We start from the raw sequence: 144,179 nt of genomic DNA, 5'->3' as shown, positions 1-144,179 counted from the left end.
GCCCAGTTTAATTGTGAGAAAAAACATCAGTCAAGTCTCCATTGAGGGACATCCTATGAAATACTCAACCAGTACTCTTTGAAACTGTCAAGGTCACCAAAAATAAGAAAAGTCAGAGAAACTGTCACAGCCAAGAGGAGCCTAGGAGACATGACAACTAAAAGTAATGTGATGTCCTGGATTGGATCCTGGAACATAAAAAGACTTAGGAAAAAACTGAGGAAATCTAAATAAACCGTGGACTTTTCGTTGGTTAATAATTCTGTATCAATATTGGTTCAGTAATTCCAGCAAATGTAATAGACTCTTGTAAGAGATTTCTAATAAGGGGTATGGGTGTGGGGTATATGGAAACTCCGTAATATATTTGCAATTTTTCTGTAAATCTAAAACTGTTACAAAATAAAGTCAAAAAAAGGAGAAAAAAAAAATTCCACAGAGCCAACTCCAAATTAGTTAGGAAGCCAGAAAACCATTATTGTATCTTGAATATGTCAGCTCCGGTTGGAAACGTGCCAGCTCTCTGAGAATGATTATACTGAGAGCTCTATTAATCTCCTAATACTGGCAATAACCAAACTCCTTTTAAATTTAGAAATGAAGTAAATGGTCATTTTTCTTCCCACCACTTTTTCCTATGCCGTTCCTTTGCTCTTTATAGCCTTGAGGTAATCTTTAAAAGCACATTTATTTTCCAAAGAATGCAATAATTAATAATTTTGCATCTTATTTCTTAAACTTGCTGTCAGTTACTTTCTTTCAATATCTATTACTTGGTCAACAATTTATTCTAAAATTGTTTGGTGGTTGTTATTTTTGTCTCTTGGACGTAAAACTGGAGACTCGTCTAGTCTTCTGGAAGGGCAGGTGGCCTCTAACATGACCCATAATCTCTACCTATATGTGTTTTTAAACTAACGTGTTTGAAGTAAATTGTCCATAATCTCTCTCGAGGTGAAATTTGTTCTTTTGGAGAATAGTAATAAAATGACATGGTAATTCATATTTTTACTACAGGGCACATTTTCATCTGGAAGAAAATTCATCAATTGAAAAAATAGAATTGACTAAAAATTAATAGTTAGTTTGTTATGTTTTAGATGCTGAACAAAATCCTATCCAAAAAAAGTCTTTGGCTTTGGTTCCTCAGCATGTGGCTGTGACTCAGTGATTCTCCTTTGATCTCCTACCCTTAGTACTTTGTTTCTCTGGGAAAAGAAAAAAAAAAGAGTTTTAACAATATTGGCTTCAGTCAGTTGGGTTGAGTCTCTTTTTAACCATCTATTTTAACTTCACCTGAGAATGGCAACCTTGGGTTTGCTTGGCTTTTCCGGGATGTATAAACAATGTAAAATAAAAATACCAGAATCCAAATGCAAAATCCAGCTTCGACCCCACCCCTGTACTGTTCTTGAACTGTGTAACCATGGTCAGGGGATGTAACTGCTCCAAACCTTGGTTTCTCAACTTGCAAAATGGTGACTGAACTGTCTTTCCTGCCCACTTTCCTTCCATGTTTCTTTGGGAGAAACAAGAGAAAAGATACAAAAATTTAATATTAATCACAAAGCACAAAATAAAGGTGAATGATCATAATTAGAAATATTTTCTGGGGTGCCTGGGTGGCTCAGTCAGTTAAGCGTCCGACCTAGGCTCGGGTTATGATCTCACGGTTCGTGGGTTCGAGCCCCACCATCTGGCTCTGTGCTGACAGCTCAGAGCCTGGAGCCTGCTTTGGATTCTGTGTCTCCCTCTCTCTCTCTGTCCCTCCCCCCAAGCTCCCTGTGTTTGTCTCTCTCTCTCAAAAATAAGTAAACATCAAAAAATTTTTAAAGAAATATTTTCAATAATCAACATGTTATTTTTTTCTTACGTTTTTTTTTCAAATAACTTTTGGAGACTTCTTAGAATTATTTTTAACTGGTTTAAAATGCTTGTATCTGCTGTGCCCGGGCCTTTATCTCAGCTTTTCTCCTGCATGTCTGACCGTGCTTGTCCCTGCCTGTACTTCCTAGACTTCAAGATCTTCTTTTCCCTAAAATGTTCCTGCCCATCAATTCTTTCCATTCTGTGGACACACCAAGAAAATTTCTTTCTGGGTTCAGATGTTGATTTCACCTTTCTGAGCTTCAGCTTCCTCACCCATCGAATGGGAATAATAATAATAATAATAATGCTTATGGTATTGGGTTGTTTGGGGGATTAACGAGATGATGTGTTTGAGGTGACAGTATCCTAGGACACTTAATAGATACTCGGCCAATATTGGCGGGATGAATGAATGGATTTCCTTCCACGAATTTCCAGGTGTGTCGTGTCCACTGGGTTGCTTATTTCCCTAGTTCTGATTATGAGCCCAGTTCTTCATGCCCTCCGAGGGGCCATGGCCTGAGCCCAGAACTGTGTGGTGAACAAGGCCATTTTGATGATCCTGAGAATATGAAATTTATCATGTAGATCTACTCTTGGTCGAGTCTGGTCCTTTTTTTGTCAGGCTTGAACTGGCCTGCTCAGAAAGAGCATATTGTAAAAACTTACTGGGACCGAAGTAAGGGAGCTGTCCATTTATCCTTCTTCCCTGGCTGTGTCACCAGGTATACAACCCATGTCAGAGAGCAGGCAGTGGGTACCCGAGTCTGCCAGGCTCTGCCTGCCTCTGTGGTTACGATGTGACTTCTCCAAGTGTTTCAGCATCTTTAGGAGAAGACCTGACCTCTGGGAACTTTGCTGCTGAAAGTCCTATCAGTCCTCCCTGGCGATAAGTGACTGCCCAAGTGAGACCTGTGTGTGGCAGCCAAGCCCCAGAGATAGAGGTGTGTCTGGCCATCACTGTGATGAGAAGGGAGGAGAGGAGCGTGGATGGAAGGAGGAGAGAAGGAACCAAGTGAACCAGTATGTTCTGAGTGTGTGATGTGAGCCAAACTCTGGCCCAGGTTCTCCCAACCTGTTAGTCTTTGGTCTCTCCTGAGCATCTCAGCACTCAAGACCATCTTGTCTGGATTGGTTCTTTGGTTCTTTGGTGTTCATGAACAGCTTCTGACTGCCTGGCTACAGGAACACAGGGACAGGTCTTTAGTCTGTTGAGGCTTGTTTTTCCTGCAGTGCTCGATCAGGACAAAGCACAAAGGACCTCCAGTAGGGACTTGGTCAACCCTTGAGGATAAGGCAGAGGATACACAGCTGTTGCTGAGATGGAGCCCTGGCTTTGACCATATGGAGCCCACCTGTGCTCTCTCTCCCGGGCGGGCAGTGGGGCCTCAAAGAGCTGTTGTTTCCTTTGTAAAAAATCTATTGATGGTGGTGGAAATCTCTGGAGCTTCCAGGAAACACTTTTGGAGGGAAGACTTTTTCAACATTGTCGCTTTTCATTATCTCTGCCCTGTTCGGGGTGGGAGTAAGAACTCTTGTTCGCTGTGATCGCTGAAGTTCCCATTCTCTCCAGGGAACGTGAAGCCAGCGGTTTTGTTTCCCTTCCCATTATGGCGTGCTGAGCCGTGTCCTTGGTCAGTTCTGAGTCTCCAACATCTTTCCAGTTTGCCACAATTAATGGGCACCCGTGTGGCTATTTTAAGATTTTTCTTGAGGTGGGGAGCCTCCGTGACAGGCATCAATACCTGCATGTTATTTGTGTTACGTGTATGTTTAACTTATTTCTCTGGAGAACTCCATGCTTATCCAACCAAGTACCATAAATCTCTTCCAAAATGTCATAGCTTGGGTTAAGTTCAGGGCTATTAGACTTTAAGGACTGTGTTAGATTAATCAAACTCTGTATTTGTTTCTCATGTGCCATTCCAGCCAGGAGTGCATTGCGATTTTAAAATGTCCCCCGATTTTCAATATTCTCCTGGCTTTCTGGCTACATCCATGATACTTCGGGAAGTAATAGGGGAGCAGTGATAGCTAACATCAACCTTTTGGCCAGTAACTAAGTGGGCAGAACATGAGGAAGTCTGAGAAGGCTCATTCCAAGCAGGATGAGACCCAGAGATACCTGGAAAAGAACTTTTAGAAATATTTCTGAATTGAATTGCAAAGTCCAATGTTTGCTAAGCCAAAATGCTTTTTACCTAGAGAATGTCAAAGCATCCGACAGCCAAAAGGTGGCGCTCCTCACCCACCATTCATTTCCTTCCAAGGTAAGGCCATCTTCCCGTTTTCTTCTGTTCCTTCTATTAGTTCTTTCATAATAAAATATTATACCCTCATCCTCTCCTGGTAAAACATAGCAATAAAACGGACCTTATTCTTTGGGTTGATCTGTGTTTTGATATATGCCAGTCCTTATCCCTCTGGGTGGACGATGCATAAGGTAAACTGTTTGCATTTTCAGTCGAGCTTGGCTTTATAGCTCTGTGTGTATCTAAGTCTATGCCGTATTACTGAGCACCTTTACTATAAAATCATCTCTGACCAGATCCAAGATTTTAATTTGTCTCTAGAGCTTGCCTCTCTCAATTTCATAAACCGTGCAAACACAGCTGGAGCAATTTACAGGCTGTGGAAAAAGTCTTGAGTATTTTTGCTGAAGTACTAATTCAGGGATCATGCTTTGTTATTTCCTGTTTCATTGTCGTTTGTAAAACTAGTTAATGGCCAATGGACTGTTTCAGATTTGCCTGGCCCCTCAACACTATTGCGGGCACCTCCTGTTGGGGCATGGCATGAATTGGGTGCGGCGTGACGGCAAAATGGCATTGGATTCGAGAAGGAATTCAAGGACACGTCGCTGAGAATGAAATCAGAGCAGCACTTTGGAAAGAAGGTAGGCTTATAATCTCTGGGTTATATGACTGTGGGGCCTGAGGCTTTCAAGAAAGCAAATCCCGCTCTGTTAGAGCTTTCCGCCAACCCTGAATACTTTTGAGATCTACTTCCAGAATGCGCACCACAGAGTAAGGGAGACTTTTGTAGTCTTCTGAGTTATGAATCATTAGAAGCATAGACATGAAACGTGATGGAGAGGAACAAGCTAGCACTGAGTCAAGGTGCCGAGAAAGCAAGAAGATTACCCCAGTAAGGCGCCACGAACCTAGAATTTGGAAACCTAGAGACCTGTGTTTAGAACACAGGCACAAAGCCAGACAGAAGTTAAAAGAGTTTCTGAGCGGCATAAAGAAATCGTTATCATCGGGGCGCTCGGGTGGCTCAGTCAGTTAAGCGTCTGCCTCTTGATTTCAGCACAGGTCGTGATTTCACGGTTCATGGGATCAAGCCCCAAATGCAGGGTCTGCTTGGGATTCTCTCTTCCCCCCATCTTTCTCTGCCCCTCCCCCACTCATGCTTTTAAAAAAAATAAAAATTAAAAAAAAAAGAACCAAACCTCGAGAAAGTCATCATAAAGTATAAGCACCTTGTTTTGTATGAATGAAACCTAGAGAAGTTTTAGGACTTTGATGCCTGGTATACTACAAGGTAGGTGCTCAATAAGCATTTATGAGATGGATGGATGGGGAATGGCGAGAAGGAGAACTTCAAGGGAGGCACGCTTGCTGAGCTCCATGTTATGAAAAGACGTGAGGGAGGAACAGTGCCTTGCAGTCCTCAGCTCTCTCCGAAGGCACCACCACTACGGCACAATTAAATGATTGAAGCTCTCTTTGTAAACTGCATTGGTTGACAAAACATGGAATTACGTTTAGAACGCCCTGTTCATTAAGATCAAAATGGAGGTGATAAAAATGGTTAGACTTAAAAGCCACTCATATTAAAAGCAACTCAGTCTGTTAAAGGGACAAGCTTACGTTATTTATTTTGAACATTTACCACCAGCTGAGCATTGAACTTGATTCTAGAATATAGTGGTAAACAAATTATCTAAGGTGTTCACTGAGATTGCCTATTTCGTACCTTTATAGTGTAACAATAATGAGACATTGGTACTTTTTTTTTTTGAAATATACAAAGAACAAGTGCATTTGTGCAGAACTGATCCAAAATACTTCTAATTCTGGTTCAAGTCCTCCATAAAGCAGTCATCTGAGGAAAATATTCAGTGCTGCATCAAGCTTGATTTATCGTATGGATTTGTCTATATTGACAAACTAGGAGGACTTTCCTACTGCATATGTTACCCATTAAGGCAAGACAGTGAAATCAGGCAAAATGCTGAGAGGTCATGTCCTTCATCATTCTTACCAGCATAAAGAAACAGCATTATGAAAATTACCTTGTTTTTCAGTTTGTTCATGGGCTCAACAAATGTTGTGGCTTCTAGTACTCTCTGGGTTGGGGCGGAAAGTCTCATGCAACTTGGTATGTAGAGGATGAAGTGACATTGTCGGAAGTAAAAAAGCAAGATGACTTTAGTTCCCCTTACCCAAAATGTTTTCTCACCAAGCTCTAGGAGACATTTCTGAGAGGGTTCCTCTGGTATAGGTTTGAACTGAGGTTTGATAGTTTGTCTTATCTTTTTAAATGTGTAGGAATAGTGCCTGCCTTTTATTCTTCAACACATTCAACCATTGATTTCCCCAGTAATCTTAGCAATACTCTTACCACATCGGTAGTGTTCCTTATTACTTCTATTGAATTTTAGAGGTCAAGTCAGACCGTGGCTACAAGAGCTTTCATGTTCAGCTTCAGGCCACAGAGTCATAGGGCATGGGATGGTGTGTATCTTTAGATCTTTCACTGCTGGTGCTCAACTCTTCCGAGATTCTGCTGTTTATACATTTGCTAGCTCTAATTCCACATTTTTGGGAACTAAAAGATGCTCTTTAATGTACTGGATTGGTTTTTTAAGTTCAGATTTTTTTTTTTTTCATCTGTATAAGCAGATGTTGAGTTTCCAGAATGTTCTTTAAGTGGAAAAGTCTGGGTCTTTCCAACATCAACTTATTCTAATATTACAGAAACCCAAGAACCAGTTGCTTATCTAAAATTTTCACTTTCCAATCAGTTTTTATAGTGATTTTAAGATCTAGCCTAATCTCAGGACAAGTCTGATAGATAAGGGATTAGTGTTGTTTCTGCATTGCAGCTCTAGGTCATGCCTCATTTCCAGCGGTTCCAACTCAGTGAGATTCAAGAATGAAATGCCCCTATTCATGCCACCAACTAAATTCATGAGTATGACCCATTTCTCTCTTCAAAGTTGTGTGTATGTATGTGAGTATATGTGTGTGTGTGTTCCATTGACAATGCTAGGTTCAGACACACACAAAGGTCACTCTGACTTCTCTTTTAAACTTACATACTGCCCCAAAAGATTGATGAAGTGCCAAAGCCAAGAGAGTAATAAGCCAAACATAGTTAAACAAAATACGTCTACCTCTAAAAAACTCACATATTGATTTGAAAACCTAAAGAGAAAATTATTTCTGGATTACTGATTCTATTGGTTGGATTTTATCGGTGGGCATGATTAAGAGTCAACTATATGTATTTTTTCTGAACCACTAGTCCACCCACACTGTCCAGATTGTTTTTATAACTATGGAATTTTCCACTCAGGTTGCATTTTCCTTGTTTGCTGCCATCAACATTTCTGTGCCCAAATAGTTTCTTTTGTGGCTCAATTTTTCCATCTTTTTAATATAGAGGGTTGGTCCCAGCTGTAATTGTGCCTGGTTATATACTGACAACCCACAGAAACAAACATCAACAAACACAGTCCTTTGATAGGATGATGTCATCGCAATTTGAGTTTCAAAAGCAAATACAAGTGGGCAACTTGGACACCTGTGCCAGCTCTTCTTGGTTCTCCCTCCCCTCCCCTTGATGCTGAAAGAATTATCTTTGCTGAAGGTGGAATGCTCTGCTGACACCAGCTCACCTAGTTTCAACCCTGGAAGATCGATTTCACATCAACTTGTTTAGACTGACACCGAGGCCACCTGGGCCTCCGCTGTAAGGAAACCCAGGGCTTTGCTTAAACAGTAGACAGCTATCAAAATAGGGGCAAGGTGGGAGGGGGCGGGGGAGGAGAGAGAGAGAGAAAGAGAGAGAGATTATCAGACTTAATATTGGCTCGCATTAGAGAGCTAGAGAACTCTCTCAGGTCTGCTAGTGTTGCCATTACCATTTGTCAGGTGTATAATCAACCAGGAGAATAGGGAAAATGGGGCCTTTGTAGGATCCTGAATCAACATTCCAAACAATTCAAGCACTGTTCGCAGGTTAGAGCGGTACCTTCCTGACCCTTCTCTTCTCAAAGAAACCACCTCCCAGGAGCATTAAATCGATCGTACGTTCACTTTTCCTCAATATGACAGCTGGTTACGTGACACCTTGAGATTCCATTCTTAATAGCTATTGTAAAGAAACAGCTGTTGGAATGGTTTTTCATGTTGTTCAACCTTGTTTCCAGCATCAGAGGATTTAGAATTTGTGCATTTTTGGAAAGACTTTTATCTTTTGTTTTACGTTGATTTCATAGAAACAGTAAAGGCCATTTATGGTACAAAACAACAACAACAACAACAACAACAACAACTACAACATCAGGGTCAGGGAGGATAATTTGTTTTTTGAGGTTTATAAAATAACGTTTCTAATCACTTTCATTTCCGCATTAAAAATGGCGTCTGTCACATGACCTCCTTGACACAATGCACAGAGGACAACGGAAGCTCAGCTGTCATAGCATCTCGTTCGCTGCACCTGTACACTCTCCCTCCGTATACTCAGTTTTGCACTGGCTCTTGCTTCCATCCCATCTCCCCTTTGCTTTTGCTTTTCACATCCCTTACCTCCTTTTTAAACCCTCACGCCAGATCAAGAACTCTCCTGAAGGGATTTGTCTTCTCCGTTCACACTAGGAAGAAAATGGAAGTAACTAAGACAGCAGTATCAAATAAAGGAGTAAAAATCTACCTCTTGAGAGCCCATGGTAGTCAAAAGATTCTCATACTGGGAAGTCCAGGCATGTGATTTCAGCTTTCCAAAGGTAAAAAAAACAGAACTAACATTGGACTCACAAATGAACGAGACATCGAAATCATGTCCTTCCATTGTTTTGAATGGAGCTCAGGAAGAATTTTCCAGAGCCCTCGAACCTTTGATTGGAAAATGCATTTAACATGTTTGAGGTTTTTCCAACACCAAGGAGAACAGATGACTTCTTGGCAGGGCTGCATTTCCAGAACACAGTTACCTTTGCCTCCTTTTGGGCTGACGCTTCTGTCTTTTTTTGCAAAGGGGACTAGTTCGCTCACTCAAGAGTAGAAAACATGGTGCCGGTTCCGAAAAGTGTTACTTCCACAAGCCTTTCCTCGGTGCTTGGAACATTGACAAAGATGTTCCTTGCATATTTAGATATCAGTTGCCAACAAATATTCTCTTGAGAAGGTACCTCATTGACTTAAACTCACATCATGGCACAAATTATATATGTCCAGGAGAAGAGAGAAAACTTGAAAGTGCTGGATCCTAGATAGGGTGTGTTGTGTATACGTGTGGCTTTTGCCTAAGCCCAGCACTGTTTTGGTTCAGGGGCAAATACTCATAGTGATATAGTGTTTTTGTGGTGCTAATTATTGCATTATGAAAAGATACTTTGGGCTCAGGTCTTAGAGGCTCAAAGCCACGAGTCTCCACTGGAGAACACTACAGCACACCCATTGACTGGAGCACTCAGCAGCAAATTTAAATTTATTCACAGAATTTGGTAAATATAGCCAGTTATGTCCCTCTAATGCAGCCATGTTGTTAACTGCGTAAATTAGCAACCTGATGACGAACCTAGAAATAATATAGGCAAGGAAATCCAATCTGCAATATAGCCATATATTCACTTCATGAACAGAGTTTTTGAGTGCTCATCATATTTATTTGACAGTGGCAAAAATGGGGGATCCTGGGTGGCTCAGTCAGTTGAGTGTCCTACTTGGGCTCAGGTTGTGATGTCACGGTTTGTGAGTTTGAGCCCCGCGGCAGGCTCTGCGCTGACCGCTCGGAGCCTGGAGCCTGCTTCGGATTCTGTGTCTCCCTCTCTCTCTCTGCCCCTCCCCTGCTTGCACTCTGTCTTTCTCTCTCTCAAAAGTAAATAAACATTAAAAAAAATCAACAATGGGAAAAATGACTCATACACTAGAAATCTAATTTTTATTTTGTCTCCTAGGAAGCCCCCGGTTGTTTGATGCAGGGTGCGTGGAATTCATTTTCTCTTTCAAGTGTTAGTTGCCTCAAGAGAAAAAGGACCGAAAATATGGCATCTCCTTGGGTACTTGATCACCATGCACATGTGACGAGACAGAGAAAGAGCTGGAGAGGCAGAGCACAAGGGGGGAGAGGGAGGGGAACATTGATTCATTATTCAGGTCCTTGGGAGTCTCTTGGTGGTTTATTTATTGTGAGGAGCCAGAAAACAAATCCATTCTAAACTTTCTCCTTCCTGGCAGATTTTTCAAAGCTGAGGTTTCTCTGCTGACTGTGCATGTCCTTTTATCATGTGTTTGGTTTTTCAATATCAAGCCATTTCACAAAGAAGAGAGAACATTTACTTTCAATTAATAAGCCACCCGGCAATTACCCTTTGCTCATAAGCATGTGAATGCTTCTGTGTGCGCAGATGATAGCTTCCACATTAAACAGCTGTCCCCAGTAGCTTCAAAAGGCTGTCCCCCCTCCTCACGGTGTTTTCCAATTCGCCTTCTTCCCCGGCACCAAGGTTATGTCTGCTCACTGGCAGGTCTGCAGATGGACACCCACATGGCTATGAATACACATTTCATATTCACTTACAAACCAAGAATACATATTTTGTTTTCAATGCCTTGTGAAGATTTTTGTCTTTGACATCTGTAAATTAGGCGACTTACTCTCACTGATCCTAATGGCTGTCTTCTTGTATAAAGTATAATTATGCTTTGAAAAGGAGCAGTCATTGGTTTTAACGCAATGAGTGGTTATTTTTGAAGACAATTGGTCCTCTGGCTAATTCTCTTGGTTGTGTCTATGTTTGAAGCTTCAGGACTGTGTAGATACAGAACGACTTGTAAATTCCTTGAGCGCAGTTCTGACTTTTCTCATCTTTGCATTCGGGTAAGAAAACAGTCAGGAACGTAATAGGCCATGATATCCCTATGTAGATATAGGTATAAATAAAGAGGTAATATAGAGAACTGTATTTAAGCTGGTCCGCCATCACCCGGAGAGAATGCGTATACTCTTTACAAGGTTTCTTTGGGTCTTTCCCAACCATTCTCAACCAACAGGCCTGGGCACACCTTTCTTTCCTTTCGATTATCCTGGGGAAAATGGTTGAAGAGCTAAACCAGAAGAAAACACATTTAAAAATCATTGTTGACACGTACTGAAAAGCAAGACTCAAACTCTACAAATCTCTGCCAGTGTGAATACAGTGGATGCTACTTGTTTAAGTCAAATATTGAATATTCCTCCAGGTTGTTCAAAGAGGCTACCTCCAAAATACTTGTTTGTGGGTGATAGAAATTTTCTCAGCACCACCTTGCCAATGAAATTCCCAACCAAACAACTCATGATTATTAGAAAAGGTTCAGCAACCACAGCAATGAATAAATATGAAAATGAAATCACCCATGTTCCAGCCATTCATGAATCGCCACTGCAACAGTGTGTTGTAAATCATTCTAGTTTATTCTACAGATACATTGACTGTCTATACATCCATCCTTTATCAGCATTGATCTCTACTTAGCCTGCTTTGAACATGGATTTTGAACTTCATTTTCCCCCCAAACACTACATACATTCGGCTCATCATTTTAATAGCTTTCTAGTATTCTAGTGTATGAATATATTATAATAACCAATAACCTATTCATGGACATCTGGGTGGTTTCCAATACTAATACACGTTTAATACCTGTGTAAAACATTGGAAGTGACACTGGACAGCATAAACAGGAATACGGAAAGTTACTTTGGCTGAATCAGAGCCTTAAAATCTATTTACGATTTAGCATGGTGCTTACACATTAAAAAAAGTAAAATATTATAACTAAAAACTTATGAAGGTTTTCCTTAAAAGCTTGTAGATTAATTGTAGATAGATTCAAGATTATAGATTAGTTATTTTGTCCATCACTGGATATTAAGTACTTTTATAAAAAATATAATTATAAAATTTATAAGTGATGTAAGAAGGTAGCAAAGGTGTTCGTTGATGTACATATTTGGAAAATTGGGCTGGAAATCATAGTCTCTGAGCCCATGTCCATATTTATATTTAGACATTCAGAAATCTGTGCTGAAAGGCTTAGGTTTATCATTGCCATTAAAATTCATTTTAGGGTCTACTGATACATATTTTTTCATATATGGGTTTTCAAACGTAGTTCATAAACTTTGCAGCACATGTAAGAATACTAAATGAAGGTATAAAGGTAAAACTAGACATCTCAAGGCCACCATACACTCTTGGGAAGCTTTTACACTCACTGCACAAGGGCACCACAGCGAATGGGGTTCCAATGATATTGCAGCAGTGAGGATTTTTGTATTTATTACAATGATTTTCTAGCAGATGGCAGTGTGTTACGAGAGCATTCCGACAGAAATAAAGTATCTTGAGTTCTCCAACTGACGCTCTCTCTGATTTTCCCTCAAACTCACGCCCCCTGTGCCTTCTTACACTGCTCAATCAATAATGTCTTATGGAAACCCTCTCAGCTGACGTTGTTCTAGACCATTCTGTCCAATAGATGCATCATATGTCTCATCCAACTTCTATGAAGAAGTTGAAAGGCATAAAGGGGTATAATAGTTATTGATTATCAATATTTAGAACAACCACATATATGAAATCATAATTTTAATTTTTGCCATATAATTCCATTGGCTTTTCCATAATTGATGGCTGTATTCATGGCAGAGGGAGGCATTTCTGCTTCCTAAAATACTTCTTAAATTCTCAAAGATTAAATTACATTCACGATTGTCACAGTGTTGACTATTTTTTCATGTTCTTTGAAACTGACAAATCTAATGCTTACATATGTGATTCTTCTTTATTATAATAAATTAAATTACATCATCATACAGGGATTTACAGCTTTCAGAACATCTTCCCACCACCTTGGTATTTGATATTTGAAATTACAACATTGTGAGGCAGGGGGTGTCAATTTCCAAATTTTCCTGTTGAGTGGTGGCTTAAAGAGGGCAAGTGTCTTGTCCAAGGTCCTGTGGTCATAAAGTTATCGAATCGGGTTGGACACTCAGTGGTCTTTACATGACCCCAATGACCCCATACTGCTTTAGAGGGTGGGATTAAACAGTCCTCACTAGTTTCTGACCCTCCTACTTAACCGTGGTTTTGACTTCTTTTCTTTGTTAGATGATCTTTTTGTTGTGCGCTCTCCTGAATACATTTTTAAATTTCCATCCTTTATGTTTCTCAGGTGCTATAGGAACGTTTTGTTTTCACTTTCCATCGCAGTGCACCCATCGCCTTCCTCATTACACGCATGCACATTTGAAAGGCTAATTGAGTCTACCTATGATTTTAGCGATGGCCATGCGATCTAGTAGAACAATCAACTATTAATTACCGTTAATGAATAATATACCTTGGTCCTTCAAATCTTTTGTCATGCATCTCTGGTTCTAGTCTAGGCCAAGTTTATAGTTAAAGTGCTCTGCAGCTGTAAGCACGCTATAGTTTATAAAAAAACATCTTTCTTCATTAACATTTAGGAATAAGTTTGTATTGTTGGATTCAATGGACACAACTTAAAAAGCCACACGATTTCAGCTTTTCTGGGGTGGGGAAGGGGGAGTGTCATGTAGAGTCAAGCCATTTCTTTAAGATCTGATGAAATGAAATTGTTTCAGCTCACAGCGGTCTGCTAACATCTCAACGCCACCACTGCCACCGCCACGAAAAAGCAAAGGATTCTTCCTTTTAAGTTAAATAATGAACAGTTGGATCTTTTTGCCAGGAGCTGGTAGGTGACTGTCCTTATTCACATGTGAGCGTTACAGGCTAAAGAATAATTAACTGGTCAGAGCATATGCGCTTGACTGTGGCAGTCTGTAAGGATTAACATATTAATTAGTTATTTCCATCCATTACGGTTTTATTCTTTTCCTTGGAATCCTGTGGACTATTTATTCCAACCTTCAAAAGTTGCAGAGCAGGGCTGTTCATTTAGCTTTCTGAATGGCTGAGTAGAACAATAAGATTGTGTAACACTGGGGCACGTAAGTGTCTTCGTCAGGGGATAATGTAGCTACAGAAAGCCCTTTTCATCCTTAGCGAGGGCCCATTATTCCTATGTATCTCTCCTTTATGCTTTGTGAAAAGGTTTGTACAGTAAATAATGACTGACTATGTACTAGTTCTTTCTTCTTGTGCCAAGCTCTTTTTAGCTTTGGCAGCAATTTTGTTTTCCCTGTCATCATCTAATGTCTATTTATTTTACATTGCTACAAAGCCAGTGAAATTCCCTTATAAATCCCAGGTCATGAAGATGAAGCGGCAACCCGATTCCTTTTATTAAATGTCTGCAGTGTCCTCTGCTTTTTCTAATTAGGTTCAAAGTGGTCAGTGGCTTGAAAGGCTCCGGGCAAGAATCAAATCTGTTTGAACAATGCATTCCTAAAGGCCACGCATATTAGATGTTTGGATTTAATTAGAAGACAGGTATCAAAAGTCAGATACTCTCTGGATGTATTGGGGTCCTCACCACAAGGTCCTTATTCCAAGGCAGGCAATTTGACCAAATGGATCCCCTCCCTCTGGCTCTCCCCACCCCACCACATACAACAGACATTAGGTATTCAGAGCCTGGGGCTATTACTCACCACTGGGTTTCCAGGGCTGCAGTTTTCTGTGTTAGCGCTGCCACAGCATGAAGGTGAGAACAAGAAGCTCTGAAATTGAAGGGGAAAAGATAAAAGGAAAAGCGTGCAGAAGAAAAGAGAGGCCCTCTAACTGCTCTGTCAACCCACTTTTCTTCTCTTCGGCAACAGGCTTGTTCTGAAGATGGATGGTACCAGAGACCAGCTGTGATCTCCATCTGGGTACCATTTGGTAGCAGATCGATTTTTCAGGCCAAAGTCTCCTCCAATTGTTGTGGTTAGAGAGGGAAAGTGAGAGGTCCACTGTGTTTTCTTCCACTTCCAGACCACTGCCTCTCCCTACGTTGGCTTCTTATCAAAGGGAGGGGAATTATTTGATTGTGGGGTGAAGGGGGTGAGGGAGTTACCCGATGAGAGCTGGTGGAGCTCAGACACAAAGCATCTCATGGAACACATTAAATATTAGATCGACCCAACACATACTTCTCATATTGTCTCTCATTTCCCTCCTTCCAAACTTCGGGGCCATCGGTAAGGAAGGTGCTCTTTTGAGGAGTGAAGTCGATGTGTGTGTGCGCGCAGCACCAAAGCAACTGGTTGAAATATGAAAAGTTCAATACATCGACTACAGCTCTTTTTTGGTTGTGCTGAGAAACCAGTTTGAATCCTTTCTCTTTACGTCTACGACAGTTGGCCTGGGATGCCCGGACAACCACCTCAGCCAACGTTTTCCATTTTCCAGACAAAACATTTTGTAAAAATATTGTGAACCCAAAGAGGTTTTGTTAAGTACATTATTTGATAGAAACGTTTTAAAAATCCGATTTGCTAATATTTTAAAAATTGAATGTTGGCGCTTTTTTTTTTTTCTTCCCAACTAGTTGTATCACTGTGGCACGGGCATTGATTGAATTATTGTTTTGGAGTGAATTTGCCCTCTACTTTGCTGTTCCTCAACTCTTCCATCCATCGTCCGGGGGATCTACAAAAGTTGGGCTAGAGGTTACTTGAATGCTCTTAGAAGACTTTTTTTTTGGGCTGACGGTGGTTTTTCTTGACGTGAAATTCTTCTTTTCTAAGAGGCAGTACCTATGGCATGCTCCTGGGCCCCAGCTCTTTATGTTATTTGGATTTGGGGCCTGAGGTGTTTCACAAGCATTCACAAGAATTAGCCCATCTGATCCAGGGAGCGATTGCGATATCTTTTCTGGCAAACCAAGCTCCTTTTTTCTTGCCAACATGGACATTTTCCAGAGTTGGCACGGGCTCCTCAGCTTTCCTAATGTACTCAAGGTCAGTGTTCTTATCCCTAAGGAGAAGCCATAGCTGAGGGACATGATCAAAGTCGATTTTGTGTTGCCCCTTAGTTTATTACCCTTTTACCTTGAAAAACCCAGAATAATTTAAGAATATGCCGATAAATATGATGAAATTATACCTGATTCTCGCCTTGAGTTCTAGAAGGAAGAATTCAGAGGGTGAGGTGGGGTGGTGTTGATGGAATGAAGTGTGTGAGGGTGTAGCAGAGGTATAACTAGACCGTCTGAAGCAGTGCTGCTCACTAGAAGTGCAAATCTTTAAAATCTGGTGTATTTTGCACTCACAGTACGTCTCAGCTTGAACCAGCCGCATTTCAAGTGCTCAACAGCCATGCAAGACTAATGACTAATGTACGGGACAATGCAGATCGGAAGTAAATAAAGAGGAAGAGAGTTTTAATTGAACACTTTCTATGTGCAAGGCACTGTGGTAGCAGTGAATATACACTATGGCTAGACTTCACAACCACCCTTTGAGGTCACTACGTTTTAAATTTTACAGAAGAGTGAGGTAGCTGTATAATTTATTGTCCAAACTGGAGCCCTTTTGGAGTAATAGGCAGCTTTTATTAACTACCAAGGGCAATAGATATAATCTAGAACCATTCCAGGCAGACTGGCATGAATAGTCAACCTAGATGGGGAGACATCGCAGAATAAGTTAACTAGTTTGCCCAACATCACAAAGCCAGTAAATGGAAGCATGATCTAAGGTTAAAGCCAGATCTGTTCGTCTCAAAAGCCTGTGCTTGGCCTGTGCTTCCTTCTAAAAGGAAGGTATTCCTTCTAGAATCCTTCCTTGATAGTTTAACCATTCAAACTCTGTTGGCAGCATAGTTCTCTATCAGGCAAAAAAGATGCAGGCCTTCTCTGTTCTTAGAAAGGCCCTTCCAAGGAAGCGAAACATATACAGAGGCTGACTACATTCCCGCCATTTTTAACAGAGGTGAGAAGCCAGTTTAGCTATGCTTATTTGGTGGCAGGTTGGGGGTAGGGTGCAGGTCTCCAGCAATTTTCTCCGGAATGCTCTGGCATGCAAAGTCACTATCCCTGTTGGGAAAGCATTATCATTGGAATCTGTTCACAGACATGTAAGAGGGCCAGAAATGAAAACATCGTGTTCTGCTTTCTCTAGGGCTCTTCAGATTTCCGGCAAAATGGAACTTTCTCTTCAGTGTAAATGAGTGGGTTCTCTGATCCTCAGTGTTTCTCTATTTGCTCGTCTGTTCCCGGAATGACGTCTTTCTCGGAAATGTATACATTGCCCCCTTTACGTGATAGCGAGAAGTAATGTTGGCTGCTGAAAATCAGAACACAGCAGGAGAGAGGACTGGGAATATTTCTAATAACGATGGCTAGCATTTATTGCGCGATTACAGGTATCAGACACTACTTAAATTGCTTCAACTTTATCAACTCACTTAATCCTAACAATAGGGCTAGGAGATACATATTATAATTATCCCCTTTTTACAGATAAGGAAGCTGGCTCAGAGAGTTTAGGTAATTTTTCTAAACTCACAGAGCTTAGTTAGTGCCAGAGCTTGGTCCCGGACCTAAGTTTGGTTGATTACAAAGCATTCATCTCACATTAAGTAAAGACCAAACCCACCTTCATTACCAAGGGCATTACTTGGAATTAATCTGTATTGTACATCTACCTTGTTGTCCTACTCAATCTTTGTTGTCCTGAGATTCCTTAGAAACATATTATTAGCAAATTGAATGAGACAGTTGACTTCTTGGTTTGTATTTCCTATAATGGCAAAAGTTCCCTGGTAGATGTTTGTGGAAATATTTTGGATATTGATAAGCACCTTTCTGTCTTGCAGGTTAGGCAAAATCAAGCTAGTTGTTCAGTATGGCTGGAAATCTAATACAGGAGAGAAGATCAGCTCCCTTTCTCTCTCTGTCTACTTCTCAGTGATGGCCATACTTGAAAATTTTAGAAGTTGAGAAGCAGGGCCATTTTTTCTCATCTACATTTTATGTTAATTTATTTTTGAGAGAGAGAGAGAGAGAGAGAGAGAGAGAGCGAGAGAGCGTAAGCACACGAGAGGGGGATGGGCAGAGAGAGCTGGAGACACAGAATCCGAAGCAGGCTCCAGGTTCTGAGCTGTCAGCACAGAGCCCGACTCGGGGTCTGAACCCACGAACGGTGAGATCATGACCTGAACCGAAGTCAGACACTTAACCTACTGAGCCATGCAGGCGCCCCTCATCTACATTCTTCTAGATCATCCACCTAAGTTGTCTGAATACAGATGTTTACCATGAAACTTAATTCCAACTGGAACTAAAAAGAAAATGTGGCCCAACATTTGTTTTTCCCTCCTGAACTGGATCTCGTGATGCAGGGGAATGCTCAGGTGAAGCCGGACACCAGGGAAATCTCTTTTCCCTTTCTGGAATTGTACCTTCTTGGACCCTGTGAAGTGCAAAAGAGAAATTGGAGCACAAATTTTATAAAGTGGGGTTATTGTTTGTATTGGACATATTTCAGGACTGCCTGTGACTTTAATATGAGTGCTTTGGTATCAAGTTTTATGTTCTAACTGGCATTAAAAAAAAAAAAAAAAATCATTCTTTCCCTGAAGTCTGAAACAGCCAAGATGTTATCTGTTCCTTGTGTTAATTACTGATAATGAGCATAAGACACACGATGGCAGAGACACTGACCAAACTCACAGATGGTCCTCAGATACAAAAGGGCTGGGTCTTCATTAGATTATAAAAGTAGATTGGATCCATTGACAAGCAGCAGCTAACAGGGCGTTTCCAACTCATGTCCCTAAATAGCACAAGGTGGATCTGCAAAATGTTATTGCCAAGTGCCCCCCCCCCCCCCCCCCCCCCCCGGAAAAGAAATGAAATAATTCTTCCCCACGTTCGGTCTTTGTAGCTATCCGAGGGCTGGGGGAAAAAAATGCATTTATAGGCCTGGAAAAATAGGAGCGGATTATCCTTTTCATAAAACTGAGTTCTAAACCTGAAATTATATTTCTTCCAGATTAACATTTTATTTTATCTTTGCTTGTTAGAAATGATTATTTTTTGTTTCTTTCTTTTTTAGGCTGGTTGAGAAAGCAGTTTGTCAAGCTGCCCCATTGGAGCTTAAATGGACTTATCTATTGAAAAATACTCAGTAAAAATTGAAAAGTGCTTCTCATTACATTCATCTGAGCCCCCCAAGATCACTGCATGTAACTGTCTAGTGTAAAATTATGGGCACGGTCACGTAACCACCTCTGGCTGCAGACTCAACTTTCCGCGTCTTTTAGTGCCAAATACGTATGCTTACTTCGATTGTTGCTTGAATCACATTTTTTTTTTCCTTTTTCTTTTTGGGTGATCCCAATTTGTGAGCTGCTTGGGAAACTTTTGTTGCAGGGGGTGGGAGTGTCTGAAAAAAGGCCGTGGATGGTGGTGAGGGGCAGGAAGGAAGGTGGCCAGGTCTTTACGCCTTTCATGATGGAATGTCTAGAGACCTCAGCAGCAAACATCTTTGAATGTTTGGTGTGAATATGAATATATGGGTGTGTTACATTGATAAAGGAGGATCATTTCAGCAATAAAAAATTACTTTTAGAGTCAGCTAGGGTCCTGTTGGGCTCTTATAAGCATGGCAACTCTTCCCAGAGACTAGAGCAGTGATGGTTGGTTTTTTTTTTTCCCAATTTTTTTCTTGAAGCTTCTCATACCGTACCTTTCTGAGGTATTGTAGCCTAAATTGGAACTCTGAATTAGGAAGCTTGATGATTCCTTGTATTAGCAGTGGTGACAATACTAATATGTAAAATACTAACGATGATAAAACAATCACTCCCATTTAGGACTTTATGGTTTACAAAGCATTTTCTTATCCATTATCTCATCTGTGATGACAGTTGGGTCACAATACTGCTCCTCCAGAGAGGACTTCCAATGCACTCCTTCTAGATCAAAGTCTTCCCCAGCCTCCGGGAGTGCTGGTGAATCTCCAGCATTCTCCAGCTGGACAGCGAATCTCCAAGGGTAGTAACCTGGCCACCTGGGAGAACGCAGATGGAAAAGGAAGGAATCAAAGCGAGAGCCATAGACTTGATGCCATAATGTGAAGGAGCTTTGTTTCTCCCCCATATATTTTTAAGCGAACCTTGGGACTTAGGGAGGTGGTTGGAAGATCACATGTTCTTTGAATGCTGTATTGTAGTTGAAATATAAAGCTGCTCCATAAAAAGTTTGTATTGTGAAATGTCAAGTTTTTGGCACATGTCGTATTTGTCAAATGAGGTTATGTGAGCTGAGCTTTCCAGCATGGCCTCCCCTTGTCTAGCATTGGAAGAAAAGTTTCATAGGGGAAAGCCCAAGCCATCTGAAGCCAGATTGTACTCAGTTTCAATGTCATGAAAAACTACCTCAAAAAGAAACATCTGTAAAAGAGAAATTACTGAATTCTAGAAAACATACTAGGATATATGGCAACTTCTCATGTTTTTGGACTACCAGGAAGAGGGAGAGTGAACAATCATAATTTGATGTAAATTAAGGTACAGAAAGGTCGAACCTTTGTTTGTCTTACAGATGGAGCATCAGTTGATTAATTACGTTCTTCTTTCTGACGTCCATCCCACCCCCAAGTCATTCAATTGTTTGTTGAATAAATCCCCTAGTCAGAGTTTTAATGGTAAGTTTGAAACAGGGTGCTGTTGAAAAAAACCACCAGAGGCCGAATAGAAGTGAGGCAAGGTTTTATTCACGGTCGGGCCAAACCTGATCTTCTGATCTTAAGGAGAAAAGTGCAGAGAATGGCCCCAAACAAAGGTAGCAGTGAGCTTCTATGGATTTTAGCAAGTCAGAATACGTCATTATTTAATTAACCAATTGCAATTTCCAGCATTTCATGGTAGCCAATTACATTGTGACCCACAGAGGTTAGTTTTGGTGGGCACCTGTCAATTTAAAGTTCTTTGTCCTAAGAGGGTTTAAAATGACCAATCATAGTTAGACACCCAAGATACCGTGGGGCAGTGAGTTCGTGACTTTTTACGTGTTGGTCTTGCCTAGGCCAGATCTTGGGAGAAGGGGCGGGGGAGCGTTTTGCAACCCAAGTTATCTATTTAGCAAGCAGGTGAAGTTACAGAAGTGAGATAGGGCGGTTAGTAATTTCTGCTAAGCCTAATAGGGAACTACATAAGCTTTTGTCTCAATTATTCATGAAAGGTAAGTTTAAGCCGAACTCATATATGATAAGCTTTCTGATATCTTTAAGTTGACCTATTACATTCCCCACTCCTGTTTGTTAGTTATTCAAACCTTTGAATAACCTTATTCTGGCATTTGGGCTAGTGGAACGTATTGGCTATGCAATACCATAAGCTTTATAGATCCTATTTTTCAATTTATAGTAGTTTTATCAAACAGGGTCCTATAGTTATGGCTAGAAAGAGAAAGATAACGGGTCCCGCAAGGGCACTTAGGAGAGTTGTTAGCCAAGGGGACCAGGAAAATATAGACTCATACCAATTTTGATGAATTTGTCGTTGTCTTCCTCTTTCCTCTAGTCGTTGTGTGATCTGACTCAAGCTCTGCTTGATGATTCCTGAATTACTGACATAAAAACAGCACTGTTCCCCAAGGGCCATACAAAGTCCTCCTTGTAAAAATAACAGGTCCGATTCTGAAGTACCACCTCAGCTCAAGAGTTTGCAGATTCAGACAGTTTATCGATATTCCTTTCTAATTCTGATATATCCTGATCAATTTGTTTGCTTAGTAATTTGAAGTTCTGATCCCCGGTGATGAAAGCGGCAGTACTTACGCCAAAGGATCCTGCGACCCCCAGTCCTACAAAGAGGGGCACTAGGATAGTAGAAATGGGTTCCCTCGTAAATCGAGACTGGGAAATGAAACCTAGGTGTTCTCCTCCTCCTTCACCTGAAAAGTAGAAGACCTGGGGTAGGAGGTGGACTAGAATGCAGAAATCAGACCTCTTGATTATAAGGTGGAGGTTTAAACAAGGGGTTAAACCCAAGGAGCAAGCGAACCAAGTCCCAGAGGGCGGTACAAGGAAGTAAAGGGTATCCCCCACATAAGTATTATTTGGCAAGTAGATGGTGCTGTTACAATAAGTCAAATACCTGGACTGTTTTATCTGGTAATTTCCAGCATAGAAACAAGTCCCTGTTCCTTCTAGATCTTCTAAGGTGAGACTTGGGTTCTGCCCCCAGGTACAATGACCATCTGGCCATGGCTCAAATTCCTGACTTGGTCTTCTCTCGTTCCCAAAGGGACTGGAGCACCTATTCCTATGTAGTAGGGGGGCCTAGGATCCAAACATAGTCAACAACCCTGAGTGATGTTAGGGTTGGTGGCATTTAAAAACTTAAAGGTATAGTACAAGGCTTTAAAAGTATTGGTCTCTCTTACTTCAGGTTTGTTCCTAGCGGGGGAAGGAGTCAACATAAGGGCAGTAGTGGTGGGCGAAAGGACCATAGACTTAGCTGATGACCGGGCTAGAGGCCTGGGGGGCAGTTTTCCAGGGACAGGGAGAGGGTTAATTACAGGATTGGGCCCAATGGGCGTTCTAGGGGTGGCTCTAACTTTAAACCTCTGAATGGTGAACTCAGTGCCAGGATCAAGACCAGAAACGTATAATCTCAATCCCCATGTTCTCCCCGTATTCCATCGGGGATCTAAACCATTTTTAATGATGATAGTGACTAGGTGTTGACTCTTGGTCATAGACACTGCTCTTATAGACTGTATAAACTGATCCTTTTCAGTAACCCAGTCAGCTATGGTTTCACAACCCATGAGGCACAGTGCAACTGGCCTTGTCCTTGACAGTTGGGGGGCCCGTCAGAGGGACAAGCATAAAACTGTACTCCTTTGAAACTTAGGCAGTCTGGGTTTCTCTAGTAAGGTGACACTCCGGTAGCACCTTGATACTGTGGTTGTTGTTTCCACTCAATGGGGAACAGAAGACACAGATTAAAGGTCAAGGTGGGGGAAGCGTAAAAAGTAGAATTTGCTAAATCCTGTCCCGTAGTGGTTTTGCTAACTATCCAACGGTATTGGACAGAGGCGTGGTCAGAAAATGTTCCTCCCACCAAGGAAATTATTAAGAACAAAATTACCCAGCAGATTCTTTTACCAGCCGGACCTCCAAAGGATTTTCGGTCCGTTTGACAGTCCATTGTAGAGGAATGTGGTCGGGGTGTGCCGCTTTAATTTGAGAGCGATGGATCCAGTGGCTCCGGCCGGCAAGTTTCACAGTGGATGGGGTGGACAGGATGATCGGATAGGGCCCAACCCAGAGTGCCTCTAAATTTGGGGAGGTGTGACGTTGCATCCAGATCCAATCTCCAGGTCAAGTCCTTGGTCTGATGGTTCGACTGTAGAGGGCGGTTCTTTCCAGCTTTCTTTTACTAGGTTATGGATGGCTGGAAGTGTACTTTGTAGAGCCTGCAAGGACTTAAGGAGATGTTGGTTTGAGATTTCCACCCATTGTTCATCTCCCAATTTCGGAAGCAAGGGAGGCGGTCTCCCAAATAAGATTTCAAAGGGGGTAATGCCTTTTACGTAAGGTGTACGGGGGCGGGGGGGGGGCCGTACACCTAATTAATTTCTGGAATTAATTTAGTCAAGGTTTCTTTTAGAGGTTTCTTTCTACCTGCCCTGAACTTTGGGGGTGGTGGGCACAATGTAATTTCCAATTTATTTGTAAGCTTTTGGCCAATATTTTAGATATCTGGGCTATGAAAGCCGGGCCATTATCTGACCCCAGACCAATAGGGATGCCAAATCGGGGAACCAATTCATTGAGTAATTTCTTAGCCACTATCTGAGCGGACTCTGTTCTAGTGGGGAAAGCCTCTACCCATCCAGAGAAGGTGTCCACTAGTACAAGGAGATAATGATAGCCATAGAGTTTTTCCCAATGTTGCCCGGGGTCCTTTCTGGCGGGGTTGAGGCCTTCCCTGTCCTTTGCTGTTGCCTGGGGGTTTTCCCCCAGGACGAGGACTTTCCCTATTTCCTTCCCTTGCATAATGGCAGGGCTGTCTCTGCTCTGAAAAACTCGCTGGGCTATTTCTACCAACTCTGAAATTACCTTTCCTTTGAATCCTTCTCATTTTTGGAGCTTTTTACGGATGTCGGGGGCCGACTGAGAAACGAGAGCCATAGTGATGGTTTTTCGGTTCTCTATTGCCTTGGGGTCAATAAGAGAATATAAACAGTAAGCCTGGTAAAGCCTTTCTAGGAAGGCTCTAAGCGACTCATTCGGTCCTTGGACCGTGTCATGAATCTTTGTCAGATCGGTGGGCTTTCGTGCCGCTGTGCGAAGCCCTTGTAACAGAATCTGGCGACACTGGAGTAGATGCTCCCTACCGTTATCCGTGTTAGGGTCCCCCTGGGGCGGCGTGGAAGGGAAAACGTGCTCAATTCTGTGAAGGTCTGTGGTAGGCATCCCATCTGGGCTGAGGACTGCTCTCGTGGCTTCCCGGAGCACTCGGGCCCTTTCCTCGGAAGTCAGTAAGACCTGCAAGAGTTGGTGACAGTCTTCCCAAGTAGGTAAGTGAGTGGTGAAAATGGAGCTCAGTAAGTCAATTAGGCCCTGGGGGTTTTCAGAGAAAGGCAGGTTCTGAGTTTTCCAGTTGTAGAGGTCCGTGGTGGAGAAAGGAGTGTAGACAAGCGTCGGGTGTGTTAGCTGCCCGTCTGGACCGGGAGCCAGAGCCGTTTGCCTGAGAGGAAGGATGGGAACTGGGGCATTGGAGGACTGGTGTTCTAGGGCTCCTGATCTGGTATGTGGGGGACTAGTCAAAGGGTCTCCTGCGGCTTCTGGTTCCTGGGGAGCTAGTGGAGTCTGGGGAGAAGGAAGTGGTCTCTGAGGATCGGATAACAAGTCCCTCCCTTTGAGTATCTCCTGAAGCACTGGGGAAAGCCTCTTTGAAGGCTGAGTGATGGGAAGCAAGGGTTTGGAGTTTGGAGGAGAACAGGAAAGGAAGAGGGAAAGGGAGATGCCAGATGACAACTTTTGGCCCTGTTTCTGGCACTCTGTCAACCAAGAAGGTGGGTCTTCTAGGAGGTCGACCCAAGTCACAGCATATGGCTCCTGGTCAGGATGAACATCCTGCAGGATGAACATAAGCAAGGTTAAGATTCTAGGAGCCCTCTGGGGGCCAGTCAACCCCAGAGAACGTCGGCCAGTCCAGTGGGCAATATGTCCGCAGCCAGGAAGGCTTTAGGTTAAAGCCATAGTTCCTTCCTCTTTTTCTGAAACCAGAGAAGTTATTTAGCATGCATTTAAGGGAGGGAGCAAGGCTCGGACGAAGACTGACCCATGACGGAGGTTAAACAGTGGGTCACACCAGAGATAATGATAGGTTAACAGGAAACATTTAACAGGGCACACAGAGCACTGAACATAGAACAAATGGTTGGGGTGATCAAGCCCAACCCAGATGGTCCAAAGACCCAGACGGTGCTGGGGACATCTCCACCAGACACCAGTTAGGGGGAAGTTAAGCTGCGTCCAGCCTTCCCTCCTAGAATCAGATCTGTCCAGTAACAGAAAACAGAGAACAGAAAACAGAAAATAGGCGCCGCCTCGCGTACCTTGCTTAAGCCAGGTCTGAGAACGGAAGGCCGGGGCCGAGGAACGTCTCTCGGGAGCTCTCCCCTAGCTGTTCCGCTTCAGCCTCCGAATTTCGGGTGGTCATAGACTCTCAGTGGAACCTCCAAATGAAACAGGGTGCTGTCGAAAAAAACCACCAGACACCAAATAGAAGCGAGGCAAGATTTTATTCACAGTCGGGTCAAACCCGATCTCCTGATCTTAAGGAGAAAAGTGCAGAGAACGGCCCCAAACAAAGGTAGCAGTGAGCTTCTATGGATTTTAGCAAGTCAGAATACGTCATTATTTAATTAACTAATTACAATTTCCAGCATTTCATGGTGGCCAATTATATTGCGACCCACAGACGTTAGTTTCGGCGGGCACCTATCAATTTAAAGTTCTTTGTCCTAAGAGGGTTTAAAATGACCAATCATAGTTAGACACCCAAGATACCGTGGGGCAGTGAGTTCGTGACTTTTTACGTGTTGGTCTTGCCTAGGCCAGATCTTGGGAGAAGGGGTGGGGGAACGTTTTGCAACCTAAGTTATCTATTTAGCAAGCAGGTGAAGTTACAGAAGTGAGATAGGGCGGTTAGTAATTTCCGCTAAGCCTAATAGGGAACTACATAAGCTTGTGTCTCAGTTATTCATGAAAGGTGAGTTTAAGCCAAACTTATGTACGATAAGCTTTCTGATATCTTATAAGTTGACCTATTACAAGTTAGAGAATGGAATAATTGATGTAGAATCCCAAACTGAAAATAAAATCAGGTAGTGATTTTGGAGGCAAGCACATGCTGGCTGGCTTGAGTTGAGTGTGACCAAAATAGGGTTATAGTAAAGTGAGAAAAATCACAAACAGACTTCTGTAAGAGATCACAGCCTATGTTTCTTCACTTGCTAGGCAGAAAATAAACTCCTAGTTATTCTGGGCTGCATGAGTCCCACAGTCGCATGGAGTCGAGATGCTCTCCCTGTGTTTTTCTGCTGGGTCACCTCCACCTACCTCCATTGGCCACAAAGATCTGGGAACCATGTAAAAGCGTGAGCTGCAACGGAGATTGCTCTTTAACTGCAGTAACTCACTGTTGTTCACCATTTCCTCAAATCTCTCTTACCTGGGGTCTGACCTAGGTCTCACCCTAGCTACTCTTCCTCCTGTATTCATCCTCACTCTTTGGACTTTCATTGATGGCTGCAGGGCTTCCTCTCAGCTCTCTTTCCCATAACACCCCCGGGCTGCCCTTCTCTGCGCTCTTATTTTGCCCAGCTGAGGCCATCCTCTCTAATGGGAATTTGAACTCTGCGATTCCAAATCCAAGATTTCTGTTACTGCATTTCCCTCCTTTTACTCTCATGGAGAAGAAAGGAAAAAAAAAAAAAGGAAAAAAAAAAAAAAGAAGGCAACTGTCAGTTTCTAGGGGAGAGGCAAAGAAGAAAGTTATTTAAAAAAAAACATCTTTCTGGTTACAGTTGTTCAGTCTGTTTGTGTATTGCTTGAATAATAATAAACAAAGATTAGGTGATTAGCCATGATGATAGGAGCATATCGTGTTTTGAGGGCATTTAGTAAAGAATGAAGTTGGGCACAATCTAACAGACAGAAGAGATAACATATTGGGTCAAAAATAGGCATGGGGACAGATAAATACAAAAACCACAACAATGAACACTGAGATAGGTGGATTCAGGGTAGTGCTGGTGGACTGGAGTGAGATCAATAATGAAGCGATGCTCCGCAGCAGAAGACCAACTTGAGATATGTTTTAAAAGGACCGGTGTGATCTGGCGAAAAGGTCTCGTGCACCATCTAAAAATCGATTCCACCTTCTCAGTGCTTTTTATGGGGTGTTCGCACTAAAAGTGGTATGGTATATTTATTTTCAAGCCAAATTCAATTTGAAAGCAGGAATAATTGAAAACATCATTTTGAATGACGTGGTTCTAAAAGCTGAATTTAAAAAAGTGTTGACAACCCTTGAGAGCTCTGGCCACTCTTACCTCCTTTACTGCAAGAGTCACTTCTGGAGACTAAAATTTCTTTTGTTATGTGAGATGCTTTATGATTCTCCTTTTTAAAGTGCACATATGTGCTGAGCTAAGCATGGTTACCTTAAATTCCTCAGCCAAGAATCCAGCCAGTCAACAAATGCCAGATTCTGCCTTCCAAATGCTTGATGGGACACACCCATTAAGAAATTGTCCCATGATACACTTATTGAGCATCTATATGCACAACCATTCCAGGCATTAGGGGACACGTAATCACTACTGCCTTGTCCTAGTCATAGGAAGGACTTTTGTTGCCTAAGCCACTCTTTTATTAGTGAGAAAATATTCCTGGGTAATGTTTGGCCTCAGTGGATCTAGGACGTAAATTAAATGGCTGTATTAATAATATCTTTCTCCAACTTTCTGGCAAGCTTTGGGAAATTCTTGAAGCCCTTACCTAAATTGTCTGCCTTCTAGAAGGATGAGAGCTGGTGTACTCATGAATCTTGCCATTATCCAGTTTCTCATGCTAGAAACCTTGGCTTCAATCACGGTATCTTTCTCAGCTAGATTCACGCTGGCCTGCTGGGTCCTACATGTACTACTTTCTTTCTGGCTCTTAATTCATCCCCTCCGTTAATCTGCACTGATGTTGTCTTTATCGTTTCTTACCTAGATTTCTCAAATTACCTTCAAGGTGGATTCTTTCTTCTTTCTAATCCATTACCTACACTGCTCCCCAAGTTTGAAATGCCAGTCTGTTTCAAAGCCACCAAACTCCCTATCATCTTTAGAATAAATATCAAACTCTTGAGCAAAGCACGTACGATCTTTCACGGTCTGGTCTTTCTCTAATTCTAAACTCTATATTTTGTCATGTAGCTTCATGTTCTCTTTTATAATTTTTTCAACGTTTATTTATTTTTGAGAGACAGAGCATGAGTGGGGGAGGAGCAGAGAGAGAGGGAGACACAGAATCCAAAGCAGTCTCCAGGCTCTAAGCTGACAGTACAGAGCCTGATGCGGGGTTTGAACCCATGAACCATGAGATCATGACCTGAGCTGAAGTCGGATGCTTAAGTGACTGAGCCACCCAGGAGTCCCCCATGTTTCCTTTTATAAAGCCAGCTGCCACTAATGTGCTTGTCCCTAAAAGGATCGTGTTTTTAAGCCGCTTTATCTTTAACACAACTGTTTCCCATAAAATGCCTCTTCCCCAATATCCTGCCACTCTCACCTGTTTAATTACCCCTAATTGTCCTTTACTAATCAACTCAAGGTTGCCTTTCTCTGAGACACCTTCCTGTATATCCCCATGACAGTCAGGGGCTCCTCCTCTCTGGGCTCCTCTGTGCTCACCCAATATAACATTTACGACCCAATATAACAATATACGACCCAATATAACATTTTCACCCTCTTTGTAATCGTTCATCTCTTATTTGTGTCTTCCTATGTACTTTAACTGCCTTCAAAAAGAGATGCTGAGCCTTGTTTGCCTCCTTACCCACAGTGCCTACCTAGTACTTGGCACAGTAACATAAATATATACAACATGGATAAGTAGATGGTTTGCAGTGTGAGCTCTGGCAGTTTCCACCAAAGAGGGAATTTCCCCGTGTTTATACCTTCTGCTGGATGAACACAGACCTCCTTTGGCGTTTGCTTTGGAGCTAAGTCACAGGAGCACGGACTCTCATCTCCCGCCCTGTCTTGAAAGGCTGCAGTCAGAGATTATGGTTCTGCCTTTAGCCCATCATGACCTCTGCATTTTCATTTACCTCACAGATTTTCACTGAGTATTACCAATTACTTGATTAGTGCTTTATGGTGTCCAAAATAATGTCTTTTGCAGATAACATCTCTCTTAATCTTTGCTTTAAACATGAGAACAATGGAACAGATATGTCAATAGTTCACTTTTTTAGAAATGACAAAGTGGGGGCCTGGAAGAATTCTTTAACCTGCTTGAGGTCACACAGTTGATAAATGAGGACATAATGCCACTCCACTGGGGCTATGTATTAGTTTTCTGTTGCTTTGTAACAAATTGTCATAAACTGAACAGTTTAAAATGACATGCTTATCGTCTCTCCGTGTCCAGGGTCAGGAATCCATGTAGGTTTAACTAAGTCATCTGCTCTGGGTCTCACAGGGCTGAAATCAAGGTGGTGGTTGGGATGTGTTCTCTCTGGACCTCAGAGTTCTTTTCCAAGTTCATTCATCCAAGCTCATCCAAGCTCATTCATGCTGTCGGCAGCATTTATTTCCTTGTGGCTGTAGGAAATGATGTCTCGTTGTCTTGTTTGGTGTTGGCCAGGCGTTGTTAGAGACTGAAAGCCTCTCTCAGGTCCTAGCCACGTGGTCTTCTCTCCACATGGCAATGTACTTCTTCAATGTACTTTTTCTTCTTCAACGTACTTCTGCCAGGAGGAAAGTGTCTCTCTAATCTCACAATGGGAATTTAGAGAAAGTCATCTGATGAAGGGCATGATTAACCCATCATATTCACATGTCCTGTCCATCATCAAGGCAAAAGAATTATATGAGACATATACACTGGGGGGGGGGGGGAGCAGGAACCTTGGCGACCATCTTAGAACTCTGCCTGCCATATGCCCCATTTCATCACTACATTGGATCAGTTTTTTTTTATTCTGGGTGAAGTGGAATTCATGACCTGTGAATCAAGGTAGCCAGAGACCATTTTAACTCCTCTATGTCTAGGGACACCACAACTGGATGTCCCAGACAGTTCCTAAAAATGAATGTCCAGGAATGTTCGCGCTTTGGTACCTTATCTTTTCCGCTTACTCTGTGCAGACTTTAGGTGAACAAACACAGGTGGTCACTGCCAGGCTTGTCCCTGGAACAGAGACCTCTGCTGGGTGGTTAGCTGCGTTGATCCCAAATTGGATCTTGCCATCGAATGAGTCTGAGTTGAGTCCTGAGTCCTGTCAGAGTCTAAGCTTTCCAGTTCATCGATCTTGTGTTCTGGCTGGGAGCTAGCCTCTGGGCCATTGACCCATTAGCCTCTGGGCATTTGTGCCTTTGCTTTTGCGGGGTAATATGTTTCTCTTGCTTACTTTACAGAAGTCATTTTTTAAGGGTCTCCCTCAGTGTATGTTGCAGGTTTTGTTATGGCGGTGAAGGGACAGAGAGGTAACATGAGATCTCTGGGGGTGCTCACCTCGGTCTGGGCCTATACACCTACGAACGTAGAACAGAGTGAGAGTTACTTCCCTTTCTGGAGTTCAGCTAACATGGCTCTGCGTACAAAAAGCCAGAGTGGCTGTTGTTTAATCTCTTTCATTAGGAAACTCACCAAATGTTTGGCCCTAAGTTCTCCACTCCCTCGAGCCAGCTGGAAAATCCCACGGAGTCGCAAGGCAACCCTAACCCACTAAATCAGTCACACACACAGATCTGTATACCAAGTCTCTCTTGACCCAGTTCTTTCTACTTGCCCCTTTTATTCTACCTTCATCAGATTTTATTTACTTTCTCAGAAAAATGGAGCCTTTTGAGGACTCGCTTTCATCGTGACTTCCTTCTACACGTATACACCACGCCAAGATGCCAACGTACTGCAGGCACGAGCAGTCACTCTGCACAGCCCCACAGGCCGGGCGGAGTGGCACAGACCACGCATTAGGGCTCTGCGAACCCCGGATTGGGACCCTTCTGACCTAGTGTGGATTATCTACCTAGGTGATATCTATTAAGAAGTCGCTTACTGAGAAAAGCAATACTGACTGCAAGTAAGACAAACAGCTAGCATTTATTAATTACTAAGTGTGCTTGGAGATCTGTCCAGCGGTTTTCATGCCTCACTTCATTCAAACCTCATACCCTCTAAGAAGTAGGGGCTATTATTTCCTCAATTTTATGTTAAAAGTTGCTGTTTATATTACCTAAGGGGATACACTTTTCAAGTCTGCTCGTGCATCTGAAAAGTTAAATAAATTTTGGGTGTGATATTTATAAAATATTCTTTGTGCTCATTATAGAAGGTCTTTGAAGGGTTTACTGGCTACAGCACACACTGTGAGCTGCAGAATCACCCCGTAGTTGGTCAGAATAGCCTGCTAATGGGTCCATTTTTTTTTTTTTTAACGTTTATTCAGTTTTGAGAGACAGAGAGAGATAGAGCATGAGCAGGGGAGGGGCAGAGAAAGAGAGGGAGATACAGAATCTGAAGCAGGCTCCAGGCTCTGAGCTGTCAGCACAGAGCGCGACGCGGAGCTCGAACTCACGAACCGCGAGATCATGACCTGAGCTGAAGTCGGACGCTCAACCGACTGAGCCACCCAGGCGCCCCAAATGGGTCCATTTTTAACCCCTACGTCCATCAGCTTCTGTGATCCTTTCCAAGCCCACATCACATTCTGTTCTCAACCTACCATCAGAGGGGCTTCTGTAGCTGCAGGTGTGGAGAGCTGTAGAGGATTCAGAGTGTCCGGTCCAGCCTTTTCCCGAGAATTCCTGATAGGAGCATCTGCATAGGTGGTCTTCTGACCTCCACTGAAATAGCAGAGTGTACTAGTCTATTTCATCAGAAAGTTCTTTGTCTTCAGCCAAAGTTTAACCTTCCATATACCAGTCGTGATGTCTTTCTAATTCTTGGTCAGAATTTTTGCTCTTCTATCATTCAATATTTTAAGGAGGGATAGCATTCCACCTCCCCCCCCCCCCCCCCCGGGGGCCCCCCCCCCCCCCATCCAGTTCCAAATGCCTAAATCTATCCTTACCACTCAGAAAACAGCTCAAAACTCAAATTCCTCTCATGGCTTGTCAGTGACAACAATATGCATGTGAGGGAGAGCACTTCACATCACATGGGCCCCCTTAAAATTTTTTTAGAATGAAAGATTTTTTTTTTTTTTTTTTGGCTATTTCATTTGGCCTTTTACAATACGTTAGTGGGGTTAGTCATTAAGCCAAGGGTGGAAACAAAGGGTGGAGTGTGGGGTTGAAGGCCTCAGAGGGTGGGGGTGTGGGTGGGGAGTGTTAGCGCCCAGGAGGTGAAGCGTTTGAACCAAGGGGCTTATGTATCTGTCACGTGTCATGGAAGAAGCCTCCTGACTCCAAAAATGCTAACAAAAACAAATGGCTGTTTCCCAGTCGAGGTGACAGCAGCAGGATCGCCTGGACAAATGAATCCACTGGGAAATGCCACCAGCCCCACAGCTCCTTGCTTTCACAGGGTGGGATTGCACAGCTGGACTTGTGTTGTGCAATGATTTGGTGGATTCGGGGAGAAGAAAATTGGTAAATTCCATCAGGACTTTCCCAAAGGTCACATTAAGGCATATGTAACGGCCAGGGGTGCCAGACCGTCATTTACACCGCATTCGCGTTCAGTGTGCAAACACTGGGCTGCGACATACATTCCTTGTTATTTTCCGCCAGCCCGTCCTTACTGATGGAAACTCATTGCACAACCATACAGCAGAAGTGCAAGTATGTGTGTGTGTGTGTGTGTGTGTGTGTTGCGGGGGGTGGGATGGAGGGTGAAGAGGACGGGTGTACGCACAATGAGTAATTAGAAGGGCCCAACCAAAATCAGGAAGGAAGCTGAGTGGAAATAAGAATGGGAGAGGACACAGATCTGGAATTTAGCTCCATTTCTCCTGCTGACCAGCTGGGAGATCCTTGAAAGTTCCTTTACTTCTCGGAGTCATAATTTCTTCATCTGTAGAATGTGGGGGTTGAACTCGCGAGTCTCCCGGGTTTTGCCAGCACCCACTCATTAGAGATAATAAGTCTTATTCTGAATGAGCCACAAGGTCTAGAAAGTTAAGGTAGTTCATACAACTCATCCCTCCCCCCCCAAGTTTAGGGCGTGGATTAATAGAGCCTGAATCTAGGGAACTGTTAACTCCTTAGTATTGGCAGAAGCTTCTCATTTCTCACTTCCCTTAATTTTCTTTGTTATTCACTCCTCCTCATTTCTTCTTGTTACTTTTAAGCTTCCTTTACACGTCCTGCTTTTGCTATCTTGAGCGTCTGAGATCACGGTGTCAACAAATATACTCAACACTCTTTACGTGGTCAAGGTTATTGGGATAAAATTCATGAGGAAATTCATAAATCTCTCCACTTTGCCTTGACTGAGGCTTCTGTGTCTCATTTCTAACCTAAGGTGCTTTCTCTTTTTGTAAGTATTTGTAGAGGCATACATCAATGAGAAGCCATTCTGCTTTACCTTTTTGAATGTGAAATTATATTAGAAGAAAAAAAATAAAGCATATCCAAGAGTAGCAGGGCTTCCAAGAGTGAAATCACCATCCCACCAAACAAAGCCAGTTGGGCGTGTTTGTGTTCATAGCTCTTGTGCCTATTAGTTTCCTCAGTTCATGTGTGGGTGAAAGCTACACAGGCTTTTTACTACAGTTATTTATATATATATTAAAATCCATCAAAATTTCACTGAACTAATAAACCCAAGGCAGACATACTGTAGGATTTGTGAGGTAATGAATAGCCCTCCTTGAAAACTCCATCCTGTTTTGCAGGCAGCCCGGAGTGGTCAAAAGTTTTCTAGCTCTCATGTGTGAGAATCGTGCTCTAGATGGACCAAACCTTGCTTTGAGGAAGAACAGAGCAGCTCGTTGGATGATTAATGTTCAGTCCTAGGAAGGAGAGAATTCCAGCCCAAGTGTATCATTTCATTTCTTGATGGGCTGAAATTTTTAGAAAAGAAAGATCCTTTTGTCTGATCATTCAATTGCCTTGCATATACCAGGGTATGAAGCCTCCAGAAACTCTTAGGAGTCAAATGAAGATACTAGAGATCCCAGAGTATTAGTAATTCTACTTAAATAGACAAAGAATACGCGGCTCTTATCCATCTTTTAAGGACTAATATATTAGTATGAAAATCTTTAAGTGTAGTTAGAAGGAGACCTATAACATTTCCTAGGCATTTGGCGTCAAGAAGTTGAGGTGCTCACGAGGGTTAGCACCGCAGACCTCTGAAGGCGTATGACGGTGAAGGCCAATAGCTATTCTGAAGACATTGGAAATTTTCCCAGAACAAGGAGAACCAGGGTAAAATAATGATTTCCCATGTAAGGCACCTTTATTCTAGTGGGCTCTGGATAAAAAAAATAAAAAAATAAAAAAAAAATAAAAAAAATAAAAGGAAAAAGGAAAAAGGAAGGTAGGTAGGAAGGAAGGAAAGAAGGAAGGAAGGAAGGAAGGGAGGAAGGAAGGAAGGACTTTAATAATTGCAAAGGAGGTAACTCCTAGGTCATTTTATGCCTTTCTATTTTCCTGAGAACCAGGAAATGTTTTCTTTTCTTTTTCCATTTTCTTTATTTTTTCTTCAGAAATAGAATTTAGTGATTCCTCACTTACATATAACACCCAGTGCTCATCTTGACAAGTGCCCTCCTTAGTGCCCCTCCCCCATTAAGCCCATCCCTCCACCCAACACTTCTCCAGCAACCTTCAGTTTGTCCTCTGTGTTTAAGAATCTGTTATGTTTTTTCTCCCTCTCTGTTTTTATCTTATGTTTACTTCCCTTTCCCTATGTTTACCTGTTTTGTTTCTTAAATTCCACATATGATTGAAATCCTAGCATATTTGTCTTTCTCTGACTGGCTTATTTTGCTTAGCATAATACACTTAGTTCCATCTGTGTTGTTGCAAATGGCAAGATTTCATTCTTTCTGATCGCCAGGTAATATTCCATTGTATCTATATACCACATCTTTATCCATTTGTCAGTTGATGGACATTTGGGCTCTTTCCATAATTCGGCTATTGTTGATAGCCCTACTATAAACATGGGGGTGCCTGTGCTCCTTCGAATCAGCATTTTTGTATCCTTTGGATAAATACCTAGTAGTGCAATTGCTGTGTCGTAGGGTAGTTCTATTTTTAGTTTTTTGAGGAGCCTCCAGACTGTTTTCCAGAGTCGCTGCACCAGCTGGCATTCCCACCAGTAGTGCAAAAGGGTTCCCCTTTTTCCACATCCTCTCCAACATCTGTTGTTTCTTGAGTTGTTAACTGAAAAATGTCTATCCCCCTTGACCACCCCCTACTTGCCACCATTTTCCAGTAGCACACCTCCCACGGAAAATGATAAACAAACATTGGGGTTAAAGTAGCCTTTCCTCTTTCCAAGAGGGACAGAACCTCCTGGGAAGCAGCACGAAGCTCCTCTGAAGACCATCTCTGCCTAAGACCTCGTTTGCCAACAACTTGAAACTCAACAACCTACATACAGAACAGACACCAGGAACAATTTTTCTTGAGAATAATAAATACTTGGAACAGTATTCCAGGCCCAACCATAGCAGCACAGAAGCAATTAGATGCTGCCCAAGAAAAAAAGAGCATATTGGAAAGGAATGGCCTCCATGGACCCCACTGACCTTCTCCTGTTCCCTGTGTTTCTTACATTCATATGAATAATGAGTGAATTTGAGACCACTATCCACCAGGGCATAGATCTTTTTGTTTTTTATGTTCTTCATTTGCTACTTCCATATGGTAGAGTAATTCTCCAAACATTTAGCCCTGGTATATTAACTGGCCATTCTGGGTGGGAAGGGAATGTTAGGCCTATAAAACAGCAAATAAAAGAGTCTTGCACTGTGCTTAAACACAACATACTCTTCCTGGACCGATAGAAGCAAATGGGATTATCTTGGTGCTGTCTACTTTAAAAGCAAAACTGACTTAATCACTGAAGCTGGGTGCGGGACTCTATAGATTACAGGACAGAGACCATGCTTCTTACCAGTTTGGTCTGTCAACTGTCCCCCATAACTTCTTACCCAGCAAAGAGTAGAACTGCTTAAATATTCCTTCTAAGAAAGCTGGGTGGAACCCACAGGCTTCTGTGATTTCACAGCCCCGGAGCCAAGAGGTCAGTTTCCCAGGATGCCGAACCCCCAGCAGAAGCCAACTAACTCTACAGTCATGACAGAATCAGATAAGATAGAAATAATCAGCCCGACTTCTCACTGTCACCAAACTACTCAACTTCATGGGCAAAAATGATCATCCCTGTCATCTGAAAGCCTCTTCCGGTAAATCAGATTAATAGATATTTTCAGTCCCGTTAATATTTCAAAATGGCAGGACACTGATCTTTTGTGTTGCTTCTCAGAAAATGAAAAACAGCAAACATGATATATTGGCACACTGGTCACTTAAGGCCGTGAAATGGTTTCGCCCTGGTAGTTTTCATGTCCTCTTGCAAACAGAGTAAAGCCGTTAGAGGCAGATATAATTTCCATTGTTCAGGAAGTTGGTTTTGCCACTGTCTTATCCAAATGCATTTAATTATTAAGATTTTGAAGCTTTTTTTTTTTTTTTTTGGCTCCTTACATTGGCTGAGGTTTAAGGCAGAACAATCTAGCTAGAGTCATATTCCATCCTCTTGAAACTTAGTGTCTCTGTATTTTTATGCTATTTTACGAAGGGATTAACCTCCCTAAGGTTGGAATTTGCCTGTTTTGTATAAAGTAACGCTTCCAGAGGGTTTTCATAGTTTACTGAACGCTATCCCTGGAAACATGGATAGCTATGTGCTGACAATCCATGCTGGCTACTTATGTTTTAAAAGAACAGAGATCAGAATGGTTGAATGATTTGTCCAAAGTCATAGAATAAATCTACCTTTGAGATGATAACAGAAACCAGCTTTTTCATGTTTTCACTTTTGTCAAATGCTGAACTGATTGGATTTAGCAGGAAGAAGTGGGACCAGATAGAGTGGATTGCAAAGAGATGCCAGCAGGGCCGAAGGCTGTGCTTTGGATCTGGAAAGTAGTCACACAGCTAAGTAGCAGGATCCCCCGAGGCTTTGTACAACTGGAAAACCAAGCATTGCCCTGAGGGCACCCGAAGTCTAAAGTCTGAGGGCAAAGCTGTGTTGGGAACTCGAACTCATGGAATTCATCGGAGCCGGGGATCAGTCACAGGCTGACTCAAGTTTCACTCACCGCTGTTTTTGCGGAGGCGGCTCATTTGTATTCACTCGGCCGATCTGGTGACAACCTGGGTCCAGGACACTTTGCAGAGTTCACAAAAGTCTCTGACCAAACCCCACTGAGACTGACTTCCTGTGTGCTTCTGAATGAAGATAGATTTGGCTCACGAAGGTCGCTATAAGGCAGCCGTGCAGGAGAAGGCTGCCAAAACCTGAAGATTCGGGTCGTAACTGGATCGAGGAGGTGTTTTTGCTGTCACCGTCTGGACAGACCAGATACAGGGGTGCAAACAGCACAGTTCTCCTGTTGTCTACAAACCCTCTGATGCTGGAGCCATGGTTTTGTTGGAAGCTCCTTTCCTCTGGCAAAAGAATAAATACGTGGATGATCTGAGAGATCATTTTGCATTCTTTTTGCTTAGTTGAAAATAATTCACTGCTGTGTTGTGATGTTATGTTTAACAGTAACTGGTGAGTTTGGTGAGTCTCTCACCCTTTAATTTCCTCTGACTTTTAAGGTTTCCCCATCTTTCCTAAATGAAGTTTGGGGCTCTGTTGAGGGTTTTAAATCTGATTCCCAAGATGAGCCTATTTATATTTCTCTTTTCCATTTAATTCTATCTGATCAGCATCGGAACTGGCATCGAATTAAATTTTCCTACGCATTCATTTAGGGTGACTCTTCAGACGACAGTGACCCAGGTGCAACCGAGTGGGAAAGGGCCTGAAATGTATTTTGGGCCTCTACGGAGAAGAAGCCAAGCCAAGGAGGTAATATTTTATAGTTACATTTATTTTATTTATCCTTACGCTAAACACAGGTTTCTGGATCAGAGGCAGACTGAATATTTACTTATGGAATATGTTGGCACCAGTCTTCCATGTCCCATGTCCCCCTGAGGGTGACATGATAAAGGCAGCCATCGGCCAAATGTATGAAGCGGGGAGGGTGTCTATAGCCCAGCAGAGAGTCCCTGAAGTTAGGCATCTTGGGGCTCACAGAGGAGAAACTGCCCAGCTGTCTTTCCTGTCTTCCCAGAGAAGGTCAGAAACCTTTGCTCTGTAAAGTAAACACACCTCTGAGGAGAGACTGGAAGGTGTTACAACCCTTCGGAATGTGAACAAATGGGTCCAGGGGAGATGAATCTGCAAAACTCTGCGGGTGACCGATTACCTTTAACTTCCAAGTCTTGGTTGCCCTTCACTCATCCTTTAACCCAGAGTACCCAGAAAGCCCAGAATGTGTAAAAACGCAAAAATATTCACATTGTTTTCTGACACAGGGAGCCCAACAGAAGAGTCCACGAGGGCCATAGATTTATTTATTTATTTAAAACCATTTTTTTTTTTTTTTTAATGTTTGTTCATTTTTTTGAGAGAGAGAGAGAGAGGAAAACAGAGCGTGAGCCGGGGAGGGGCAGAGAGAGAGACTGGAGACACAGAATCCAAAGCAGGGGCCAGGCTCTGAGGTGTCGGCACAGAGGCCGAGGCGGGGCTCAAACCCGTGAGCTGGGAGCTCATGACCTGAGCTGAAGTCAGGCGCTCAACTGACTGAGCCACTCAGGCGTCCCAGTGCCAGAGATTTGAAGAGGCAAGCAGGAATTCAGAGGTCGGTGGGAACGAAAGAAGGAACAAGACTGGTGCCAGGGGAAAGGCCGCTTTCCCTCTCTGCTGGCTGTGGGTGGCCCTGGGCCAGGGACTGGTAATGAAGTTGGCGGCCTGTTGGAGAATCACCGCCCCTGACCAGCAGAATAGGAGGAGGCAGAATTAACTGGTAACTAGTTCCAGTGATGGTAGTGGTAGCGTGGTGTTTAGTAGAAAGGCTGTGGAATGAATAGTTAAAAGAGAAAAAAAAAAGAGAAATAGGGTTTATTTTATCAACTACCTACCAGGCACCGCGTTCTACCTATGTTCTCCTGTTTGATCACACACCCACTAGCCCGTTCTGCTGATGGCAAAACTGAGGCCCGTCCGGGTGAACAGCTTTCAAAAGATGGTGAGCTGCTGCTCAAAACCAAGCCTGCCTGAGTCCCAACTCCGTGACCGTCACCTCCTTCCGTGCGGGGTCTGAATAGGTGCTCGGTCCTGTGCCACCTCTGGGACTTAACACCAATCACTTAACCTATTTTTCGGCCTTAGTCTTCTCATCTGTAAAATAGAAATAAGTAAAAATTGCAAGTTGGTCTGTTTTTTGTTAGGCTGCTTACAAATGAGGCCACGTACTTGCCCGAGTCTTATAAATACACGAATTCTAGTTGTTTTTATTATTAACGAAATCCAGTAAAATACTATGATGATGTTAGCGTTTTGGAGGTTGGATTTTCTCTAATTTTTCACTGTTATATTTAATGCTCCAGTGAGCATCCTAGTTCATGTTGCTTTTTCCCCTCTCCTATTTAATCATTGTCTTACATGTGGACAAACCGAGATCCAGAGAGAGTAAGTGATTGGCTAGGATTTCACAATAGGTTGGTTTTCCCCCATTATTTAGAACTATACCCAGACTGTGAGATTAAGACACTGTTCTATTTAGGAGCAGAGCCTGGGGGAGGTTCCCTGAAAAATTTCGTCTTTGAGCTGGTTTCTTCATTTCAGCTGTTGCTCCGAATCTCTAAGCCCTGGTAAATGGATAAGATCAAAATTGGGGTGGATGGGTATTACTTAGAATTATGTTGGAAGGAAGGAAGGAAGGAAGGAAGGAGGCAGAAAATTCTGGAGGGAACTCCATCTGAACCAATGCAACAAAGATGCCGATCTTCGTCTCGCTGTCTTAATAGTCTTGGCTATGGAGAAAAAAATTAATTCTTAAGTGATGCGGTTGAATGGACCAGAAAGCCCCAGGGGAGATGGGTGTGGAACATGCGAGTAAGTGCTTTTCATAAATTAAAAAAGAGAGAGAGAATATTTCATCACATGGTGGGTTTTCTCTTCAGCCCCCCACATAATTTGTTTCAGCTCGCTTTTCTGGCACCCCGTTGACTCTTCCTCCCCATCTCTAGGGGCTGGAAAAGATTACAGTTTCCAAAAATCACATGCACTCTCCTCAGAGTCATCCCAAGAACCTAGTGAGAAAGAAAAATCTGGAGTGGTTCTCTTCCTGGTTTTCAAAGACAATGAAAATTTCCTGAGCGCTTAAGTTCAGCTGTGGTCTGAAATGAGGAGCCTGGGGCACAGTATTGCAAGGATTTCTTTGCTTGTTTATAGAAAGATTTTTGCAGAAGCAGATGGCAATAAGCAGTGCAAGGTCTCTGATGGCATACTGTGCACCCTGGCAGGTAAAAATTCGTGAGTCAAAGGCTTTAGGCTTTTAACATTTAAATCGCGGCTTAATTATATCTTATTATTTAACTCCATATGCCAGCGAATTAAAAAAGCAAAAAAAGAACTATGTAGGTACTCCTTACCGTGATTCACAAATTACGGCCTTCCCTATCGTACCAGCTTGACCCAGCCTATCCCAGTTAGTCTCTTTACTACCCTGCTTTATTTTCTTTCTAATACTGACCATTATGTGACCTTATTTTATGCGTCTGTTTACATGTTCATTATCTATCTCTTCGGCCTAGCTCTTCTATCCTTCTATGTTTTACTCGCTGCTACACACACAGTGTCTACAACAGGGCCCAGCACACAGTAGGTGCACAATCATAGATGCTGACTAAATGAATAAGTGAGAAGAAAAAAAAAAGATAGGGAGAGGTTGAAGGAGAAACATGTCAGAACTATTTTCAGTGATATTTAATGACTACTTCAATTTATTGCACTGATGAAAATGGTTCTCATTAGCCTAATTGACTCATTTCTTTCCTTCTTGATGGCTAAGATAGTTGAATTGATTTCACCCCTGCTTTTAATTGTACCATTAGATGCAACCAACCCAGGATGAGGAGTGTTTCATTATCTCTAAGATCACTAGCCTGGTTTATTTATAAATGATAGTTTGTTTATTTTACGGTTTCACTTTTTATTAGATTTTATGTTTTTAAGTAAACTCCTTAATCTACTCTGGATCTGTTTGTTTTGGATTCTGAAGTCAACATGTGTGTGGGTTTGGGCATTCAAGTTTGGGAGAAGTTGCTAAGGAGAGCTGAACTGTTTTGCATAACAAGGGGTGGGGTGTAGGGATTCCCAGAAGGAGGGCCAGGTGGGCTGGAGAGATGGCTGGAGGCAATGTGACTCCTAAGCCTTTCCCTATGACCCTCAAATCTTCAACCAGGCTCAGTGTTCTCCTGGAAGTTTTTGTGGACATGGAGAAAAAAAGCTAAGTGTGTGTGTTTCAATGTTGCATGAAAGACAGGCACCACGGCATGCCTAGAGGAAGAGATGGCTAGGTGAATGTAAGTCCCTGGGAATCTGCAAAACTCTTAGGAGTCCATTGGGACTTCCACAGGGCATGGAATGAGAGCCTCAAATAACGTGACCTCTGGTTTAAGGGCCATGTGAATTCCATGTGTACAGGTGTAGGACAGCACCAAACAACCAAAGGAGACTAGAACTTACACTATCACTTTGACAGCTCCAAGTACCGTCTTTAGAACCTTGGGGACGGGTAAAGAGGTTGCTGGTAAGACTGTGTTGGCTACAGTGTGAGCATATTGGCAGATTCTGTCTCTGCCTGGTTGAATAGAACTTAAAAGGAGGCTAGTGTCCGGTCTGACTTGCTTTCAGTCCGTATTAGTTAACCTCGGCAAGTATGTCTGGCCTTCACCCCCTTCCTGTGAAATTCAGATCTGTTCTCCACTGCGGTGGAGCAGGCTGAAGTTCCCAGCACCAGCTGCTGGATCCAGCTCAGTTTCCTGACCGGACCATGAGCTGCCATCTCCCTTCAGGAACTGCTACTACTTGACTGCGTTGGTTTTTTGCTATCAGGTCACTTGGATCTTGTTACGAATAGAATGGTGTCCCCCTAAAGTCATATGTTGAAGCCCCGACCCTCAGTGTGTCTGTATGTGAAGCTAGGAATTTTATGGAGGTAGTTGAGTTAACTGAGGTCATAAGGGTGGACCCTAACCTGTTTTTTTTTTTTAATTTTTTAAATTTTTTTAATGTTTTATTTATTTCTGAGATAGAGAATGGGGGAGGGGCAGAGAGAGAGAGAGGGAGACGCAGAATCCGACGCAGGCTCCAGGCTCTGAGCTGTCAGCACAGAGCCCGAGGCGGGGCTTGAACCCACAACCGTGAGATCATGACCTGAGTTGAAGTTGGACCCTTAACCAACTGAGTCGCCCAGGTGCCCCATAACCTGGTGTTTTTATAAGAAGAAGATGAGACATCAGAGCTTTCTCTCTGTAGGCACATTCACAAAAGAAAGTCCACATGAGGACATAGTGAAAAGGTAGTTCTCTATAAGATAGGAAGAGAGCTCTCAAAATGACCCAGATTTGGTCTGCATCTTAAGCAGGGACTTCTAGGCACAGAACTGTGAGAAGATAAATGTCTGTTGTTTAAGGCACTCCAGCCAGTGGTATTTTGTTATGTCAGCCTGAGCTGACTAATACAGACCTTTCCTAGTAGAGTCCTTTGTTCCATTTATTTTACTTTGGTAGGGGCAACATTTCCAGATCCCAATTTCAGTTTTGATCTCCATCTTCCACCGTTCTTTCCTATTGTATCACTCTCCTGATCTCAGTGTCGCCTTCCAGATTTTTCCTGCTCTATATTGTCCACAGACTAATGGTGTACTGGGGCATAAGCTTGCTTCTCACCTCTCTTTGTATTTCTAGTGATGAGGAAACTTGGGTTCTAAACAAACACAATCCCATCGTGTGACCTAGAATAAAGAAACAAAAGAAGGGGGAGATCCTACAAGTTACTGAAAGCCCGCCATGTTCCAACCTGATTACTCCTATTTTACAGGTAAGAAAACTAAGGCTCAGGGAAGGTAAGGTCACGTGTGAATTGATGGCAGCTCTAAGATTCAAACTCAGATATGCCTTACTCATTGCCTCTGTTTTGTCACGTATATCATACTGCCTCACTTCATTTAATCTCAAATCACGTAGCCTCTTTTACTTTTCCACCTTGAAAATGAAGAGGTTTGGACTGAAGGGAGGATACGTAAACTCCTTCCTAATTGTAAAACTTACCAATTTTGACACTTCAGCTCTCAACCTATGGTTGATCATTTCCTGATGACCACAGATCTTGTCCATATTAGTTGAAGTGGAGCCCGGGAAGCCAAACCACCTTTGGTGTTTTAGACAGAAAGGCGTGGAAGGATTGATAGACCAGGGGACAAGGATCCAGCACGGGACTATAAATGGTTGTGGCCAAGGCATGTGGAGCCTGCTGCGACACCACTGTGGATCCTTCTACTGCTGCAATAACCACCTTTTGATACCAATGAGACTTCATACTCAACACTGGACACGTGCATATGCCAGCAAAACGACCTTCTTGATAGTCACGTCTCTCACCTGGTTTTCCAGCAGAAACATCTGCAGGAAAATCGTCTCTTTTTACTTCTCTCCAAAGCTTAGGCAAATGCATGCATCTAAACGTAGAACCTAATTTGTATCCATGGCCTTCATTGCTAAAGAGTCTGGAAAGTGTATATTTCACTGCAGAAGAAAAAAGAAGAAAGGTTGAATGGAGCCCAAGCAAACAAAAACATGGTACCCGCCACACTCCTTTGACCTCTAGATGCCGTCTGGCTTTCTCCTAGTCTCTGAAACTCTGGTCTACTGCAGGACTCCTGCCCTGTTGCTGTCTGATTTCCTATAAAGTTACCTTAAAAAGGTGATTATCCTCCCCAGCTCCCTAGGAGGAGTAACATGTACCCTGACAGCTGAACAGAAAATTTAAGTATTTGGAAAGGTGTGGTAACCTCATTTTGTCACCAGAATAGCAGAAGGCATATTTGGCATGTGATCATTAGTAAATGATTGGTTGGCTATATCAGCTGTATTAAAACTTTTAAAAATCTATGTTTTCCCTCTGGAGTGACTTTAGAGATCGAAAGGGCTCTCTGGAAGCCTTTTACTTAAAAGGAGAATCTTAAGGTAGGTTTCCTTCTTGGGTCAGGAAATATGCCATTATGATGTGGGCATATGGGATATGTTGCTGTGCACAACCACTCTATCCTCTCTGGAAAAAAAAAAAAAAAATGCTGATTCTGCAATTGAGTGTGGCCCGAAAGAGCTTGTCCATGTGGAAGACACAAGCCTAGTCCTTAACCACTTTTCCCTTTGCACAGCCTTATTCTCCAGGAGGCCACAAGTACAGCATGTTAATTCAATCTTTTCAAAACCATGAAACCACTGAATATCTCAATATCCGTGTGTGGACTCTCATTTGCCTACTCTGTGTTAACAGAGAAACATTTGGTTTTAAACAAGACTTTATTTAAGGGGAAAAAGTGTATAGGATTACACTCGAGAATGTCATTACTGAAAAGATAAACCATATGTTGTAGTCTTTGTTTTACCTCCTTTTCACTAGGGCCTGCTTTTGAGAGTTCATTTGGAGGTGTATGGAAATTGTAATTCTTCTGTAACCACGCTGGATAAGCCCAACAAACTTAGCTTACTCACCAGTCATATGTGTTTACATTTTGATGCAGATACTGCCAAAGTATCTTATGGTCCAGTGATACAGTCTTATTAAAAAAGAGCAGAAAATATTGACTTGGAGATACTGAGACTGAAGGTCCACACCGCCTTCGAAGTCTTCCCATTGTCCTCCCATCTGGAGGCTGGAACTGGGGTGGGGAACATGGTGGAAATGAGTGAAGACTAAAAATTGTATTTTCTGGTTCTTTTGACTTTGAGTGGGTCACGCCCATGGCAGAACACAACAAGCGAAGTGTAAATAGCCAGACTGGACTCACACAGTTGCTAAAATCCATTACAAGTCAGCCAAAATCTCTTACAGAAACAAATTTTGACTTTCAGTAAACGGAGTTTACAACCCTCTCTCAAAGGAAAGAAAAGGTCTAACACAGATACCAATTTCTGGTTGTTGCAAAGTTACCTTAAGTTAACTTGGATATGCACAACTCTTGGGTTATTTTTGGTAGATGCAGGTAATACCTTAAAACGTTTGAGGTTGATAAGGGCTAGCATTCCCCTACATCCTTGCGCAGGTTATAATGAAAGAAAGCTTTTGATGAATTTCATGATAGATGTAGACAGTTTTCAACACGTTTTTATGAGTGAGCAAGCACAATACAACCTGTTGTGTGAGCTCAGTGTGGTCCAGGTCTTTCTTTTAGGTTTTTTGACAAATATCTAGCAAGAGAATGTAGCCCAAGGAGAACTAGGCAGCATTTCGGAAGCACACTTCTGTTACCTTCTTAGCAGCAACCAGAAATCCATCTACAACCAGTGGCTGGAGATAGATCTATTGCAAGGAAAAATTGTGAGCAACTTTTAAATAGATCAAAAGATGACTAGATTCTTTTAGTGGAAAAGAGCACACTCTTTTTTTTTTTTTTTAAGTTTATTTATTTATTTTGAGAGAGACAGAGAAAGTGCAAGCAGGGGAAGGGCAGAGAGAGATGGAGAATCTCAAGCAGGCTCTGCACTGTCAGCACAGAGACCCCACGAGGGGCTCGAACTCACAAAACCACAATATCATGACTTGAGCCAAAATCAAGAGTTGGACGAAAAGAGCCCACTCTTGATTATTTGATCCAAAGGGTTACTGCCCTTATTGTCTTTGAGCTATTTTACAATTCTGTTCATCTAAGTCAACCTGTAGAACACTTATGGTAATGGAAATGATACTTGTCTATATACATGCAAGTAACTTCTGCCTAGTGGAGGTTCAACTGGCCTTCCTTTCCTTCAGTGGAAGAAACCAATTTCGCACCTGTTAAGAAAATTCATTTCAGCTTTACCTCCTGGATGGGCTTATATATTTGCCCCAGCTTTCACCAGCCTCCCCCCACCCCCGCGCCGGCGCGAGTTAGGTGTCCGCACCCGGCACCTCGGCCTGCAGCGGCTAGGCCGTGTCAGCCTGCTCCTGCGCACCCTCGGGGAAAGCCGCAGCGACCGGCTCGACGCCTGACTCCTCGGGGGGGACTTCCGGTTCAACTGGCCTTCCTTTCCTTCAGTGGAAGAAACCAATTTCGCACCTGTTAAGAAAATTCATTTCAGCTTTACCTCCTGGATGGGCTTATATATTTGCCTCACTTTTGGGGTCCCCTTCGAACCAGTTGTAACTTCTTTTGTAGCTTCCTCATTAATTAAGTGCTCAGTTTTGGGGCCTGGCTAGATTGTTATACACTGTTCACCAGACAGTGAATGAGTTCAAAATATTTCCTCCAATTTCTAATCTACATAGCTTAAACATCTTTAACTTAATAAAATATTTCAACAAATCTATGTATTTCCAATACGTTTAAATTTTACTAATAAGGGCCAACTATAACATTTGTCATTATAAATGTTGATTCTGAGAATCTGATACGCATTATTGGTATTCTGAATATATATATATATATATATATATATAAATATTTTTTTTCCAAGTAAGTTAACATACAGTGTAGTCTTGGCTTCAGGTGTAGAACCTAGTGATTCATCTCTTACATATGACACCCAGTGCTCATCCCCAAAAATGTCCTCCTTCATTCCCATCACCCATTTAGCCCATCCCCCACCCAATACCCCTCTAGCCACCCTCAGTTTGTTCTCTGTATTTAAGAGTCTCTTACAGTTTGCCTCCCCTTCTGTTTTTATCTTATTTTTTCCTTCCCTTCCCCTATGTCCATCTGGTAAGTTTCTTAAATTCCACATATGAGTGAAATCATATGGTATCTGTCTTTTTCGGACTTATTTTGCTTTGTGCTGAAGTATTTTAAGATAAGTTACAAACATCATAACACTACCCTTTACAGACATTAAGAAAAACTCTCAAAGCTGAGAGTCTCAGATCCTATGGCACATTAGTTCATGTAATCATTAAATGCAAAGTAATTTGGTCTTTACATCACGAGAAGATCAAAAGTTGTTGAAATCTCAGTTGTGTTGTCCTGAATCCTATGACTTGAGTAGCATACAGCTATTCACCGAGATCTACAGGAAAAAGTTCGCACATTCAACTTTAATATAAGTGTGCTTTTTTGCAGAGGGAAAGCAAAGAATTATACCAAGTAAGAAGTGATTTACATATAATAATAATGCTTTCCATTATATATACCGTTGCTAACCATTTCAAAGTGAATTTGTGACCCAACACCAGCAGATCCCAAACAGCAAGACGGTAGATTCTCAAGGCAATTCAGCGGTAAGGATAATCAAGATATATTCTTCCATGGAACGTCGATAGTGTGAAGGGAGTGAGGGAGGAAATATTTAAAGAAAGGACATTTGAGTAATGGGAGAGAGTATTCAGCTGAGAAAGTGTTTTCTTTTCACTAAAGCCACGGAGATACCCATTGGAATACGGACAATATACTACAGACCTCCTTTGAATTTTAAAAGGACGTTTTTCTCTTATAGATTCAAGATTATATGGGATTGTGGCAATTAAAAAAAATGAGGAACAGGAGTAACAGTTGCAAAAAGAGTAAATGTTCAGTTGCAAATTTTAGGGCAGTCGAAGCTAAAACCCTGGATTTTAGGATGGAAACCTGGAACAGTTGTATAAAGAATTGAGGACTGAGCACTCTGAGGAAAGCGGTCAGCCCATCTTGGTTCAATGAGAATTGTGACCACACGCAAGTTAGATTGGAGACAGTAGTGAGCACCGGAAAAAAAGGAAATGGCGGCAAAACGATTTCTCTTGACAGCTTGGCTGAGGGACTCACTGATACCCCAGAGAAGGAATTTGACTAATTTCCACCAGGACTATGTTGTTCTTAGATCTACAAGTGATCTGTAATTTGCTGTATGCTTTTATGCTGAGCTGTTCAACGCTCATGTTATTCCACAGTCTACTTTAAGTTTTTATAAACTTCAAAAAGGTAATAAAATTAAAGAAATATAACCTTACATTAAAATAAATCTCCTTAGATTATGTTAAGGAGATGTATTTGAATCAGAAGACGCTCATGGACCATTATAGTCCCTGTCTTCATAGATCTAATACATATCCTTTGTAGAAGATGGTTAGAATAAGCCCGTTGCGTTGGATCCGTCGAGCTCTTATTTCCCCGCACGTTGCTTTTCACCTCCATCCTTTTACCGTGCTCCCCTCTTTGTTTGGAATCACATTCTCCACGCCAGCAGCAGCAACACCCGCCCCACACCCTCCTGTCCACCCACAAACACCAGGATAACTTCTACTCATCCTCCTAAACTAGCTTACCATTATATTCTTGCTAGAAGCCTTCACTGACCCACACGTATATGCTATCCTGTGTATACCCTTATGATTGTATTGCCATTTTTTATTTACATTATGTTTCTGACCCTATATTCCCAACCAGACTGTGTACTTTTGGGGGCAGGAGTCCGTCTGATCCACCTCTGCATCCTTAGCACCTTGCACTGTATATCCAGAACATAGTAGATGTTCAACGAGCACTTGAAGACTGAAGGCACAATTTGTGATTGAAGGTTCATCTAATTCAACACCTTCATTTTACATAATGGAAAACAGATGCTCAACTTCCTTTTCTGGCCTTGTTTCAGAAGAATCATCTACAAAATACTTAAAAAAAGGCATATGGAATATCACCAACATTATTTCTAATGCACAGAGTAACTGCAATTACCAAGTACTAAATTTAAGTGGAAGCCTGGAACCATTAAGTGAAGGGACACCGAGGCTGCCGCTACCTGGGTTTGCTGAACTCTTCTTAACCCAAATGCTGGTTTCGGGCAATCAGTTTCTGGGGATTGAGAACCCAGGACAAGACTTTGGGCCTGGGTCAGGGGGCAGTTGGGATGCTTAAAGTCCTGTTTTCCTGTGATAGTGTGGACTAGGGAAAAGTCCTCATAAAAAGGAAATGATAGGGGTGCCTGTGCCTGGGTGGCTCAGTCGATTAAGCATCCGACTCTTGGTTTTAGCTCAAGTCATGATCTCATGGTTGGTGAGTTCGAGCCCTGCATCAGGCTCTGTGCTGACAGTGCAGAGCCTGCTTGGAATTCTCTCTCTCTCTCTCTCTCTCTCTCTCCCTCTCTCTCTACCCCTCCCCTGTTTGCATTCTCTTTCTCTCTCTCCCCCCACCCTCAAAATAAATAAACTTAAAAAAAAAAAAAAAGGAAATGATAAGGAAGCTTGTCTTTTGATGTTTGGGCTCTGGGCAGAAAAGCAAATTTCCTGAGGCTGTATAACACAGATCTACCCTCATATGGGTTTAGGACCAATTATATATTACCCGCCTGGTCAGCAAAACCCCAAGCTAAGATACTGATATGATGGCCCATCAGCATCTTTGGGTGTCTGACAAAAAAAAAAAGTGGAAATTCCCACTGGAGGGGCAGATTTCAACCATGATGCATAGGCTTGTCAGAGGTACACACAGGCTGAACACTAACTCACTAAGCAAAGTTTATACAGAATGCACAAAGAAGCAAATATTCATGGGACAGACTTTTTGGGTAAATAACATCAAATGAGTACATTTAAAATGTTTAAAGAAAAATGAGCTCCACTTTGGTTAAATAGTACTCAGCAAATTTGTGGCAAAAGTCTGAACTATATTATATCCAAGGCTGGTACATAATTTGCATGGTCCAGTGCAAAATGAAAATGCAAGGCTTCTGTTCACAAAGCAGAAAAAACAAGTGTCATTAGCCGTTCTGAAATAAAATGCATTTTCTTAAAAACACTTCGTTACTTATAAACATACTAGGGATAATAATGATATATGAGTAACAACATAAACTTACAAACTACAGTAATGTATTACTGTCATAATTTTAAATAAAAAAAAATACTGATGTGATATCTTCATTGGTCATAGCATTTTTCTGACTCTGTTTTCTGCAATTCATTAGATCATCAACATTTATACATTAGATATTTCATTTTCAATCGATATAATTGAAAGAAGTGTCAGTTCCTTCGGCAAATGCAAGGTTGCAAATGATTCTTGATAATATTCAATTTTATTTTATATTTTTGATGTTTTATTTATTTACTTTTGAGGAGGAGAGGGTCAGAGAGAGAGGGAAACACAGAATCTGAAGCAGACTCCTGTCAGCACAGAGCCAGATGTGGGGCTCAAACCCATGAAAGCGTGAGATCATGACCTGAGCTGAAGTCAGACACTCAACTGAATGAGCCACCCAGGCGCCCTGGTAATATTCAGTTTTAAGAAGGATCTTTCTGTGGATGCAACTGTTAATGTATTTTATGGACTGTGACAACAGTGGGATAGATTTCTGCCGCATTATTTGGAAGTAGAAATTTTAGTACATCTAAAGCCGCTGATTCTTGCAGAACAATTTTTCTAAAAATATTTAACTCTTTCTACAAATCAGTTTTAAGTAAGTCTGAATTTAATTTTAGATGTACATTTTTGCAAGGGCATTTTATGGCGTTTGCTAACATTTCCTGTAGGTTGTGAAGGTCATATTAAGAAACCAAGAGTGGCTTCATGATTTATATACAACTAATAACAGATGTTTACGCATCTATCACCAATATATCCAATCACAAGGAAAACTTAACATTAAAATTGTCTTCCTTGTTAACAGCTGGTTTATCTGACGCTTCACGTGAGAACAATGGTCTTTTCCGTCGAATGTGACAATCTTTAATTTCTATACCTGGATTTGTGGAGATTTGCTCTGAAACATTGTAGAAGTTTCCAAAGCTGGAGATTCTGAACTCTTTAAAGAATTTGAGTAATTCCCTGATATGCTTTAGTTACAATGTCCTCATGTACAGTTTTATTTTATAAGAATTCACTGGCAAAATGGCTGGTGATAAGCAGTTTCTGCTTGCACTCAAACTGGAGAGTTAATTCTGACAGATGTTACAGAGATGGGCTTTGGGGATGAATGGACATGCGGTCCTCTGGCCACCGGTCTCGGTTCTGTCCCCATGGGGAGCCCGTATGCTCTCCGGGCCATGGCTGCTGCTGACACTGTTGATGCCTGTGCCCAGTGTCGATTGTACCCGAGTATCTGAGCCTGCACATGTGAGTGCCAGCACTCGGTGTATCTGCTCTGCTCTACTCCTGCTTCACGGTCCCATTAGACCACACCTACAAAGCACAAGTTCCAAGATGAAATTATTAAGAATCTCAAGGCTGTAACAAGAAAGCAGTAGGTCAAGTGCGTGGCCCTTTAGAGAGCAGAGCCTGCGTGACTGTGCTGGCGGAACCTGCATAAAGCTGGTCCTGATTGTTTAATTCCATCTTATGCTCCCAACCACCCTTCAGAGGAGGTGGGGCAAATACATTCTCCCTTGCATATCGGAAAACCAAGGTATAGAATCAGTAATTTACAGGCCTAAATTCAAACAAAGTAGTAACAAAGACAAATGTAGAACCGAGGCCATCTGAACTTAGGCTGGAGGTTGTTTCAGACTATTTAGGTTTTCATCTCCATGTCAAAAAGTACACACATATATTTCCTAGCTGAAATTTGTGGTGTTTACCGAAGCTCCCCTTAGATAATACTGATTCTGCAAGTGACAGATGAAAAAACTTTAAAGATACTTGGGATTTAACTCAACCTGAAAAGTAGCCCTGGGAAATCCCACTTCATATAATATGCATTTGATGAAACTCAGAAGGATAATTTATTGTTCTCTATGATGAAATGGATTTGTTTTACCCAAGAAGTCAGTAATACTTAGAAAATCTTTCTATAACGAATGAGTATTATATCCGCGTAGAGGTGGGTGTACATATACTACCTTGTGAATACGTAACATAATCTCTTGCTCAAATTAGATAATATATTTTTTAAAGTGTTTATTTATTTTTGAGAAGGGGGAGGGGCAGAGAGAGAGAGAGAGAGAGAGAGAGAATCCCAACCAGGTTCTGCGCTGTCCATGCAGAACCCGACGCGGGGCTCCATCCCACTAACCGTGAGATCATGACCTGAGCTGAAGTCAGACACTCAACTGACTGAGCCACCCAGGCACCCATATATGATACTGTCTGATATTTCAATGGTAAAGAATGCATATTTTATATGTTTTTTGTGCATATGGAATAATCCAGTATGTGGGTTGGTAAATATTTGAGACATATTTATAAGCTTGGTCCCCAAGCAGTTTCTAAGGAGATTACCTCTTCGATCCTTATATTGGGTCAGTCCCCGGTCTTTGCTAATTTCATCACTGCCTGAAAATTAACTGAATCTGAAATTGCTACCAAGAGCAAGTTTAGAGGAGAACTTTGGATTTTATTCTTCATGATGATTTGAAAGGTATATCAAAAAATGGCCTTTGAGAAGCTGCATGATTGAAATGGTTTTCTAATGGCACTATTGGAGGCTTTGGGCAGAGCCAGTCGGATGAAGGGTAAACGAAACTCATTCTTTCCCATGTCTCGTGTGTCAGGAAAGAAGACATAAGGGGTATGTCTTCATTTTTAATACGATATGATAAACAAAGGAAAAGGAACAACATTCATTTTGTTTAATATTCCACGAAGGTATTTGAGCAAGGCAGTATTTTATTGTCTGAGAGTAAAACAAATGCCTTTGTCATTTCCCAGCAATGAAACATGTCAAGAAATGATCGTCGCTTGGGAAAGTGGAGCTCACAGAGCATGCCTTTGCTAAGAAATCATAGAAGGTAACATAATATGGTGTGACTGTGTTAAACAAATAATCATATCTGCAAGCGGAATCTGAACCAAAAGGGAGACAGGCACCATTTTGCTTTGCTTTGTACTCCACCCCACACTTGTGCACTCACACACTCATACACGTGCACACACATCTCACGTGTACACACCACATCATGCTTAAAGATCAGGGATGTACTGCTCGATGGCCCCGAGAACCTACACTGTGTGAACACAGTTACTCTGCCCATCATCTTCCTCTGAGTCTCCATGTACACGCCATACTCCAGCCATGGGGTTTCGTAGACCTTTGTATACTGAGCGTGCTTACTCATCCCTAGAATAGAGGAGGGCATGAGAGAATCGAGGATGCAATTGAAATAAATGTCAAAAGCCCCACCCCTTGCTTCGATCCCCCAAACCCCGTAACACTAACTTTCTTTTTTTTTTTTTTTTTTTTTTTTTAGTTTATTTGTTTTATTTTGAGAGAGAAGGAGAGAGAGAGAGTGTGACCAGAGGAGGGCCAGACGGGGAGAGAAAGAGAATCCTAAGCAGGCTCTGTGCCACGGACCAGGGCCCAGTGTGGGGCTTGAACTCACGAACTGTGAGCTCATGACCTGAGCTGAAGCCAAGCGTCAGACGTTTAACCGACTGAGCAACCCAGGCGCCACCCCACCTCCCCCAACACCAAGTTTCAAATTGAGACGCTTCAGGCTTGACATTTCCATGCCCATTGCAAATTTTGCTACTTTTCTGCTTTTCTCCCTTCCCGTCATAGTTGAGGAAAGATAAGCCACACCAGTGGTTTTTACACGGGAAGCCCACAATAGTTGTGTATCAGGTAAATACACAGAAATGTTTTTTTTTCTGAAAAGCAGATGATTTCTTTCTACCCTGTTTACTCTCTGGACAGATAGTGGAGCGGACACCCAAGATCTCTGAATAGTTTCGGCCGCTCTTGATTTTGTCCTGCAGGTGCACTTGTGACGTGTTCGTGTCCTCCAAGGCCAGAGCTCCCCGCTCTGAGGTCCAGTGGGGCTGCCTAGGGGAGGTGGGTGCGCGCATGCGTGCTTGGGCTGCGGTTGCGGGGCGGGGACCATCCGCAGCAGGTCTGACAGCATTTTCTAAATGTTATTACTGTTGGCAAAGCCTTATCTTAGATGAGGTGGTAAATTAGTAAACTGCCACGGAGCAGTACGATTTTGTAAAATTAGATGGGGTAGAAAGCAACGCAATTAATTCCAGACCCTCAGGCAAGAGTGATGAAGTAACTGGCGTCTTTGTTCTCTCAGATTATCAGATACACCATCTCTTCTTCTGAGTAATAGCAGGCGCTCTCTGGCTGTCAGTTGACATGCCAGGTACGCGCTTGCTATGTGGACAAGGCCACCCCGGGATTCCATTTTGTTGTCTCTAGAGTGAAAAAGAGTGCATCACTCCTCCAGGAGTCTGTTTTCTCCCATCAACCCTAAACTCCAGTGTCGTGATTTGTCGCATTTTAACAATGACCACGGATTGGTTATCAGCACCAAATTAGTTAAGAAGATCCACAATGAAAGCCCCAGAAAACCCCATCAATATTAAATACACGTTAGGTCTTGCGTTTCAAGGGAAGGTGCTGGAAAGATTTTAGAGAGATGGGGACTGAGGAAAGCTTTGTTTCTATTTGCACAAAGCTTCACGTTGAGAAGGAAAGAGGGGAAAAACAAACACGGAGGAACAGGTGCAGTGGTATACAAATGGATGCCCACATTCCATGGGTCACCACTATGTGGGGATGTCATGGGAGTTATTCTGTGGACCGCACGAGATCCCCCCTCCATTGGCTATCGGATCTCAGCTCTCTTTGCATTTTCTGAGAAGTTCCTAGGACTTTCATCAGCCCGGAAGTGCTGTGCTGTTAGGCAGTGCTCGCCTCAACATACATGTCATGGATCACGTGGTCTTTCACTCTTCAAAACAACTTAAGATAGAAAACAAGTTGAATGAAGAGTTAGGAGTATGGGTCTTGGTGGCTAAACATAGTTCAAGCTCTCACACAGTGCTATAGTACCCTTTCCAATAATTTGGTAGAAGACGTCCTCAGAGACACTTGTTAAGAAAAAATAGAAGAATGTGAGGAAATAGGCTTACATAATCATCACTATAAAAATTACTTTGTCTTTAGGCAGAACCTTTCTGCTGAGAGGGAAGATTTACAACTATACTAATCTAATTCATAATGTACGGGGGAGTCACCAATATGATACCTCAACACACACGTCAGCCAACACTTGACTCATTTCACAAATATTTATTGAGCGCTTACAGTATGCCAGATGTAGTTCTGAGCACAGGGGAGGTGCAGTAGGCCCTTTAATGGAAGACATGAAATAAATAAGTAAACATGATTGGAGAGAACTAATTTAGTTTGAGTGATGAGGGAAGGTCTTTCTGAGGAGGAGACCTCGACTGAATTTCAAGAACGAGTCAGTCATGTGAAGACCTGGGAAAATGCATTCCAGCCAGAGGAATAAACCGCTTGAAGGCACTGAGGCAGAAACAAGTCTGGTGTATTTGAGGCACAAGATGAAGGGCAGTGGGGTAAAGGGAACAAGCAACGTAGTGAGTGGGTGGATGGAGATGAGGTTGAGTGTAAGTCATGGATAGATCATATCAGGCCTCGTAGGCTACAGTTAAAAGTTTGGATTTAATTTAGATGTAATGAGAAGCCTTTGGAGGATTATAATCAGGGAGATTTTGTGGTTTTATGTTGTAAATATATCAATCTTACTGCTCTTTGAATAAGAGGTTATAATAAGGGCAAGAAAGAAAGCAGGGAAACCAGCTAAGAGCATTGAAGTGGTTCAGGTTATAAGTACCGGGATCTTGGATTACAGAAGCAATAACAGGAAATACTTGTAAAATGTATATAGTATGCTAAGCACTGTCGCAGCTCACCGAATCCTTGTCATGAGTCCATTTCACAGGTGAAATAACTGAAGCACAGGAAACTTGAATGGCTTGCCCTGGCAGCTGAATGGCAGAGCTAGAATTCAAACACAGGTAGTCTGGCTCCAGAATCGGTGTTCTCAACTGCCCCACAGTTAAGGTGGAAGTAATGGAGATCGAGAAACATGAGCAGTGCATTAGTTTCCTATCTCTAACTGCAACAAATCACCACAATCTTAGCGGATTACACATCATGAACTTGTTATCTTTTCATTCTATAGGGCAGACGTCAGAAACCTGTTGTGCTGGGTTGCAATCAAGGTATTGGCAGGCGTGTGTTCTGTCTGGAAAGTCTAGCAAAGCATTCGTTTTTCTCACACATTCTGGCTTCTGGAGTCTGTCTGACCTCATCCCTTGACTCAGGTCCCCATATCACATAGCCTTACCTCCCCTTACTCCTGTTTTCACCTTTATTGTCTTTCCTCTCTCTCTGATCTAACTCTGTTCCTCTTGCCTCCCTCTTATAAGGACCTTTGTAATTACAGAGGACCTAGCTCTATAATCTAGGATAATCTGCCCATCTCAAGATCCTTAATGCAATCACAACTACAATGTTCTCTTTCCGTGCAATGTAACACATTCACAGGCTCTGGAGATTAGAATGTGGAACTCTTTGGGGGGACATTGTTTAGCCTACCACAGACAGATTCCAGATACATTTTAAAGGTAATGCTAACAAGATGTGGCTGACCAATTGGATGCGGTGAATGAAAGAAGCATTTATAAATCAAGGATATCTTCTAATTTTTTTTTTCTTTTTTTTTTTTTGGGCCACATGCTATGGGAGAAACAACTTTCTGGGGTAAAATGAAGATTCAGTTTTATCCTTGATAAGTTTAAGTTGCTAAATTAAGATCTCAAGTAGTTGGTTACATGCTAGCCGTCAGGCATACAAATTCCAAGTGAGGTGAAGGAGACAAGGCTAGAGAAATGAATTAAACATTGTCTTTTTTGTTTTTTGTTTTTTGTTTGTTTGTTTGTTTGTTTTTTACTTAAAACCGTAAAATGGGTTGAGATAATCAAGAAAGAAGAGTATTGCTAGAGGGAAGAAGAGATACAAAGACTGGCCCCGGGGTACTTGTCCCTAACACACCTTTAGAGGTTAAGTAAGGAAGCAGGAGTTAGCAAAGGAGGCTGGGAAGAAACAGTTAAGAAGGCAAAGAGGGCAACCAGGCAAGTGCAGTGATCGACAATCGAAGAGGAGAGTGTGTGAGGGAGACTGAGTGTCCACCACAATCCATTCTTTCCTTCTTCCATGGAATCAGAGTAGCAGCTGGGCATATGCCCACCCACGGAACCACTGTATTTACAAGCCACGTGGCACCAAGCTGTGGCCCATGCGATTATGTGGAATGTGAGTAGAATGACATGTGCCGTTTCCAAGCTATATCCTTACCACGTGACAAACACACTCTCTCCTGCTCTTTCCGCAACTTCTGTCAGGTAGATAAGAACAAGAGCAGAAACAAGAGGTAGAGAAACAAGAAAGAAGGGCGAGGAACAGAGCAAACGATGGACTGTTGTGTGAGACAGAAATGTATATCTTTATTCTTTAAAACACCCTATCGTTGGGAATGCAAGCTGGTGCAGCCACTCTGGAAAACAGTATGGAGGTTCCTCAAAGAACTCAAAATAGAACTACCCTATGACCCAGCAATTGCACTACTGGGCATTTATCCACAGGATACAGATGTGCTGTTTCGAAGGGGTGCATGCACCCCGGTGTTTATAGCAGCGCTATCGACAATAGCCAAAGTATGGAAAGAGCCCAAATGTCCATTGACTGATGAATGGATAAAGAAGATGTGGTATATAAATACCATGAAATATTACTCAGCCATGAAAAAGAATGAAATCTTGCCATTTGCAACTACGTGGATGGAACTAGAGGGTATTAGGCTACGTGAAATGAGTCAGTCAGAGAAAGACAAAAATCATCTGACTTCACTCATATGAGGACTTTAAGAGACAAAACAGATGAACATAAGGGAAGGGAAACAAAAATAATATAAAAACAGGGAGGGGAGAAACATAACAGACTCATAAATATAGAGAACAAACAGAGGGTTACTGGAGAGGGTTACTGGAGAGGGGTTGTGGGAGGGGCGATGGGCTAAATGGGGAAGGGGCATTAAGGAATTTACTCCTGAAATCATTGTTGCACTATAGGCTAACTAATTTGGATGTAAATTAAAAAAATAAAATTAAAAAAAATGAATAAAACACACTATCATTAAAGCTCTTTGTTCTTTAAGCCACTGTATTGTTTTAGCTGTACTTTAGTGAATTCAGACATTAGGACTAAAAGTGGGGTTCTTCTCAATTCAACCAATATACATAGCACTGGCTTCTTGTTCAGGCAGCAGGTGGCCTGGATATGTCAGGAAGCTAGTGACCTATATAATGCTGTGGCAAACACTTGCTAAAGTTGTTGCCTACAACAAATTAGTTTCATCAGCTCAAAAGTTACCTTTGCTGCTTATTTCTAATCACCTCTCTCCACACTCCCTATCTCTGAAAACTACCGATTTATTATCTGTCCCCACAATTTTGCCTTGTCCAGAATGTTCTATAAAAGCAATTACATAGCATGTACTATTTTAGATCCGACTTTTATGTAGAATTTTAGGTCTGGCTTCTTTCACTCAGAAAAGTGCACGTAAGATTCTCCCATGTGGTTTTTCTTCCTTTTCACTTCTCAGTCGTACTCTGTGGTAGGGATGTGCCATATTTTGTTCATTTACCAGGTAAAGGACATCGGGATTGTTCGCAGTTTAGGGTGATGGTGAATAAAGCTGTTGTAGGCATCTGCATGTGAATTTTCCTACCAGTATGTTTTTATTTATTTTGAGTTAGATTTCTGGATAATATGGCAAGTGTATGTTTAAGTTTATAAAAAGTTGCCAAGCTGTTTTCTACGGCGATGGTACTATTTTTCATTCTTACTGGCAACGTGTAAGGGTTCTAAGTGGTCCGCATCCTTGTCAGTATTTGGTATTGTCAGGGTTTTTGTTGTTGTTGTTGTTATTGTTTTTAATCGGTAATTGTAACAGGTGTATTGTCATATCTCGTTGTGCTTTTAATTTGCATTTCCAGAATTATTAATGATGCTTATTTGCCATCCATATATCTTCTTTGGCAAGGTGTCTATTTATATCTTTCTTCCACTTTTAATTGGGTTATTACTTGTTTTCTTGTTGTTGAGTTTTGAGAGTTCTTTCTGTAGCCTGGACACAAATCCTAGGTCAGAAATATGACTTTCAAATATTTTCCCCATTCTGTGGCTTGAGTTTTTGTTCACAGACACATCTTTATGGCATAAATTTTTTCAACTTTGAAAAATACCAAATTATTGATTTTTAAAAAATGGATTGTGTTTTTGGTGTCATGTATGAAAACTCATTACCAACTAACCCAAGGTCAAAAAGATTTTCTCTTATATTTTCTTCTGGAAATTTTATAATTTTATGTTTTACATTTAGGTCTGTGATCCATGTTGAGGTATTTTTTGTAAAAGTTTAAAAAGCAGCTTGAAGCTCATTCTTTTGCATATTAATGATGTGGTAAGCAGAATTCTAACATGTTCCCCTCAAAATATCCCACCCTAATCCTTGGGGCCGTGAATATTATTACATGATATACCCTGATTATTTTAGTTTACATGACATGAGGCATTATGCAGATGTCATTAAGGTTACTAATAAGTTGACATTCAGATTTATCAATAGGACAATTATCTTGGCGGGCTTGATCTAATTTACTAACTAGAGTACAGTATTTGTATGCTTATTTTTGTCTTTAGCCGTATGGTATGCAGATAAAATGCTATCTTTCCCAAGCCCTTTAAGAGTAGAATGTTTTCTCCATCTGGCGGCAAAAGAGGAAGTCCCAAAGATTCTAAGCATGAGAAGGATTTAATATGAGGTTTCTCATGTGAAGATAGAGGGCTGTACGTGACAAGCGTTGCAGCCGGCCTATAGAAGCCAGCAAGAAAAGGAAACCCCAATTCTGCAACTTGTGAGGAATTGGATTCTGCCGACAACCATGTGAACGTGAATGCAGATTCTTCCCCAGAGTCTCCAGATGAGGACCCAGTACAGCCATTTCAACCTTGCAAGTTCTTGGACGTATGTGAATATTTTCACTAATACCTTACTGTTTAATGATCAGAGGTGCCTCCCTCTTGCCTTTCCCGGATAAACACTATTTTGTTATGATATGTTAACATTTTTATATATATTGCTGGACTTGATTTTTGGATATTTTTGCATTTTTGTTTATGAGGGATATTGGCTTGTAGTAGGCTTATAGTAAATCTGGAAATGGGATATATGAGTCCTTTGACTTTGTTCTTTTTCAAGTGTTTAAAAATTTTTTTTTAAATATTTACTTATTTTGAGAGAGCGAGCGAGAGAGAGAGAGCAGCAGAGGAGCAGAGAGAGAGAAAGAGAGAGAATCCCAAGCAGGCTCCATGCTGTCAGCACAGAGCCCTGTGAGGGGCTCAAACTCTTTGATCACGACCTGAGCAGAAACCAAAAGTTGGTGGCTTAACCGACTGAGCTACCCAGGCACCCTACCCCCAAAAGTGTTTTTGCTAATCTAGTTTTTGTGTCTTTCTGTACTAAAATCAGGCTGATAATGTTTACAAAAAAAGCCTGCTGAGATTTTTGACTGATATTGCAATGAATCTATAGATTGATTTGAGAAGTAATAGGTTAGTAATATTGACTCTTCTAATTTATGAACGCATGCATGCGAGTGGGGGGAGAGGGGCAGAGAGAGAGGAGAGAGAATTCCAAGCAGGCTCCAGTCTATTAGCATGGAGCCCGACATGGGGCTTGATCCTGTGAACCACAAACTCATGACCGGAGCCAAAATCAAGATTCAGATGGTTAACTGACTGAGCCACCCAGGCACCCCTAGATCTTATATATTTTAAAATACATTAATACCTAAAAATGTTGTCTTTTGGGTGCTATTGTAAATGATACCTTTTTTTTTTAACTTCAAATTTGTACTTTTTAAAATGTTTATTTAATTTTAGAGAGAGAGAGACTGTGTGTACGTGTGGGAGAGGTGCACAGAGAGAGGAGAGAGAGAATCCCAAGAAGGCTCTGCAGTGACAGCAGCGAGCCTGACATAGGGCTCAATCCCACAAACCTGTGAGATCTTGACCTGAGCTGAAATCAAGAGCTGGATGCTTAACCAGCTGAACCACTCAGGCTCAGTTATTGTTAGTATATAGAAATATATCTGATTTGTGTATATTGACCTTGCTTTCTGCAACCTTGGTAAACCCACTTATTAGTTCTATTATATTTTTTGTAGATTTTGGGGGCATTCTTTATGTGGACAATTATGTTGTCTGTAATAAATATAGTCTTATTTTTTCTTTTCCAATCTGTATACACTTTATTTCTTTTTATTGCATTATTGCACTGATTGGAGCGTCCAGTATGATGGCAGAATATGTTTAGTGAGAGAAGATATCTTTGTCTTGTCCCTGATCTTAAGAAGAAAGCAATTTAGATGTTAGCTGCAGCATGTTTTTTATTTCATTTTTTTTGGATTCCCTTTATCAGAGTGAAGGACATTTTCTTATATTCCTAGAGATTTTTAAGTCACTAATGTGTTGAATTTTGTCAAAGACTTTTTCTACATCTATTGAAATGATTATGTGGGTTTTCTTAATATAATGAATAACACTGATGGATTTTTAAATGTTGAGCCAGTCTTGTATTCCTCAGATAAACAACATTTGGCTATGACATATTAAATTTTTATATATTTCTGGATAGTATTTGCTAATACTTTTTTGAAGATTTTTGTGTCTATGTTCATGAGGGATATTGACTTGTAGTTTTCTTTTCTTGTAATGTCTTTGGTTTTGGCATTAGGGTAATGATGGCCTCATTAAATTAGCTGGGAAATATTTCTTTCCTTTCTGTTTTCCAGTATAGATTGTGTAGAATTTGTATGACTTTTTACTCAAATAATTGATAGAATTAACCGGTGAAATCATTCAAGCTTGGAGTTTTCTTTGTGCAAAAGTGTTTAACTACAAATTCAATTTCTATAATAGACACAGGACCATTCTGCTTATTTATTTCTTTTTGAATAAATTTTGGTAGTTTGTGTCTTTCAAGGAATTAGACCCTTATGTCTAAATTGTTGAATTTTGGGGCATAGAATTATTTATAGCATTATTTTATTGTTATTTTGTCCATTGGATCAGGAATGATATGTTCTCTTTCATTCCTGATATAGGCAAATTATAAATATTGCTTTATCTGCATCCAACAAACGTTGTTATATTGTAGTTTAAATTTTTTTCAGCTTAAAGTGTTTTAAAATTTCTTCCAGACGTCCTATTTGAATCATGGGTTACTTAGAAGTGTGTCTCTTTAATTTCCAAATATTTTGAGAGTTTTTCCAACATCTTTTTGCTCTCGATGGCTAGTTTAATTCCTTTATGATCAGAGAAGATACCTTGTATTATTTCCATTATTTTAAATTTGTCAATGTCTGTTTTATGGCCCAGAATGTAGGCAATTGTGCTGAATGTTCTGAAAGCAATTGAAAAAATGTATATTTTACTATTGTTGTAAGTGCTGAGTTTTATACAGCTTCAAATCAAAAGTCCTTGTACAATTTATGTTGCTCAGCATCTTGGAATAGAGAGTTATAAAGACCAAAACTGTACGCCTTTTGGTTGAAGCTATAGTTAGTGGAAGAAACAAACATGGTTAGTGAGGCAATGCTGTAATATGGGGAAAAGGAAAGATGTTCTTTTCAAAGCGGTCTTTTCCAAAAGCTAGCGTGTGACTCTGTCAGGTTTTCCCACTTTCTACCCAGATTATAACTCTGTTTCTCCCCATGACCAGGGATACCTGACCTCAACTTGTTACTGTCTTAAGTATTGTGCAGGGTCTTGGGATCAATTCTGGCCTAAGGTGATGGCGAGATGTAAGCAGTGTTATCCATTGTGGATTCTGGGCACGGGGGCTTGATTATTGTCGTCTGTGCTTCCAGGAAGTCTGAGTTGTGCTGAGAGGTCCACTGCTGAGCGTGATCACAGTACAGCACGACAGGACCCCAAGGGAATCCTTGATGATGATACATCTCCTGCAGAAGGTGCGCTTGGCACCCAGAAACTGTAATGTCTCGAGTCAGGTAATTAATTAACTTAGCAAAGCCCTCACTGCTTTAAGAACTGGCAACATCTTTGAACAGCAGACAGCACTTTGGAGCGATGCATCTGGAAAACTGCAAGCCCCAAAATACATCTGTTTCCATTGTTATAGAAAGATAAACAGGACCAGATTCAAGGCACTGTGGGAAAAAAGTTCTTGCTTGTCTGCTTATTGTTTGCTGCTTTTCTGGAGGAAGAAATGTCAGGGATGTGTCAAATAGAGAGGACAAACTGGTATACAGTGCATTCATCTCAAATATTTCCTGTGAAGAATAAAAATGGGGCTACCTCAACATGACAGGAAAAGGAGCAGCTGTTCATTCATTCATTCATTCATTCATATTTGCCCACATTGTATCAAATTCTAGAACATTAAGAAGCTCACACTTTGCATTGTGGCTTTGGGGGCTTTTTGTATAAAATGTAGCAGTTGTCCTTTTTTAAGTTTATTTATTTTGAGAGAGAGAGGGGGAGAGGGAGAGAGAGAGAGAGAGAGAGAGAGAGAGAGGAGGGGCAAGAGAGAGGGGAGACACAGAATCTGAAGCAGGCTCCAGGCTCTGAGCTGTGAGTGCAGATCCTGACATGGGGCTTGAACCCATGAACCGTGAGATCATGGCCTGAGCCGAAATCTGATGCTAAGCTGACTGAGCCACCCAGGCGCCCCTGTCCTTTTTGATGGTAGTCTGGTTATGCATGTTTTTAGGGTATGCTAGCCTTTCCATGAAAAACTTCATTAGGTTGATTGACAATAGATACATCTAATGTTTTTTAAGAGCATTTGACATTTTTATTTTATTTTATTTTATTTTATTTTTGGGACAGAGAGAGACAGAGCATGAACGGGGGAGGGTCAGAGAGAGAGGGAGACACAGAATCGGAAACAGGCTCCAGGCTCTGAGCCATCAGCCCAGAGCCTGACGCGGGGCTCGAACTCACGGACCGCGAGATCGTGACCTGGCTGAAGTCGGACGCTTAACCGACTGCGCCACCCAGGCGCCCCGCATTTGACATTTTCGACCCACATGATATATTGGGAATGATTTGGGACTTGCTATTTGAAGAAGCATTTGCTTTTATTTGCCTGAAGATGACTGGTCTGACTGGTTTTTTTGGACTGAATTAACTGGAAGTTTTGGCATGCTGATGAAGTCAGAAATGGCCAAACAATCTAGAAGAGCAATATGATTTTTTCCTTCTGAGGTAAAATTATGAGGTCGCAGTCTGCAAGTGATCTTTCAAATCTTTTCAGCCAGGAGCCATCGGATAAATGGAGTTACTGGTTCAAATTGGACTTTTTTGGAAGACAGAGTGAGTCTTCTCTGTTAACTCAGCTGGCCGCACATTGGCCAAGCCCAGATTGAAGAGCTATTAGTCATGTCTGACTGGAAAGCACATACTGCGTCCATGGTCTTCAAGGTGATGTATGGGCATCCGATATGCTCTTTGTTTCCCCTGACAATTCCCAACACTTACTTTTCACCCAGCGTCAGATAATCAAGGATCCAGGGATTGGGGGCTGCCACTTACTCCGGTGATGGATCTGTCTTAAACCATAGGATCAGCAGGGCCTAATGAATCAGCCCAGGGAAGAATGTTCCAGTTGGAGACAGAGATCCCGACTGCCAACAAAACCACGTGCCGTTCCCCTCGCCCGAGCAGCAAGGGCTTTGGGCAAATGCCTCATAAAACCCGGGGACAGCTCGAACCGAGGAGGTGCGTGTGTTTGAAGGCTCTCATGACAATTTCTCCCCCTTTGAAACTCGGCTCCACATTTGTGACCCCCTGCTTCTCCTGGCCACTGAGTCAGCAGAGATGAAAGCCAGTGGGTTTTTCACCGGCAGGGTAAATAAATGAGGACTCAGGAAAAAGAACAACTTCTTGTGTGCTTTCCCGCACAGCTTCTGGGCATTCAGCACTAAATTGAAAGAGAGTACAAACGATGCAGAAAATATGACCGAGATCACCCTGGGCGAGCAGAGCTTCCTTTTAATGCATGGAAAAGTTGGTAAGAAATATTCCACTAGAGGGGAAACACTTCTCAAACAGACCCAAATTATCTGTCCTATGGTACTGAACCTTTTTTATATACATCCATATATTTACTTATTTGTGGGGAATGCTAAAACCACAGAGTTCCTGTTTGCTCTGTTTCTTAGGGATAAAGTTATTCTGTGGTCAGAGACACCTAAGACCATTAGGCACGCACACTACAGATCTGAAGAAGGTCTATTTACCCGAGCTTCCAGGAAAAATATTGACAAGGCAGTAAAAATACTTTCCTTGATTACTCAACCTTGTATTTTAAACCTAAAATTACAGGAACTTTTCTCTTTTAGTCATTTATTTTTAGCTTCTCTATTTTTCCACCTTTTTGGGTTCTTTTGGCTCACCTTTTAAAACATGGTCTATTTATACTGACTCTGCAAATCGAGGAATAGCAAAGCCTTTACAGCGCTGTCACTGTTTCCCTCTGACTTGTTCTCAAGCTACTCAGGGACAAGTGAATCTCAGCTTCTGGAGATAAAGGGATAAAGGAGGGTTTATTCCAGAGTGGAAAGAAACTTCTGGAAGTCCTTCAGTGATGGCTTCCGGGAGAGACACCACGTTAGCTCTTTCTTCTTTCCCTTTTGACCAAAGGTCGTAAATCATTAAAAGCTGATGGGGAGGAGTTGAGTCTGACTTTATCAATAGCATACAGAAGGACTTCCCTTGACTTGGTTATGATGCTCCAGAAATAAGAGATCCAGGCAATTCTGTCTTCCCCGACCACTTGCTGCAATACTCCTATCCCGTTATCTCCATCCATGACCCTGTTTTATTTTTATTAATTGCACTTTCTGAAAAATCACTGAAAAAATTCTGAAATTTATATGTGATTCTGAAAAAATCACATATATTTATTTGATGACTCCTTTATTATTTGTGATTTTCGCCAGACTCTAAGCTCCAGGAAGGTAGCCTCCCTGACAGCATAGGGTTTTGTTTTTTTTTTTTTTCAATAAAACATGCTTTTATCCTTGAAGGAATACGTCAAAGTGTGGTTGGTTGGGTTGCATTTTTAAATCTGTTTATTGATTCACAACAGTCAATGCTTATTTGTCTCTCATTTCTAATTGACAGAGGCTCCTCTCCCCAAATCTGGAAGGTTAGATGGGGCTGGTCACAGCTGGAGAAAACTGCTCACAGAGGTGATGTCACTGATGCTGAGTCCTGCCTTTGAGTCACCGCTGTATGATAAACTTTTGCCGAGTCCTCTCAAGGTTAAGTTCTGTTTTTAGAACTTTCTGGGGCCCCCGATGGTGCTTCTGCTGCTTCAACTTGCCAGCTTATAGTTTATATATTATTGTGTTTGTCTACTTTATATCCTGCCATAGAAATACATACACTTCTGGCTAAGCGGCCATCCAGAACATACAGAGGACCTTGACGGAGTTAAAGAAGAATTGAGTCACCTGATGATGAAACTCAGCTGCTCACTCCTGGAATGAGTAACTGCTGCTCAGGAGAGATGGGCAGCTAGGTGGGTGGGGAGGAAAAGCGTTGCTACTTAGCATTGGAAAACCCCAAGGGAAGACTTTCTGAAAATGAGACAATGCCTCTTTAGCTGTTGGAGATGAAGGCACGTTGTGGATTGCCCACTTGAAAGTTGTATTCTCCAAACCACAGAATCTGAAGTTTAGAAGTGACCTGAGACCCTGTCTCAATTTCTTCCCATCATGCAGCATATTGTTGGGCCTTTTCCCCTCACTGACGGCTGGCTACGCTTGGGGAATGCCCAACCTGGGCAACATAATTGGGAAAGCAAATCTGGGGCTGCAGGAATTAAAATGCAAGCATAGAATTCATTGAGATGATAAGCAGACATTACTGGGGATATCTGTCCAGCTACTCTTTTTTTTTTTTTTAATTTTTTTTTTTTAACGCTTATTTATCTTTGAGACAGAGAGAGACAGAGCATGAATGGGGGAGGGTCAGAGAGAGAGGGAGACACAGAATCTGAAACAGGCTCCAGGCTCTGAGCTGTCAGCACAGAGCCCGACGCGGGGCTCGAACTCACGGACCGCGAGATCATGACCTGAGCTGAAGTCGGCCGTTCAACCGACTGAGCCACCCAGGCGCCCCTGTCCAGCTACTCTTATGTATAATAAACATGGTATAAAGTTGATAATACTTAAATACTAATAAAGAACATTAACTGAGCGTTTACTATGTGACATACACTGTTCAAGGTACTCCAAAGCCTTTTCTTACTCACTTCTCACAACATCTGAGATAGATACTCTAATTATTATCCACATTTAAAATGGAGGAAACGGGGGGTGCCTTGGTGGCTCAGCCCATGAAGTGTCTGACTCTTGATTTCGGCTCAGGTTATGATCTGACGGTTTGAGGGCTCAAGCCCCGTGTCGAGCTCCTTGCTGACAGTGTGGAGCCTGCTTGGGATTCTCTCTCTCCCTCCTTCTCTGCCCCTCTCCCTTCCCCCTATCCCTCTCCCTCTCTCTATCTCTCAAAATAAATAAATAAACTTAATTTTTTTAATGGAGGAAGCGAAGATTCAGAGAAGTTAACTTCCCTGTGACCACCATGATCTGAAACCAAAGAGCTTTCTTCAGAGCCCATTGAGGACGCTTCCAGTCCCGACAATGACTGAGGAGTTGTTTGCACAGCCTGTGAAGTACCTTACCAAAATGAGTCATTCTCATTCAGCTTCGAAGATTTGGCCACTTTTCTATTTTCGAATCCACAAATATTATAATTTCCACAAGAAACCTCAGAGGTCCCATTTCTGGCTCAGGAGAGGGTTAACACATTCCGCCCAAGCCCTCCCAGCACTGGGCTTCATTCATGTTCCACAATGTACCATGTTCTGTTTATTAGTCTGTTCCACATCATTAAAGGAAACTCACACACCAAGTTAGCTGAACCCCGGCCATGTGGTGCTGCAGTGACCTTGACCTCATTTCCCCCTTAAACTCTTGGTCTTGATCAATTCCCAGAACCCAAAGTTCTGTAGTAGAGACTAAAACAAATGGGGGTGTTTCAGTGGTTTGCTTCCACAAGGAATCAAGTGCTCTCTTTTGATGTGTCTCTTGACATCCATTCACCGAGCATTGAAAAATGAAACAAAACAAAAACAAATTAAGTTTCCAGGAGAAAATGAGTGGAGTTTTTTGAATAGCAAATTTATGTCATATGCACGTAAAAACTGCATACATTCTATGACTTGAGAAATGTTGGGATGAACCTTGCTCCCAGCATATTTCCCTTTCGCCTCTGCCTGATTCCACTAGAGCTTAATGCTTTGGGGATCATTTGGTTCTGTTTGAGAATCCAAAAGTAAACGTCTCTTAGAGAGGTGATACAGGAAACTGCTGTCAATCTTTAACATCCTTTTGTGATGCGGTTAATTAATCCTAGAGGAGTTGGGTTATAGAAATCAGTAAGGTTTCATCAGGAGAGATCGAAACGGAGAAGGAAAAGGTAACTTTGGCTCAAAGGAGCTGAGCTGGTGGAAGAGACCTGGCAGAATTGGCCACTGGAGGCTCCAGTCAGTGCCCTTAAGGAGGGCACCACCCACTTGAAGGAAAGGGTTCTTAATGCCCAGACTTTGGACGCCTTCTGCTGGGCTTTCTCCCTGTTCCTAGTCTCAGCTTTCCTCATTCCTATTTGAATAATGACCTTCAACATGTGCCAGTAGGAAGCTGGGCCTGAAACTTTATTTAACTCGAAGAGAAAGTAGATGAAAGGGATGTGCCCCTATAGGAGGAAACAGAAATGCCGATAATGTAGCAGATAGCAAGCACTAATGTTAGGGAATGAATAGATCGACATAATGGAATAATTAATGGAATAAGAATAAACTCTATCCATCTTTCAACAGGTCCTGCCCTAATTTATATAAACAGCTATTTGTCTGTATTTATTTTCTCTGTTCCTAAGTCTTTCGAACAGGAAAAGATTATGATCTAGCTAAGGAAATATAAAGAAGTCCTTCTTAGATCTGGAGGAAATGCCAGTTGACCTTCAAAGTATTCTATTATTCTTAAAATCCAGATAAATGGAAACTCTCGATAAAGGTATGGTTTTCTTGCCAAATCTGCAGCTTTAGGTACTGGGGGGGTTTCTTTTTTTTTTATTTTTTTATTTTATTTTATTTTATTTTTTTATTTTTTAATATATGAAATTTACTGTCAAATTGGTTTCCATACAACACCCAGTGCTCATCCCAAAAGGTACCCTCCTCAATACCCATCACCCCCCCTGCCCTCCCTCCCACCCCCCATCAACCCTCAGTTTGTTCTCAGTTTTTAACAGTCTCTTATGCTTTGGCTCTCTCCCACTCTAACCTCTTTTTTTTTTTTTTTCCTTCCCCTCCCCCATGGGTTTCTGTTACGTTTCTCAGGATCCACATAAGAGTGAAACCATATGGTATCTGTCTTTCTCTGTATGGCTTATTTCACTTAGCATCACACTCTCCAGTTCCATCCACGTTGCTACAAAAAGCCATATTTCATTTTTTCTCATTGCCACGTAGTATTCCATTGTGTATATAAACCACAATTTCTTTATCCATTCATCAGTTGATGGACATTTAGGCTCTTTCCATAATTTGGCTACTGTTGAGAGTGCTGCTATAAACATTGGGGTACAAGTGCCCCTATGCATCAGTACTCCTGTATCCCTTGGATAAATTCCTAGCAGTGCTATTGCTGGGTCATAGGGTAGGTCTATTCTGGGGGGGTTTCTTAACCTATTAATGTGTTAGGGGAGTTTGAGTTGGCTGGGACTAGTATACCAAGCACCTGGCACATAGATTCTTTTTTTTCTTTTTTTTAAGTTTATTTATTTATTTATTTTTGAGAGAGAGAGAGAGAGAGAGAGAGAGAGAGAATGTGAGCAGGGGAGGGTAAGAAAGAGGGAGAGAGAGGATCCCAAGCAGGCTCCATGCTGTCAACACAGAGCCCGACGTGGGGCTCAAACTCACGAACCAAGAGATCATGACCTGGGCCCAAAGCAAGAGTCTGACACTTAGCTGACTGACCCACCCAGGTGCCCCATTGATTATTGATCATTGTTATTGGAATGAATGAATACATGGCAAATAAATCCCTCATTTTGTGGTCTGTCTTTGGGGCTAACTGATCTTGAACTTAATTGTTTATAATGGGTGGGAGAGATGAATGACAGAGTGCAGTGGATTGTTGGTAAAGATATCTACAAACAGCTAAAAGTTTGTACCCCTTTACTCTCATGCCTTTTTCACTCAGCACCGTCCACCATGCATCTCGGGCAATCACCGACTGAGTTTCTATAAGACAGCTCTGTCTTTTCTAGAACTGCATGAAATGAAATGATATACCATATCCTCATTTACTTGCGATTTCTTTCATTTGACGTAATGAATGTGAGATTCATTAGTGTCAGTGCATCATCTGTCGGCATTTCTTTTGAGAAAGGGTTTCTTTCCCCTCATTTTAGAGAGGAGGAACTCAAATTCCAAGAGGTGGTGGGTTTTTTTTGAAGGTCTCAGTTCATAAGTCAACCAGGCCAGGACTCCCACATGGATCTCATGTATCCTGGTTGACTTTTATCATGATGCTGCTCCTGGTGCTGATCTGAGAGGAAGAGAACACTCACTCCCACTTTGTTGGACATTAACCATGTGACGAGCACCAGGAGAGAATGTTCTGATAGTCTGATACAGGCGTGACTCTTTGGCTACAGGATGAGTACCTGACATAGCAAAGCCAATCAGAATTCTTCACCTGGAGTTTTCAGTGGAAATAAGGAAGAGGGTAAAACCATTTCTATTGTTAAAAGCTGTGGAGTTTGAAGCCCAGGACTAGCCACCGGCCATGCTTCCTGCACTATGGGAGAAATCTGAACTAAAAGAGAAAAAAGGGGGGCGCCTGGTGGCTCCGTTGGTTAAGCGTCTGACTTCGGCTCAGGTCATGATCTTGCAGTCCGTGAGTTCGAGCCCCACGTCGGGCTCTGTGCTGACAGCTCAGAACCTGGAGCCTGTTTCAGATTCTGTGTCTCCCTCTCTCTCTGACCCTCCCCTGTTCATGCTCTGTCTCTCTCTGTCTCAAAAATAAATAAATGTTAAAAAATAAATAAATAAAAAATAAAAAAAAATGAAAGAGAAAAAAGGGAACGCACAGAGTAAAACAAAGATAAGGGATACAGAAATAAAGTCTTGACTTTTTTTGATGTTCCGATTCCACTTGTTTTTTTGGGCCAACCTCTTTGTTCTTCCAATAAATTGGTTATTTAACCCTCTTTTTGGTAACCCGAGGTGTTTCAGTATCGACCAATACATTCCTTCTAAGTTGAGTTAGGTTTCTCTCACTAGCAATCAAAAGAACCCTGAGCAACACAGAGCGCTTAAAAAGATTAAGTTGGAATTCATCATTTGCATGATATTGCCACATCTTGAAAAAAATCCGGTTTTCTTAGTAACTCTAGTTAAAAATACTGCATCTGTATCGTGCCAGGGAAAATGACAACACTGTACTTACCTTTTCAAACAAGTTGTTCATTTGGCATCTACAGACGTTGAAATATTAACAGTGCATCCCAGGAGAAAAACCTAGCTCTGTGAGGTCTATGGGTGATAAAATATATTATATAAATACTCTGTGTTGAAGATCAGCACATTCTCTTCATTTTTTTTTTTCCCTGCTGGGAGTTCCACATTTTTATGGGAAATGACCTGGCCCACTCTAATAACTGTGAGTAAAACTGTTGGGGGATACCTTCTCTGATTCTTCTGTCATTTGCAGGTAGCGAATAACGTCTTGTGTGTCTCAAGATCCGGTTTTCAGAAGTAGAATACTTGCACGTGAGGAAGGCTGGAGGCAATTGATCTCCCCTTTAGGCAGACTATATGTCAACAGCAAAACAAGTCCTTTCTATCTCATGCAAAGAAATTCCCCTTTTTTGAGGACCAGTGCCCAGGAATGCTATCAGTGCCCCCAAGAGAACTCTATGAGCAACAGAAATGAACCGTTGGCTGAGTCTGTCTTTGCTTTGCTTTTCATTATTCTAACTCTTCTTTCTGATTTTAGTCTATCCTTTGCTTAGCTGCTTTTTCCTCCTATCCTTGTTTCCCTTTTCTCTTCCTTCCCTTTCCCCGAGGGCTTATTGAGTGTGGAGGCAAGTCTCCATTTCTCCTCATTAAACTCATTTGTGAACTGGAGGGGTGACCTTGCCGCCTGTTCACGTGCAGGGGGAGCATTTAGCAGTTTCCACTTTGGACTTCCGTCCAGCGTGTCAGAACGCTCAGAGGGTAAATGTATGAGAAAGAGAAGATAATTGAATTACAGATTTCTATTGTGTTCAAGATGTTAGCGCTTCACACATGTAGCAATTCCTGATTGCTTAAGAGGTCCCTGGTATGTTTTTGGCAAGTGAAGACCTTTACATGTGCCTGGCTCTGGTCCAGGGGACAGGCACAGCTCTGGGATCACTTAACTACTCATCTGCCTGCATTTTCTCGCAATTCCTTAGAAAGAAAATTGAAAACAAGGAGAGAGAAAGAAAAGGGGTGTTGACCTTGATGACCAAAAAAATTCCTTTTTGATGAATTCCAAGATAAACTTCAAGATAAGACACTCTTCAATGGGATACTTGCACAAAATAAGATCCAACACAGGCTTTCTCTAAACAGAAAACGAACAAGCAAACAAAAAGACTTTGACTTTTGGAAATGGGTGTGTGTGTTCGCGTGTGTATGTTTGATTTCATTTTGTGAACTTAATGGTGATCTTTGATGACTTTCAAATCTGCCTAGGATGAGGAATAAATAAATAACACAGAATAGAGTTTGTTTTAAATGATCTGATTTAGAATGCACCTGTGAGGTAAAAAGAATGAACACCAAAACTGGCTTAAAACGTTAAAAACGATTATTATTTTGTTTAAAACGATTTTACAAATATAAATTACCATGCAATGTATATGTTAATACAATACAATATGTATTAATACAATTATGTACATTTTTACATTATTTTTACATTACCATGCAATTTATATGCTAATACAATAGATTTTACAATATATTTTAAATTACCATGCAATTTATAAGTTAATACAATACACTATGTATTAATACAATTAGGTACAGTTTTACATTATTTTTACATTATTATGTACATTAATACAATTATGTAATTAATACAATTAATACAATATGTATTAATTACATATAGACAAGATGAGAATTCGAACTTCCAGATAGAGAGAGAAATGAGGGGAGAATAGAAGATCCTAGGAAGACACATGGATCTGTCTGTGTCTTTGGGGACCCAAGTTTCTTGTTTCTCCTCAATAGGAACCATATCTGCTTTCAGTCTTTTGGGGGGTCTCGCATGAATGGCTGCATCTGCCCCAGGAGCTAGAAAGAACAAGCATTGTGTTCATTGTGTTCATGCTGTTCCCTTTGCTCTGCAAAAAGAGTGGTTCCCTTCCTCCTTTTCCATCAGGTCACATATCAAGTACAACAGCTTGCACATCAAATTCTAAAAAGAAAAGGATCAGGAACAGTAATTGAATTTGGCGGTGGATGACAAGTGCATGGTGGGATGGACGGTTCCCTGAAGCTGAGAAAGAAAACTGGCTTGTTTTCTCCCCTGCTTTAGAGTTAGCACCCCAATCATCTGAGGCACAGTCGTGGAATAATCTTAGAATAGGGTAGAATATTTCAATCTGGACCATCGATGGAAAATTTGAAGGAGAAGAAGGGGATGAAGGTGGAAGATGCTTGAGTCACTTACAACTTTGGGTGAACTGGCTTAATGGGCACTTTGTCCCCAAATACCTAGCCCAGAGATTAATGGGTACTTTTCTCCCAAACACCTAGCCCATTGACATTGAGGACATAGGAGGGCTTTAGGGAGAATAGTTCCAAGCGTAAGACATAATTTTGATCATGGAGTCCTTCAAGGTTGGATGGTGTTAAGTGGGTGGTGAAGGGTCCAGATAAAGGCTTTGGAGCATATGCAGATCAGAGACTAAAAGGGGCCATTGAGTTGTAGACAAAGTGGCAACAGCTGAGGAGGAGAAAATAGAACGTAAAGCAGGAGAGAGAGTCAACAAAGGAGGCAAACAATGGCCCATCTGAATCTGCTTGGGTTGCTGTTGCTCTGCTGTTATCCCTGCTGTGGTTACTAGAAAATTGTTCTTTGTTTCCATAAATGCTTGTTTTACTCTTTCCTCCATACTGAACGTGCTGTAAGGGCTGGGCCATGCGCTGTATAGGACTTTTGTATTCTGCCGTCATCTCTCTTTCTCATCCATGGCAGGATACAAATTTGCCAGGAGCAAAATGAGTACTCCATAACACTTAGTAAGGGTTTGACCAGAGAGGGCTAAAGGACCCAGTACCAAAGCGGGGAAAACTGGAATGCATCAATAATGCATTTTGAAGAAACCACTGTTTCTCCTTGGCCCTATTTTTCAAGGGTATTTTTCTTCAATGTCCATGTGCCGTTAAGAGATGTTATAAAAAGAGACAGAGGTAAAACGAATGCTCTTTCTCTAATTCTCGGATACTCTAGAATTTGTCGTCAGTAGAGCCAAGAAAATCATCAGCTTTTTGGGATCGACCTGGCCTTCTCTTCTGCTTGTGGACTCTTGCTTTGTGAGCCTGTGTCACTGATGAAAAACTCCTGAGGCACCCGCAGGACTATGAATGAAACTGTGCCAAAAAGAAGATGTCAGGCAAGGTGTGCGGAGGCCACTTTTTTTCTCTGCACACGATGTTTTATAAGCCACATAATACTGATCTAAACTGTGATGGAAACTAAGACCTAGTTCAGTGTGATAAGGTTCTGAAAACATCACCTCTGACAAAGGGTGGAAATGAAGTTCAACCCTCAGAAGAGCACTGAAGCACCGTAACTGGGCAAGTAAAGAACAGTTGAAGCCGCCCCTCAACCTGATAGTTATATGAGCCTTTTCTCATCAGCCACCAAAAATTTTATGGAGCAGCCAACTTTCCCGGTTGGGGGAGTGACAGACTGGAGGGCACCAAGCACAAGTTTATGGGAGCCATAGAGAAAAATGGTGTTGGGGTTTTTTCTTTCTCTTTTTCCCTCCACCTACCCTTTTTGTTTAGCTTAGCTCATTCTGAAGTGTACCATAGAAAACGCCTTGATTATCAAATGTAATATTCATGTAAGATTGTGCTGTTCAGCCTCATATTGGGGAGTATACAGGGCTTCAGTGTTCCTTAATAAATTACCTCTTCGTGTAGCAATTAACCCCCTTCTGTGAAGGTTCAGTGTTTCCTTGGGCCTGTGCCAGTGCTAACAGCTATGGCTTAGCATTCTTTTTAATGGGCTGCAATTACTGCTGAGAGCGGGGAAACATAAAATATTAACACTTAAGCATCTTTTACACTTCTTTGAACGTTAGATTATGTTGAAAATATAACTGACTTTTCATTCTTAAACCTGATATTTGCTTAGAATTCCACAGGACCCATGAAAATGTTTCGGTAAGTGGTTTCTGTTGATTTATTAACTCTCGTGAAAGCTTAATGGAAATCCCTTGCCACCAAATATTGAATATGTTTTATGCATGCTTACAAAAGACTTGTTTACCAGTTCAACGGCTTTCTCACATTTTACAGAAGATAAATGACTTGGCACACAACTTGATGTGAGTCCCAGTTTTTCTCCTTCCATGCCATCTGTTGGGGACAGAGGGGACTGAAGCCTCCAAGTATCCAATGATTGTGTACAGGTCAAGTTGCATTGGGCTCTCCACTACGCATGTATTCACTATTATCTTTGCTCTCGTTACTTTTCCCTTTTATGGTATTGCCTGTTGATACGAAGATCTCACGAAATAAATGATGTGGGAATGTTAGTAATCTCTACGCTACTTATTATTCTTTACATAATAAGTACATGTAGAATGATATATATGTACATCTATATATAATAAACGTGTTGTATCATTACATATACTATATATATGGTGTATGCACAGAACATATGTAGTAAATATACGATACTTGCAGTGTATATGTAGTGTGCATGTTTAGTGTGTGTGCATATATAGTATGCATACATGATATATATTATATATAGTATACACACTATGTATACTATATAGAGAATAGACACTCATAAGTAATGTACCTATATACAACACATACATGTCTGCTTCTAAAACTATGAAATAATAGAGCTAAGAGAGCTATAACTAATTTTAAGAGATTATATGAATTCATTCCATGATTTCAGATAGTTAAGTCTAAATCCATTAAGATCAATTTACTTTCTTCTTTGCTGTCTCTAGAGATAGCTGCCATATTAACTTTTAATTATAGAAGTAACTTAGGTACTTTTAATGATGGAAGTATATTCCATCAAATAAATAATTTTAGTAAATCATCACATAATTTCTCATAAACTGAATACATTTGATTCTGCAATATTTTGTTTTTTTCCATTTATTTATTTATTTTTAATTTGTTTTGAGTTTATTTATTTTTGAGAGAGACAGAGCATGAGGAGGGGATGGGGAGAGAGAGAGGGAGACAGAATCTGAAGCAGGCTCTAGGCTCCCCGCTGTCAGCTCAGAACTTCATGTGGGGCTCGAACCCACGAACTGTGGGATTTTAACATGAGCCGAAATCGGAGGCTTAACTGACTGAGCCACCCAGGCACCCATTGTTTCACTTAAAAAAATTTTTTTTTGAATTAATCGAACAGGACTTACATCACTAGGTGTGTATAGATTGGTACTTCTAAACATTATTTTGTGGGGGCACCTGACTGGCTCAGTCGGTAGAGCATGTGACTCTTGATCTCTGGGACTTGAGTTCAAGCCCCAGGTTTGGCACAGAGCTTACTTAAAAAAAAAAAAAAAAAGTAAATAAAGATTATTTTGTGTACTAATATTGTTTCTGAAATACTTTCCAATGTTTAGTCATTCTGACTGCTAAGACAGTCTTCCTTATGAACTACTGAATTATTTTACCACTTCACATAAGTCCGTTTTCTCTTAATCATAGTTTAATACAACTGAAAGTAGAAAAGAAGACCATATTGACCTCCTCCCTTTGTAAACACGAGATTCAGGTGTTAATTAAAATTCAAATACATTTATTTTTTTTTCTTGCTTGTAATTGCAGCACTCTTGTAGAATGTCCTCAACGAAACGGGATTGCTTTAGTTCTCCAGCACAGGTTGGCAAACTATGGACCACGATCTAGGTCCACCAGTGCTGTTTTTATACACGAAGTCTCATTGGAAACAGCCGCCCTCACTCATTTAGGCATCATCTATTGCTGCTTTTGCACTACAATTGGCAGAGCTGAGTAATTGTGACAGAGACTCTCTGACCTACAAAGCTGAAAACGGTTCAGCTGTTTTCAGAGCCTTTACAGAGAAAGTCTGCCAGTCTCCGCACATAGATGGACACTTAGCACCAGTAATTACGCTGCTCTGAAAAGGACGCATTCACATGTGATATTGTTCGCTGTATTAATAAATGTACCCAAAGGATGGTTTCAATGTGCATTTTAATATTCCATATAAACATGTTTACATTTAATTGCTTGTTTCTAAGATAATTCTCTTTAGAACTGTAATCTGCCAAAATTTCCTCAAATTCAGAGGTCTTTTGTCTTAACTTGAGACATAGAAATATCACAGTTTACCCAATGGTTAAAAATGTGGCTTTGGGGGGGCCGAAAAGTCATGATTCACAGCAAAGTGTGCCATTTCATGTCTGTTTACACCTGGTAAGTACCCAGAAAAGAGTATATTACGGCATGTCATTGAATTTTCTGAGCCTTATTTTCTTCATTTATGAAATGGAAGTAATGAACATATCCATCTCGTATCTCGTATGTGAAGATTAAATGAACTTGTTATAATGTATTTATGGATTATGGCCAGAGTGCATGATGTATGCCCCATAAATAGTGCTTTTTTATGATAATCAAAGTAAATGTACAATAAAAAATAATAATTATGATAATAGTTATCTCAACTCTTCACTTTATATGTTACAAGTAGCCCTTAGTCTTGTTCCTAAATCAGTGACTCTGACTGCTTCTTTGACTTGTAATAAAACTCAACAGTTCATTCTGAACTATAATGATATGATGTGAGGCAAAACAGAACTCCTAGTTTATTTACGTTTCTTAATTAACCTCCCTCATTGAGTCTCTCTGTCTCCGGGCACAATTAAAGTGCTATGTGTTTCTCTAACACACCGAACAATTCTCTGTCCCTAGGCACCCTAGAATCTCAAACTGATGAAATGATTAAGGAAGAGGGAAATCCCAGAGGTGCCCAAGGGTGATATCTAAACATGAGAAATTGTCAAGAATGTTCACACGCATGGTGACACGTGGGAATTCCTATGGACCAACCCATGTGCTGGCAATGCCACACTGCTTCAATAGTCAGGAAAGCCTTATTTATCCAGCAGTTTGGAGTGTTTTTACACACTCTTGTACACAGTTGCCATAGAATTTGCAGTTTTACCATTCAAGAGCCATTTATTTGAGGATTCTGTTTCTGCTCACTAAAAAATAGGCAAATAACTTCTTTACGTAGCAAAATTTTTCCCCAGTGAAAAGCAACTTCTTCTTCCTTTAAAGTTTGCATTTTGCTTGCTACTCTTTCTCAGCATGGTGCAGTTATTTGCATATCAATCGGAATCACGTTTCCATTCCCTTTCCATAATCTGCAAGAGAACTGGGTGCAGAGAAGATAGATATACTCAAATCTCCGTACGGCCCAGGACATGGGCTTGCACACAGGCATTTCTCAAGACTGTTACCAAAATGAAAACTATTTCTTTACTTTCCACAAGGGATCTGCCTCTTAAAAAATATTCTTTGTCAGAATTCTTTTACCAGTTAATAAAAGCTATAAAAATATTGATCCAATAATCCCTTCTGCTCTGGACTGGATATTTGTGTCCCTGTTTCAAAATTCATATGCTGAAACTTCAGTCTTCAATGTGATGGTATTTGGAGGTGGGGCTTTGGAGGAGGTAATTAGGGTTAGATGAGGTCATGAGGGCGGGACTGCATGATGGGATGAATGTCCTTATAAAAGAGGAAGAGACAAGGCCTTTCTCCACTGTGTGAAGAGACAGCAAGAAGGCATTCATCTGCAAGCCAGGAAGAGCACTCTCGTCAGGAACTGAATCCGCTCGCACCTTGATCTTGGACCTCCCAGTGTTCAAAACCATGAGAAATAAGTGTCTGTTGCTTAAGCCTATGGTATTTTTATTATAGCAGCTCTAGGTGACTAAGTCTGTTGTTTTTTTTTACCATAGCAGCTTGAACTAAGACTCTTTCTTACTGAATATTTATCTTTGGCGGACCCTATTGTTGGCTGGCTAACTTCATGCCCATCCCAACCCCTCTCTCTCTTACCTACTTCTACGTATAGACTCTGCCCCAGATATTGCAGCCTGGTGTAGTTATGTGGCAGATAGGGGCAGTAGGATATAAGAGGAGACTAAGGGGACTTGGTGAGAAAGCGTTCCATTTTTTAACAAAAAGGACAGATGTCGCTGGTACAGCCTTTCCCCTTCTTCCTGACTCGAATGTAGGCCAGATGGCGGCTAGCACACTTCGAAGATGGCACTGCTCTGTGTTGAGGATGGTGGACGGACAGGAAGAGCCTGGGTCCTTGATGATGAGTGGGTGCTCAGTGGCCCAGCTACCGAGACTACTCTAGCAGACGGTTACCTCAAACTTCATGTTCTATCAGACAGTGAACTTCTCTCAATTCATTTCAGCCATTTAGCTGCATTTAATGCTGCTTACAAACGTTGGTGAACAAATGATTAAAAAATCCAGCAAGATTCCTCTAAAATACGGTTAGAAATACGATTTAAAATGATACTGTAGTGGGGCGCCTGGGTGGCTCAGTCGGTTAGGCATCCGACTTCAACTCAGGTCACGATCTCACGGTCTGTGAGTTCGAGCCCCGCATCGGGCTCTGGGCTGATGGCTTGGAGCCTGGAGCCTGCTTTCGATTCTGTGTCTCCCTCTCTCTCTGCCCCTCCCCCGTTCATGCTCTGTCTCTCTCTGTCTCAAAAATAAATAAACGTAAAAAAAAATAAAATAAAATAAAATGATACTGTAGTATAACCCATAGTATACTGGGTTATAGTACAGTATATATATATATATATATATATATATATATATACTGTATATACATATGTATATACATATGTATACTGTATATACATATATACATATATCCTTCAGAATAAGGATTTAGTGTTGGGTCCCAGCCCTACAACCCCCTACTAGCTCACTTAGGCAAATGATTCCACTTTTCCCAGCCTCAGTTTCTGTGTCTGAAAATTGGGTGAGATTATGTAATAAAAAGACTATAAGAATTATGTGTTAAAAATGCATGAAAAGCACTTACTTGGCACATCTCACAATAAAGGCGAGATATTTTATTATTTATAATCTTATAGATGAAGTCGTGCTAAAGAACTTAATTCCATGGCCCCCGTTAGGCTTCGCTGAGGTTCTACTTTAAAGTTTTTCAACCGTTCAGACGTTGGGATGCCATACTGCTCGGCTTCAGTTTGACATCAGTAAACGAACTCACTTCGACTGACCACTTGTTTCAAACAGGATAGGTGAGGCTATCGTACAAAGGTTGGGAGATATTATTTCCGTGTTTGGGTATCATCTTATTGTTATTTCTATAACAATCACAGTTTGTTGCGATTCGATTAGTTCCAAACCAAAGGCTCATTAGAGTTAGGTTTGTTAGGATTAATATCTCAATTGCCAACGTTAATTTGAATCACCCCATCCATTCACAGAATGCTGTTTATTTCTCTTGCCCGCACAATGTCTAAAGATTTTGTGTGTCCCGTTTCAGATTACAAAGCAAACCCTTAACAGGTGGCTGTTGTTTTATTTTTCTCCCTCTCTCCTCAGTTTGGAAGAGGCCTTCTCCCTGGCGGCCATAGCCAAACCAGGAGACAGCACAGGGAAGAAAGGTGTGATTTATATGAGGGAGAATGAAAATAAAAATCACACCCCACTTAAAGGAAGAGACTGGGACTTAGTCAAAATAGTCAGAGATGAAAGCTTAGCAACTTTGCACATTTTAAGCGCCGCCTGGAATTCTGACTGATGGGATATTCTGGAAGAAGGCTTAAGCAAATAAATGCGCTAAGAAGAACACTGAAGTTGTTTCATGCCGTGGCTGTTTTAATCTTTGGGCATGAACTAGCAATTATTTTCATAGGGTGTGGGAGTAGAAGTAACCAGGGGATTTCTGAGGCCCATAACGGTCTTCTGTGGTGTGCACTGAGAAGCGAATGTTACACCACAAGATTACAGGCTCTCTATCTCTTCTGACCAGTGCAAATTCTCGTCCACACTCCAGCCTCAATGTGTCATCCCAGCTGGAGTCTGCGGAAGGGGACGTCATCTCGCTGCCTGGGCTTTGGATAAATAAAATGGTATTAGCCGTCGTCTTAGAGGTTAGATGAATTCATGGCTCTTGAGGAAGTATACATGGGATGCCTTCGTAGTCTAAAGTCTGTCTCTCTCAGGTACCTCGAAGTGTATGGGATTAATTAGCCAAAACCGATGAAACCTGCCCCCCCCCACCGAGTTTCCATTTATAAGAAATTATAAAGCATCCAGAAAGATCAAAAATTAAAAAAAAAAAATAGCAGACTTCAGTCAGTTACATTCTTCTTGGGCCGATCATGTATTTTCAGATGTTTTTTATTAGTAACAAAAGCCAAGATATCTGAGTGTGTCCTCTCTGATAGAACAAACTCTTTGAGGACAGCCTTCCCGAAGCTTAACCCACTGTGACATGGCATAGATCCGGACCCCTTGTGCCCAGGATATTAACATCTTCTGTAGTGAAGGACGAGAGGCAGAAAAATGCTCGAGTTACTGGGAAGGCCCTTTAATACACCATTTTGTTATTCTTTTCTTTCCAACACCGGGACTACCTTTCTCCCTAAACCTGAGCATCGTATAAACATCATCTAATTTCTCTTTATCTCCTCATTGCAGGCACAGGATATGAAAAATAATAATGTCATCCTGAGGCTTACTGGTTCCAAAAAGGAAGTTCTGCAGCTCACATATTTGGTGGGCATTTGATTGGGAGAAGGTCGTCCAGGTTAAGTCCTGTCCTTCGTCACCATGATTTCCCTCACCGTGAAGCTAGATTAATCTCCAAAAGCATTATCTTTGTTGTGTCAGAACTGAGCCCTGGTTCCTCTTGTCCATGGTGCAATCCTTCTGTAACCTGGCCACTCCTGACTTTCAAGTCTCGTCTCTCCTCACGCTTTTGCTTGAATTTGATTATGAAGGTCCAGACAAATTTGGTTACCAATCATTCTTTCAACACTCCATTTGTGCTCGTTTGCTGGTCTCCTCTGGAACACTCGTATCATCTGCCCGTGTGTCAATCTAGTTCATGCATTGTGGCCTTCCTGGAAGAGGCCTGTTGTGGTCGCTGCAGGTCTGATATTTTCCCCTTCTAAACTTGTGCCACTCTTCCATTTGTGCCCCTCTTAGGGTATTCTTTACTTATTGCCCTTTATTAAACTATTTGCAAACCCACCTGCGCTAGTTCAAGGTGCATTTATTGACCGTCCTGTGCATATCCTTAAGTGTTCTGGGAACAAGGGATACCATAGAAACAAAATTAATGTGCGCCCTATAGCGCCAGGGTATCTCTTTGACTAAATTGTAAATTCTTCAAGGACATCCAATTCAGCTTTATATTTTACATACGACAATGCTTTGAACACGGAAAGAAATGACTAATTTGTATTAAATAACTAAATCGGTGCTTTCCAACCCTAAAGGCCCCAGTGGCCCTCTTCTAGGCAATAGTTTGCAATATGCCTTTATAATGCAGAAAGAAAAGTAACAAATAGGATCATCTATCTACACACATCATTTGAGAAAAGTTAATATCTCTAAATAATTAAGAATAAATAAAGAATCATAATCAATAAATTTAACACGCTTAAAAAAGGCAGTTAAAGAACAGCAATTTGTAACAAAATAATATGCATTTCATTTATTTAAATGCTTGGGCTTGACTGCTTGGAAGATGTGATGAAGTGGTCCCATGAGTTCGTTTGGATTCTCAACAAACAAAAAGAGAAGAGACCATTCCCTATGTGAAAAGCAGGGCAATGAAATTGTAGCAATACGAGCGATGCTAAAATAGAAACTAGGGTTTGGATAGGTTATAACCTAGACTCATTCATGTAAAATAAAGAGAGAAATGACCTTAACTGAAGTTGGGAAAACATGCCAAAGACAACTTGCAAACTAACAAAGTGGAGAAATGAAGCAAGACACTCCGACAAATGAGCTGTACCTTACTTGTAAGGGGAGGGTCAAAATAATTCATATGGAAGGACCTAGGGCAGAGTAGTGACAGAGTAGCACAGAAAACATATCTCCTATTTTAAATTCCTGCCACGTGTTGGGAAATACTTTCAGTTTCTGGTATTTATTAAGACTTTCAAGGCCAAATATTTTGGCAGGTGGTAGGGGGCAGAGGGTGGATTAAGAGAAAAAAAAAAGAGTAATACACTCAGGAGGCTGTAGAAAACTGTTTTACGATATGTTTCTGGGGGAAGTATAAGAGGAAAATTAAAATTAATAGGCAACTCACTTCTGCTTCCGGTCACGACTGAGGAACTAGCATTGGGATAGCCTTCCTGCCGTAAACAACACGTATCTGCACAATATACAGGAAACAAATGGGTTCTGATGTTGGACAAGAGCCAGCACCAGAATGGGATTCCCGAGAGATGGGAAAGAAGCGTGTCATATAATTGCTCTGGTTTTCAGTCCGAAGCCGTGTTCCAGATCACAGCACCGTGAGCAGGAGCCTACACAGAGCACAACCATCTTAATGAACTAGAGAAACAGAATAGAGCCTAAGGAGGCTGAGAGAGCTAGAATTTGCAGGACAGAGCCCCAGAGAGAAAGAAGAAATACAGAGAAAGTTCCAGAAATCTGCACACACGTCCCCTTAGATCTAGGATGGGATTCTGTGAGGCTGAGGAAAAACAGTTATTGGGGAGTCATAAGGTAAACAACTCTGGACCACGCATGGTCCTGAGAAGGGTTTGAATTCAATCCAGAATGGAAAGACCTCATTAAACCTCTGGAGCACTAGAGACCCCTGAAAAGCCATGCCTTGGCAGTAGGGCCAAACTAGTTAACTCAAGTCTTGACCTCATAAAGCTTAATAACAAGACTCAAGAGAAATTAATCTACAGGTAGTTTAACAACTGCTGGAGCAAACCTCAATGCTCTTTAAAGGAAGACAACAAAATCGAGAACATCAACATTATAACATTCACTATTCGGAATCTGATCCAGCATGCTCATCATGCAAAAGTGGATTCCTTGTTAACCATTTTGTAAAAGGTGTAACAAATGTGTAAACTGGGATCCCGGGAGAAGAGAGGAGGAGGATAGAAAAATATTTTAAGAAATAACGTTCAAAAATTTTCACAACTTGATGAAAATTATAAACACACGGGTCCAAAAAGCCTACTGAATTCCAAACAGGAGAAATTCACACAGAAACACAAAGCGGCACGTTATTATCAGATTTCTCAAAAGTGGTGACAAAGAGAGGAATCTAAAAAAGAAAAAAAAGACACATTATTGCCAGGAAACAGAGATAACAATTACCACTGACTATCAGAAGACAAGAAATGGCCTTTAAAAATACTGGAAGGGGCGCCTGGGTGGCTCAGTCAGTTGAGCGGCTCAGGTCATGATCTCGCGGTCCGTGGGTTCGAGCCCCGCGTCGGGCTCTGTGCTGACAGCTCAGAGCCTGGAGCCTGTTTCAGATTCTGTGTCTCCCTCTCTCTCTGACCCTCCCCCGTTCATGTTCTGTCTCTCTCTGTCTCAAAAATAAATAAGCGTTAAAAAAAAAAATTAAAAAAAAATACTGGAAAAAACAAACAAAAACAAAAACAATTCTAAAATGCGGTAGCAAGAACAAAACTCCTTCTGTTTATCAAGAAGAACATTCAGCAAGAACATCCTTCAAAAATAACATTTTCACAGCAAACACAAGCTGAATTTGTTCACCAGGTATTACAAGAAATTGTTAAAGGATGTTCTCACGTCTAAAGGAGAAAGATACCAACCACTTCAAACCCCAAATCTTTGGCATCTCCATACTTTCTTAACCAGGAAACTGCCAATACTGGCTCATGTCCTTTTTCCATTTCAGATAAATGAATCCCACTGAATCGCTAAAGGAAATTCATTCAGATCTTCAACCTTTTTTTAAAAAAAGTTGATTTATTTTTGAGAGAGACAGAGAACAAGTGGGGGGAGCTGAGGGGCAGAGGGAGAAGGAGACAGAATCCAAAGCAGGCTCAACACTCTGCGTTGTTAGCACTGAGCTGCATGCAGGGCTGGAGCTCAGGAGCTGTGAGATCATGACCCGAGCTGAAGTCAGATGCTTAACTCACCGAGCCACCCAGGCGCCCCATTCATTCATATCTTTACATCTCATCTTTTCTAAAAGCCAAATGAGTAATGTATCTCCAAATCATTATCATTACATTTAACCTTATTCAACAGTTGGACAGAAGCACTCTGAAAGTGCTCAGTGACAAAGGTTATTTAAAGAAATCTGTTTCTCGATAGTTCTGTGAACATTCCTTTTACTTTAATGCAATCAATGTCATTTCCTTGGGTCTCAAGTGTCATGTCTTTACTTTTTTATCAATAACTCAGAAAAGTAGGTACATCATTTTTCAATATTTTAATTTTGGTATTAAATATTCACTAATTTTCCATTGAATGAAATAATTCTACAACAGTATGAAATAGTGCACACAATCTTTATAAGCAATTTCCTTTGAGAGCTAACGCAAATGCAGGACGAGATTATCTTTTTTTTTTTTTTTTTTTTTTTTAAGGTTTATTTATTTATTTAGAGAGAGTAAGCAGGGCAGGGGGCAGAAAGAGAGGGAGAGAGAGAGAGTCCCAAGTAGGCTGTGTGATGTCAAGGCAGAGCCCAACATGGGGTTCGGTTCTAACTCACAAACTGTGAAATCATGACCTGAGCAGAAATTAAGAGTCGGTTGCTTAACCGCTTAACTGACTGAGTCACCCAGGTGCCCGAGGACAAGATTACTTATTATGTCAGATAAGCCTTTTAATATCTTGGTTATTCTATAGGTTTCCAAATCTGTCATTCAAAAGATTAGTCTTAATTTTAATTACTCTTAATTAGCGACTGATGCAAGTATTTACTGATTTGTGAAATGTTTCACCCAGATACTTGTCTCCAAGTTATCTGTGAAAAATAGAATGAGCTGCTAAAACGTGGTGATTCTTTAAGTTGTTTTTAAAGCCTTGTTGATAAATTGTAGCCGGTCTCGTTATCTATAGAGCAAATGATAATATTGGAAGTGAGATTTTTTTTGTAAAAGAATTTCAATGACTAACATCCTTATTTTATTCGTCCTCTATCAGTAAGTTTGAAAAGAATAGTTTTATACAACTTTTTCTTTCTTTGCAAATCTTATGTATGTGAACAGTAGATCTTTATCACATACGATGCTCTCCTACACTTGTCATAAAAATGTACTTGTTGTAGGGGTGCCTGGGTGGCTCAGTGGGTTAAGGGTCTGACTGCAGCTCAGGTTATGATCTCACTGCTCTTGAGTTTAAGCCCTGCATCAGGCTCTGTGCTGACAGCTCAGAGCTTGGAGCCTGCTTCAGATTCTGTGTCTGTTTTTTTTTTTTTGCCCCTCCTGGACTTGTGTGTTCTCTCTCTCTCTCTCTCTCTCAAAAGTAAATAAACATTAAGAAAAGGTTTTAAAAATGTGCTGATCGTAGCATATTACTTGGGGCTAATTTTTTAACACTGTTTGCCATCTCGTCAATTCTTCTTGAAATAATATCATTGCTTGATGAAAAAGTAAAAGAAAAAATTACTGTATTTATTTTCCTTTCCATCGTCATTCTAGTAAATTCGTGTACAGGTAGTTAGATTAGCTTTCTTCCAAGATTGTGTAGCTTACCACATTTTGCAATCATTTGTGCTACTCTCTAAGATTTGTTCTGTTTTGATGAAAAGACTATTTATAAACATTTCAAGGGCAAGATTCCTTGGAAATGTAGCATACCTTTGACAGACTTATTAGGATGTTTCTTTGTAAATTTTTTTTTTTTAATATTTATTTTTGGGAGCATGAAGTGGGGGAGGGGCAGAGAGAGGGAGGGACAGCCGATCTGAAGCAGGCTCTGTATTGATAGCAATGAGCCCGATGTGGGGCTCAAACTCACCAACTATGAGATCATGACTTGAGTCGAAGTTGGATGTTCAACCGACTGAGCCACCCAGGTGCCCTGTAATTTTTTTTTTTTAAAGATATTAATGATTTTGTTTCTTAATTTAAAAAAAAAAAAAAAAGACCAGATAGGGATTAAGGGCACATTGGTGGCTTTTATGGGCAAAGCAGTAAAACTCAATTTCAAGTTGATATTGTTGTCACTTTCCTTTATTTCTGATATTTTGAAATAAGATATGAAGAAATATATTCATACATAGGTTTAGTTATCATAGAAGGAATGACTACGAATATAGAGTAATACACATGTTTTGTGTTAGAAACGCAAATTTTACGACTTGAGTTTCTTTTACTGGTACTGTTTTCCAAAACGTTGAGAAAATTTTTGCAAAGCAACAAAATACAGTTTTCTCTTGATTCACACAGTAGTTGCATTTTTGCAAAATTTAATAGAAGCTGTTAAATAAATTCCTTAATTTATATACATAAAGGAATTAGGGTCAAGCCTCAGGTAATTGTACGAGTTAAAAATATATTTTTAAAAATCTGCAGAAGGTAGAACCATTATCTGCATATTAGAACTTCCCTGAACTTTGCAAGACATCTAACATACCTGGTCCCTTCTCGCTAAATGCTAGAAACTTCCCAAACCTTGTCTCAACCAAAACACTACGGCAGATTTCGGAAACGTTCTTTAGACATCTTCCATTGAATGACACTATGGTAAAAGAATAACTGTGGGGCCCCTGGGTGGCTCAGTCAGTTACACGACCAACTTCGGCTCAGGTCACGATCTTGAGGTTGGTGGGTTCAGGCTCTGTGCTGACAGCCGAGATTCTGTGTGTCTCTCTCTGCCTCTCCCCTGCTCGCACTCTCTCTCTCTCAAAAATAAATAAACATTAAAAGAAAAGAATGTGAATAGTTTGTGGGCGATTCCTCAGGGCTGCACAATTAGGTTATACATTTTACACACTGCCCATAAATGTCCAATAGAGGGAGTACGGGGGCCCCGAGACCCACTGCATACTCAGTGCTTCCCGGAGGAAGGGGCAGGCACCGTCTCTCCTTAAAAATGCATCTTCTTCCCAAGGAATGGTCCAGAAAGGTCACCTTTTCCTTACTTGCACAGGGTACAATAAAAGCAAATTATGCACAACAGAATAAATCGGGATGTTCTCACATCTAATGAAATATATATAAATATCCAGCAAACAAGCAAGCAAAAAAAAAAAAAAAAAAAGAGTTCTGAAGTGGAAAAATGATTTGCCTAACATGTTTCCTTTATTTCAGCATTATCATAATAATGTGTATTATAAATGTATATTATAGCTGCTGACTGGTCATTTCAGAGGTATGGAGGTCAGGGGGTGAGTGAAATTGCACTTACCTACTTTTTGCCACGGACTCAGATCATCGTCCATTCTTCATCTGTACTATATTATTGCTGCCTTTTCAGTGAAAACACATGGTTTACTAATTGTTAGTAGTTTGGGGACAGGTTGGAGACAGGGATGGAGATTAATCCTACTGAAATATGTGAATAGGTTGTATTTTGTTTATATACTTCTCTACCAAGGACACTAGGTGTGTTTTAGTCCTCACTCTGGTACTCATGTCGATTATACTCTCCAAGGAGTCCTCATTGGCGGCCACTATAGACACCTCTCAGCTAGAAGGACTGAGTCAAAGCTCTAGCTTGGAACAGAGAATGGCGTGCGTCTGGTGTCTCCTCTCAATGGCAAGTGCAGCGGCTGCAGAAAACTGAAAATAATACGGGTCCAACTCAGGACGAGAGAGCACCAGAGAGGCAGTACACCTCAACGACACTTGTCTGAAAATATCTAGGTGATAAAAAATATTTTTAAAGATTGTCTTCTGAGTCATTATTGCCACTGAAAAATAATAGTAGCAAGCCACAAGAAAAGTTTTATTTGGCTGAAGTCGCCACCCAAGCCCAGCTCTGACGCTACCAAACATTCTTGGTAACTTGGCAACAAAATATCTTCTATTATGGAAAGGCCATGTTTTTGAAGACATGTTAATTCCTCTCATTGGTGTCTGGGGCCAGTTAGCACAGAAAGCTCTTGGAGCCCACACCGGATTCCACTTCCTACCTGGTTTAGTTCCTCTGTCCCAGCTCTACTCCCTGGCCCCACTCCCACCTGTGGACTCTGTAGATACCTCTTTCTCTGAAGAACTTTCTCACTGCCTCTGCCCCGCCCCTGTGTCACCATATCTCTTAGCCAGAAAATGTTCCCCGGGGCGGAGGATGGCGGGCTGTTTTCCAAGTTGCAATTAGGGAAGATGAGGGGGTTCTCTTCCTTGAACAGCGTCCTTGCCTTTTGAGGCATCCATTTGGAACTTCTGGGGCCGTTGTGTCATCGGTTAGGCAGAACCCTGAAGGGCTTCGGAGTTTGTAGGCTCCTGACTGAGAGAGACTTGCATCAGAATCTTAACTCTTTCACTATCAGTGTGAAAGAACTTTCCGAAGTCTCAATTTCCCCGGTACCTCAGACATCCTTAAGACCAGTTAGAACCAAATGGGGCTAGGCTACCTATTGCGCAAGCAGAACAAATGAAAACATTACAGAAGAAGAAATGTTCTGTGATTTTATGGAATTGTCAGGCACTAATTTAGTAGCTCGAATCCAGGCCATTCTAGTTTTTGTGAAGTAGAGAACAGAACAAAAAAAAATGACACCTATAGAACCGAGCTTTTAAAGTGGAATTAACATACTTTTGGTTGTGGCTCCTTAGTGGACTTAAAGTGCTGCTTTTATGTTTCTTTTCTTTATCCTTTCCTTCCCTTCCCTTCCCTTCCCTTCCCTTCCCTTCCCTTTCCCTCCCTTCCTCCCTTCCTCTCTCCCTCACCCCCTCTCTCTCCCTCCCTTTCTCTCTTTCTTTTGTTCTGACTGGGCTTGATGTGGAGGATGAAATTCTCTATCAAAGTGAAAACAAGTTTCCTTTTCTTTGAGAGTGCATGCACAAATATAAAGGCCTGATCAACACATTCATTTTGGGGACAATAAATGCGTCACAATGGGTCTCCTTATTAGAATAAGGTGGATTATTTTGCTAATTGTCTGGCACCATGAATCACCTGATGCTAATCCTCTGATGGGGGGTGGGGGGGGTTGGTGGTGGGCACCTGGCAGTTCTCAGCCTTGCTTGAGAGTTTGATTGAATGGCATGAGGCCTGGGCTCTCTGCTTCCCGCTGCCCCCCACACTTTTGTGTGGTTTGAGGCTGCCTTTATGAGACAGAGAGATTTTCTTTCAGGAAAATATGGTGAACTAAAAAGTCCTTTGTATCTTCCATAACCTGGGGAGAGGGGTTTCAAATCCCCTTAGTCTGGAAGGCAAGGGTGGCTGAAAGCTAACAAAGGAAACCATTTTAAGCTTGATGAGCTGAGAGAAGGGAGACTATTTGAAGCGCTGGAAAAATCCCAAAAGGTTGGCTTTTCTCCCTTTTAATATAAATGTGTGACTAGACTCTGAGAGCCCATTTGATCTGCGTGCTCCTGGTTGGTACTGCTCTTGAAGGCTGCTACTGTTAGCAGTTAAGGACCATACTCACCCTCTTGAGATCCAGCCAGCGATGTGGCTGAGTGAGGGACAGGTTTATGCAGGGAGCAAGACTCACCTTTAGAATCACCTAATTAAACATATTATAATGTCAGCTCATGGTGCAAACACTTTCTCTTAGAAAAATATAACATTCTGGAACGGGACAAGAAATTTTTCTTTTTTTGCATTTAATATCAACATGTTACGAAGCTTTAAAATTTTATTTGAAAATTCTGCCTTTTTGTATTTTCCCAAGGTTCTAGATTAATTTTCAAAGTGTGGAAAGAAACCCTGGGCTTCCCACCTCCTGCCACTGCCTCCCCACTCCTACCTTCACTCTGGAGTGCAATCATGCCGTCCTAACACTCGGAGGGGGGTGCTCTCTGGACGGCTGCTGGGACCCTGGGGACTTGTTGGTTATTTTTGCAAGGGGTGGGGTGGGGGCATTAAAATGCCAGCCATCGATTTGTGTCTCCTGGTGAAGATATCTCTACACGGAAGAGGCAAGCAAGCGTCAGCCTCGTTCAAAGAAGTTTTGCAAGCGCAAATTATGGGAGCCCAGGAGAATTAGCTGTATTTCTTTAAATAAATCGCCCCGAGGTTCTTGTGAAGCCGGCTGTGCTTCTCTAAGAAGCGGTACATTCTACCTGGGGGGAGAGTTGCACCAATACTCTCCCCCACCCTCCTTCTCTAGCAAGTCTCCAGCGGGGCGGGTGGGGCTGCTGTGCAACGGCACAGATTAGGTAATACCCCCCTGTTAGACTGCAGATGTGTGAACTAGTTTAAAACTTTTATTAGGGCTTTTATTAGACTCCGATGCAGTCTTGGCCTCTTTACAGTTGCCAACTTCACCAGTTGCTCACAAGTTATAACAAATTAGGAATACCTAATGCCTAAGCTATTCTTACACTTCGGGGGCAAAATCCCAAACAACTCCTAGTGTTCCTTGTGAATCCAGTCTCCCTCTTGGAAATTGCACTTGCAGGGAGCATGGCCCTTGAGTCAGGGTTTTGTATGGCTGTGTAATAACGAGGAGGTTCAGTTCTCTCAAGCACATAAAACCCAGGATCCTTTATCATTTGCTGCCTGCCCACAGAATGCCCTCTCGCACGTCTTTGATGGCTTTCCAAAGTCGTTTTTTTTCCTTCTTTTTATTGCATGTATTCCTTAAGTGATCCCAACACTTCTGTGAAAGCCGGATTGGCATCTTTGACGGCTGACATTGACGTTTGATCCCTAGAGTAAGTATGATGAGGTCGAAGATGTTCTCCTCCCTTAGCTTGGGGGAAGACTTGAAGGAGAAGGGGACATTTCTTTCACCTAGGGAGACATAGCAGCCTGGTCCCTGGCTTTCGTGTTTTTATTATGTGCCAGTGAAACAAGCTTACCAGGCTGTCTAACTCCTTCATCTGAGAAAGACATCAATCTCCCTTTGTTTAGAGTGACTTACACTAAGGAGTGTAATAAGCACAAAGCAGAAGGTTCCTTTTCTCCGTGTTACTGGCGTGCGTTGAAATGTGTCCATTCATTAGTCCTCAAATGTTTTCGCCTTTAAGTTTCAATCCAGGCCGAAAAGGCGATTGTTGTGCACTGACAGCAGCAACTGAAACATACGTCTTTGGAGCAAATGAAATGATAGCACAGAGTAACAATCAAAGAAAAAATTTTTTCAAACATGTATTCATTTTTGAGAGACAGAGTGCAAGCTGGGGAGGGGCAGAGAGAGAGGGAGACACGGAATCCGCAGCGGGCTCCAGGCTCTGAGCTGTCAGCACAGAGCCTGACGCGGGACTCGAACTCATGATCTGCAAGATCATGACCTGAGCCGAGGTGGGCCGCTTAACTGACTGAGCCACCCAGGAGCGGGGGGGACGGTGTAACATTTTAGAAAATGAACATGATTGTTGAGTCACTATAATGTTACGTTTGAACTTATTAGAATGTGCACGACCAGTTTTCAAAGGTTATTAACTCACTTCACTGTACCTCTGGTTTTGTCTCTTTTTTGGTCAGTTTCTGCTTGACTTCCTGCCACAACAGTTACTTTCTGTCGTAATGTTACAAATTAGAGAATAGTTGACCTATTCTCTGAAAAGCTGTGCAGATGTTAAATCATTTACATCTATTTATTTATTTATTTATTTATTTATTTTATTTTATTTTTATTATTTTTTTTAAAAAAATTTTTTTTTTCAACATTTTTTATTTATTTTTGGGACAGAGAGAGACAGAGCATGAACGGGGGAGGGGCAGAGAGAGAGGGAGACACAGAATCGGAAACAGGCTCCAGGCTCCGAGCCATCAGCCCAGAGCCTGACGCGGGGCTCGAACTCATGGACCGCGAGATCGTGACCTGGCTGAAGTCGGACGCTTAACCGACTGCGCCACCCAGGCGCCCCTATTTATTTATTTTAAATTTACATCCAAGTTAGTCAGCATTAAGTGTAATAATGATTTCAGGAGTAGATTCTAGTGATTCATCCCCTGTGTATAACACCCAGTGCTCGTCCCAACAAGTGTCTTCCTTAATGCCCTTTATCCATTTAGCCCATCGCCTCACCCACGGCCTGTCCAACAACACTGTTCTCTGTATTTGAGAGGCTCTAAGTTTTGTCCCCCTCCTTGTTTTTATAGTATTTTTGCTTCCCTTCCCTTATGTTCATCTGTTTTTTTTTTTATCTTGAATTCCACATATGAGTGAAGTCATATATTTGTCTTTCTCTGACTAATTTTGCTTAGCATAATACACTTCACATTGTTACAAATGGCAAGATTTCATTCTTTTTGATTGCCCAGTAATACTCCATTGTGTGTATATATATATATATATATATATATATATATACATATAATATATACATTATCCATTCATCTGTTGACAGACGTTTGGGCTCTTTCCATACTTTGGCTATTGTCGATAGAGCTGCTATAAACACGGGGGTGCACATGCCCCTTCGAAACGGCACCCCTGTATCCCGTGGATAAATGCCTAGTAGTGCAATTGCTGGGTCATAGGGTAGTTCTATTTTTAACTTTTTGAGGAACCTCCATACTGTTTTTTAGAGTGGCTGCACTCTAAATGTCAATGGACTAGATGCTTCAATCAAAAGACAGGGTGGGGCGCCCAGGTGGCTCAGTTGGTCGGGTGTATGACTCAGCTCAGGTCCTGATCTCACAGTCCATGAGTTGGAGCGCGTGTCAGGCTCTGTGCAGACAACTCGGAGCCTGGAGCTTGTGTTTGGTTCTGTGTCTCCCTCTCTCTCTGCTCTCCCGAGACTAGTGCTTTGTCTCTCTCTCAAAAATAAAATGAGAACATAAAAAAAATTTAAAAAAAGACAAAAAAGACACAGGGTAGCAGAATGGATAAGAAAACAAGATCCATCTATATGCTGTTTATAAGAGACTCATTTTAAACCTCAAGATACCTTCAGATGAAATCATTTGCATCTTATTTTCTTTATTTTATAGATCAAATTGAGGCCCAGGGAAAAAAAAAATTTAACAGAAAACCCCAGCCCAAATTCTAACTAGATTACACCCTAGATATCTGTTTGGGGGTGGGGTTGGGGGGGGCAAGTCGTGTAGCCTCTCTATGACTCGGTTGTTCAATCTGCAAAAAGGAGACCATGTTACAAAAAGGTAAAACTGTCACACTGATCAAGTAAAGAGCACATACAATGTCTGGAACGGAATAAGAGCTCAGCTGTCCACTAGCTTCCTTTTGTTTCCTCAAGTCCCTGTAGAGCTGTTATGGGCATGTCTCAGACTTAGAACCCGGGATTCCTAACTAACTCCCTCCCGTGTTCTTTCTATAATGTCAGGCTTCTTCCTGCTGAGATTCACCGGGAAGCTGCCTGGTCACGTAGCTGCTGCTTCTCACTGGGGACAACGGTGGAGATAAAAGGCACAGACGTGTTACAAACCCCAACCACTGCCATTGTTGAAACTGCAACCGTGAGCTACAGAAAAGCCATCTGTTGTCGTGGGCAGGGGCCATTGGTATTTTCAAGATATGCAGCAAGCAGGCCCTCGGAGGTTACAGAACTACACCACACGCAAGGACACAGCTGTGACGAGGCGACAGTCGTGACAGAGCAGTAATCATCCCTCTCCGAGATGCTTCCAGTCTGGGGCTTGCCTTTCTAAATAGATTTTGTGTAGACTTCCATTTGAGGGAATTCTTGATGTTCGTAGAAATAGCTGGTGAATTGAAATAAGCTGAATTCTTCAGGAGAGTTCTCCTGAAATCATTCACTCGCTCATCATTCATTTCGTCCTCAAAAATGTTCTGAGCTCTGTTGTGTGCTTAATACTTTGCAAAGTACAAGGAAAGATTCAAAGAAGTATAATACATAGGTCGTTAAGGATCTTACAAGTTTGGGGATTGCTGCATACTGGAAAGCCTAAGAGAGCCTACCAAATATTCATTCATTCATTCATTCATTCCATACTTATTTAGAGAGAATGCTGACATGAATAAGGCATTGGTGTAGGTAAGATGTAGCAAAGGAAGATGAACAAAATTTGTTTCTAAGTAGCATGCAGTTGGACATGAAAATGACATCATTGTGTTGAGTATGATAAATTAAAAAAAAATTTTTTTTAGTGTTTATTTCTTTTTGAGACAGAATGTGAGTGGTGGAGGGGCAGAGAGAGAGAGAGAGAGAAAGAGAGAGAGAGGGAGACACAGAATCCTAAGCAGGTTCCAGGCTCTGAGCTGTCAGCACAGAGCCCATCTCAGGGCTTGAACTCACCAAGTGCGAGTTCATGACCTGAGCCAAAGTTGGATGCTTAACCAACTGAGCCACCCAGGCACCCCCAGACATCTTTTTGATTTAGTGTTTCCATTTCCTTCAGATATGTATTCAAAGAGGAATTTCTGGACCAAATGGTAGTTCTATTTGCAATTTTTTTAGGAACCTCCATACTGTTTCGTGTACTGGCTGCACCAATTTACGTTCCCGCCAACAGCGCGCACAAGTTCCCTTTTCTTCACATCCTTGCCAACACGTGTTATTTCTGGTCTTAGGGTCTTATACCCATTGTCATTAAGTATTTCTAGAGTGTATGTTCTTACTGAAGCATTTAAAAATATATGTAAGTAAATTGTTATGGAAAGTAAGTTCCTTATATTTGCTGCTTTGGCAAGACGGGGACGAGAACTTTTCTGCTGCTTAACAAATCGCTTTCTAAAGTTGGCAGTTACCAAAGGCTACTTCATGGAGTGCTTTATGAAAGAAAATAACAAACTACTTAAATTTTGGAAAGAAGGAAGAAGCACATCTTTACTTGTTTAGTTCTGGTTTTCATTTTCTCAGATGGTTGACTCATAGAATTTCTTTATTTTTTGAATGTGGATTTCTCAAATCCATTTATTTTATTCTCTACTCTTCGGGGTTGTTAGGTTTTGTTGAATTTTAAGAAGTTGGTGCAAATAACCATTTATTTTGCTTCCTCATAGGAAACTAACATTGACTACTGTTGAACACTTCTGGGCGACTGACGTAGGGCATGACACTCGGACTGTGCCCCTGTGGCAATCAGTGGAAGAAGCCAAGGAGAGAGAACCACATGGAAATGCGATCCAAACTCAACTTGTGCCAGAGTGTGAATTACTTATTCAATAGGATGATTTTACTGGTATAACCATTGAATCTGCTTGCCTGAATTGTCCAGAGACAATTGACCTACAGCACATAGTTGGTTTCTATCTCTGACTTTTCTATCTGCACAGGATCCTTCTGTCCAAACACTAAAAGCCAGAGAATCCTTTCCGATTCTTGGTTGGTTTGAGCCACGTTGACCACTCCCGATTTAGGCTGTACAAACTCAGAAACCGTGAATGGGGTCTACTGTATAGTTTTATAGTAATGCCGAGAAACGTGTTTCAATTTTGTTAAATGTTTTTGTGTAAACAGGGCCTCCTTTTGTCCAGATCCTGCAACGGGACTCTTCAGGCACATATGACAGAATGTGGCCTGGGAATGTTCCCATTATTTAGTTTTAGTTAGAGCCCCAAGAGCTGAGGGCAAGGACCTAAAGTAGGCACATTCTAAATATAACCTTTTATCTCATCTATCATGCGATAGCAGAGCTAGTCCAAAAAACCATAGCCCATTAGGCAGTTTGAATCTGTATAACAGAATTAGAGGTTGATTGGAGGACTCTTCTGGAGGCGTTTCATGGAGAAGAGAACGAATCCACAGTTCTCTCTACCGAGAAGGTCAGATGGGGCCCCAAGAGGAACATGTGGAATTGTGGGGCAGGTATTACCGTGGGGCAGGAGTGGACCACTGTGGGACATCACTCAAGAGCACTTGCTGTGGGGTCTTTAGAATTTGGGGATTTTTTTGGGAACGGGGGGGGGGATGATGTCTGCCTTTTGTTTGGGGACTCCGGAAGGCAGAGGGCGCCCTGATGCTGGGGGGCGGGGCAGGCACAAACCAATGCAATATGTACAGACGTGATACTTCAAAGTTAAGCTGCACCAACATTTTCTCCATCACTTTGTTAGGACTAGACCAACCTTGGCACTGTTATTTTGGGCCGAACAAATCTTTGTTCTGAGAAGTTGTTCTGTGAGTAATAGGATGTTAAACATCACCCCTAACTCTCCCCCCTCTAGATAACTAGTAGTACCCACGCTCACCAGCTGTAAAGTCCAAACATTTCCCCAGACATTGCTAAGTGGTGGGCATGGGAGGGGCAAACTTGACCTTGGTCAACAGCCTGTGGTCTAGACGATCAACAACACCAATCGGACCCTGCTTTACAGTGTTGGCCAATTTTTGTGGTGTATATACTTCCGCCCCGGCTAATTCCAAGCGACCAATGTGATGTAGCTACAAGCAAAGTTGGGAAGAGATCTGCAGCAGCACGTAAGGCTGACGCAATAGAGATAACCTCAAGAGCACAGATAATGCAAACTATAGTAAAATAATTAGACACTCTGGGGTTTTGAAGATGTATTATCTTTGTTTTTCATGTAATTTGTTTCTTTGCAGGTCTACTTTATTTTTTATTTTTTTAAAGCTTATTTATGTATTTTGAGAGAGAGAAAGCATGCTTGAACAGGGGAAGGGCAGAGAAGGGGGGTGGGGAGAGAGAGAATCCCAAGCAGGCTCCGCACTGTCAGTGCAGAGCCCGTCACAAGGCTCCATCTCACAAACCGTGAGATCATGCCCTGAGCTGAAATCGAGAGTTGGACACTTAACAGACTGAGCCACCCGGGCGCCCCTGCAGGTTTATGTCCTTTAATTTTCAATAATGACCATGTTTAACAACCGGCTTATAAAATTTCTGAAAATTTAATAAATTGGCCCTCATGTACCGGTGTGAGCTGCCTGCAGCATACCAAGCTAAGAACGTAGAGAAAAGATTTCTTCTTCCTACACTTGAAAATATAATGTTGAATGGGCCCCAATTTGTAAACTCAATAACTATGTATCCCTTCTATTACCCAAGTAGCAACCTATCCCCAAAGGAGGTTTCCTCTAGCATATTTGGGAACTTGGGAGACTGTCTTAGTTCTTTCCCAAGTTCATCCATCTGGCAGCTGACTCTCAGTGCTCCGTGCCATGTCATACTGGGCCACCACTTGTGTCGCTATTGTTCTGCTCCTGGAACTCTGGGACTGCTGTCCTTGATGCTGTGTGTGCATCCCTCAGCAGCACCGAGACCAGGGAGGGCCAGGATTCTCTAATAAGCCACAGCTGTTAGCTTTGCTCCTTTCCCCTGATATATGCCTTTGCTTTCTATCCCTTAAGAAGTCCTACATCCTGTTTCTCCATCGCATTTCCATGGGAGAAAATCCCACTTCTGAACTTGGTCTTGTCCTAGAATCCTTTTCCCTCTCTGCCGGTCCCCGCAGCGCAATCCAGAGGATCCCATAACCTGTAAAAGAATGCTTCCATAGTCTGATTGTTTAGAATAACGCTGGCAGTGGGTGGAGGTGTGTGTGGTTATATGTGCACACACACAAATACACACACACTTCACACACACATCTCCTTTCGTATAAGCATAGAATACCTGTATACTGAACAGTCGTACTGAATGGTAGTTATTTTTTGCGGGTGGGGCCTGGGGATTGAGGTGGAGGAAGACTAATGCTTTTAGTATAACATTATAAGTTTAGATTAAGTAGGCAACTCCGATCAGTGCCTGCCAGTCTTTTCTCCGGTCCTTTTAAACCGGGAGGTCCTTTAGCATCCAGAATAGTTGGTCCAAGTCATTGAGAGTGTTTGCTGTTGATGTTCACTTGCCTTGTTGGACCTCCTCCTCTCATTAGCCCTTCCTGTTTCATTTTGTTCTCTTAGAACACTACCCAGTGATGACCACGATGTTAGAAGTAACACATGCCTATCCGGTTTGCATGGGTTGCCTTTAGGCAGATGAACCAGCTGTTCAGAGGGACTTGAAGAATGTATACTCACAGGGATGATGTTTATGGAGGGAGGCAAGAGAAGACTCCGCAGGTCCTTGTGGAGGCCCTGAGCTTGGTGTGACGTTGATGTGGGAGAAGAAGGGGGTACTGTGAGTCGATGCTAAGCTAAGGAAGTCACTAAACTTAATCCACTCTTGGGTTAGGCATGTATGGGTACATGTGTGTAAATTTTAAAAACATAAAACTAAGTTAGGCTTTTGTTTAAACATAAAAAAAAAAAAGAGTACAGAATATTAGCTCATTTGCCGTGGAAAAAAACAGAGTTGTCAGTGAGAGACTGGTTATTCCATCTAGATTTTCCTAGCTTCAAATATAATGAAAGAAAAACAGACTAACTAATACTACGTTTATTTGGATAGGTGAACTCGCCGATCAGATGTCAGCTCTCAGAAGTTATCATTCAATGTAGAAACCCAATTTAATTATTTGCAATTAATTCTTCTTTGTTTTGGAAAAAGAGGATGATATTGGTTTTACTTACAGTCCCCTTTAAAAATGTACGTTTTCCTTCTGCTGGTGATTTGAAAATCACTTTCTACCACTGTTAATGTCTTGTTTGAGGTTTTTCATGCAGATAAACAAAATGTCGAATGAAGACACGACTGGAAAATAATTACCAATTGTAAGAGTTTGAGGTATTTTTAAAAACCTTAATTTAAACTCAACTTTGAAGGCCAAATTGATAGTTGGGAAAAATCGAAATCCTTTGAAGGAAATAAACTTAAAAAGTGGTTTAATATGCATAATACAGTGTAAAAGTGAAAAAAATCATTGAGTCTCTAAAATAATATGAGTTTTTATTTCTATTTTTCTTTAATATCAACCTCTTTTTTTGGCTGTTTTATTGAAAATTCTACAGACAGTAGCTTATTTTTCCACTAACCTAAGCACCTGAGACTTTTGGCTGATGGCTATAAGACCAATAAAATTGCCTATAAAATGTAACTTTATATCATAACTTATACAATGTTTATGGAATATATTCCAACATTTACTTGTTTCCAGAAGCACACATCTCAGTGTTTGCATGCATATATTCATTATATTACAATGGAAAACAAAAACTAATAATCTGATGTTGAATAATGTTAACACCTGCATGGTGTTATGTCGTGATAGTGTTTTGTACCTATCAATTAATAAATCTAATCAGAGGGAACATCGATCCTGCTTTGCATAAAATTTTTCTGAGCCTAACATGAAGGAAGGAAAGAGTAATATTTTACTAGAACATGTTTTATTAGTTTGATTTTCAAGTGCTATGGTAAAATTGTGGGTCTGACTTTCTATGCAGCATAAAATAATATGGTCAGTCATGTGGTTGGTATTATCTTGTGTATTGGTCAGGGTTCTCCAGAATCTATATATTCTCCAGAATACACATATTCGTATATATATGTGTGTGTATATATATATATATATATACACACACACACACACACATATACACACACACACGCACACACATTTGAAAGAGAGAGATTTATTAGATATTTATTATAGGAAATAGAAATTGGCTCACATGATTAAGGAGGCTGAGAAATCCCAAGATTTGCCATCTGCAAGCTAGAGACCCAAGAAAGTTGGTGGTGGAAAGCAGTCCAGGTTGGCCTGAGAACCAGGGGAGCTGATAGCGTAAATCCTAGTTCAAGTGCAAAGGCCTGAGGACCAGGAGCGTGAGTGTCTAAAGGCAGGAGATGGATGTTTCAGCTGACGCAGAGCAATTCACCTGTCCTCTGCCTTTTTTATTTAGGATCTCAGTGACTGGATGAGGCCCACGTGCATCGATGGAGGTGATCTTCTTTGCTCAGGCTACCGATTCAAATACTAATCTCTTCCAGAAACACTCTCACACACACCATCAGAAATGATCTGGGGGGCACCTGGGTGGCTCAGTTGGTTAAGCGGCCGACTTCGCTCAGGTCATGATCTCTCGGTCCGTGAGTTAGAGCCCCGTGTCGGGCTCTGTGGTGACAGCTCAGAGCCTGGAGCCTGTTTCAGATTCTGTGTCTCCCTCTCTCTGACCCTTCCCCGTTCATGCTCTGTCTCTCTCTGTCTCAAAAATAAATAAACGTTAAAAAAAAATTTAAAAAAAGAAATGATCTGGGCACCCTTTGCCCAGTCAAGCTGATGTGCAAAATTAACCGGCACATCTCATAACTAGCACACCGCAGGCTCCCACCTCAGGGTCTTTGCCTGTTGTAGTATTCCTTCCGATATCCCTTTGGTTTAACTCCCTTACCTCCTGTAATTCTTTGCTAAGTATCATCTTCTCAGATACCCATGATCATTCGATTTAAAATTACACTCTTGCCATCCAGCACCTTCGGTCTCTTTTACGCTGAGTCACTTCTCTCTACAGTGCTATAACTCTCAAAAGGCTATGTAATCCAATTATTTATTATGTCTATTGTCTGTCTTTTCACAGCCGATTATCAAATTCATGTTAGGAAGGATTGTCTTTTTTTGTCTCTTCATTTTGCTTTTTCATTGTTGTATTCCCAATGCCTATTACAGTGTGCAGAGTAGGAGCTCAGTGTATACTTTTGTATAAATGGATAAATAAGTGAATGAACAGATGTAGGTTACTTTCTCCACATATTTGTTGTATTCATTGGTTAATTTCTTAAAGGTTTTTAAAAAGGAATTTTAGCATTTCATAAAAATAATAGACCTACTGTAACCAACATTTACACTGATGACAATGAGCATTGTGATAACTTAGAGAAAAATCCCAAAAAGCGGCAGCCAGTAATAGAACGAAGCAAATTTGCTGAAGATCATAGAATTCTTCTCAACCATAAAAAAAAATCAATAAATGTAGCATTACTCTGCCAAGTATGACAGAACCGGCATTGTAAGTGTTTGACTCATTCAGCAGAAAGGAGACTTATGTGGATGCTTAAAAAAATTACTCGATAGAAATGTGATTTGTTACTGATCTACCAGTATCACCCAGTGGGGTGTCTCAACACCTGAAATCTCCAATCCACATAACTGAAATGTGTTTTGGGCACTGGTCTCCTTTCAATGCAGTGGAGACCAGGTGGAAGGCATAGCAGCTTCCCACAGTGGATTTGTACTTGACCAGAGATGTGGAGAAGAAAATGAACTGTGAACAAGAAAAGGAAGGGATGATGGTTGCCCTCCTCCTCCCCTTTCTCATGTCGGCATCTCTTTCCTCCTCTCTCCAGTTGTGTTTCTTCTGTGGCTCTCCTCCATACGTGAGTCTAAAAGGAAAGCATAATATTGCCTTTGCAGTTTTAATAAGAGTGTGGTTTTTTGTCCTTGCTAAAGATGGATATTTATCGAGGAAGAGAAAGCTGAAATAGGTATTTGGAAAAAAATATATTACTAATGGTAAAAAAAAAAAAAAGAAATGAAGCAGTGGAAACAATGGCTAAAGGAGGTGGAATAGAGACTTGACTTTTCACGGATATCATATCACACCTGCCATGCTGGAACCATTGTTCAGTACTCCTTGTCTTAGATTTTCAAGTAAGGATCTGGAATATGTTCAGGAGGGGGAAAGTATTGCAATCATGTCACCGCCACGTGCCAACATGTTGCACAATTTGCAAAAGCCATACTGAAATTTCCTTCAACAATTTCTCCACCAGAACAAAGTTGTGTCCTATTAAGTGGTGCTTGGTATGCCCAGCAAACATTCTGTTTACATTAGACCAAATATAGGACCCAGAGATACTTATAAAAGGCACATAGAAGAGGAATAGGTACTGATTTTTATTAAAATATTGGGCATTAAGGACGCAATCTGTTCTGTTTAATTCTGAAGACTGAGTCATCTGGAGTAAGACTTATGCTTTGCCTTTTTAGAGTCTGGGGCTGTCTACATACTTAAAAATCCTCTCCCTTCCTTTTTTCCCAGAAACTTCTCTACCCATCTGTAACTCCCCATCTCCCATATAACAAGACATTTGTACTAAACAGTGGATCTAAGTTGACTAGTTCTACATTTTAAATGTATTTTGTGGTTTCCCTAATAATAAAAGAAATGAGAGATTTACACATTACCCAGTACAAGTCATTGCACTCTGGTAACGTTTAAGTTTGGAGTATACACAATAAGTTTCATAAGAAACCAGAAAAAGATGGGTAAGTGACCCTGAAAATTCAATCTCTCTCTCATATCTATATATATATATATATATCTGTATATATATCTATATCTATATCTATATCTATATCTATATATATATCTCAGAGTCACATAGCTAATACACAGCAGAGATGGAATTCAAACTCAATTCTATCTGATTTCAAGGTCGATGTCCATTCAGAAAAGGGAGCTCCTATGTGATATGGCTGTCAGGGAATTAAGGGCATACTTGTCTTGGTGGGCTGTTGGAAGAGAAAATACTTCCCATGGTCTATTTTTAGAACCCCAAATTTCACCCCTTTTACTGACATGGTGAACTCTGCTCTACCAAATGCCACCAGCTCAAATGCCACTGGTTCTTTTCACATTTCTGTTGTATTGATTTTGTTTTGCTTTGTGCGAAAGTTACTTGCTTAGGTGGCTTTTTCCTCAAAACGTGGTGTATGAATGAAGGGAAAAAATTCTCCACACTCATTTCTCATTCCCTTTGGGTCCTGTGCACGTACTAGGTGTGCAATAAATGTTAAAAATGAAATAGTAGCTCTGCAAGAGCATGGAGAGCCAGGGATGCGGAATCTATTAAATTCTTGTGACATCTGCATTAGCATAAAAGATAGAAGAAACCATTTTCTTGGCATTGCAGTTCAGTCCTTTCCAGCCAAACATAGAAAGCTGTCATGTGAATATTTTTGAACCTCAAAAACAATTTTGGTTTAAGTCTGGGTGGGGGAGGAGGGGGGATGGTGGCTCTTATTTCTCCCACACCAGTCCACCCATCTCATATTAGAACATGTAATTCCAACAGTGCTGACTGTCTTAAATTTTATGAACAGAGTGTCCTCTGAACGCTGTTTGGTATACACATTGCCTCTTTAAGAAGCTTACTTGTAGCTTCTAATTAAATTAAAGGACCAGCAGCTGCTGAGCAAAAGTATAGCCTAGAGGTCATGTTTATGAGTTTCTCAGGCAAAAGGAAGTCATGTCAGAACTACTATTGTTATGAGCCTGAATGTTTCCAATGAAGCCTTTGCACGAATCATTTGCTTAGTACTAGTCATGCAGTCATGCTGCTTGATTTCAGCCCACTATTTCCTCTTCGAACTGGCAAAAACAACTCTACAAAGGAAAACATTGCATAAGAAAAATCATGGGCTTCTGCCTTATAAACAGTAGACCTGAACTCAATGACCAGCTCAAGGTGCTGCCGCCTCTGCCTCCAATGGCCTGGGAAGACCACAACAAAGACACAAGCCATGAAAGTGGAAACTGTGTCTCCTCCTTTCTTTGTTTTCCTAATAGAATATTTCAATGCATAGTAAGTAGAAGACCATGCTTCCTGGTTTGCCCAGGGGTGTCCTTGTTTTAGCTCTGAAAGTCACATGTCTTGAGCAACCCTGCAGTCCTGGTCAAACAGGGATGGTTGGTCACCCCAGTATTAGGTGTCTTATCAATGCTGTTAACCAAGAGACTCACATTCCTAGGTCGGGTTTTGATCGAGAAGGCTCTGGGCCATGGTGACCAAATCACAAATCGGTGGCTAAGTCTCAGTGAATTTTATGCTCAGAAGTAGTCCGGGAATCCCCAAAGGGCCCATAAATATCCTTTCCTTCAGCTCCCACCCTGGATGCCCTGTTATAGGTGTTGACATACTTGTGTGCTACCGATGTGTTCCAGGCGTGCTGAGATACGGATTGCCCTTGGGTTGGCTTAGCAGGGCCTTCAGTGCCTCCAGCCCTCAGTTTTTTCCCTCTGGTCATGAGCTATCTCATCTCTTTAGCCCAGTGGGCTCTATAAAATGATATCATTTTCTGCATGTGCCATAATGAGAAAAATTTCGGGAGGAACTGTTCAAATCCAACCCATTCATTTTATGGCTGAAGCCTAACTTAGATCATTTCTATTAAATGCGGGTTTATATCAAGCCGAGGCAAAAGTATGTTTGATTTTTGTTGTGTTCAGCGGTCTTCAAGGTGACTGAGATAACTACGTGGGAAAGCTGATGGATTACGTAGTGAGTGGTAAGTAACAGAGCTCAGCAAGCCAAATGGGCTGTGCCATAGTCTGTTCATTTGCAACAGAGGCACACATAGCTAGGTGAAGAAAATAGGCATTTGTCTGGATAATATTGTTAGAAATTCCTATGTTGCTTCACACGTCTATGTTTGTAATAAACGTATGCCATTTAAGTCTGAATTACCTTTAAGTCTGAGTTACCTATATGATGCTTCAATTCCACACTTGCCTGTACACAGTAAAGTTATGAATTCAAAAATTGGGGTGTTCCAGAATTAAAGAAAGCTAAGTAAGAATTGTATACTTAGAAATCCAAATTTCCAAGACAATAGGCATTTCCACTTTTACTTAATTATTTTAACTAATTATTGAATGATTAGTTCAAGTTCAAAGTGGATAAAGGACTCAGAGAGAGAGAGGCAATATGCACATAAAGATCTATGGCCGCAAGGGTGCTAGAGTTTCAAATTCCTGGTTCTCTTGCTGTTCCTCATAAGCAGTGAGAGGAGAAGGGACAGATTCTGCGTATAAAGTTGAGCCTTTACAGATCAGAACTTTACGTTGTGCCAAACTCGAATCCTGCCCATTTCTGGCTCTTCGATTGCTTAATATATTAGTGGACTCGTTCCAGTTCCCAGTGGTTGGAGTTCCACATCACACAGTCCCTGTCCCATCTGCTGCTAATTGGCACCCTTGTTGGCAGTTTCCAAAAGCAGAACAGGAAAAATAAAAAGGACTATCTTTCTATCCTTAGAAGCTAGAAGTTTAGTACAGTCAGTCCTCAATTTAAAATGAGTTGTGTACAAAAATATTGTATGTAAATCAGTTGTTTAGAACCCAGAACAAATTTTTCCAATGAAACAAAGTCATGCCTGTTAGTTCCCCAGGTCAGCCCAGTTCACCAAAGTCTGTTTGACCCATAATGCACCCCCCAAATAGATTCCATCTTAATGGCATAGAACCATCATGGGAAAACCAAGAGATCGGAAGAAACGGTAAAACCAGCATGACCTTTGGTGACAAAAAGCCAGGCTGTACTCTTACCAACTGTGTGATCTTGGACAATTCCCAGAAGTCTTTTTAGCTCTAAGTTTCTTTAACTGAATAAGAGGAAGAGGGTAGATAATGAAAGTTGCTTTTCATCTCTCACTGGGCTGTTATGGCAAGGACCAAATAAGTTATACAAAGCCATTTGAAAACTGTTTCATCCTGTCCTGAAATAACAGAACCACAGGTCTCTCTGTGTTTCCTTCCTAAACCTTGTCAGCAGGGGTGTGTCAGGGACTGCTGCCTATCCACACTACTCTTTGGGGTTCCCATTCGGAAGAAGGGATGGGGAGTCTGGGAGGCCACGAGGCAGTAGGAACAGAGGTTACCGAGAGATGGGACCAAGGGGCTGGCTCCTTAGGACAGAAGACTTTCTATTCCATATAAATCCCCGAAGATTATTTTTTGGTTCAGGATGTTCTCTGTTATCCCTGTATTTTCATTCTAGGGCCCTAGGGATTGGCCTGTTAGTTTTATTGTCAATACTTTCTTCTGAACAACACATTGTTCTTCTCAATTTTATTGGGGACTTAATGTTTTTTTAATGTCTCATAATGAATTTGGTTACTTGATCGTAAGAGAAGAGAAAGAGAAAATCAAAAAACTCTCACCTCTGCCATCTTTATCTATCTCTCTATTTTTCATCTACCAATCAATCATCTTCCCTAAGTGATAGATGAAAAATAAGGCCACACATACATGCTAAACGCACATTTTTGTAATCTTAGAACAATTCTGTTTCATCTATATTGAAAAGGAGTTATAGACCCAGGGGATTTCATCTCAGACCTGGGCATGGAGTTATGGGAAGAAGAACAGGCTTGAACTTCTACGTAGGCACTGGGAACAAAACCAGCGAGATATCACTGAGGCTGGAAAGCCTGAGAAACAAGGTGGACTGCATGGAGGAAGGAGAAAGAAGAGGTATCCCTGGGGTGGGATGATCACCCTTCCTTGCTCTCCTAGTCTTCCTTATCTTCCCACAAGGAAGGAGATGCCATCAAGAACATCCATTGGGGCATTTCTTACGATTGCAGCGCTTGACCCATTTCCGGCCACTTCCTGTTCTGTCTGCATCCTGATGGTCCACCTTCTGAGCATCCTTCGTCTTTCCTTCAGGCACCTCCCACCACCTTGTGCCCTCTTCCATGATGATGCCAAAGCACCTCTTTCTCTCTCTGCATCCCCCTCAGTTACCATCAACCTCATTCTACTCTTCTCCTCACCTCTTCTTCAGGCATTAGCCTTCTGCGTGTTAATTTAATTCAGCAAGTACCCATCGTTGTATTAGAATCTGATGACGTTAAAACATATCTCCTGTCATCAGGGAACTGTCACATTTGTAGATGCAACGTGATATATGGCAGGGAATACAGAAGTCAAGTGCTAAGGACACAGGGGAGGCAAAGATCAATTCCAAAGAGTATGTGAATTTTCAGGTGGGGTGGGGCCAATCAAGATGGCCACCATGGAGGCTGGGTCTCCAGGGATATGGACGAGTTCAAAGGGGAGACGACCTTTTAACTAAAAGGAAGACAACCTTAAGGAAATTCCAGTTTGATAATCACATGTAATAAAACAGCACAGATTAATAAGCCACTATCACTTCCCAGGAATCTGTCCATCATTTTTCCCCATGACAAGTGAAAGAGGACCTTCGGGCTTTAAATAAAAATTTCTGATAACATAGAAGTAACAGATATAGCTGGAACACAAGCCCCGAGAAGCTCCTGAAAGCAACCCGCTAAACCAGAACTCAGAGGAAAAATAGCAAATCAAGTGTATTTCAGCCACTCATGGCTCACAACCAATGCAGCCCTGCAGTCAAGGATACTGGCTCATGCTAATAAATTCTTTGCTAAAAACCCCCAGTGGAAAGGTTGTAATCATGTGGTTCTATTTAATGAAAGTATAAACAGAGGCCATCCCATTCTAATTTAGAAGAGGAGAAAAGTTAGGATCTGGGGTTCTCAGGGCAGTGACTCACACTCTGAGCCATTAACTCGAGAGAAAGCCTGTGTTGACATGTACAAATTGGGTGTCTGTTTTGACTTGACTGGTCAAGGAAACAGGCAGGTTAGGTTAAAAGAAAGAAAACAACAGCCAGGACAGTCAAGACATAGGCGAACTGATTGTTTGACAGATGATTATTATTTTCGTTTCGGTCTGTCACTATGTCAAGTAAATCACACCAGTTAAAACAGACGAACTTCATCTTCAATACGCTCTTGGTGATGTCCTATCCGCCCATCTCATTTGTGTGGAGACTCCAAACTTCTCACTTGGCTCTTTCTTTTCAACTTTCTCCTCTGTTTTTATTCCTCATTCTTGTTCTCACTTTCGCTTGCAATCCTTCATTCTCCATTTCCCACCATGCTTTCTTCATCCATTCCTAAGAGGAAACAGAAAAACTGTGTGCACTTTTTCTCCGCTGAAGCTAATTGTAATGCTGTGTTTAATTTTTAAGGAGTTACATCAGAAATCAACTCAGGAATTTACATTTGCAAACTGACAGAAACCTACATAAACAAGTTCACTTTCAAGGAGAGGACATTTGACAGTTCTTAAACAAATTCCCAGCCTGATTTTTATTTGTGCAGAATGGCTATAGGTAATTTGCTGACACTTTCTAGGAATCAAAGGTCAGGCTTATTATTTCTCATTTGGTTTCCCTAAGTCTTTATGGTGTCATTCAAAGAGCCCTGGACTGAAAAACAGATTTCTGTTCTACTGTGTTCCACCACTCGTCGTCAGTGGCTGCCTTATTGGGTCTCACTCTCTTCCCTGAATAATGGAGGATTGGTCTCCTTGATTTCTACCATTGTAACATCCTAGGATTGTGATTCTCTAAGGCTTCTAAGAATAGATAACCACTATGGCATTTAGTATTTAGATGCTATTTCTTTATACATGCTTAATGTCATTTTTGGCTTTACTAGAAACCTCATCTTGAACATCACAGCTAACGACAGTCTTCCATACTTTGAGAAATAACTCAATCTAAATAGATTTCTCAAGAAGACTCATTCCTGCAGATATCCCTAAGGTATGCTAACATCAAAGACTTGAATATCATTATCTTGTGCCTTGTTATACTGACACAGGCCCCCTAGACGCCTGGAAGTTCTTGCTCTGCAGTCTCGGCTACAAATAAGTCAGATGTCATGGTCCTGGGAGCAGTTGTTCTTAAGCTGAGCTTTGGCTGATTTACTGGGCATGAAGGGGTATTTCTGCTCCTGCAAATGTGGCGTACTCACTTGTGGTTCTGCTGGTTCAGAGTTTCTTGTTAGCGGCCGCTGATGCTGAGCTGGGTATAAAAGCCCATCTCAGATGCTGCCTTTATTCCATGACTCGGTACCTTGTCTCTGTTACTGATCCCAAATCATTCCATGTCCTCCTGACTGGCCATTGATGAGGCATGGTAAGCACAGCACCATGCTGGTGTCCTCAGGGCACCAACGCTTTGTGATGACCTATGGAAAAGTGGTGGGGAGAGACTATCCCTTTCTGTTAAGTTCTGCTTAGAGGGGATCCCAAAGAAGAGTTCCTTATGTCACAACATAAAACAACTATTTCAGCATTTACTTAGAACTGTTTGTTTTCCACAATGTCAGATTAAGCCCAATTGGGGTTATGTGGGGGATAAATCTCAGACTTGCTGTGTTCAAAATCATTTTCCTCATCCAATGACTAAGGCTTTTTTACTGAGTCACTTCATCATGCATGGATCCTTCCTCCCTGAGGACCACTTCTCTCCCAAAAGATTTGTCAGGCTTCATGCAAATACATTTCTAGAGGCTGACACTGCCCTTTTGCCAGATGTCCCCAGACACATCTGAATCTCTTTTAGTTTCAAGCTGAGGCCTTTATTATAGTTTCATAAAAAGCTGGATATCGTTCAAAGTCCTGACTGTACTTTCTGATTCCCTTGAGCATTTATGCTCTACCTTCCCACACAGTTCATCCCGTGTGGGGGTCCTAATGCAACTTGTTAACATGCTTCTTTGTGTTTTGCTGTGTTTATACCTGGTCTTTCCTTCCGAGTGGTAACCTTCTCAAAGACAGACACTGTTTTCTTCTGTTGTATCCTCTGTCATGTCCTGCAAAGTGCTGTTCATATATTAAGATTTTGACCGGGACAGCGATATCCAAGAATATCACTGATGCTTTTGGACAGTAAAATAATTTTACCTTCTTGGGCTCAATAACTCAGTGTGCTCAAAACACTGGAGTGTGTCACCTACCAGAGTCCCAAAGAATCAGATCTTGCAGTGTTACTTAAAGTATAGACAGAAGTTGGGTTTTCTTCTTCAGCTTTGAATAACTGCACTGTATTCTGGTGGTTTAATATACAGAATAATACAGTAGCAAAGAGTCCCAGAGAGGTGAGCATGAGACACTGGGAAGATTGTAATTACACAGAATTTAAGGGACTGAAACAACCGGGGTCACCTAATGATATGGTTAATTGCAGGTTAGTCAGAAAATCATTCTTATTTCAACACTTTTTGAATAACTCTTATAAAATGCCTTTAGCAGAGTCCCATGTAGCACACATAGCTGTGTCATTCTTTGATGTCTGGGGATGTTGAGAGCCGTTGGGTCAATACTAGAAACATCAAATTTCATTTGTGTGTCAAAGGGCAAGATAATACAGGACACTGGCCTTTGCCTGAACAGGCCACTACATATTCCCTAGGTGTTGATTTAGATAAATCTTGATCTCAGATGGATTTTTTTTATGATTCTTTCCCCTCATTATCTCACTCTCAAAATTAGGTCTGTAATATTTTTGTAATCAAAATCTATACATATAGGAAAATATCACCCCCAATTTTTCCCTCTACTGAGATATAACCGTTAAAAAAACCCAAAACATATTTAGGTATTTTGGTTTCCTTTGTTTTGATGCTTCCAGTGATGTTTTTTTTCCCTCTACAGTAAAACCTCGGATTGTGAGTAATTTGTTCTGCGTGTGTTCTGCAAGATGAGCAAACATTTCTAATAAATTTAACTTGAGAAACGAGTGATGTCTTGTGATACGAGTAGTATGTGACACCGAATGTCACATGATCACAACTGAGCCAATGGTTCTTGAAATTTGCTTCCATATGCAAGTGCTTTGGATGACAAACATGTTTCCAGAACAGATTATGCTTGCAAACCCAGGTTTTACTGTGCAGTAAAATTTTAAACTAACCTAGCATCATCATATAGACTAAATATCCACAAGCAACAAAACACTGAAGTTTCACAGCAGAATAAAAAATATATCATTTAAAAAAAAGCCTCTCTCAGGGCGCCTGGGTGGCTCAGTCGGTTAGGCATCTGTCTTCGGCTCAGGTCATGATCTCACGGCTGGCTCGTGAGTTCGAGCCCTGCGTCGGACTCTGTGCTGACAGCTCAGAGCCCGGAGCCTGCTTCGGATCCTGTGTCTCCCTTTCTCTCTTTCCCACCCTGCTTGCACTCTGCCTCTTTCTGTCTCTCAAAAATAAACAAATGTTAAAAAAAATTTTAAAAAAATTTAAAAAGCCTCTCTGCACACCTCTTTAGCCTTAGTGTCCCAAGATAATAACTTTTTTATTTTTATTTTTAATTAATTAGCTAATTAATTAATTAATTTTTAAACTTACATCCAAGTTAGTTAGCATATAGTGCAATAATGATTTCAGGAGTAGATTCCAGTCACTCATCGCCTATGTACAACCCCCAGTGCTCATCCCCATAAGTGTCTTCCTTAATGCCCTTTACCCATTTAGCCCATCCTCTCACCCCAACCCCTCCAGAAACCCTCATGTTGTTCTCTGTATTTAAGGGTTTCTTATGTTTTCTCCCCCTCCTTGTTTTTATATTATTTTGCTTCTCTTCCCTTATGTTCATCTGTTTTGTATCTTAAATTCCTCATATGAGTGAAGTCATACGATATTTGTTTTTCTCTGACTAATTTCACTTAGCATAATACCCTCCAGTTTCATCCACGTAGTTGCAAATGGCAAGATTTCATTCTTTTTGATTGTCCAGTAATACTCCATTGTGTGTGTGTGTATATATATATATATATATATATGCTACATCTTCTTTATCCATTCATCCACCGATAGACATTTGGGCTCTTTCCATACTTTGGCTATTGTCGATAGTGCTGCTATAAACATGGGGGTGCATGCGTCCCTTCGAAACAGCACACCTGTATCCCTTGGATAAAACCTAGTAGTGCAATTGCTGGGTCATGGGGTATTTCTATTTTTAATTTTTTGAGGAACCTCCATACTGTTTTCCAGAGTGGCTGCACCAATTTGCATTCCCACCAACAATGCAAAAGAGATCCTCTTTCTCTGCATCGTCACCAACATCTGTTGTCTGAGTTGCTAATGTTAGCCATTCTGACAGGTGTGAGGTAGTATCTCATTGTGGGTTTAATTTGTATTTCCCTGATGGTGAGTGATGGTGAGCGCTTTTTCATGTGTCTGTTAGCCATCTGGATTTCCTCTTTGGAGAAGTGTCTATTCATGTCTTTTGCTCATTTCTTCACGTGATTATTTGTTTTTTGGGTGTTGATAAGTTCTTTATAGATTTTTGGATAGCAACCCTTTATCTGATATGTCAGATAATAACTTTTTAAAAACAGGTCTTATTTCTAGTTTTCTCATGTTTAATATGTTAACTTTATAGCATTTATGTAGTATTACAGTTAACAGTAGTAGATTATGTTAGTTCTAATCCCTCCAGAAACATGTCTAAAATGACTGTCAATGGAATTTAAAATAAATGTCAAAACCCCTCATAGTTAAATAGAGTGATAGCAACCAAATTTGAGATGGTGGAACTAATGGCGTCAACTTGCATTATACCAACGCTTGGTATCTTGCTTAGTTTGCAATTCCACTTTTAGACTTTTGCGGTATCCCATATGTGGTTCTGAGATTTGACTTTATTTGCAAGCTAGCGGATTAGCCTGCCATAATTTTATGGATTATGTCAGGAGACACAAGAATTCTGGGTCAAAGAGGCAAAGGACTCTATTCCTCACGATGCAACAGATTAGTAGAGCTTTATATTTGTGTGATCCCATTTCTCTCTGAAGTCGTACAGGGAGATTCAGACCAGTCCAGGTGGATTCTGTACACTTGGAGGTTATCATCACAGCTGCGGGACTGAGTTGAGGAAACCCCAATCTTTTATCATGAGTGGTTAGCAAACTGTTCCAACCTTTATCCTGGAAATAGGCATTATCATTATTTTGGACGGTAAACAAGCCTGTCCACTCCTCCCAAAGGAGACATTATCTCTATTTTCCAAGGCCGTTCACTATACAAACATCCTTGAAAAGATAGTCCTGAACAAAAGGCTGTCAGGCAAGATGTGCAGAAATGTAAGAAATCAATGGAGAGTGGTCTTCCAACAATGACATAATTCAAAAATAATTTTTTAAAACTAGTATTCCAATTCTAAGAAGTTTAAACTTGTAGGTTGACTATGTAGTATGAAAAAAAATTCAAGTATCTAGTTCAAGATACTGGACTTGTGTTCCTCTCAAGATCCCAATTAAAAAAAAATTATACATACACACATATAAAACCTGCATATTATATATTCTTGTGTACGTATAATTTTATATTCATTATATATGCATGTATATACATATGTATTACAGATGCATATATATGCATACATATTTGTACATTCAAAAACAAAACAAATAAGGCAGTTAGGGAGGGTAGGGATTACTAGGTAACAAACACACCTATGAAAAAGCAGTGCATAGATACATTTTGAGGGAAATAGTGCATGGTAAAGCTGTTGCCCAAAATATACTTCAAGAGGGCTTCAGAGAAATGACAATACATATGTTTGTAGGATCAAACTATAAATAGTTGCCCTCAACCTCCCTCCCCTGGCATAGGCATCCAGGCTGTCATTTCTTATCCAAACACGGAGGCTTCTCCCTTAAAGAAATGCAAAGAGCCATTTAAGAAAATGACTGTGTAGACGTTGACATCAAGGATTTAAGTCCTCTTCCTTATGTTCTTATAATAGGAGGGATCATAATTGAGAGTGTTTCCTTTCCTCTCATGTAAAGGAAAGCTGAACAGCTGTGCATTTTGTTCTGTTTCATGTTGAGTATCCAGGCATATTCTCATTCAACAGAGATAGTGAAGGGAAAAGAGACATAATATCAGAGAAAATCCTTATTAGCTAAGCAGTTATTTCTTAGATACGAATGGATAAGCAAAGGCCAATAGATATATGAGAACAAACTATATAGAGAGAAATATTAAGAAACCAAAACAACAGCAAATCTGATCATAGAGAAAAAAAGAAACAAAAACAACAAAAATGATATAATTTGAGTAATTGGAAATTGTATTGCATCCACAAAACAAGTACAAGATACTCTAAAAAAAATCAGAGGATTAGAAAGAGCAATTAAAGGCTAGTAATATAAATCCCAAAATTAAAAACAAGAGCTAAAATTTGTGGAAAATAAAGCCAAGGAAATCACCCAGTACCTAAGCAAAAGAAGCAGAAAAAGGAAAAAACATGACAAAAATATAAAGAAACATTAAAAAACATTGTTACTATCAGATGAAATAATTGGAAATATAGAAAATCCAAAAGAAACTATAAACAAACTATTAGGAATAACAGGCGAAGCTAGCGTGAGCACTAGACACATGATCAATATATGAATTAAAGTATTTCTATGTCCTAGAGAGAAATAAATGGGAAGTACAATTTTCAATACCATTTCAAAAGCAGCAAAGCAATTGTCAAATACCTAGGAATAAATCCAATACAAATTTTACAAGGCTTAAGATTATAAAGCATTGCTAAGAGAAAATAAATATGTTTAAATAATTGGAGTTTTAATAGAGACCTATATCATATTAATGGATTGGGAATTAGGTTTTGTTAAGATCTTAAGTCTACCCAAATTGAACAATAGATTTAATGCAATCCCAGGCAAATAACAGCAAGATAGTTTGTGGAAACTGACAAGTGGGTCCTAAAATGTATGGGGAAATATAAAAGACTTAGAATCCCCAAACAATTTTGGAGAAAAAAATAAAAGGACAGAATTGAAACACTTAACTTATCAGATGTTAAGATTCATAGGAGAAACAGTAATTAAGGCAGTGTGCTATCAGTGTAACACTAGACTAGTAGGTAGATAATTAGAGCAGAATAGAATCCTGAAAAAGACTCACACCTATAGAGTCACTCTGATTTACAACAGAAGTGTTCCTGTAACTCAGTGGAGAACGTGGCCTTTTCAGTAAAAATGGTGCTGGAACAATTGTCTGTTTTCAATGGGGGAAAAATGAACCTTGTCTCACATCACACACAAAAATTGATTTGCAACAGATTGTAAACTTTAAGTATTAAAGGCAAAAGAGTGAAGATTTTAGATGAAACTATAGGGAAATATCTTCATAAACTTGAGAGTAGATTAAGATTTCCTAAACAGGAAAACAGGATATAAAAAGCACTAATCATAAATGAAAAATTTGAGAATTGGATTTCATTAAAAGCAGAAGCTTCTGTTCATGCAAATACACCGTAAGAGAGTTAAATGGCAAGTCTCAGAATGCAAGAAGATATTCATGATACGTATATCTGAATAGTACTTGAGTCCAGAGTATTTGCAGTCTTCTACACAACAAAGAGAAAATGCATATAACTTGATTTTAAAATGGACAAAACACTTGATGAACATTTTATAAAAGAGGCTATCCAAAGGACCTCAAGCATATGGAAAAGTGGTCAATATCATTACTTGTCGGAAAAATGCAATTTGAAACCATGATGAAATTCCATTTTACATCCACCAGAATGGCTAAAATGAAAAGGGCTGACAGTGCTGGGTATTGGTGAGGTTGTGGGCTCACTGGCATCCTCATACATTGCTGGTGGGACTGTACATTGGTCCAGCCACTTGGGAAAAAAGTCTAATAGTTTCTCATAAAATTAAATACAGTGACCCAGCAATTTAATTTCTAGATATATACCTGAAATAAGTTAGTACGTAATGTCCATCAAGAATGCACAAGAATGAGGGGCGCCTGGGTGGCTCTGTCAGTTCGTTGTCTGACTCTTGGTTTCAGTTCATGTCATCATCTCACGATTTGTGAGTTTGAGCTGCGTTTCAGGTTCTGTGCTGACAGTGCAGAGCCTGTTTGGGGTTCTGTCTCTCCCTCTCTGTCTGCTCCTCCCCGTCTCGTACTGTCTCTGTCTCTCTGAAAATAAATAAACCTTAAAAAAGATTACAAAAATAAAAAGAATGCGCAAGAATGATCACGTGTACAAGAATGATCACGTTTGTATTTTTCATAATAGCCTCAAACTGGAAACAACCCACATGTGCATCAACAGGAAGGCTACTAAATAAATTGTGGAATATGAAATATTCTACAGAAGTTAAAAAGAGAGCCAAATGTTGATATTCCAAATCACATGGATAAACCTTGCAGCATTATGTTCAATAAAAGAAGCCAGACAAATAAGAGTATATGTTGTATGATTCAATTTATATAAAGTTCAAGAACAGGCAAAACTGATTGACGATACCTTGAGTTATTTGGGTATTGACTGACTTCCGAGATGCTGGAAGCATTGTCTGTCTCTGTCTGGGAGGAGGTTATATGAATGTATACATGCATATATGCTTAAAAGTAGTTCAATTATTATGTGTAGGGTTAAACAAAGTAGAAATTAAAAAAAACAAACAAAAATGGGTGACTGAGTGTCTCAATTGGTTAAATGTCCAATTCTTGATTTTGGCTCAGGTTCATAGGATCAAGCCCTGCATCAGGCTCTGCCTGCTTGGGATTCTCTCTCTTCCACTCTTTCTGCCCCATCCCCTGTTTGCATGCTGTGCTCTCTCTCTCTCTCTCTCTCTCAAAATACATAAATAAACATTAAAACAAACAAAACTAAGAGACCAATTCAGGTAGTCCTGACAGAATCACATATGACACCTAAAAAAATGAATGGAGAAAATGGGAGAAGATTATTCTCAAATGTCACAAGAGATTTCTAAGAATATTCAGATTAAAGGGGCTCTCCAACTGTTAAGCAAGATAAGTTTAAAAGAAATATTTATAATGTTCTGATTAAATTATAGTGCATCAAGGAGAAAGGAACGTTCATAGAATATTCTGGAAGGTAAAAACAAGCATATGTAAAGGAATAAGGATCAGCCTGATATCAGATTTCTCATAAGCAACTGAGTATTACAGGAAAGTGAAGCAATGTTCCCTCAATGTTCTAAGCCAATATATCAATCAAGTGTGAGAACAGAATAAAGATATTCTCTGACGGCAAGGAAGGGTGATGTTTACCTTTTAATGATGCACTTTTAGGGTTTAGTTGAAGTTGTGACTTTAGTCGAGCAAAAGGAGGAAAAATACTAGAAATAGAGGACATGGGATTCAGAGAAAGAGAGACCAGCACAGGACAGAAGAGAAGGGGGGAATCCCCCCATGACCACCATGACAAGGTCGTGAAAACATCCCCATTTGGTGTAAAAGGACAGAGAAACTCATGAAAGAACCCATGTGGGGAAAAGATCAAAGGAACTCCACGCAATAGAAACTATAGATGGAGGGATAAAAACAACCAAATAAAAGGATAATTAGAAACTCTGAGAAAAATGAAATCTGGAGTAGGAAGTTATGACCCCAATTATACACAAATTAAAATACAAGAAAACAGATTCTATGTAACCTTGCTGCAAGTGAATGTGTTACTTGAATTGGCCTAGGGGTCTACTTTGAGTCAAACTGGCCACACAGAAAAATAAATATTATTCTAGCACAAAATTGGACTGGTGGTGAAACAGTTTTGCAAATTCAACTTGTAATACATACAGAGCAGGAAGGTTCTATTTACTGTTGAAGGACAGAATATGAAGGTTCACTATCCTGACAATGCTAAGGGCAAAATATATCTGAGAGAAGGAGAAAGGAGGGGGAAGGGGCTGGAGGGGAGGGAAGAGGGTTACAGTTCTTCAGAGAAGGGAATTGAGATACTACTTAAAATTGGTGGAAAAAGAAATATAGATATATCGTATAAAGTCACAAAGGTAAACAAGAAAATATTTAAAAGTTATAATAGTTCTTGGGGCGCCTGGGTGGCTCAGTCAGTTAAGCATCCGACTTTGGCTCAGGTCATGACCTCACGGTCGGTGGGTTTGAGCCCCCTCTTGGGCTCTGCGCTGACAGCTGGAGCCTGGAGCCTGCTTCCGATTCTGGGTCTCCCTCTCTCCCTGCGCCTCTGCTTGCACTCTGTCTCTCTCTCCCTCTCAAAGAAATAAATTAACATAAAAAAATAATAGTTCTATCAAACGTTGAAATGAGTGAGTAGTAAGGATGGGGAAGGATAAATGCATTGGAGTGTATAAAAGCTCACTTCATAAAGAAATGGAACTTTCAAAGAGGTTTGGAGTCAGGACAGCGGTCACCAGGGGAATCCGGTGCAGACAGAGTTGGGAGACCTTCTCTCTGGGAGGAGAGGCTGCGGTCCCTGCTGGTTTTCACTCTCAGCTCCTTCGCTACCTGCTGTGTGACCATGTAAATGTGTTATTTTGTTTAAATGTTAAAATAAAAATGTAATGACCATTTGCTATGGGTGTCCCACCCCCAGTATTCATTTCTGCTTTCTTTTAGTAACAGTGACCAGATTTTCAACCCTTGCACATGGCTGCTGTTCTGGAGGGGAAGGGCCCCACCCTCACATTCCTCTTGTGCTCTCAGTGCCTGGATGGGGACTCAGCACATGCCCCATGGGAGGTCCATGAGACCTGAGACAGGGAACTTTGCCCACCATGTTTGGGGAAGAAATTTCCTCTCTCTTTTTCAGAGCCACCTAGAGGGAGGCCATCTTAAGGCGAGAGTTGAACAAGGACATATGGGGCCCCAAAAGCCGCTGAGGGCCGCATTGTGACCATAGGCCTCAGAATGAAGACAACTGCAGGATTCAGAGAGGAGAGATGGGAAAATACTTCTCTGGAGTTTCTGAGTCTCTCAAGAGTCACTATCTAAAGCATCACCTAAGACCAGTCCTACCACTGGAATAGTTAAGTTATGTGGGCCATTAAGTTTTATTTTTAAAGCTAGCGTAAGTCAGGTTTTCTGTTATTCACAACCCAAAATGTCTACAAGGCCAAAAAAAGAAAAAGAAAAAGAAAAAGAAACACTCTGAGAACATTTATGAACCAAAGAACAATGTAGAGTATTTTATAGAATTTGATGGGTTACAAAACATTTCCCCAGGTATGTGTTTAATCTTCACAACATCCTTCTGGTAGGAATTGTTAATCATGTGTTACAAACAAGAAAACTGAACAGAATAGTCAGGCGACCTGTTCAAGTTCCCTTGGTCGTAATTGACCTGATCTTTTGCCTCCAAGTCCCGTGCTTTTACCAAAATACCACATTGCAGGTGTAGACACATGAACCTTTGGAATAGAATAGAGAGCCCAGAAATAGATCCATGCATATGTGGAGCTTTAATGAGGGCAGAGGTGGCCTGGCATTTCAGTGGAGAAAAGAGGGATTATTTAATAAAAGGAGCTGGAAAAATTGGTTGTCCACTTGGAAAAAAATGAATTTGGATCCCACCCTTACACCATACCCCAAAATCAACTCCAGATGGATTAGGGACTTAAATGTCAAAAGCAAACTTTAAAACACTCAGTATAAAAATATAGGTGGATATCTTTCCGACCTTGGGGTAGGGAAGGATTTCTTAAACAGGCACAAAGCATATAAACCATAAAAGGAAAGATTTATGATTTTGACTTTATTAAAATTAAGAAATGCTGTTCATCAGAAGAATTCTTAAAGAAGGTAAAAAAAAAGAAGCAAGCTACAAACTAGGAGAAATCATTTGCTAACAAATGATATAACTAGCAAAGGTTTAGTAACAAGAATATGTAACAACTTCTATAACACACTAAGGGAAGTACAAAGAGCTCAATAGAAAAAAAAATTAAAAATGAAAGACCAAAATACACAAATAGACATTCACCAAAGGACAAAAATATACAGCTGAAAACATATGGAAGGATGCTCGCCCTGTCTACAACAGTGTAGACCAGTAAATCAAGATATAGAATAGCAAATCGAGACTACAGCAGATACTGCTTCATGCTCAATTTATTGGCAAGACTTAAGAATTGAAACTATACCCAAGTTGGAGAGGGTATGGACCAACTAGATTTCCTAAATATTGCTGCTGTAAATTGCTTAATCACTTTGGAAAGCTATTCGGCATTTTCTTTTAAAGTTGAACATCCACATGTTTTGTGACCCAACAATCTGCCAGCTATATACCAAAGATGTATTTGGTACTTTTGTGCACCGCAAGAAAACACAAAAAATATTCATAATAGCCATGTTTGTAATAGCAAGAGCAGAAAACAAATGACTATCAACAGGGAAACAAATCAATATATTACAGTGTATTGTGGAATACATTTGGCCGGTGGAAATGAATGAGCTACAGCTACATGTGACAATGTGATGGCAAGTGCCAGCAAGTTGTCAGGTGACCACAGCATGGTGCTCTTTATAATGTTCAAAATTACTAAAACTAAGCAATACGTTTTTACAAACAAGCAAGGAAACAATAAAAGCATAAAAATTCAGCATGTGAGAGCAACGCAGTCAGGTAATGGGATAGAGGAGAATCACGTAGGTAGATGTAAGTCTGGCTTGTGTCCTAATTCTTGGATTGTGTGGTTGGTTTTTATTGCCATCAAAGCAATGAACAAATGAAAAGAAGAATTCGTAAATGAAGAAATAAAATACCAGTAATAACAATGCCTCATAAATTAAGTCTTCTCATTGGGAAATGGGATTGATAATGGTTCCTTCCCCTTAGGAGTGTTATGAGGATTAAAACTCTTAAAACAGTTCCTGGCATAAAGTAAGTTTTATATTAGTATTTGTGAAAGATAGGAAGGAAAGAGTGGAGACGAGAAGGATGGAAGGAAGGAAGGAAGAAGGAAGCAAAGAAGGAAGGAAGGAGAAAAAAAGGAAGGAATACAGGAAGTTTGGGAAGTATTATAAATAATCTAATTTTGAAGTCCATTATTAAAACATTAGTCCTGTGCAAAGAGGTGTGGGCTTAATCAGGAAAAATTCCCTACGGTGGGTAAAGTTTGAAAGAATTTTTTTTTTTAATGTAAAAGTGTTACTAAAATTTAAATACGTCAGTGGATTGGTTTACTAGTTAATGGGTTAATGTTCCAGCTTCTATTTTCAGAGTGGAACTTAGTTGCCACGATAATAGGAGGTGACATTTGTTTGATTTTCCTCCTTTGAGTTGTGGAAGAATCCTATAAACTCCTCTATAAATAACCAAGTACAGGCTGAAAGATTTCCTGTAACTTACAGCCTAAAGCCAGTAACCTCTGATGGCCGTCTGAGTGACGGTTGAATCAGCAGGGTGGCAGCGTTCGCCAGGGGATTCTGTCTCCTCCAAGGAGGTTGGACTGGGCAGGAGCATCTTATAATTGCTTCCCTCAGTCCTCAGTAGTAGTGCATGAAGAGCCAACACACATGAAATGTTCCATGCAGTACCTTTGAGTACTTAAGTCAATGAATAAAGCTCAGCCCCTTTGGCCAAGGGAAACAGTATCTAGCTGTTAATGGAGAGCATGCGGAGAATATACAATGATAAGTAATCAACCCAACCAAACTCCAGCTGGGCAGTGGGCAAGACTCCCCGGCCCCCAAACCCTTCATCTGAGCAAAGTGTGGATTGAACGCATTCAAATGCTTTTAGTAAAATGCATAGTACCCTGTTATGTGCTGTTTAAAGTGTGATGGGGAAGGAGAAGGCGTATGGAGAAGAGGAGTTGAGCTGGTAACGGGGTTTGGCTTACATGCAGAAATGGATAACTCAGACCACAGGATAAATGAGTAAAAGTTGTCAGCTTCTTTGTTGTGCTGGCCCTAAAGCTGCCCTTTATCTTTCACCAATCTGCCAGGATCAGATGCTTTCTCTCCATTGTTCAAATGCTCCTCGGCTCTCCGTGAAGTAGGCTTCATAGCGGAGGAATGAGGGTCTAGGTGGGTGTCTTTTGGTTATTTTGTTATTTACATTTCACCCCTCTTCAGCAGATCATAAAGGGGTGTTGCTTAAAAAAAATAAAAACAAGGGGCCCCTGGGTGGCTCGGTCGGTTAGGCGTCCGACTTCAGCTCAGGTCATGATCTCACGGTCCGTGGGTTCCAGCCCCGCGTCGGGCTCTGTGCTGACAGCTCAGAGCCTGGAGCCTGTTTCAGATTCTGTGTCTCCCTCTCTCTGTGACCCTCCCCCGTTCACGCTCTGTCTCTCTCTGTCTCAAAAATAAATAAACGTTACCAAAAAAAAAAAAAAAAAAAAAAAATTAAAAAAAAAAATAAAAACAAAACCAAAAGACTATATCCTACAACAAAGGAAGGTCCAAGTAGCAAAAAACATGAAAATGACTTTTTTTTCACCTTTTACCCCCAGTAATAGTCTACTCTATTTTTTTCCCATTTGAATAAACATACATTAGGAAGACCAAGAAAAATATACAGAATTATCTAGTCTTCCACTAGTCAGACTATAAGAATTGATAACGTTTTCTCAAATCCTTGGATTTCCATACTCACCAGTTCCATTTGATCCAAGAATATTCTGCCTCTCCTCAGTCCTTCCAGCAAGCTAATTTTGTGGAAAGACCAACTAATAGTTATAAATAGAAGCTTGCTATTACAAAAAAAAAAAAAAGTCACAGTATAGGGACAGGTCTTCCCAAGAAATGAAAAATAAAATAGAACGTGAGTCAAGGATTAAGTAATTTCAAATTCACGTACAAAACTGAAAGCCCTTGTTTTATTTTACATTCAAAGGATTTTCCTCTCTGTTTAGGTTGTGGTCTAAAAGACATACTGTGATTTGTATAAGAAACGTGCTCCCACTTGTACCTTTAACAAATTCAACTTGCTTTTAATTCTGTATAAGTGAATTTTAGTTGTCTATAATTGAAAACCAGTTTAAAAAAGAAATAAAGAAGGCAATGGGAGTGGATAGTCCAGCCTGCATTTTCTATCGTTTTCGTGACTCCAGTTGTTGGACGATGAAATTCAGGAGGGAGGGATGAGATATCTCCAGAGGCTTAGTTTAACATCATCAAAGCCTCTTCCCTCCCCCTTGCACATTACAGTATCTGCTTTACTAATCAGAGGGAAATTTATCATGTAGGATTTAGGGGAGATATTTATGGTGCCTATAAGCACAATGGCTTTGCCTTGTATGATGTCAGCTATTCTCCTGAGGAGATACAAGACCACAGCTGGTGAGAGAACAGACGGGGGACCATTTCACAATTTCAAAACAGAAGACCTTGTTGAAGAAGAGGGATTTTAAATAACATTTGCTTTTGTTTTGTTCTTTATATGATGAGCAGGTGTGGGAGTCAATTTGAGAGGGCCGCTTAGAAGATCGTGGAAAGAGGGAGTGAGGTGAGTATTTTTGATGGCTGGTGAATGACTGAGATTTACAAACTTCATATGAAGTATGTAGTCCAAGCTCTTTCCACCTGTGCAGGTCCCAGAACCCAGGTCAAGGTGAAACAGGAGGGTGCTGTGAGAATTTTCCACTAAGTTATGGCATCCTCCTAGCTAAACAAGATGGAAAACAAATATGGGACACATGTCTGGTGTGAACATACAAATGCCGTTTTAAATTCATCGTGCTTTATGGGTTAAGCATCTTAAGCACATGATCTCCTAGAAGATAGGATGAACGGATGTAAAGTTTACCACTTTGATTTTGAAAAAAGTTAGGGCCATCACACTGAATTATAAGAAGTATTAAAAATGACTTCGGATATGTTAAATAGCACTGTGAAAAGTAAAGATTGATAGGTATATTAGAGATTATTAATGGCATCGACATTATTGCTATTAAAATCCTTGAGTGCTGGCGCCAAGGATTTGTCCTTTTTATCCTTGTAACCCTGTGGCTCTGCACAGCTTCTTACACGTAGAAAACCCCCAATAAACATTTGACCAATTATTAAACAAAAGGTAGCCACACATTTTAGAGGGGCTGCAAAACACCTGAACCACAGAAGGAAAAAGTAAGAGAACAGCCTTGCTTTATGAATCAAGTAGAGATCATTTAGGTGTTAAGTTTTCTAGCTGCTCATTTTTCAACACAAATCCTTGGGACAGTCACATAGCGTTATTTTAAACAATTCCTCTTAGGGGCCCAGGAAGCAGGCTTTTCTGCCGACAGGAGAGATGTCTTTTACAGCTGGTCGGCGTTTAGTTCTCTGAATTCCTGACTGAAGGAAGAAAATGACTAGGATGTAGGATATCTGACCTATAGATTGTTCATTCTCTGCGTGAGTCAATCTCTGAAGACCAAAGATAAAAATCATCATTAATCACAAAACTTTCCTATAGTCATGAGGTCAGATATTCCAGCCCCCTTCCAAAATGACCACACTGACTGGCAGTGGGAGAGACCGACCCAGACATGGTTACCTTTATGACACAGAGCTCCTTCCCTCTGGCCGATGTTATGAATGAACAGGCAGGAAGAACAGAATTAAAAGTCAGCTAACCATTGCTGAGTCAATCCAGCCCACAGCATGTGAAGACTGAAGGGCCCCCTGACCTGAGGAGACTACTGAAAACGCAGGGCTGTTTTCTCCTTGGGGAGCGTTTTCATTAGGGAGGGGCACTGAGTCAGAGAGTCTGCCCATTGCTTTACTGGACAATGAACATTCCCAACATGCTGATCAAAGGTTGAGAATTTGGTACTTGTAGGAATGCTTCAATATCTCACCTGTGGCTGAAGCAGACGTGCATTTCTAAATGCTGATTCCTTTTCCTGTGAAGCCAGGTGTACAAGAAGAGCTAAGGGGGGAAGAGAACCTTGTTTTTCCTATGAAAGTATGGATTCAGTCAATCCATTACAATTTCAAAAATAGTTATTCATTTTGTATCCCTCAAGTGAACAGACTATTATCCTCAGGAAATAAAGAGGTAGCAATTGAAGAAAGACAGGAAGGAAGGAAGGAAGGAAGGAAGGAAGGAAGAAAGGAAGGGGAGAGAGAGAGGGAGGAAAGAAAGATTGGTGAGTAACTTTTTGTGCTGTTTCACAGACACATCGTCCCTTTAGGTCCTCACAGCAGTTGTTTAAAAATCTGACCGATAAGGAAGGTGAAACTCAGGGGGATTGTTACTTGCCTGGTGAGGTAAACATTATTTATTTTCGTGGCCAGTGTCTGAATTTCTTTCTTTCTATTATTTTGGGAATTGCTCACTGTTTGTCTGTCTGTTTGTTTAAGTTTATTTATTTTGAGAGACACAGAGAGAGTGCAAGCAGGGGGAGGGGCAAAGAGAGGGAGAAAGAGAGCCTCCCGAGTAGGACCCACACTGTCAGCACAGAGCCTGACTCGGGACGAGATCCCACAAACCCTGAACTCATGACCTGAGCTGAAGTCAACAGCCATTGCTCAACCAGCTGAACCACCCAAGGGCCCTGGGAATTGTTTACTGCTAAATTCTTAGTAATGGAGATGGGGCAGGTAAGCCCCTTTTACTATTGGAACGGAAACTACTAGATGTTCACTTTCCCCATTTCCCCAGCCTCCTTTGAAGCCATGACCAAAATTCTAATAACCAGAGGAATCTGTGCCAGAAGTTCCTGAAAGGGAAAGAGTGGACGCGAGCTCTTCCTCCTGGAAGTGACTCTTCTCTCTGTCTCTCTGTGTGTCTCTGACTTTCTCTCTCTCTGCCAGTGGCTCGACGAAGAGAGGAGAAAAATCAATGCATGGTGGTGGCTGCAGGGTATTCCTTACCAACATTTTTCTAAGACTTGATTTTGGGTTGTTCCTAGAAGCTGGATCCTGTGTCTTTGTTCTGTGGCCTTATCGTAAGTTTTTAGCTTTCTAATATCTTTTTCTTTTTATTTATTTATTAAAAATTTTTTTAATGTTTATTTATTTTTGAGAGAGAGAGAGAGAGAGAGAGAGAGAGAGAGAGACAGAGTGTGAGGGAGGGAGGGGCAGATAGAGAGAGGGAGACCCCGAATCCAAAGCAGGCTCCAGGCTCCGAGCTGTCAGCACAGAGCCCGACGCGGGGCTCGAACCCATGAACGGTGGGATCGTGACCTGGATTATTTCAAACAAACCTCAGACCTCACGTTATTTCTTCCATAGCATTTTCAATCTTTATTTCTAAAATGTAAATATTATTTTAAAAATGACTACAGTATCATTATCCCACTTAATAAGAACAGCAGCTTAGTATTAAATTCAAAGTTCTCTGATTATCTCACAATTTTTAAACTTTAAAAAAAAATCTTCAAATCAGGATCAAAACAAATTGTTTTCAGTGTCTTTTAACATATAAATTCAATCTCTTGCCTACTCTTTCTTTTTTAATTTGCAGTGAGGAAGCCAAGTTGTTTGCCTGTAGCATTTTCCACAGTTAAGCTTTACTAGTTGGATCCCTGTGGTATCATGTATCCTGCCCTTTGTCCCATGCATTTTCTGTCAGTTGGTTTTAGTTAGATCTAGAGGCTCGATCAGATTCATTTTTGTTTGTCAACCTACTTCATAGGGGGGAGTGTGAACCTCTATGAAGCTATATAATACCTGGTTGTCTCTGTGATGTCAGCAGCCATTGATGAGCCTTATTTAGGTACATTACTTCAGTAGGAGATGTTGATTTTATAAACTTCTTTTTAAAAATTAAATTCTCTTAGTGTTTGTTGTAGCTTTTCTCTTCATTATTTTGACTTTGCCAAAATCGTATCATCTGTGAATAGAGATAATTTTACCTTTCTCTTCTACTCCAACATCCTTTTAACAAACTCCTCTTTTGACTCAACCATCCAGAATTTTATTGCCTTGCCTGCAGCTGAGAACTCTTTATAATATCAAAGATCAAAAATCTAGAAAGTGATAAAAACAGATTCCAAAAGAACATCTACTTCCCTGAACTCAAGCTTCCTCTTACCTTCCCCTTGATGACATCTATAAAGAAAACCACATGTGACAGAAAGCCAACACAATTTAAGCAAAAGGGTGATATTTTTGGCTCATGTGATGGAAAATCCAGTAGACCTGGCTCAAAGCAAGGCCTAGGTGATCAAATGATTATATTAAGGCCTCTATTTTTCTGTCTCTTGGTGCTTATCTTTGTATGTCGGTCTCTTGTTTTTGTATTTCAAATGGCTTTCACCATTGTGATTGGGAATATGGCTATAACAGCTTCAGTTCACACTTCCTTATGGTTTCTCTCTTGGGGAAAAGATAGTCGGGACTGGCTCCCATAGGAAAGTTTCAGGTGAAACTGATTGATGCAGCTTGGGTCGCATGCTCTCCCTGAACCCAATCAATATGCCCTAGAGTGGGATACTCTGGTACGTATGGATCACATGCCCATTTGTGGAATCAGGTAATGCAGAAAGCCCTGCACAAGCCATTGGACCATAAGCTCCCAAAGGAATGCTTCTCTCAACAGCAAGGGTACTATTCAAACAATATTATGTCCATAATACCAGACCTCCCTATTCCTTCGATCACAGAAGTTCCATTACACATTTACTAAATAGCTGCTAGTTAGTGGGATCTAATCCTACCAGAGTTCATCCTGTTCTAAGCATCGTGGCATATCTAACACGATGTTTGAAAAACATGAGCCATGTATTGCGTGTTTCCTTGAAGAGCGATGCTCACAAAGCAGAATATAGATAAACGCAGCGGAGGTCAACGTGTTATAGAACAGCAGGGATTAAGGGAGCATCCTGGGCTGGTATGGATGATGATGGTTCTTATGGAAGAGGTAGAAGTTGAAACCGAGGGATTCATGCAACAGGACAGTGTTGAGGACATAGGCACTAGTTGTAAAAACGAGGAAGGCAACTCTGGTCCTCAAATAAGTTGTGGTCTAATGAAGAGATTAATAACACTCTCATGTTATTTGTGTGGTATATGAAAGTTATGTGGAGGTATATAAAGGATATGAAAGATGCGGAGTCCAGTAAACCTGAAGAAGGTCAGAAAAGTACCCACAGGGCAGCTGTTGTCTGGTCTAGTCTTGCAGGAATAGGAGTTGGTCAAGTGAGCCCATAGGGTGGAGTGAGGGTGGGCAGGACTGGGGTGCAGAACAATCCATGGTTCAGACATGAGTTTGGAGGTAAAACAGAGTTTGAGGGAGTCTGAGAGCGAAGAGAAACAAAGTCAGACGAAAGTGCAAAATTCATAGCCTTACATGTCAGGTAGGCAATATTACATGACAGAAATCTTCATAGGGTTACCGGTGCTTAGCCTTTTGTCTAAAGAAATAAAGGTTGCAAAATTTAAACTCTAAACAATAAGCATTGACATACTCATGTCCTTTGATCATTATAATTTCATTTCTGGTGGATATTTAATCAACAGTGGCTTAGATGATTTCCCTTTCTATTTCTTCTGTTGAGTATTTAATGATCTGGAAATAACCCTTGAGTAAATGCCATACAAAGAGTCCTTGTTATCTTTTGGTGTTATGAGGATTTTTTGGTGATATGAATAATTTTACCCTCTGGTTTATGTGTTTGAAAAAAGACATTTAGACGCAAAGTCATAATTCTCTTTATAACTGGCATGTAGGAATCCCCAAGAACATTCTCAAATAGGTCCTGATGATAACCTCGTAGGACCATGTGATCATTTTTCCTTTCTCATGGTTCAGGGCAGATGAGAGTAAAAGGTTTCTCTTAGGCCTTTCCTATAAGTTATTTGCATCTTAAATAAGAGGAATGAACAAAATATACAAGGACTTTATACTAGGTCCCAAAGGAAATAAAAAATGGTTTTACAAGCTTTTCTGATGGACGAAGATTATAAATCCCATCCTCTTTCCCAAAACTCTGCCATGAGAAAGATAATAAAAAGAGTCAGATACTGTACTTCATTTTCTTAGAATAACCATAGCTTTGGGCTACCTTGGATGTCTGCTCTAGAGGTATGACTATCAAAGTCTCATCTTTTCAGGTCAGAGCTGGATATTGTGCTGGCGGTATTGAAATATTATTTGTCATTGTATTTGACAGGGAATAAAGGACACGTGAAGCTCTTCAATGGGCCTCTATCTAAGAGGACCCCATCCTTTTTCTTCTTCTCATTGAGACCGAAAGAATCAAAGTATCTTCTGTAGCAGGGAGAGAAGGGACTCTCTAGAGTCACATACCCTAACCACAAAGGGTTAGATAAAAGACTATATGAAGGGAACAAGGGGAAATATATATCTGTATATACTGAAATATTTCCCCAAACTTCATTTTGGAAGAGGGACCTGCCAGCACAAATCACGCTTTCTGGGTAAGACTACTCTCCCAGCCATCTGGATATGGAAGTGTGGGGAGAGAGGAGATCACAGTTAGGGAGGCCAGGTGGTGGATTTGAGATCCATTGAGGAAGGATGGAGTGGAATGGGGGCAGAGAAGGAAGAAGAGGCTTTAAATGTGTGATGATGGATAGGATTTGGAAAGATGGAGGAAAGAGATGAAAGTCCCAGAAACTCATAGTGGCAGAGATCTGACCTGAGCTCACCTGGCCCTGGGATACTCCTACTCTTACTGACTCATGGGCTGGCATACATCTCCAAAAGTGCAATGAGGAGACAGGCCCAGGAACTTGGAATCCACGGAAACCAAGGGAAGACTATTTCAATGCCTTTCCAGGAAGAAAAACTGAGCGTTTCAAAGGAATGAGAGAAGACTCAAACCACAGCCAGTGTCGTGGACGACGCTAAATGTTCAGCCTACCCTGAGTCCGCTGGAGGTGAGAAATGGACTACGGGGCTCCAGAGATGCTCATGTGTTCTCGAGGCCTTGTTGGTCAATGCTGTGCATCTAATTGATCAAAAAAAAAAAAAAAAAAGAGTAGAGCAGTGTTCCCAACCCCAAACTGAACCCTGAGGGGTTTGGGTTTGTTTGTTTTTTTGCTCATTCAAAGCATTTATGCATGGAAGCTCAAGAAACTACCACTTAAAAGTTGCAAGCTGTTGTTTTGACTCCCTAGAAGTTGTTTCATTTTTCAGGGTCACCTGTTGTCTTGTGGCGCAAGTGCCACTAGAATGGGTCCTTTAGTCATACAAATTCAAAGGTATCAGCTCAAAGCTCTTTAGAATAATATAAATGCACCGTTTACCTGAATGAACCTGGTTTATTATATAAAACAGCAATGTCATAGCTTGGGGATGAAGAAACCAAATGTGGGCCCCGAGTTTTACATGGTCCAATGATCCAGCTCTGCTCTGGACATGCCTCTCCCCACGAGGCAATGAATTTCTAAGCCAAGTGGATGTGTCCACCCGGAGCACATCCCCCCAACCCCTTAAAGACTAGGCACCAGGCAGGCCGATTTATGCATTTGGCACTGTAGACACAGTGCTGAGGGCCCATGACACGCCTAGGGGCTGCAAAAGTGTTTTAAGTTCTTTTAAAATAAGAAGGAAAAAAATGAACTTTTAAGTTGAAAATGTGTTTTAGGCGTCCCTGGGTGGCTCAGTCAGTTAAGTGCCCCGCTTCGACTCACGTCATGATCTTGCAGTCTGAGCCCCATGGGGGTCTCTGCGCTGACAGCTCAGAGCCTGGAGCCTGCTTCAGATTCTGTGTCTCCTTCTCTCTCTGTCCTTCCCTTGTTTGCACTCTGTCTGCTCTCTCTCAAAAATAAATAAACATCTAAAAAATAAAAAAAAAAGATGGGGAACTTGGGTGGCTCAGATGGTTAAGCATCCGACTCTCCATTTCGGCTCAGGTCATGGTCTCCTGGTTTGTGAGTTTGAGCCCCGTGTCCGCCTCTGTGTTGATGGTACAGAGCCTACTTGTGATTCTCTCTCTCTCTCCCTCTCTCTCTGCCCCTTCAGCACTCTCTCTCTCAAAATGAACTTTAAAATTTTTTTAAAAAAGAAAGAAAATGTGTTTTATATAATATTGATATATTTGTCTCTGTGTCAATGCACAGAGCTAAAATATAATTTGTAAGATATAATTTTTAAGTTTTGGGGTTTTTTAAACATTTTTTTTAAAGTTCATTTATTTATTATTGAGAGAGAGGGAACACAAGCTGGGGAGAGGCAGAGAAAGAGGCAGACACAGAATCCAAAGCAGGCTCCAGGCTCCGAGCTGTCAGCACAGAGGGGCTGGAATCCACAGACCGTGAGATCATGACCTGAGCCGAAGTCAGACACTTAACCAACTGACCCACCCAGGCACCCCTTTTTGTTTTCTTATGGGAGAAGGACGAGCATAAAGACAAGAGTTCTCAGGACTTACTGAAGACATAAAGTGGCCCTGCCCCTGGGTACCCAGGACCCCATATTTCCAGGACAAAATGGCCCAACATGCTTCCAGGGTCTGTGTGGTTCTCTTCCCCATCCTCCTCCTCCTCCTCCTCCTTCTTCTTCTTCTTTTTCTTCTTCTTTAATTTTTTAAAAAGTTTTTTTTAGAGAGAGAGAATATGAGCAGGGGAGAGAGGCAGGAGGTGGAGAGAAAGAACCTTAAGCAGGTTCTACACTTGGCACAGAGATCAATGCGGGGCTTGAATCCCACGACCCTGGAAGCGTGACCTGAGCCGAAATCGAGAGTCAGACACTCAACTGACTGAGCCACCCAGGCGCCCCTCCCCATCTCTTCTTTCAAGAGAAGTTTGCACCATTGGCATGAGCACCTCAAGGCACAGCTGTGACCACAGGCCACTCTTAATATAACCTGTGGCTGGAGTTTGGATGTGTGGGCTAATATGTCCGTGCAGCTGTGCGTGGGGTTCCCGGCGACATATGGTATTGGGGGCAGCATGGAACGGGGCAGATGAGGGCTGTGGCAGTTCTCCCCTCAGTATCACGTTCTGGCGCAGCAATACTTGAGCAGAGCTGTGTGATAGTGTGATAGTACTTTGAACGAATGTAGGAAGTATCATTGATCATTAAGAAGATAACACTGTAAACCAAACTCATGAAATAGACGTAAGTTCAACTAAGGCTAATAATTTTTTGGTAAATAATCTAGTGCTGAATTTTACCTCATAGCTATCTAACTTTATTTTTTCTTGTCTTTATTTAGGAAAAGATCTCAAAAAGCCATTGAAGTAGAAAGGTCTAACATGGTGAATGTGGAGGCAAGAAGATGGCAAGCTCTTGGGTCCTCAATGACATCACTCAGTCACTGGACCACTCTCGGAATTGCCTCGTACCTTGATTGTTAAACTCCCTTACTGTTTAAGATACGTTTGGTTGGAGTTTTTCTTTCTTGCATCAAGAAGGATCGTGTCGCAGGCCCATGAACCATTCTACATCTCCTCTTCTAGCTTCATCCAATAATAGCACAAGCCTTCATCTCTCCCCCTTCCACCACTGCTGTCTCTCGACAGCCAGATGAAAGTGACACTCTCACCTAGAACAGCAGTGGTAAATGTACCCCCACCTCCATTCTTCCCTCCCAAAGGAACCTCTTCTTTCCCCGTAGGCACTGCCCAGGGTTTGTAATGTTACATATATTTGTTTATTTTGTTCATTGTCTGCTTCACCCCACTTGGTTGTAATCACCCTGTTGGCAATGGCTGTGAGTCTTTTGTTCAATGAGGAATATCCAATGCTTACCATGTAGAGCCTGGCACATAATAGGCGCTCACTAAATATCTCTTGTAGCGATGATTGAAAGTAAGAAGGAGGGAATGCTTTCTCCCAAGACAATGGGACATGGTATCCAGACAAGCTGGACCATTACTTCAGGCCGAGCACTCTGCTTAATTGTTTATTCTAGTACAGTATCACATTCGGTTGCAACAGAGTGGATGTCCTAAAAGCACCACTGATAATTTCATGATTGTAGAAAGGGCTCGTTAATCCTCCCCGCTCTTGTAAGGCAATCAGCTCTCTTCCAAATACCCTCTTAGACTTCAGCCCTTCTCCTCAGTCAGCACATCGATCCATCACAGAAACATCTGGCAAGCCAAGTTAATCCTCGGCTAAACTGGGACAGGGCTGATAAGTCGGCCTCGAGAGTTGAAAAAACCAGCCCTGCTGAAGGAGAGGACATTTTTTTCAGACAGGGTGAGAGGCATAAGCCTCAGCCAGGACACTTCAGTTACAAGAAGATAATTTCTCACAAAAGTGTTAGCTCAAGCAGTCCAACTGCTGCTCTTGTACCGAAGAAATTCAGAGGAGAGCGCCTTGCTTCTTTCCCATCCACACAGGTAGAAGGGAAGCCGTGCCTCCAAGAGCTTAGGCTGGTGTTTACTGGGCCAAGCCTCCAGTTTATCCTGGGAAGCTCAAGGGTTCTGAAGGCCTTTTATGGGATTCACAAGGATAAACAACATCTTCAACATATGTTCTCAGAGGTCAAGCCTCGGACCCAAATCTGAGGATCGAAGGAGCTGCCTCTCTAATAATTCTGGACAGTTCCCTAACTTCGCACAAACCATTTATTTTAGAATGTAAAACTTGAATATTTTATCACCTGAAGTTCTGCGGTCATTAGAAAATACAGTAGCACCCCATTTTAATTAGAACTGAGTTACAAGAATAAGCCCCTTATGGGTTTTCTAGATAATGGTCAGACCTAAACAAACAAACAAACAAACAAACAAACAGCATGCCTCTCTGAGTGGTATTTTGCAGTATTTTTTTTTCCCTTTATACTGCATTTTAGAATTCTAATAGAGGCATGTCTGGAAATTTTTTAAAACTTGTTAATGATTCATCCACTTTGAGAAAAAAACGGGTGATTTCAGGGGCCCAGGTGTGAGCAACTGATTTAAAACCAGTGTTTCCTGGGCCGCCCGGGTGGCTCAGTCGGTTGGGCATCCAGCTTCGGCTCGGGTCATGATCTCAGAGTTTGTGAGTTCAAGCCCCACGTCGGGCTCTGTGCTGACAGCTCGGATCCTGGAGCCTGCTTCGGAGTCTGTGTCTCCCTCTCCCTCCGCCTCTCCCCCACCTGTGCTCTGTCTCTCTCTCTCTCTCTCTCTCTCTCTCATTCTCTCAAATAAATAAATAAATAAAATGCAAAACCAGTGTTTCCTCAGTGCATTCGTTCCACAAACATTTGATGAACACCAAATCAGAGTTCGGTTGCAGATGACAGAAACCACTGAACTAATTTCACCAGAAAGCTGTTTAACACAAGAAATGAAGTGCTTACAAAATAGAAGGCTCTGGAGGCCAGAAATCTAGGCCAACACCACGTAGCTCCAGCCTGAAAACAGAGACCCTGGCTGCCACAGAGGAGCCAGGTGCATTCGCGTTGGGGCTGGCCAGCAAGAGCATGGCTGTACCTCCTGACACGGTGGTTTTCAAAGCTCGCTGGGGCGAGGTGGATTGGGAGGCCATTTCAAGAGGGGACCTTGACTCTAGGAGAATCTGCAAATGAACTCGTTTCTTGTTGGCTTTCTGGCCTCTGCCATGGAGCATGCTTTTCCGTAAGAGAGAGACTTAAGATAGTTAAGTAAGCCCATTGGATGGCATTCGATGTACATTCCTACCCTCCTGGGATACAAAGTGAATAAGAGCCAGTTCCTGTCTTTGAAGAGCTTCCGGTCTAAGGAAACAGACAGACACGCGGACAGAGACATACACGCAGCTGGCGGTGTTGTGTTAGAGACAGGTATTGATGGGGCGGCCGACGAGTGATGTTTGCATCTGGGTTTTGTTGACATATTTGAAAATGCATAAATTAATGGGCTTCGCTTTAAAGAGAAAATATTCTATTATTAACGTGGGTCCCTTTGAATGGGAGAGATATTGATGCCTCCTTTGCTTCCCACTGTCCTGAGGAGGCCCTCTGTCTCCTTGTGTGGTTCCTCGCCTGTCCCTTCAGGAGGCACTCGGTGCCATCATCTGAATTTACTTAGGCGGCGGAACTGGGGGGGTTACTTGGCAGTGATTAGTCATCAGGCCACTGGCAGAGACGACTGGCACATGGAAAGCCTGAGGCTGAGTTTACTGTTAGCCCTTTGAGTCACAGAGCACCCCCTGTCCCCACCTCCTCCCGCCCCCAGGCTGAACCCAGAGTCCTGTTCAAAGATGTTTCCCCTTCTCTTTGACTTACCTTCTGAATTCATTTTGGAAGAATGTACCAAGATCCTCTGAATCCTACAGGAATGTTGAACTCAGTGAAAAAGTGATGTGGTTAAGAAAGCAAATAATATGCTGAAAGATGTTCATTGCAAGTGGCTAGGGACATCAAAGAGATTGATGAATCTGCATTTCAAAAAGCTGGCAGGGGGTCACATTTCAGCTTACCTCATATCCATCCTGTTTCTATACTGGGGGTTCACTGCCAATGATGTTTCTTCCTTCCCATAAGGACAGAATACTAATATAGCTAGCCCCGGGGTAGAGATGTCTGGAAAAGGTATTGTCTTCTTAAATCAAAGCAGCTCAAAGAAATTTGTCTTTTTTATTAACAATAGAACACAGTTGCTAACATTGGGTGAGCATTTACTATGTTTCAGGCACTGTGCCTAAGTCCTTTACAGGAATTATATCATTTAATCCTCATAGAATTGCTGAGACCCATAATATTATGAGCCCTATTTTACAGTTCAGGAAAAAATGGGGGGCAAACAGTCTAAGAAAATTGGCCCCATTGTAAGTGCTGGAGCAAGAATTCGAACTATGTGATGTTGATTTTTTAATTAACAATCACACTCGGTTGAGGTGAAGGGAAGATATATAACAGACATGGTTTAGTGGACTTTGTTTTTTAGGATGAGCAAGAGAGGAGACATACTTTAATAATCCACTACAGTTTAGCTTCCACTGACAATCATGGATTGTTAAGAAACTGGTGGAGAGAAGTGAATGACAGGGACGAAACAGGGATAAGCAGCATAGGCAGGGCAATGAATGACAGTCACTGGAAAGCCACCCCTGCCACCATCTTTGAATGTCAAGGTTGCAGAAAGTCAGGTACTGTGGATTACCTCAGACAAGTGGCTGTTCAGACCTTGCTCCCACATCAGCATCAAGGCCTGAGCCACCTCAGGAGATAGCTCTGATTTCACAAAACTCTTTAACTAAAACGAAAAAAAATTTTTTTTTCTTTGTGTTAATCCAAACCCTGCTTCCCTGTAGCATTAATCTAGTTGTTGTTACTAGCTCTATCTTCTGACGTCATGTAACATAAATCCACCTGACAGCCCTTCTGGGTATTTATCCAAAGAAAATGAAAACACCAATTTGGAGAGATATATGCACCCCTATGGTCATTGTAACATTATTTATAATAGCAGAGACATGGAAACAATCTACGTGTCCATTGACAGATGAATGGACAGCGAAGGAGTGGTGTATATGCGTGAAATAGAATATTAGTCAGCCATTATAAATAATGCAATCTTGCCATTTGTGACAACACGGATGGATCTAGAGGGCATTATGCTAAGTGACATAAGTCAGAGAAAGACAAATACCGTACAATTTCACATATACACGGAATCTTAAAAAGAAAACAAATATAGCAAAATGGAAATAGACTCAGGGATACAGGAAACAGATTTGGATATGGGTCGGGGGGAGACGTTGGGGTGTGACTAAAATATGTGAAAGGGATTAAGAAGTACAAATTTCCACTTATAAAATAAATAAGTCCTCCTTATAAATAAATAAGGATGTAATATACAATGTAAGGAATGTAGTCAATATTACTGTAGTAATAATGTAGTCAATGTAGTCAATAATACTGTAATAACTTTATATGGTGACAGATGGTAACTAGGGGATCATTTCATAATGTATAAAAATATCAAATCACTTTGTGGGGTGCCTGGTTGACTCAGTCAGAAGACCATGTGGCTCTTGATCTCAGGGTTGTGAGTTTGAGCCTCATCTTGAGTGTACAGATTGCTTAAATAAATAAACTTGAAACTAATAGGATATTATATGTCAATTGGACTTCTGTAAAAAAGAAATGAAAATAAAGTGCCTCACTCTCCCGGCTCCTTCAACCATCCTTTATGCAAAATGGATTTGAATCATTTATCATTCTAGTCTTTCTCTGTTTAGGCACACTTCAGCTCTAATCCCACTTTGGAGAAAGAATTTTGATAAATGAAGTATATAACGTTGTATAAGACATGTTTAGGGGCTTTAAGCCTCAATTAAAGATAATTGTATAAAATTAACTATTGTTGGGGCGCCTGGATGGCTCAGTTGGATGAACATACGACTCTTGATTTCAGCTCAGGTTATGACCCCAGGGTGGGGGGATAGAGCCCTACATAAGCCTCTGCACTGAGCATGGAGCCTGCTTAAGATTCTGTCTCTATTCCTCTCTGTCCCTGTCCCCCACTCATGCATTCTCCCCCCCCTCTCTCTTTCTCCCAAATTAAAAAAAAAAACTATTTTCAATAGTCCCCTTAAAACCACATACGTATGCGTGGACCATTAGAAGGGTTTACTGGGTGTTATATGTCAGTGATGAATCACTAAATTCTATTCCTGAAACCAATACCACACTCTACGTTAACTAACTTAAATTTAAATAAAATCTAGGAATAAAAGAAAGAACGGTTTAGACTGGAATTATGACCTCCCTTGTTCAGACACCTTAAATGAGACCTAAATTTATATTAGCATTTTGAGTCATCTTGCATCAACTAAGCCTCTAAATCTTTTCCACACCAATGGCTGCTAAGCCACAGACCAAGGGACAATCACTATAAAGGCGGCACAGAAGAGGAAAGAATGTGGGTTTTCCAAGCTTTTTCACCCATTTAGCAATTCATGTTAATATTACCCATTCATTCATCAACTCACTCTCTTGTCCATCCCACAAGCAGTTACCAAATACATAAATCTGTCCAGTTATGCATAACATACTTGGGTGGGCTGAATGTGAAAGAAATATGAGACATTAGTCCCTGCCTTCAAGAAACCTATAATCTAGCTAGGGAGGGGGAAAAACCTACAAAACAAGATGAGTTCTTGAAGCATCACACTGGAAAAGCATGGAATTGATTCAGAAACCCTGAATTCTAGACAGAACTTTGACTGAAGCCAGTCACATCACTTCTCCGGGCTCAGTTTTCCTATTTAAGTAATGAGACGCTTGGAGTTTTCAGGTTCTTTCTAGTTCTAAGGTTCTATGCTTACGAATGCCAGATGACTGCAAGCTTCTTGAGTGTGGGAACCACACTATATTTAAGTTTATTTTTCATTAAACTGTACAGTGATAACCAGTTGTATCACTTAGTACATATTTATTGAATGGGCTCAATTCAATACTACCCCTTGGCTTCAGTTTGGAGTACAAAAAGCACCCCAAGTCAACCCCCAAATAGGCATGGGAGTTTTAATTCCAAGGGTGACTGGTGTGATGGCCCAAAGACGTGAATATGCAGTCCTGATGCTCAGGTGCAGAGATGACACACACATCCTGAGCCATGATCAAGGAGTGAGGTCCAAAGTATACACTAACCAGGCCCACACTGCCTACTATTCCTCAGGGCTCCTGCCCCTTATCTCTTTAGGTATTACACCCCTCCCCCCCAAATCCCGCTTGGCTCCTTTTGCTCTCTTATCAAAGTGTTTGACGGCCCATAAAGAAAAGTTGGATAGAGAATCTGTTACTTTTTTCCAAAGCTGAAATAGTCCCAATACTAACAGCAGCACCTTCTCCCTGATAAGCCCAGATTTCTTGCTGTGGAAGCAGAAGCACACACACACACACACACACACACACACAATTGCTAGATGGTTACCCTGCTAGATTAGTCTTTATGTAGCTATCTGTACTTACAGAAGAAGGAAGGCGACAATGAAACTCTTGGCAGAATAATATGCCAGGTGGGGTGAAATAAAAATGGAACTTGCAGTCTGGAAGTTGAGGTGGAAAAAGCTACTTGTGGGGAAGGGGGAAGGTGACGGGTTGTTTGGAGACTCTGAATGCTAAGCTGATGAGTTTTAATTTGATGCAAGAGGGAGCCACTGCAGGATCTTTAGCCACTGCAGGATTATGCCACATATTGTAGCTATTTATCCCCGTGTCCCAAATCCTTCATAGACTGTAAACTCCTTAAGGTGGAAAAACACAGGAAGTAGGAAGACAGGCAAAGTGCTGGTCCCACTAACTCTGGTGAGTGGTGAAAGGCTGTTTTTCTACATCACTTTGAATGAGGAGGCACACTGTTGCTGAAAGAGCAGTTGTAAGTGATAGTTAAAATAGCAACTTGAAATCTACACAGTCTTGATTTTGAAAAGAACTTAGACTCTGGAAGTTGTTACCCTGGGAAAACTTGATTCCCACCAGCATCTATTTGAGGGACTGAGAAATAAAAGCTCAGGCAACTTTGGAAACACTTAGGCAAATGGCATTTTGATGAGTTAACTGTAAGTAGATCAGGAACACATGGATTAAATCTTCCAGAGAATACCCATTGGCTTAAAGAGTAAAAGTCCAGTGTTGTTGACATCATCGAGTTTGGGTTTTGCTGAGCTCCCTATCTTTGGAAAATCAGTTTAAGACTGTCATCAGATGTATGCAGCTGTGGGTTTTTCTCAGATCTGCTTTATGGTTTTATGGCTTTCAGAGTGAAGCCAAAAGTCTTCCAACAGTCATGGCAAGATGAAGATCTGTAAATTTTTGAAAGCATGTTCCCAGGCAGACCCATCATGGCCAGAGCCTTTTGTAGCTGGTACCAGCCTAAGGGTCAAAGTTACAAGAAAATGAATTGGGAATTTGTGTTTAGAGACTGTCCTGGGTCGCAAATTTTGCTGGGATATTGCAAATGGAAAATTTGGCCATTTCTGGTTGTCTCAAAAATTTAAACTGCAATTAAAATGGAAAATAAAACTCTCCTGGGGTGCCCAGGTGGCTCAGTCGGTTAAGTGTCTCACTTCGGCTCAGGTCATGATCTCACAGTTCGTGGGTTTGAGCCCCACATCAGGCTCTGTGTTGAATGCTTGCTCGGAGTCTGGAGCCTGCTTCGGATTTGGTGTCTCTTCTCTGCCCCTCCTCTGCTCATGCTGTCTCATTCTGTCTCTCAAAAATAAATGTAAATAAAAAGAATTTAAAAAAAAGAAAGAAAATAAGACTCTCAAAAATTTCTGAGCTCATGCTTATAAGTAACAATTGTAGGGCTGTTCTGCAGCTCAGAAAAGACAAGGTCACGGAAAAAAAAATAAAGCAGACTTGGTGGTGGATGAGCCTCGCCTCCAACCACCCCTTTCTAACATCTTCAAGTTCACAGTGACAATTGGAGGCACTGTCATCCTTTTGAAGGGAGGTTGTAGGGGGTGGGGAGGGTGAAAGAGAGGCTGGGCAACCCTCAACTTTCATCTTCTTAAGTTGCAGAGCAACTTTGGTGAAAATAGTGCATTTTCGCATTTCAGAAATCAATGTTTAGTGTGCACACACAGGATGGCTGCATATACAACATTCATTCTGCAAAGTGTCTGCATATAACATTCAATAGCTCGCACACAAAGCGACTTGATATTTTCAAGAGAGATGACCACTGATTTCATATTTATGTTATCTCCAGATCTATTCCTTTGTGCCATCTTTCAAATCTGCCTGCACTTGACATCTATAAAGGAGACAAAACTTTTTCATTTGGGTTCAACATTTTTTTTTTTTCAATGTTTTTTAATTTATTTTTAGGACAGAGAGAGACAGAGCATGAACGGGGGAGGGACAGAGAGAGAGGGAGACACAGAATCGGAAGCAGGCTCCAGGCTCCGAGCCATCAGCCCGGAGCCTGACGCGGGGCTCGAACTCACGGACCGCGAGATCGTGACCTGGCTGAAGTCGGACGCTTAACCGACTGCGCCACCCAGGCGCCCCTGGGTTCAACATTTTACGTTGTAATTGATGGGTGCAAAAGCTATGAGAGACCATATATGAATCAGCACTGGCAACATTGATGAAGAGTTTTTATTAATAGGACAAAGACTATTAAGAAAATCCATAGGACCAAGTCAGAAATCTGCAGGACCTGAGGATGTTCAACACTTCTTTTCAAAAAGCTAACACATATTTAAAATATGATGCATAGTCTTCAAATGAGATTGGGAGGTAATAGAGTAATGTGATCCAACTCATAGTTTTGCTCCTTTCTGGCCATATTACCTTGAAGATAATTAGCTTCTCTAAGACTTATTTCCTCATTCATGAAATCAGGATACACAGGAGTCCTCCCTTAGCCACGATTTTGGTTTCACTTTCCATGGTTTCCGTTACCTGCGGTCAACCACGCTCTGGAATGGGTAATCTTCTTTCTGACATATGTCAGGAGATCAACAGTAGCCTAAAATGCTACGTCACAGGGCCCACGTCATTCACCTCGCTTCATCTCATCACACAGGCATTTATCATCTCACATCATCACAAGAGGAAGGGTGAGTGCAGCATAGTAAGATATTTTGAGAGAGAGAGAGAGAGAGAGAGAGAGAGACCACATTCACATCACTTTTTTTATAGTGTATTAGCAGAGTTGTTCTATTTGATCATGTTATTGTAGTTAATCTCTTACTGTGCCTATTTTAAAAACTAAATTTTTTCAGGGTGCCTGGGTGGTTCAGTTGGTTAAGTGTCCGATGCTTGATTTCGGCTCAGTTCATGATCTCGTGGTCATGAGATCGATCCCTGCGGTGGGCTCTGTGCTGACAGCGTGGAGCCTGCTTGGGATTCTCTCTCCCTCTCTCTCTGCCCCACCCCTCAAAATAAATAAATAAACATTAAAAAATTTAAAAAGTAACTCAACTTTTTCATAGGTATGTATGTAAAGGAAAAACCATAGTATAGAGAGAGTTCAGTACTATCCACAGTTGCAAACATTAAAAACATTAAAATAAACATTAAACATTAAAATATTAAATAAATTAAATAAACATTAAGCATTAAAAAACTTAAAAAGTACCTAAACTTTTTCATAGGTATGTATGTAAAAGAAAAACCATAGTATAGAGAGTTCAGTACTATCCACAGTTTCAGACGTCCACTGGGAGTCTCTGATTGTACATCCGCCGTGGATAAGGGGAATTGTTCTAAAAGGACCTACCTGATGGAGTCACTGTGGTAATTACGTGAGATAATATATGAAGGGAACTTAAAAACATGCTTCTGTTAGTAAATGTCGGTTCGTACTGCTTTTGATATCAACAATCCTCTTGTTGCTGCTTTTTTAACGATGACAGCTGCTACTGAAAAGAATAGGACAAGAGGAAAAATATCAAGTCACACATTTAAAAAAAAATTTTTATGTTTATTTTTGAGAGAGAGAGAGAGAGAGAGAACACCAGCAGGGGAGGGGCAGAGAGAGAGAGGGAGACACAGAATTCGAAGCAAGCTCCAGGTTCCGAGCAAGCATTCAGCACAGAGCCCGATGTGGGGCTCGAACCCACGAACCCTGAGATCATGACCTGAGCCGAAGTTGGACGCCTAATCAACTAAGCCACTCAGGTGCCCCACACATTTTTTTTTTTCCCTGACAATAGATCTTCTCTAAGGTGAGTAATGACTTTGTGAGAGACCGAGTTGTAAGTTGCCAGCATGAGGAAGACAAAATGAGAATGGTCTGATCAGCAGAGAAAAACTCTTCCATGAGTGGACCTCAGGAGCTACAGAACTCTTCTGAAATGGTAAGCATTTTCTTTGTCTCAGAAACCTTTTTTTTCTCATTGTAAGCAATACAAGATGGCTGAAGCACAGTGACATATTTAAACAGGAGATGGCCTCTTTTTTATGTATATGATTACAGCGGCAGAGGAAACAACCATAGGATAAAACATGCATCTGATCACTAAAAGTACGAATTCCATTAGCTACGTTGAATTCAGCTCTCCCTGTGGCCAGGCCCCATGCTAAAGGCTTTACATACACTTCCTCCCTGAATCCTACAAACAAGTCAATGAGGTGGCACGATTGTTATTGTCCCCATTTTATGAATGAGGTGATTGTGGATTAGCACATTAGGTGACTTAAATCTAGCAAGGGAGACAGATATTAGACCAATAATCACACAGACAAATATATGATTGTAAACTGTGTTAACTTTACAACCGGAGCCAGTGAAGCACAGAGGTAAAGAATCAGGCAGGAGTCTGGCAACTCACTGCTTATGTTTGAATCCTAGCGCTGCCACTTACTAGTGGTGAACTTTGGGCAAATCGCTTACACTGTCTGTGCCTCAGTTTTCTTGCCTATAAAGTGGGATACTAATGGTGACAGTTGTGTGGATTAAATGAGTGAATATA

General features: G+C 41.2%; 1 long non-coding RNA gene across 1 annotated transcript in view; it reads right to left on the bottom strand.

Moving 5' to 3' along the window:
- Positions 1–136,414: 136,414 nt before the first annotated feature.
- Positions 136,415–144,179, bottom strand: part of LOC125925528 (uncharacterized) — a 15,980-nt gene continuing 8,215 nt past the window's right edge. Inside the window, exons 2-3 of the long non-coding RNA XR_007458859.1 lie at positions 142,985–143,126; positions 136,415–136,999 (exon numbers count right to left, since the gene is read on the bottom strand). This is a non-coding gene — a long non-coding RNA (uncharacterized LOC125925528). The remainder of the gene's footprint in view (positions 137,000–142,984; positions 143,127–144,179) is intronic.

Source organism: Panthera uncia, chromosome F1 (assembly GCF_023721935.1).
Source record: "Panthera uncia isolate 11264 chromosome F1, Puncia_PCG_1.0, whole genome shotgun sequence".
Classification (NCBI taxonomy): Eukaryota; Metazoa; Chordata; class Mammalia; order Carnivora; family Felidae; genus Panthera; species Panthera uncia.
Note: the sequence above shows the minus strand (reverse complement) of the source record. Positions and strands in the feature narration are given on the sequence as shown.